At 40.4% G+C, this 144,179-nt stretch overlaps 5 protein-coding genes across 6 annotated transcripts in view; 4 read left to right on the top strand and 1 right to left on the bottom strand.

The window, feature by feature from the left end:
- The window catches only part of BAALC (BAALC binder of MAP3K1 and KLF4), a gene marked incomplete at both ends in the record, with an annotated part of 22,588 nt that extends 7,836 nt beyond the window's left edge, over positions 1 to 14,752 (top strand). The window contains 2 exons of the mRNA XM_080340117.1: positions 10,749 to 10,918; positions 14,648 to 14,752. Coding sequence (XP_080196243.1) covers positions 10,749 to 10,918; positions 14,648 to 14,752 — 275 coding nt within the window. The remainder of the gene's footprint in view (positions 1 to 10,748; positions 10,919 to 14,647) is intronic.
- Positions 14,753 to 35,694: 20,942 nt separating this feature from the next.
- FZD6 (frizzled class receptor 6) lies at positions 35,695 to 67,635 on the top strand. Of its 2 annotated transcripts, XM_080339918.1 has the most exons (7): positions 35,695 to 35,827; positions 36,311 to 36,703; positions 57,486 to 57,682; positions 60,196 to 61,213; positions 63,298 to 63,446; positions 64,719 to 65,147; positions 65,639 to 67,635. In XM_080339918.1, exons 2-7 carry the CDS (start codon positions 36,524 to 36,526, stop codon positions 65,793 to 65,795), a joined length of 2,130 nt encoding a protein of 709 aa, XP_080196044.1. In that variant the 5' UTR covers positions 35,695 to 35,827; positions 36,311 to 36,523; the 3' UTR covers positions 65,796 to 67,635. The 2 variants fall into 2 exon arrangements, with proteins under 2 accessions (XP_080196044.1, XP_080196045.1); XM_080339919.1 differs by lacking the exon at positions 35,695 to 35,827 and having other exon boundaries at positions 36,161 to 36,703.
- Positions 67,636 to 77,198: 9,563 nt separating this feature from the next.
- CTHRC1 (collagen triple helix repeat containing 1) lies at positions 77,199 to 83,341 on the top strand (the record flags this gene model as incomplete). Its single annotated transcript, XM_080339311.1, has 4 exons — positions 77,199 to 77,465; positions 80,596 to 80,817; positions 81,807 to 82,023; positions 83,199 to 83,341. Exons 1-4 carry the CDS (start codon positions 77,328 to 77,330, stop codon positions 83,339 to 83,341), a joined length of 720 nt encoding a protein of 239 aa, XP_080195437.1. The 5' UTR covers positions 77,199 to 77,327.
- Positions 83,342 to 84,082: 741 nt separating this feature from the next.
- Positions 84,083 to 100,994, bottom strand: SLC25A32 (solute carrier family 25 member 32). Its single transcript, XM_080340384.1, has 7 exons — positions 100,806 to 100,994; positions 97,285 to 97,435; positions 96,039 to 96,124; positions 94,776 to 94,936; positions 89,250 to 89,363; positions 88,545 to 88,690; positions 84,083 to 86,888 (listed from the first exon to the last, which is right to left on the bottom strand). The coding sequence occupies exons 1-7, from the start codon at positions 100,972 to 100,974 to the stop codon at positions 86,753 to 86,755; spliced, it is 963 nt and encodes a 320-aa protein (XP_080196510.1). The 5' UTR covers positions 100,975 to 100,994; the 3' UTR covers positions 84,083 to 86,752.
- Positions 100,995 to 101,053: 59 nt separating this feature from the next.
- DCAF13 (DDB1 and CUL4 associated factor 13) lies at positions 101,054 to 126,086 on the top strand. Its single transcript, XM_080364289.1, has 11 exons — positions 101,054 to 101,190; positions 103,092 to 103,291; positions 104,567 to 104,674; positions 106,481 to 106,570; positions 107,502 to 107,657; positions 108,375 to 108,452; positions 110,677 to 110,759; positions 112,674 to 112,838; positions 116,128 to 116,263; positions 124,310 to 124,473; positions 125,306 to 126,086. Exons 1-11 carry the CDS (start codon positions 101,121 to 101,123, stop codon positions 125,391 to 125,393), a joined length of 1,338 nt encoding a protein of 445 aa, XP_080220415.1. The 5' UTR covers positions 101,054 to 101,120; the 3' UTR covers positions 125,394 to 126,086.
- The last annotated feature ends 18,093 nt before the right edge of the window (positions 126,087 to 144,179 follow it).

Genomic DNA, 144,179 nt, shown 5'->3' with positions numbered 1-144,179 from the left:
GCAATGAATTTATACTTTCTGGCCAATTCCAATCCTGTATTTTCTAGTTTAGGAATGTCTAGTTCAAAACTAACACTTAAAAATGGAATTAGGTTTAAGTGAAGACTCCTGCCAGTCTCAAAGTAGAGGTGTAATGTATTTCATATAGGAAACGCAGTTCAGAGTGCAGTTTACCTTATTGCCCGTTGATTAAAATTTCCAAAATTTCCACAATGAGCACATATTACAGTAATGCGGCATTTAAGTGGCAGAAATCCATCTTTTCTGCACCTGTAGTCAGGTGTAGAAATATATTTCTTAATAAAAACAGAACTAAGTTAAGACTCAGCAAATGAATGACTGAAACCACAAGCTTATTGTAAGGCTTTTTGTTTGGCTCACATAAAGCAGCGCTCTCTTCTAGATTACGCAGAGAATATTTCGAAAGCTGTGTGATTGTGTGCATTTCTCAGCAGCAGCCTTGAATGAAACAAGTGGCTTGGTCCTCTACTGTATGTAAATAAATAATGCATTCCTATCCTGATTTTATTATCTGATGAGTACAAGCATAATTCCATCTCTAGATTGTTACATTGCCTTTTCTGTTTAGGAAAATACAGGTTAAAAGTAAAACAAACAGGTAGATAGAGGAGCAACATTCTACTGATCAATCAGCACGAGCAGCTGTAGGCTGAGAGGCAGGATTTTCCATTTCAAATTTTCCTGAATCCACCGAGCCCCTCTGGATTGTTTCTGCATTGCTGTTTGCTTGACTGAGCCTTATATTTTAAGCAGCTGATGAAAAAGAAGTAATGCTGAGCCTCTCGTTCCTCCCAGAAGATAATGGATTTAGGCTAGTCTGTTCAGGTGGATGCTAGCTACTGAAGCACAAAATAAACAGCCAATCCCTTTATTGATTGACTGATTTTATTTTTTTTTACCAGTTTCCTAGCAATGCATATGGTTGTGTTTCTGTCTCTGTGTATTTCATCTGAATATTGTCCTCGTGTTGCAATTGTCATTCTCGTAAACTGCTAGTATTTCCCAGTGGGGTCACCAGAATTGTTTCAAGCACTTGCAGTGCTGAAAGTATGAATTTCTGTCAGTTGCACAAAGCTGGTGCCCCAGTGCTTTCTGAGCGGTTACACTGTCTGTGGAAAAGACGAAAAAAATCTCATAGATTTATCTAGTAGATTGTTAACAGCTGATGACATTAGGTTTTAACACAGCTAGTGCCCTCATTTTAGGATGAACACTAAATGTGAGTGGTAACTTTTTCACATGCATACAGATACCTTAAGCCAAAGGATTTTATGATTGCAGTCACGGTATCCTTTCATATATTCATAGACTTTAAGGCTGAAAATGTCATCTGGCCATACAGTCCACTAGTCTTTCTTGAATTATTTCCCATACGGAGCACACCTTTGGGACGTTCCGACTTAATTTACAGCCTTTCAGTGGCTAATACTTTGCCTAAGTCTTTGTAAATTAGGGCAGTAACTCATCACTCCTAGTTAAAATACATGTCTAATGTCTTACCTGGGACCTGTAGCTTCAGTTTCCAGCTGCTGAACCTTGGTGAGAAAAACTGAAGTCATTTCAGCTCAAGTTTCATGTACATTTAGATGCTTTTCATGAGGATTTCTGTTTAGTCTGCCTAAATATTTTTGATGCTCCTCAGTATGATTAATTGAAATGATACTATCTAATCATCTTAAAATTCCATGCATGATTAGCTGGGTAATGAGAATGATAATAATACTTTGCATTTCTGTGTTGGAAATTAGTCTAAAGCTTAATGTTTCATTACCGCGTCCTGAAGGAGAAGGAAAGACCATGTGAACATCTACAAATCTAAGCCGCTCTTCAGAACCTGTCTTCACACAGGGTGGGCACAGCTGTGGGAAGGATGGCTGAGAGAGGGCCAGCAGCCTGCCGCTTGTTCTCCCTCCCACACAGGGCTTTCCTGTCATGGGAACTTCTTTCTTTGGATCTCAATGAACGCGTCAGACAGGAACAGAGCCAAAAGCAAGCACCTTTGGAAAACGCGCTGACCAGTGGTGTGAAGTATTGTGCATGGAGAGTGTCATTTTAATGTACTGAAACATAGCCTGTACCTTGGCATGTGGAGAAGCAGATCCCTGCTCTGCCTGTTCTTCTAAAATGCAGGACTATGAAAAGCCTTTCAGCAGTTTGCTATTTTTATGTTAGTTTTTCACTTAGGAGGAATGAGTGATCTGTTTCTAGCACTGGTTAAGTTCCTTAATCCATTCCATCTTGTTGATGTTCCCGGGCATAAAATGCACTCAGCTTTCAATGTCTTCCAAATTTCTTATTTCACAATAGAATGAAAATTCAGTTCTTTTTTTCCCCATTCCATTTATTAAAATTTGTTTCTTTGTCCATCAAACCTTGTTGTCTGTCTGCCATTACGTCCTTCCCTAGCACCCTGATCACTATTCTTTCAAGTTTACCTTTTCTATCTTCCCTTCATGGTCAGACCAATTCCTTCTCATTCTGCTTCTGGAGACTGTCTTCCATGTAGTATCCTTAGTCTGGAGCTTTGACAGGATCATGCATTGTTAAAGAGTGTTGCACTGCACTTTTTCTATTTGGAATAAATATAAATTTTATATTCACCTTTCGCTTCACAGATGTGGGTGCAACACTGTTAAGTTTGTTTACAAGACAGTCGTATCATGACACTATATCATAATTTGAAATTAAAATATAGCAATATACAAAGATTTAACATCTGCCTGTACATGGGAAATTAGGCCATGTAAGAAATATCAAGGTTTGCAGCTTTAATGCTGCCCTTCTTGTATTCTATTTGTCTGCTAGAATCCTTGAACGCTCTCTAATAGAAATCTTCATATTACAGTAATAAATCTGGCCAGACTTTCAGAGCTATTTATCAGATGCTTATTTATGCATGTGCATGTTAAATTACAGTTTTAAAATCTTTTAGAAATTCCTTTTATCTAAAAAAGAGGAGCCTCTTAACTCATTTCAAGCTGGCAATGGTAAAATAAGTTTTGAAATACAGAAATCTATAGGTCTCCTCTTTGTTTTATGCTCTAGAAATGAAGTGGCAGGAAATCCATCAGTGAGCAAACCTGCCCACCAAAACTGTCACAAGATGTAGTGCTTGGTCTCCGATGTGCGTAAAGTCATTTAAAAGCGTTAAACAAATTCATCGTGAGCCAGTTCTTTTTGTACTGAATTTGACATTTAATACCATAATCTTACAAAATAACATAATTCCATAAGGCTCCTGAACGTGACAAAACCATGGCCAGATCAGGATCTCAGAGTCTGATTTGCCTTCTGCTATAAGCTATTACCTGAGCACCCTTGTCTTGCATAGATACAGAATTTCCTCTTACTTATCACCTACTTCCCTTAGCCCTGAAAGTAAAGCAGATACCATCTAAATGGAGAATGAAGAGGCTGGTGGTGCTCTAGGGCGAGCAGTGGGGAGGGAGGATCACAGCATCCCCGCACCTGCCACACACCAGCACACATGTTTTGCTTTGCTTCACCCTCTATAGTTTGTATTGAATTAGAGTTCAGATAAATACTTCTGGATTCTCTGAATGTCTGGGCAGTAAATGTATTGTGTTATTGTATTTGCTGATTCAATAAATACAAAACATTGTTTCTGATGATATTTTCCTGCTGCAGCAGGTCCTCCCTCTGCAGATCTTCTGGATCCTTCGTCCTGCCTTACAAACCCACTCTCTCCTATGTCTGAAAGTTTCTAAATTCTTCCTCATTAGGAAAAAAAACTATTGCACTTTCCTGAGCATCTGGCTTCATCCCTGAGGCTTCTGTTTTGTAGGAAATGACTTCAACTTTTATCACAACCTCCACTCCATTAATTTTTTATGGGATCCATGCTATCTTTTACTTCTGCCCCTCAAGTGCACACCAGCACTCAGGCCTGCAGCTATGTTGTTTTCTCAAACACGAACTCAGGAAAACAGGTACAGAAAACAGGTATTTCAGTGCTCTCTATACTTAGCATTAAAAGTAAGAAGGTGATGGTAACAAATACATATTTCCTCTGGAAGCAGCTGCATGTTGTGCTAACATGGTTCATTTGTCTTTACTGTGAGTTTTCTCAGAGTCTGTTTTTACAATGCAGTATTTTATTATGCAGGCATTTTCTAAAACGACATTGTCTGCATTATTCATGAGATAACAGCCACGATAAATAAAAAAGGGTGTTGCTGAACCAGAAAATTGAACCTTACTGGTTTGTTTGTAGTAAATTCCAAAGATATAAATTTAGCATACTAATCACCAGCTACTCACTTCAAACAAATATGTGCTTGTTATTCAATAGCAGAGCACGTGACAGCACAGGGCCCACAGCCCTGAGTCAGATCTATAGCGTGTTTGGGTCAGAATTCATGTCCTGTTTTGGCCACTACCTGCTGCTTTAAATACAGGCGGGAGAGTGTTGTGGCAAGCACATGTGCAATGATTTTCTCCGGAAAGGTCTGATCCTTTTGGCCAAAAGTAATTTTGCCTCTGTGCTACGAGGCTTCATACCCATCTCGAATTTCTTGCCAGTATTAGCTATTGCAGCACTTCTAATATTTGTTAGTCAGAGAAATTTCAGTTTGGTTTTGGATCTTACTGAGATGTTGCTCTGTCAACAAGGTCTGTGCAATGAGATCCCAGAGACCCACCTTCGGTGCTGCCTCTGATTTGAAAAGTTTCCTGTAGTCCTGATAGTTAAGGGCTACCCCAAAATGTTGCTATCTGGTTCCTTTCTCCCATACTTGATCTTTAGCAAATGCACATTAGCTTTCTAGTACAGAGATAAGGTCCAGCAAAAAGCCTTGGGGAAGCCATATCTTTATCTTTTGTCATGCAAAAAACTGACCTCCCTTTTTCCCTTGTCTCTCTGTGCCAGCTGTTCATCCATGACACTATTTTGTTTTTTACTCCAGTTTTACTTTCACCATATGAATTAATTATATATTTTCCCCCTTCTTCATGTACTCTTTATTTCCATGCTAAAATCTGGTTGGAAAGAGTTATATCTTAAAAGTACCCTCTCCTCTTTATGAGTCTCATAAAGGATCATTTGAAACCTTAGGTGTAACCAGGCTGTATGAATAACTATGGGAGTGTCTATGCATTGGTTATCCTTGTTTGTTTTGTTTGTGGTTTGTTTGTTGGTTTGTTTGTTGGTTTATGGGGTTTTTTGGTGGGGTTTGGTTTGGTTTTTGTTGGTTGGTTGGTTGCTTTTTTTTTTTCACTAGTGTTGTCATGATATAATTGAAGATATCATAAGTACATGTCTAAAATCTCCATTCCATATTTCCTTTGATTTCTCTGTGATGAACTTCTTATTTACTAAAATAATTCATTGAGTTTTTTTCTTAAACTGTTTCTTCCCCATTTAAATGGTTTTAGAGAGCTACAAAAGACGACTTAAACATACATTACTTCGAATGCATGCAAGCTTGCGAGCCTGTGAGCAACTTTTTGGAGTGCAATTTTAATTATTTATCTCCTAAAATACAAAATGCCTGAGGTATTAAGAACTTAGGTACTTTGGTATTAATAAATTACTTTTAAGTATCTAGTGCTTACAGAACACAAACATTGCAGGGGTGGCCTTAGTATTATGCAATTCAATTTTTGGTGATATGTAAGTGAATCTTATCTGTACTATATGTCTTGTTTTCATTTTTCACAGTTGTAGGATGCTGCTGTCTAGGAATTTCTGAAAACTCATTACAATTTAAAAATGATTAGGCTTGTAGACAAAAAAGCACATGCTAGCACAGATTAAGAGGTCTTGTAGAACATGGAAGGAGATGGGATGTGGCGACATTTGCTTTTAAAGAAGTGAGGTGCAGCCTGCAGGAAGAGAAGTGAGGCAGACAGGAAGATCATAGGACACTTGGTTGATGTTGAGGGACAGAAGTTAGGGCATAAATTACAGCCAGTGGAGGAAGAAGGGCATCAGGGACGGGTTTCTCTGAAGGCATTGGTGAATCTGCATCAGACTTCCAAGTGGCATTTAGGAAGCGAAGGAGGCCTTTGAACAGTACTGTTTGCTGCTTACAATTCTGTTATGAAGAAAACTTCTGTTTTCTTTACAAAACGATCATGTCATATCTGTGATTAATATTTGACTTAATAGTATGAAATGCAAGGAATTGTAATGATAGTAACTATGGTTAATTAATAAAGATAATTTTAGAAAATTAAGGTAACAGAAGCATTGAAGTGCTCCAAGTCTTCCTTCTAAAAGCTTATATTGATATTTGCTTGGGTATACTGAATTTTTCATTATGTTTACAGCAGAGAGAGTAGGAGGTTATCCCAGAAAGACTGGAAAAACTTGGTGTCTTACTGTCAGTTTGAATATTCAGTGTTACAATAAACTATTAATTATGAGTAGCAGCAGTTCTTGGAGAGTTAATTTTATTTATACTGCTTATATGAGCTACTGAAAAATACCTGTGCCTTTATTTTTGTGTTACCAGTGACAATTGTCATGTTCTGTTATCTTTGTCCTCTTCTAGGAGTTTATATCACCTTTAATATGCCTGTTGTTCTTTACCTAGGATACATATTTCAGACATATTTGATCTGTTTTGCTGGTCTTGTATGGAGATATCTCTGATTTTACAATATGTAGCTTTTCTGTTGACTACATAGTGATGTGTGTAAAAGTGTGCTTAAATACCCTTCTTTAAAACTACAGAACAGCTAAAACATATCCAGATATCCTAGGGACCAACTTTTAGTTTGATTTTTAAAATTCAATAAATATTGTTGATTTTTATCCACATCCAAAGTTTCCAAAACTTCTGTATTTTTGGAACTTCGAACAAAAGGCAGTAATTTAATGCCAGCATCTTAGTGGAAAAAAAAGTCAGGCAAGTTTATTTTTTCAATATTCAAATTTTGAATGTGAAAATATGCAAAACAAAAGATTATTCGAACTGCCATCATTTGGTCTAAATAGTCAGATTTCTTAGTGAAAGAGATTTTAGACATACTTTGTAAGTTATCGGTAATCAGTCAGTCACATCACATCTTGTTCTGGGCCAGGAACTTCTTTAGAAGACTTTGGGACACACAACGAGAATCCTTAATGAGTCTGGGCTAAACGGGTGAAACAATTCTATGTTCCCTGCCACAGAGGCAGTTGGGAACAATGTGAATGTGTCTCCAGAGGAGTCAGGGAGCTCAGCAACGCAACTCAACGGGAAGAACGAGTGTAGCTGGATGAGTGGGGTTGGGTTTGGTTTGGTTTGGTGGGACAACGCACCAACCTGAGCTGCCTTCTGCTGCTTGTTTCAACTCTTGCGCTCCCTCCCATGTTGTGCCAGTCCAACTGGTTGCATCATCGGGTGATGAAGAAAGTCTGGGGATTGATTTCAGTTTAAAATAATCCTTTTTTTTCCCCCTGGTGCTGCTGAAAGATGCATTTGTCAAACTGCAGCCTAAAGGATTTCTATTGAGCTGGCAAGAAAGACAGCACTAAGCTCGGCTGTGCAGCCCAGCAAGCCCATGAAAAGGAAGATGACAATATGCATTGCCATGGGACAGCAAATTCTTTGAAGCATGTTTGTTGCTGGAACGATAGACCTGAATTTGAGAGTAATGGGGCTGCTGCTTGGGTATTCTCCTCACATCCATTGAGAGAGAACTCATGCATGTTCTTTATAAATAAACCTGATTACATGCAATGAAATACCTGCCCCTTGTCATCCATTCCTCCCCATAATGGGAGTGGCCTGGCAGTCTCCCAAACCTCGACTACCATTCCTGAGGGAAAGGTCACCACCACATTACTGGGGGTTTGATGATCACCCAGAAACTCAGCTTTAGGAATGGAGCCATAAGAATACTCCAGGCTTGCCAGTTATTTTAAAAATAAAATATATGGATTTGACAGATCATTGTGATGTGATCTGCTGTCTTCACTGGCCTCAGGATGCCCACAGACCTTTGGCAGGGTTTGTCCTGGCAGAGAACATGAGAATGAACACTAAATTACCGAACCATTTGTTTAAACTTCTACTGAAGCTCTACAATGAAAGACCAAGGAGGCTATTTACCAAACCCATGCTGTGGGGATAACATAAATGACTCTAAAGTTAGTTTGGTTTAAATGACATCGAGGCAAGACCCTGAGCATTACCCCCCTGCTAGCTTGCACATTCTAGATTGTACAGAAGAAGAAAGTTAACTTTTCCATTTTTGTGTACTATGGCAAACCCCAAACAGCAATGCAAAAATATTTGCTATTTAAAAAGCAGTCATGTGTTCCTAATATTTTCTTTAACATCATCTGTTTTGCAATCAGCATTTTATGTTATATTTCTAGTCTATAAAATAGCTGTAACTTTATGAATTGCCAACAAATGTTGTGCTCTTACTTACACTGCTCGGGCATTCTCACTGTAATTTCTGCTCAGTGCTCATACATAAAGAGCAAGTCACTGAAGCCTTTAAGCTGTTGCTTACTCTCTAAATCACTTGTTTGCCAATGAAAAAGAAATCTAAAAGTGTCTTAACTTCAGAAGTGCCAACACATTTCAGAATAAAATAAAAAAGCTTTTTGGACTGCTAGGATAAGCTAGTATTGGTGACCACTAGGTCACCTGTAAAACTAGTGGGAGTGACAGCAGAAGGCTCAGGTGCTGATATCTGGTTCATTTCTGACAAGTATTGCAGAAAAATGTCTCAGCCCTGCAAAGCAGGATGCAACAAGGATGCTTGGGCTGCAAACTAACAGAACAAAAACCTGACCCAAATATACCATTTTCAGGACTGAGATTTTCCATCATCCTCCAGAAATGAACTGATGTAAGAAAAAATTGTTCTGTGAGAGAGCAAAAGATGCAACACAATCTGATACATGAACAATTGTCCTTGAACAAAGTGGGTTTTCTGCTGACAGCTGCTTCTCCAGACAACTTACTTAGAGGCCAGATGGCCAAAGGCACACATGATGGAAAGTAATTTAGTAGGATGACTCCACAGAAGGAAAAATTCACAATTTGTATGTGTTTGAAACATCCAAGATTCAATTAATGGAATTAGTATGTAATGCCTAGGGCGTTTTGCCTGTTCAAAGCTGTGCTCAAGCCTGTTCCCACAGCTCCGCTGCAAGGTGAAGCAGTACACCGCGGCCTGACTCCTGACTCACACATGCCTAATTGCCTCTCCCACTCCCGTCCTGACAATTTATTTTATCCATTATACCAGTCTGTGCCACTTACTGTTCTGCACCAAGTCATTTTTCTGCCTCACATCTTCCACGACAGAGCGGCAGGAAGAGGTAAGACCAAAACCAGAAGTAAGTATGGACTTTTGGGAGATGCAGAAGAGGTGAGGTTTACTCTTGTCTTACGGGAAGTTGGCCATAGATTTAGATCAGAGAATGACATTAGGTTTTATATCTAGCAGAAGAGGAAACTTCCAAAGACAAATATTTTTAAAATAAACTATAATGTAATTTTTTCAACTTCCAACTCAAGTTTTTTCTATCAAAAATCAGATGATTTAGCACTATTCTTAGTGACCACCACTCCAGGTTAAACTCTCTTAGGAAAACTCTAACACCATCTTCTGACTGCTCAGGGAAATGCACTGACTAGTTTTGTGTTCAGATGTTTTAAGTATTACACAGCTTTAGATATTTTCAATATCAAGACTTTATTTTATTTCAGTCATTGCCTTTGCAAGCTGCTACTGATGTTGCTTTCTACTGATAAAGCAGCTTTTTTTACAGATATGTGGAACAGAATTCCAGACATTGTGTCTCTTTTAATACCCCTAATACTGTGCTTGAATTTCCACCCAGTTCATAGCAGAAGGTTTTGATGACACAATGCACACTTCAAGTAACAATAAATTGTCATTGCTTTCCCTCATATTTATTTTTCCCTTAGTAACTGGGACTCCTTGCTTCTTCCTCCAGTTTTGATACCTGCATTGCCAGTTAGTGAATTTTTTTTTCTATTTGAACATAAAGCTTTTTACAAATGAGCTTTGCAAAAAATAAAATTGAGTGTTATAGTCATGCATCCCACTAGCTCTTTGTGTTTTTATTTGAGACCTAGTATTGCAACCAGATGTTTAGTGCTCTGTACTTGCCATAAATGACAACTGACTTTTGTGAATGCAATTCATATTGTACAACACATGACTCATTCACACAGCTGAGCAGAAAGCAAATTAGTAATTTATTCGATTTCTGACAATCAAAACAGTATTAAATATATTTTTCCTTAATTTCTTTCCTCAACTTCAGATTAAAAAAAAATGTTTAAGGACATAAATAGAGCAATCTCTCCATTCATACCAGTCTCATCTGTCAGGCTCACATCTAACCCCTTCATTTACCAGAACTGAGACAGATTTAAGAGAAGCCCCTTTGGGTCCTTAGTTAAATCCTCTATCAAGCCAGCAGCTGTGTGGAGAAGCCAGTGGAGATCTGCAGGTGACCAAAAGGCCACTGATATGCTGCACTCATTAACCGGTTTTATATGTTTTCTGAGTCAGTGTTTCTAAGAGCAATAGGCTATAGGAAAAAGGCCAAATAATGTGAAGTGTGACGATAAAGGTGACAAAAGCAGGTGGGGTGTTCTCACTGAAGTATCGTACAGCACTTTCCATGACTCGTGCTATCAAAAAAGTGGAGAAATAAAGGGAAGACAGAGCTGCCATTATAAACTTCCCTGCAGTATTAATTGCCCAATTTCATGTGTCACTGCTAGGTGTTCTGGAGGATGGAAAATCAGCTCAGACAGGTGTAACTGCAGCATCAGCCACAGCGGGAACGCTGAGCACTGAGAAGAGGAACAACAGTGCTCCTCAGTGTGCAACCCCCATGGTCCATGGCACAGGAGCTACAACACAGAGACAGAATGGCTTCAGGACAGCAGAGGTAAGAGCATAATTATGTTCCCCAATGCTCAGCACTAGCTTCAACTAGACCAAACTTATTTTTGTGACAATCTTTCTCGCTGCAGCCAAACTGTATTTAATGTGTTGGGATAAGGAAAAATGGCTTCACCGCAGCCACAATATGATTGAGCCCAGCACCTCTGACAGTGCTTCAGGCCTGAATAGCCACAAATTGATGTTTTATTCAGCAATCAGAGTAACACATAGATTTGTTACAGGAAAAAAACCCCTACACTTATTTTTTGTCAGCTCAGTCCAGCTGTGGCATGAATTGTACAAACCGTTTAAGTTAATTAACGGAAATGGAATGTGTTTTTCCTTAATTGCTGCTTTTCTTAAATTGTGTGCACTGCACAAACTCTGGTTCAATCAGGGCTGGATGTGAAGTCTGAAAAAGTCAATGGGAGTCTTTTCAATACCTTCAGTAGGCTTTGGATCAGACCCTCCCCGCTTCTCCCCTTCACCTACTGTGTACGTTGCAGAAGGATCATCCAGCGTAGCAATAACGTACAAACATCCAAGGCTTTGGGGCTAGACCAAAGCCCAAACTCCTTCTGTCATAGTTGCCTACCTGCCTGTGTCCCACAGGTTTCCATATACTGCCCTGTTTGTGTAGCAGCTGCTGAGCTGCTGCAGATTAAAATAACTGAAACCCTATGTCTTTTTAGTGCTTCCTCAGTTTCTCAGATAGGAAAACCTCTCAGCATGGTGTGTGGTGGAACTACTACACCCACCCCATAAGAAGCTGTCCCCTTTTGGGAGCCAGGTCCTTAAAGGAGGCAAATTTAAACCCAGGAGGACTGAGCAAATGAAAAAGGGAATTTGATTGAACTTCACCTTGCATTTGCCTCCAAACAACATGTTGATACATGTATTTATTTTATACTTTCACTGTATTATCTTCTGTACTGCTGTAGTACAGAAATATTCCCCAGTGACCTCGATCCTGCTGTATCCTTCCATGAGATACTGGAGCCCCAGATGTATAGGGACATTCTACAGGAGCATGATATCTAGAGCCATGGATTTGCTGTAAATGAAAAACATAAATGCTTGTCATAGCCAGTATCCCACAGCGAAAAATGAGTTGGTCAGATTGGATATGGTTGAACAGAACTAACTTAATTATTAACTCAATTTGAAAATGACTTGGCCATACTTGAGAATTATAGTGTACACTTGACATATCATTGAAGAAAATTGCCTAATTTTGTAAGTGATTGGAAAATTACTTCTGTATTTAGACTTACTAGGAACTATGGGCAAATTCCCACAACATATTAATAATGTGAGTGTTGACTGTAATGGGACTTCTCAGTGAAGTGTGGGTTCCTGACATGGGGCCCTATGGCCCTTCCTGCCCTTTTAGTAGCTAAGATACATTCAGTAATACATATCTGTACTGTTGCAACCCACTGCAAAGAAAATTTCTGATGATAAGTAGGGCATCTACATTATTTTACATATATAATACAGGTTTCTAAGAAAGGAAGTTTAATTTGTCTGGACTTCTTATAGTCAAAAAATAAATTTATTTTCCTACAAGGAAAGTATACTATCTAAGTTAGGGTCCAGCTCTGGTTTGCCAGTGCCCATTTTATTCATCTGGATATTCATATTGACTACAGTTCTTTTACTTCTACATGTTGCAGAATAGAATGAGATGCAACACCCAGTGTTCTCAGGGTTTTGCCATTGGTCTGTGAGGCAGCAGGGGGTAAACTGCTTTACATCTTTGTTTCTTGTTCTATTCTCAGGCATCAAGCTCTAAACTTCAGAGTCTAAAGGATCCTACTGCCTTACCTGTACCATTGGTTACATGACATGGCACAGTTAATGGTGTCAAAAGGGAAGAGAAAGGGTTTGACACAGGCTGCATCTGGGAAATTTTAGTATCCTCTTGTGGGGGTCATAGAATCATAGGATCATTTTGGTTGGAAAAGACCATCTAGATCATTGAATCCAGCCACTAACCCAACACTGCCACTAAACCACGTCCCTAAGAACCTCATATATAAATCTTTTAAACACCTCCAGGGATGGTGACTCAGCCACTTCCCTGGGCAGTCTGCTCGACTGCTTCACAACCCTTTCAGTGAAGAAATTTTTCCTACTATCCAATCTGAACCTTCCATGGCACAACTTGAGGCCATTTCATCTCATCCTATCAGTTGCTACTTGGGAGAAAAGACCAACCCCTTCCATGCTACAACCTCCTTTCAGGTAGCTGTAGACAGCAATAAGGTCTCCCCTCAGCCTCCTTTTCTCCAGGCTGAACAGCCCCAGTTCCCTCAGCTGCTCCTCATGAGACTTGTGCTCCAGACCCCTCACCAGCTCTGTTGCCCTTCTCTGCACTCTCTACAGCACCTCAGTGTCTCTTGTAGTGAGGGGCCCAAAACTGAACACAGGATTTGAGATGCACCCTCACCACTGCTGAGCACAGGTGGACAATCACTTCCCTAGTCCTGCTGGCCACTCTTTCTGATACAAACCAGGATGCTGTTGGCCTTCTCGACCACCTGGGCACACTGCTGGCTCATGTTCAGCTGGCTGTTGACCAACACTCCAATGTCCTTTTCTGCCAGGCAGCTTTCCAGCCACTCTTCCCCGAGACTGTAGTGCTGCATGGCATAGTTGGAAATAAAATATGCTGCTGCTGAAAGAAGTTGTAATACCAGTGACGACAATATAATGGTCAAGCACCCTGAAAGCAAAGGTGGTATCCAGATTATGTCACTGACTGACAATGACTTGGTTTGATTTTCATGATGTGTGTAGCCTTTCGAGAGTCCTTGTGTGAACAGGAGCACTGGGGGAGCAGATAGCAAGGGAGCAGCTGTATTCAGGCTGCAAAAAGTTGCAGTAATACACAGCAGCAAATAAAGAGCAGTTTTTGCTCTCAGATAAATATGTAGTTTTCACTCACATCAGTGGAAGTTTATCAGTTTATAACCTGGCACTATTACCATGTAAATGATGCCTTATTTACCTGGCATTCTTTACAATTACTAATTGTTTCATGAAACACTGCAAATGTAATAATCAAATCCACCTAACTCAGCTCTGTGTCTCTGTCAGCCCGGTTTTGAGTGTCCTTTGCCAGACCTATCCTGTTTACTAGGCACTATATGTGCAGCTTATGGCAATAAGCAGACAGATTGGGCGACGGAGAAGGATAAATTTAAATTAGGGATCCACTTGCACGCCTTAGATGGAATGACTTTTTTTAATATTTGGAAATAATCTGATGAATCTCTGAAAGGTAAATACTGTATTTGTACCCTATATGCAGACAGAACTAAGTGTTATTTTGAAACTGTATTTTCACTTAAGAAATGTAAAATAGAGAAAATTCTGTCTCAGGCTGATCACACTCAACTCCCAGTGACATCAAAAGGAACTTCTAATTTCCACTTCTGGACTGAAACCAGATCTATTTGCTCCACTTTTAGAATACGTATGTGCAGAGGTGCTAATGATAGCCAAGAGGGTTGATCCAAAGCCAACTAGTGTCCACTGCCTTTATAGCAGTTATAAAAGCTTGCGTCCATGCTGAATGAGAAAGTTGCTCCATATCACAGCACTGTGTGAAGAATGCTGGAGTCTTTCTGTATATTAAGTAGTCCAGTTTTCATAAATTAGGAGGTAATCATCAATGTCTGTTTGTTCTGTCAGTGTGGAATCACTGTGCTGTTTAAAACTTTCACAGAGTAAACGGGACACACAGAAAATGTCCACAAAAGAAGTCACCATTAATATTACAAAAAGCATCAGACAAAGCGACAGAAGGAAAACAAAGAATTGTGTCAATTAACAAAACAAAGCGCAGATGAAGATGGACCTAACAATCCGTCACTGCACTTTAAATGTCGCCAGTTGCTGAAGACATGAAGATCTCTACATGTTCCATGCTGAACACAGCAGGCAGCTGCTGCTGAGTGCCTTCAGAAATATGTCTTACAGAAACCAGCTGCAGACACTGCAGGATGTTCACATGTCACTTGTCTGAAGCAGTGGCACAGCACAGACATAAGTCAAAATTCATGCCATTTAGTTTTTACTAAATTGTGTTATCTCCTTGTGTATGTCTTGTTTTGCGTTGCTGTTACAATGAAGCTGAATGATGGGCAGTACAGTTCCTCCCAGTTTAAACCAGGAAATGAGCACATGAACCTGCATTTTTAGTCGTGAGAGGTTTCAAGTGTGTACATTCAAACCCACAGAGTTAATTTAAAGCACTTGCTTTCATAAAACTCAAGCCCAGAGATCTCAGAAAGAGACACACAGGTGGCGTCCATTAAATCTCTTTTAAACTATATATATCTGTTATATGTAGTTAAGTCATATAGTAACCTTTTTATGTATTAATCTTTTAATTACTTAGTTTTAATTTATTTTCTGTATTGACAGAATTTAGGTCTTAAAAACAGTAACTTTCATATTGATCAGCCTTACTCGAAGTTCCTAGTCTTAGCTGGCAAGTAGGGTTCTGGCCACTTGGTTGTTCTATACATGCCCCTTTAATTGTGTTGAGGTTCAGACTGATCACTAACATTACATGAAAATAACCATGATTTTTAAAACAAAGAATTAACTTTATTTGATCAGATATAGTTGATTTGCCGTGCAGAACTTATTTAATTGCATTGTAAATAAGCATCCTGTATCATAGCACTCCATGTTTATCATAAATATACAGCTAAAAGAAATATAAATGTTCAGTGTAGTAAAGACCAGGAATTAATTCAACATATTACTTCTTTATACAGAAGTAATGGTATATATTCTCTGTGAGTTTGTTTGTTTATGAAGATAAAAGTGGCAAATTTACTTGCCTCTGCCATCAGACATATATGAGTATCTTCAGGGGGCCATTTAAAATAACTATTCAAAGGTCGTTCATAACAAACTGATGCTGTTGAAAAGAAAATCCATGTATGAACTGCAAGAAGTCTTTTTTACACGTATGCAAATAGGTATAAACAGAATAGTGAGACTGAATCCTAATTTATTCTGTATTAGGATAATGTTAATAACTTGCTACTATGTTATGAGTATGTGATATTTTACTTGGAGTGCAACAAGTTTATCCAATAGGGAATTGTTTACTAATTATTCCGACAGAAAGGCAAACTGAAATCCAGAGTCAGTGTGAGATTTTTGCTTACAGCAGAATATATGTAAGAAATATTTATTTTTAGATGTCCTAAAAAGGGGCAAAGAACTTGTGCTAATGTTCCTGTGGGTTAGTGTGTTATCCGGTAAGTGATCCTGTACTGCAGAACTGAAATATGTTGACAATAGTGTTGTATGGGTAAGACAACTGCAGTCTGGGCAGGTCGTTCCAAGTTGTGGCTTTCTGCCAACTTGCTGGCAACAATATAGGAGAGGAAGGGACTTGATTCACTCTAACGATAAACAGTGGCTGTAGCAGCTCAGCAATATTAATTTAGAAATGGACAGCCGTTGTTGGTGGCCGTGTACTGACCTAATCGAACACACATGTCTGGGATTCTGCATTGTTTGTGCAAAGCAGATGAGCCATTTCATATCTGTGCCAGACCCATAACCTGCTTCTGTTTCAAAGGATTTTCTGGCAGAGAGTGCAGCATAAACACACATGATACAGGGAAACTACAGAAAGAGATCAGTGATGCTGGTATGTGAAAGAGTAGAGAGGATTTTGAAGGAAGGCAAAAGGGAAGTTTCATTGTGTAAGAAGCTGTTCCACAGCTCACCACGTTAGTGTGAGCAGGTGCAAGGATGAATGAGCTGTGGCAGATCATTTACTAGCAAATAAATTTCTTTTGTAATGGCATGCTGACCAGATGTATCTGATAGCTTGGGTCACACAACAGAAGAAAGCCTGCAGTGCTGCAGAGAACACCGGTATGAGAAACAGCCCTTGCTGCAAGTGAGCAGCCATCAGGGAGGCAGTTCTTGAGTCTCATATTCAGAGCATGAGATGCGACAAGATGGTTAGTAGGAGATGGCCTTGGTATGTAATGACCCGGACAATACTGGAGAACTTGCTTATGGTGACCACATCCCCCATCAGGGCGGCAGCTGTGGAGTCATGAAGGCTGAGGGACCTGGGTGACGCCTCTGTCTGCCCCTGATAACTTTCCTCAGCTACTTCAGGATCTTATAAACCTGTTTATATCCTGAAACTTAACCTTAGGGCATTCAAAGGCTGGTTCCAACTTCTGTTGTAAAATCCATGCGTAATTACAGGCAACTTGATAAACTCCTCTCATGTAACACTATTCTTATTCATTAAGTGCTACCTTAAAATAAATTACATTGTCTTAGGTAGCTTCTTAGTTGTTGATGCACAAGCTTCCAAAGACCTTACATGTTGTGGAGATGTGGATCCTGCCTGTGCACATAGATAGGGCTATATTTATGTTTTCTTCACTTTTCTTCTGCTAGAGACAACCACCAGTAGAAACAATGAATTTGTTTATGAAATAATATACCACTGTGTATAATTAAGGGTGACAGAATATAGTCTAGACTGCTTAAAACAATTTGAAGTCCTAAAAATAAATTCCTGTGCTGGTTTTAGTGGAAGAAGCAAGCTCAAAGAATCATCTGGACATCTTCACTCCAGGTGACCTTCCTATGGGTGAAGAGTCTTACTTATAGGGTCAGTTCTTGAGTAGCATCTTTCAAATTTAAACAGCTCCAACACATGAAATAAAATAACCATGTTATTAGATAAAGGATGTGCAGACATCTGTGTCTTCATATATGACAGGATTTTTGAAATGCAATTTTCCAGAAAAAGGTATTATGCCACCTAATTTGCTCCATGTCCTTCGGTCGCACTGGAGGATTTCTAAAGCTACACGGAAATAACACACTTTCTGCTGAAATAATTTGCCAACATCAAGTGAGTTTCTATGATTCAGGATTTAAATAGAAACAAACTTACTTTGCTATGTTTCCACAATTCCAACACAACTCATAGATAGGATCTTCCTCTGATATGTACATATATATAAAATACATTTTCTTCCAATGTGCAAGAAATGGAGTCACTCAAAACAAAGGGGACATTGGATAAAGAAGAGAGAGAATTTGCCCTTACCAATAGACATTATTAGGCAAATTCATCTTCTCAATGACCCAGTGCAATTTTATCTTTCAGTATTCCTTCACTCTGTCCCTTATGCTTCCTTAATGTATTTCATCATTTCACCGTTAGTGTATGACATTGAGTGGAAGACACACAATTTTACTGTGTGACAGAAATGATCTTTTACTGAAAAAATTGGAAGGTATAATGTGTGTGTAAGCAATATATGAGTACTGGCTTAAAATGTATTGTTAGCTAAATGGCTAAGATCACATACGAAACAGAAAACAGATTTTTTTTTTAATCTTCCTAATATGTTCATATACATATATATTCATATAAGCATGTTTCTGTGTGTGTACAGTGTAGTGTCTTGAGTGTGTACTTCTGTTCTGCAGTTCAGGCATGGGTTTTTGTGAACCTTTTAGTTATATTTTTAATTCTGACACCCAAGTATAAAACATGTTAATGCTTTGACTGAAATCCGTTTTACATGCCTTATGAAAAGAATGAGCTATATAATTTGTGCATAGAAATGGTGTTTGAAAAAGCAGGCTTAATTTTATTTGGAAATAATGAACACTCTACCTACTCTCAAACTAGACTAAAGGGAGAATTTTTGTACTCTCATTTTATCTGCAAATTATTGAAAGCTGAACTTGGAAATTAAAATAAAGAACATTTTTTAAGTGTCTGTTTATTATTCTGTGCACTTTACATTCATGTGTTTGCTGCTGATTTATCTTTTTTAAAAGCCAAGACCAAAGACTGCAAAGGTATGATGAATGGTTCCTACCTTCTCTTCATGGAATCAATTATGTTTGTATCTGATGTCCTCAGGCTGTGGCTCATGGACTGTACAGTCACATCAAAGAAGCTAAAATATGTGTATTCCTCATAAGAAATTGCTGTATTTGCCAAAGCAGGCTTATGAGGTTAAAAATGAGAGGAATGGTAGCTTTGTAATTATGAAGGGGAGTGTTTGAGGTTGCTGTCATGGCAAAAGTGGAAGAGACTGGCAATCCGAGACATTATCTCCAATAAGATGTCATGCTATTGGGGGGGAGAAGAGACCAAGAGTTATAACTCAGAGCTGGCTCTATGAATAGCAAATTTAGTACACACTGAGGCAATCCTTCCCTGTTATGTAGCCTCAGGAAGGTCTCTGCTGAAGCACTCGGCCATTTCTGGCACCTCACTTAAGAAAGTCCGGAAGAGACCAGAAAAAGTACTTGGCAGCCTCGCAGGCACAGTCCCCGAGAGAGCCCGAGCAAGCCTGCCTGCTCCATGCCCAAGAGAGCACTGATGGATGCATCCTTGTGGTCTTCCTTTATGTTGACCAAAGAAGGTATTGAAGGCAACAAGAAGAAATGGACTTAAGGGGGAGATGGAAAAATTAAATGCTAGAAAATAAAAAACACTGGGGATCAAAAAGTATTTGAGAGATTGTCTAGGAAAGTTTGTTAAGATCACAGTAGATAGATAGCTGTTGTGTGGGGTAGGGACAACTGATTCTTCATGTCATGTGTTGTTCTATCACAACTACCAGAAAGCCCGGTTCTACTCAGTTTTCTAGAACCTTTTGTTCTCCAAGGAGGTCATCCCTGAGGTAACCTGTGAACAAAAAAGACTTTTGACATACAGTATTAGTCTGGTACTACTCAGGGCTCATCCAGATATAAAGTCTTCAAGGAAAAGGGATGACATGCTCATATCAGGCATGACATGCCCATGCAATGGAAACCCACCTCTCCTTGTGTTGTAATGATTGCTATTTGTCGTTCTTCCTCTCTTGTCACTGTTACCAGCTGCACCCAGCAGATTCATTATTGAGGTCGCTGTGTAAGAACACAAGATGAGACAGTCCTTGTCCCAGGAGACACAGAGTGTTCTCTGACACAAGACATGGAAAGTGAGGATGATTGACAGAAAACAAACAAACAAAAGGAGCTGGCTGAGGAGAAGGATGATTCTGTACTTCAGTCATGTAGGAGTGTTCTGCTGGCGAGGAATTTTTCAAAATCTTGGAAAAAATCCATATGGCATGGCTATAGATAAAGAAGGTATGTATTCAAACATGCAACAAGACAACATTTACTTCTGAATCATGGGAAACACTTCAGTGCTCAGATACAAATTACTACAGTCCATGTTATATTTGTCAGAAAGACATTATAAAAAATGCTACTGTGAAAAAACAAGTAGGACAATGTATTGAGTCAGTTCCAGTTAGGCTTCAGGATACAGCTATATCCTCTTCTTCACCCAAAATATATTGAGCAATTCTGATATGTTTAATATAGCTATATCCTCTTCTTCTTGCACAAGACATTGATAACTTCTGGTGTGTCTGAGACCCTCTCAGAATGTGGTAAAATAAGCATGTGACTGCTACAAAGGTAGCCAATTATGAGAGGAGGATTAAAAAGTACCACAAGAGACAGCAAGAAGTGAATCCTGCTTGAGTGCCTCACAACTATACACAGCAAGTGCAAAAAGTTCTTTTATATACATCCCCAGTGACATACCAATATAGGCATGACCTTAGTGAGGGCTGTGTATTTGGGCCCCCATTAAAGGCAATGTGTCTATGACACTAAAAAAAAAATAATCCATGAAATAATGACAAATTCTAGCCAGTAGTTGTGCAAAAAATAATAATAATTTAAAAATGCGCTAGTGTGGAAAGACTGGCAGCCAAGTACAATGTTGAAGAAAACAGCACAATGCTCCTGCCAGAGAAATTGCACGGCCCCTGCTGGCAGCAAAGCTGTTAACTGCCTGTTGAACAGATCCGCGGTCTCCAGGAGTCCAGCAGCCAAGGATTAGCAGCAGGCAGCCTAGTTCATGTCCAGCAGGAGAAGCAGGGAGGGCAGAGAACAGAGGGGATGCGGTTTTGTTTATTTGGTGCAGGTCCTGTAAATGTATGAGGCAACTAGAATACATAATTAATAAAACACTCTCACTCCTATCTGAACTGGAAAGCACAGGGTAGAGAAAGTAGCTGCTACACTGTTCAACCTAAGCCATACAAACGAGCTCCTAACTTTAAGATAGTGCTTTAAAAAAAAAAAAATGCACTAAATTTTTAAGATCTTTTTCCTTAGTGCCAGAAAGGGTTACTCTTGCTGAAATATCATCCCCATCCTAATTGCCTGTGCCTCAGGTGTTGTCTGACAAGCAGCTTGTTCTCTTTCATTCCTGGCCAAGATGCTGACACAGCAACGGTTTTGTTTCCTGTGGAAAAGGAAGAACAGTACAAAGGAACAGCTTTCAGATGTGCCAAAAAGCCAGAGGATTTGGGGACAGGAGGAAGCCGTAGTTCAGCAGTCAGGCATGTAAGAGTCCATGGGGACCCTGCAAAAAGGATGCTCCAAATTCAAGGGTCAGACTGCACCTGGCAAGCAGAGTCCTTGTTGCTGCAGGGAGTGATGGAGGGGGAGCGCTTGTTGCAAGCAAAGCCCCCAGAGCAGTTGGTGTTTAAGGGACTCTGCTCCTCTTATGCCTCTGGGGAACATGTGCTGAGGCGGCATTTCTGAAATTAAAAGCTTAGGAGGTGCTACGTGATCTGCAACACTGGGTGCACACAGCCTCCACAGTACTTTTTCTTTCCACGGTGAGGCAAATTTGGCTTCATATTTTGAAGAACTAGATATGCTGTGATGTTTCAAAATTAAATCTTCAGTATCCTCAGGCCAAGCATCCCTCATTGCACTGCTGCCTTCCCAGGTGCATCCTTTCCAGATTCTCTTGGTGAAAGATGTGGAAGAGGTAAAAGACAGAAACAAGATGTGGTTGTCCAGGATGCAGGGCTGCAAGACCTCTTTTCTATTCCATTATCATCCTGGGGTTTTCAAGTCCTCCTGTCTGATTTCAGATCATAGAATCATAGAATAGTTTGGGTTGGAAGGGACAGGAGGTTCAAAGGTCATCTAGTCCAACCCCTTGCAATGAGCAGGGACATCTGCAACTAGATCGCGTTGCTCAGAGCCCCATCCAGCCTGGCCTTGAATGTCTCCAGGGATGGGGAATCTACCACCTCTCTGGGCAACCTGTGCCAGTGTTTCACCACCCTCATGGTAAAAAATATCTTCCTTATATCTAGCCTTGATTTCCCCTCTCTTAGTTTAAAACCATTACCCCTTGTCCTATCGCAACAAGCCTCGCTAAAAAACCTGTCCCCATCTTTCTTATCTTCTCCCCCCTTTTAAGTACGGAAAGGCTGCAATAAGGTCTCCCCGAAGCCTTCTCTTCTCCAGGCTGAACAGCCCCAACTCTCTCAGCCTGTCCTCACAGCAGAGCTGTTCCAGCCATCTGATCATTTTTGTGGCCTCCACTGGCCCCTCTCCAACAGGTCCATGTCTTTCCTGCACTGAGGGCTCCAGAGCTGGACACAGGACTCCAGGTGGGGTCTCACCAGAGCAGAGGGGCAGAATCACCTCCCTTGACCTGCTGGCCACGCTTCTTTTGATGCAGCCTGAGATATTATTTGCTTCTGGGCTGCAAATACACATTGCCGGCCCATGTCTGATCTTTCATCCACCAGTGCCCCCAAGTCCTTCTTGTCAGGGCTGCTCTCCATCCCTTCCTCCCCAAGTGTGTATTGATACTGGGGGCTGCCATGACCCAGGTGTGGGACCTTGTATTTGGCCTTGTTGAACCTCATGAGTTTCACATGGGCCCACTTCTTGAGCTTGTCCAGGTCCTTCTGGATGGGATCCCATCCCTCAGGTGTGTCAGCTGCACCACTCAGCTTGGTGTCATCTGCAAACTTGCTGAGGGTGCACTCGATGCCACTATCTGTGTCATTGATGAAGATATTAAACAGTACTGGTCCTAGTATGGACACCTGACAGCCTATGTATATTATCCAGAGTTAAAAGCAATTCTCTTGCCTGGAAGTAAACTGAGTGCAAAGCTGGGTCACTAACGTAGGGGAAAAAGCAGAAAATACATTTGGTAACATATGCCTCTTTTACAAGATAGAATCCAAGTTTATTTGCAAGACTTCCTGGCACAGAAAAAATCAGAAAACACTAAAACATAGGAAATACTCTAATCTTAGTGGTAGAATTAGGATGTTCATAAGCAAGAAGGAAGAAGGGAGAATGTTCTTTCTTTTCTTTTGGGAGGATTGAACACCATCTAAGTCCTGAGTGAAAGAAGTGGGATGCCTCTGAAAATTCGTCCATACCAAGCTTGCTCGGCTGTTTGAAACAAGCAGTTTTAGATTGCTGTGCGTGGCTGCTGATGAAAAAATAGGACTGACGGAGAAAGAAAGAGAGTGGTGTCACAGGTCAGGACTGAGCTGTGGTGTCAGCTGTATTAATTAGCTTTGCTTGTACACTCTTTCATTATGATCAGTATTATTCAGCTTTAATTTAATTTCCATTAACCTTTGTCAAACACCCACATTTTTGGATACAGGGAAGTATGTCTGGGGCATTAACTGCATGGATAGGATGAACAATTTGCTCACAGTCAAAAAGCAGCTTAAGAAAAGGCACCATAGCTAATCAGCAGCCTATTCTTTATCAGCTGTGAGGATCTGTCAGATGCAGAGGCATGAAAATACTTACGGTCATCTTTATCTGCTCTTACCAGGAAATAAAAGTATTGCGCTTGTTCATGCAAGGCAGACAGAACTTTCCAGGTCACACTTAGTAAGTGGCTTAATGTTCAGTTTTCTTGACTCAAGGGCTGAAGGGCTGATTTGATCCTAAAACACCAGTTGCTGAGTCTTGCCTATGTCCCTGAACCAGCTCTTCCGCGGTGCTGGGGGCATCCACCTTACCCTAAAATTAGTAAATTAGTTCCTCATCCTCAATGTTTTTTTCCACTTCATTCAGAGTATTAATATGATATAATTTTTGAAGCATGTTATTAGACACATTATTATGTTATAGAGAGCATAATTTTACCAATTCAGAATCAGACCTGGGGAAGCTAAAGCTCATCATCAACACTGCCAAGCACAGGAGCAAAGTTACTTCTCACTGTTTCACAGTCCAGCTAAAACCCCACACAAGCAGTATCATCACCTCTGAGAACCACTTGGATGTACGCAGTTCAGTATTAATGGACAGGCACAGCGCTCCATGGAAATAATATTCATTATTCATGTTTCCCATTCGAAACCATCTTTCAGATGAACTAACACATTTAACATCATTGCTGAGGCAAGTGTTTGACACCCACTCCTGAAACGCAATACTTTACTGCTCTAGCTGGGATTTCACACCCAGCAAATAAGGATTTTCTGTCCCTTGACTGTGGCTGATATCATGACAATTTTTTGACAATTTGGAAGAATAATTAATTAAATACAACAGTTTAACTTCCGGAATATATACTGGGCCACATCTCCCAGCATACATGCAGCTGAAATTGCAGTCATCACTGCTTATCTGTCTGCATGCTGTTTTCTTACAATGCATTAATGACTTCCATCCATGGTAAGAAAGCAGCTTCTTAAGCCTGCACTGTATAGGTATTTTTCAATTTCCTCTAAGAAGCTCTCACTGGCATTTCATATTACAAATGCATTTTTATCACAAGGTAAATCTATGCTGCCAGATACTCAGCTCCAATACCAGTCCCAAACCGTCTGCACTGCACGTATGCACATGTGCATGTGCAGTCCCAGTGAACACGGGCACAAAACAACCAGCTCCCTCTGCAATAAACCCAGACTGGCCCAGGAGCTGCTCCTTGAAGGCAGCATGGGTTCCATTGTGTCCCCCTTCCTCTGCCCTACAGAGACCTCCAACACCCACAGGCATCCCAACCTGGCACATCCACAGGCGCCCTTGTGTTACACCCCAGGGCTCGTCTCACAGAGCATCGGTAGCCTGTCATAAACACCTCCTGCAAGCTGCAGAGCAATACTATCATTGCTCTGGGAAAGCTGCTTTCAAACACCATGAAAGCCAGTTCCTATCAGCTCCTCCTTTCCAGCTTCCTGGGGAACACCACCTGGGCAGCCCAAGAGCTGTCCAAGCCCTTAGCTTGTATGTCCCCATCCTCCTTTGCCAGGCAGAACAACCTTACACATATTCCTTGTTTCTCCCCCAGCTCAGTCCTCCTGGAATCTTGCATTTTTCCACAACACTCTTTCCACTTCCATCCATCACACATTCCTGTCCACCTCGTACACATGCTCAGCACATGAGTGCTCTACGCTCAGCTACATAGGCACCACGCTCGAGTGATAGGTACTGCCCCACCCTATCAGAAATCACAATCTGGGTAAAATCAGTTGTTATAATACCTTGTGTCATCACTGCAGGCTTTTGTCTACAAAGGGCTGTTCACAAAAACGCCACAGGGCTCTTGGAAGGGCTCCCTGTGTTAGTGGCCATACTGAATTTTAACTGCCAGGTAGCCTGCTCTAGAAGGGACTAACCTTGACATTTTGAAAACAAGCTACAATAGGGCTGATGCCTTCAGAACTATAGCTGCCAGCTGCCCATAGCTGACTTTGGACCTGGACAGAATTTGGACTAAAGAGAGTTCATATCATACTCCTCACATGAAAGGCAAAGTTTTTCATTTATACTCTTATAAATGTGTAACATTTGTGTTACATTTAATTATAGACCTAGGAAAATCGATAAAGTAATCCTCCTAGAACTGTCCTTATATAACCCCTTTTTGATCAAAGTGACTAGTACAATTCACATCATTTGTTTTAGGAACAGAGTTTGATGACAGATCCAGATATCTCTGATGTATCCTGTTTATTTATACAGAGTATACAAAGTCAGGCTGCCCTGGCCATAGCAGGATGCAAGCCATGGGAGATAACATCCCTAATGTTCCAAGCACTTCTGTGACCAACATTTGCTGAGAAGTTTTGTCCCAGCTCTTTCTCCCGGTTGTGTCAGCACTGCTTCTCTGACTCAACACCCTCAGAGTTAAGCATGACTTGTGACAGAAGCAAGTGATCCATACTCACAGTCTCTATGTCTTCCCTGGAAGATCCTCCAGTGATTCAGAATTTGACTTTTTCATACATGAGAGAACCTTCCACTGGCGGTTTAAGTACAGAAATTACATCGCAAAGCAATGAGAAGTTCCTCTGGCGATGGTCAGACACCCTGTCTCAGGTGGAAGTTTGGTCTTTCAGAACCAAGGAGCGGTAATTTCTGAAATGCATTTGATTACTTGTGGTTATCTGTTTAGATTAATGGAAAAGTCTTTCCTACTCTCCCATTGTGTTCTGGAAATCCACTGTCACAGGTATTAATCACTGAGGGCTTTTATCTTGGATGTTTCTGAGGCAAATGGAAGGCTGATCTCCAAGAGGAGATACTGCTCGTTCTTATTCACCACGTTTATCATCACCTTGCGGACCTCTCTAGTGGTAAATTAATGATATTTTCTTATCAGCTTAGGCTATCCTATTTATATCTGCTCAGTTTTTTGAACTGTTTTTCTTCAAATTCAAATGGTGTTTATTCCCCATACTTGAACAGTCAGTGCTACTGAATTTTTAGATATATTTCTGTCCTCTCAAAAACCTCTTGGAGATCTGCTTGAGCAAACCCAGGTGACCACTTCCTTGACATGAACAGTACAAGAAATAAATATATCTTGACACTGCTCTCAGGCTGCCTGTCAGAACCCCAGAGAAGTAACAGCATCTTCCACCTCTGCTGGGTATTTGAGATATCTTTGAGGTCAAAAGAAATAATGATTTCCTTCTTCACATGACAGACAGGTTCAAGCTTTGCTTAGCCACACCAGTACAACTTAGTATAAATCGTTTCTACACTATTATTTTCTTCCTATATCTAAAATAGTAGTTCAAAAGTCAGTGGGGATAGGCCTACGTGAACATCTTTCTTCCTCCATTGACTGACTGCTTTGGTTGCACTTACCAAAGGTAAATTTTGATTCAAGGGACACTGATCTTATTCTAAGACCATTGCATAACACCCTATTAGCATAAAGGCTTTATGTATGAGTGTATGTTGCATATTGTCCCTTTACACTGCCAATGTGGTATAAGGTGACATAACTGCAGGCAAAAATCAGTGGGTTTGTATTTTTTTCAAAGGTTTCTGTTTATAAAATTTTATACAATAGAAAAAGAAATTACTTTTGTGCATGTTCACAAGTGAAAGCAGCCTTTCTTTATTCATTCTACATGTATCATTTTGCTACTGTTCTCCCACAATAACCTATAATCTAGAGTAAACCATGTTGCTTTGCCATGAATTAGTATGAAAGGAGAAAGCTCCAGTAATGCAGGTTTGATTTTCTTCTGTTTCATTGCTTTCAAATTCAGAAACAGGTTAAAACCAGCACTTGAACTGACACAGCTAGAGTTCTTGAACATAAAGCAGCTTTAGATTCTTCCAAATTAGTATAAATTTGAGAATTCTTTCCTGGCATCTGACAGTTCCACTCACACAATTCACACAGCGCTCAAACAAAAGCTTAGATAAATTATTCTGTTTACTCCCAGGACTGTAGAAACCTTGGGTTTGCTGGTAGCCGAAGAAAAGACACAATGCAATTGGCAGAGATGCAGAAACATGTATATCTTGCCAAAACAGGAATTATAATATTATGGAAATGTCAGTCCATTGGATTAAATCCCGATGCTGGTTACAACAATGTAAATCAATGAATACATTAATATTTTTTATATTATAAAATCATACAATAAGATAATTTGTTCTTTGTCTTCTATTAAAAATATTAGTATCTGGTTTTTATTATAGATTACTCCACAGCACTTGCCTAAACAACTTCATCTGAGTTTTGCAAAGGATGTTGAATGAATTTTGTACAAAATATGAGGCACATGATAGTATAATGCTAATGCAAAGAGGAGAATAGAAATGAACCACTATCTTTGTCTGTTATTACTAATTTGAATTTATTTTTGGTCCCTTTGTGCAGGAGCAAATAATTATTCTTGAGTGGTGAAGAATGAAGTTCCTAGATACTTATTGTCAGTTCTTACTCTATGCTAGCTGATATGACATTTGATGCACAGAGACAGTAAAATTGGATTTATGAATTTAAGGGTCAGCCTGAAAAATCCTAGCTGTATTACCCCAATTGCATTTCCAGAAGAAATTGAGTTGGATGAGTTAAACTGATTTTGGTCTTGTGTATCCATTTTGCTGTACTGACACTCTGAAAAGGTCCCAGGAGCTCCGTTACAATACCTCTGGTATGGAACTTCCATTATTTTTCTGACCTCTCTAAACAGGGCTGGTTGTCCCTGTTGCTTTCTTTAGAGACTTGGACTGCTCAGCTGGCCTAGTCCCTTAAGTGCTGTCAGCACCCTCAGGTCTGTATCAGCTACCAGCCATGATCAGCCTCTCCATCTAGATGCTTAGTAGACCTAAGGCCTCTACTGCTACACTGGGGTTGTTTTTTTATCTTCACTCTTCACCCGGAAAGTCATCAGTCCTACAGCATGGTACCACTGCAAAGCTGGACCAGACATAGAACCCCATGCCAGACTTATCCCTAATATAACCAATAAAAACAATGTTCCAGGAGAATGTGTCCTTCTAGCATATCGTGATCTCAATTGAACCTCTCAGATGGTCTTTAAACCACTTGAAAGTTTGAGTATAGGATCATCAGGGCATGGGGTGACCACTGGTGGCACAGGGTGACTCACTGTGGTCATTTGTGACCAGGTGGCCCAGCACAGGTATAAATGCAACTTATAGCAGGGCAGAACTAAAATTAAGGCCCTGAGGCAGTTAAAAACAATAACAAACACTTAGCATTGTTAATTTATTGTCCTTTGCTACTATGAGGATCTGAACTGTGTTCTGTTGTGGGACATGGACATCATACTAACATACACGAGTGCCTCCGTGGAAGAAGACATGGGTATCCCTATCACACAAGGGCAGTTTGGGTTCTCTGAGGATAAGAACAACCATGACAATTTGGTTGCTGTTGGCAAAGAAGGTCCAGAGAAGTCTCCCATGAACCCTAAGTGTCTCTTTGCCTTCCAGAGGCTCTCTAAGATCCAGGAGAAGATGGTATGAGTGCCTTCCACCTTCCCTCTGCAAGAGGGGATGCTTTATGGATACTTCTCAAACATATTCCCAGTTTGGAATCCAAGACCACAGGTCTTCATGAACCTGTGCTCTGAGAAGAGCAGGTTAGGATTCTTGTGTCACAGACACACACAAATCCCACTTCACATTTCAGGGTTCTCTTATTGCTAATATGCCACATTTTTCTTTGCATTGCAATTTTGGATGCTTCATAAGATCCTTAGCAATTACCCAGAGCTGAACTCTGTATGTTGCACCTCCATCCAGCAAGTAAATTCTTGCCCAGCCTCCTGTCTGCCCTGCTCAGAGAGCAAAGAGCCTCCTGGCCTTTCTGCTTTGCTTCTCATCCCATCGCCTTGGAGAAGCCTGGCCAGCTGCCCCTTCCCCCTTGCCCCCTGGCTTTCCTTCTCTGTTTGAATCTTTACCTTTTGGGTTTTTGCCTCCTCTTTCCCCCTTCAAGTTGAACACATCCAGTTACATGGCAATAAGTCTGACAAAGAAAACAGGAGCATAAACGTGGAACCAGTAGACTGTTACAAAAATAATGCAAAAATACATAATGGAGAAGTGGTTAGCCCCTTCTCTGGCCCCCCTTCTCTCAAATTGTCAGTCATAGCTGATGGTATCTGTGAATTACAAAAACTCTGCTATGCCAGGTGCAAAGACAAATTTGAATTCTAACTAGATATAGTCAAGAAAATGTGGTTTTGTGCTTAGAATCAACCTCTTGCAAATGAAGCTTTTTTTTTCCCAATTATGAGATATTGAGATTACTGCTGACACATCTTAGAGCCTTTTCTTTCTCATTCATTATTTGCTTTGTCTATATTTTTTTAATGTTTGTCTAACAATATTTCACATTTCATTTTTCAACCATAATTTGTATTTGGGATGCTTTCACAATCACACAGTTGGCTCCACAATCTTTCTGACTACAAAGTCTTGGTTGGAAAGGCTTCATTTCCAGACATTGACTGGTGATATAATGGTTGATCCTTAACAGTAAGGATGAAACAACACGGAAGGAGACTGAGAAAATGAGGTTTATATAATTTGTAAGTGTTAGCAGTGGTCAGCACTATCTCCCAGGATGTGGTATAACTGGTTCCATAAGTGTATTTGCAAATCCTAGTTTAAAACTAATGCTGACACAAGTCCTGGAGTGCAGCAGAATTTAATAACCTGAGAAATGAATGGTCATGTGGTTACAGTCACCCTGAGATCTAAAGCGTGACTCATTTTTGTATTCTGCATTGATCTCGGGCAGAAATGTACATCTCATCTGAAAACATATTTAGTATTCTGCATGCTGTTTCCATTTTGTAATAGCTTGGGAGCAACTGTCAAGAAGCTTAAGAAAAGCAGATCCATCCATTATTTCTGAGTACTAAAACTATAAAATTCAAATAATTTTATCAAAACCAGATTTAAAAAATGACAAAAAAAATTACGGAAAACAACCTGCAGTTCTATTTGTAAAAATGATGGATACAGTGATCATGATACTTGCTACTTAATTGTGATACATTAACAACAACTTTACTCCATAAAATTTCAAAGAGGTGCTATTAAAGACAAATATGAAATTGTGAAACAATGAAAACCATTTTTTAAAATTTCCTATTGGTACTTCTTCCTTCACAGTTTAGCAAATAGTGAATTCGCCAATCCAGAAATCCCACTGGGAGATGTCAGGAAGAGGTATATACAGACAGATCTGGTTTTTTGTACAAGGTACTCTGTTACATACTTCCCCAGAACCTGGGAAATCCCTGTAGCACAGGATTGTTATGATGGGAAGACAGTATGCATTAGCTGGGTATGGGATGCATGTAATTACGAATACCCAGGAACAGTGCTGTGGATGCTCCTTAGTCTGCCTTTAACATGTTGATGAGCACCTTTGAAATCACCCTGTAGTAGTTAGCACCTGAGCTTCCAAAACTTTTGTTTTGTTGTAACCTTGCCATTCTCATGTTTCAATAAATATCTTGAACTAACAACTTAAAAAGCAGCACTTGAAATGTGTGTAAAGTCAGTCTCACTTTGCTAATCACACATCGTATTGATCGGAACAGTTCAGCTGAAGTTAATGCATCAGTGTTTTTCAGGGAGTGAAGCACACAGCTACAACATACACCATTAAGGCAGGACTTTCTGATTTGCCATCAGTGTCACCTGTACCTTGTCTGCCCACCCTAACAGAGTGCTGGCTTTGTATCCCTCTTTTCCATTGGAAATGACTCACGCCCTGTAGCAGAGATTTCCTTTCCCCCAGCCTTTGTGATATTGTCCAAAGCCAGGAGTGCCCCCGCTGCAGAAACTAAGAGATAAGAGGGGCTCGGTCAGCAAAAACACCCACGATCCCTGCTGTTGCTGTCACCAAAGCAGACAGGCTGCAAATTTACCGGCAGTGAAGGTGGCTGGTAAAAGCCCACAAGGAATGAAATATCCTTGATCATTCTTAGGAAAGTTTACTCTTTACAAGCTTATTTCCTGTTTAGTTTACATTGTGCTTAATGTCCAAGACCAGGGGAGGTAACCTGTTGGGAAAGGATACTATTAGTACAATCACTGTTTTATTAAAGCAACGCTGTGAAGGCACGGTGTTGTCATTTAGAGACAAATGAAAGATTAGAACCTTCTAGCATAAAGGAAATCAGCATCTTCTTATGTGTCACATATGTCATATGTCACAACCCACACAGTCGTAATACTTGGAAGGACTAAAGTCTAAATAGGTCATACTTTGTTCGGGGAGGGAGATGACATGGGTTCCAGGTACCCAGCAATGTGGTTTGCACAGGGCTTTGCAAAAACCTCCTGCCTTTCTCAATATGCTTCCTTCTCCAGTTTTCATTGCTGTTGGGCATTTGGGGGGGGTTACAGTTCAAAGGCTTTATGGAAAAAAATGTATTGTAAAGAAAGGTTTGAGATGAAAGAGCTGCATGAGATTGGAGAAGTGCTCAGAAGCCATTAACTCATCAAAGACTGCATTTTCTAAATAACTAGGAAATTACTGTAACACATCTATGCGTTCTTACCAAGCCTTCCTCAGGAGTTTATGTGTTCAATTAAATGGCAGAGTTTTGACTTAGAAAACACATTCTGTTTACAAACGGAAATGTTTTCCCTATTACTATAAACTAATAAGAATAAAGTATATCAGTAATGCTCTTTTGTCCAGCTTTTCTCATTCCCAAAACGCATTCGAGAAAAATACAAGAATTATACCTCTCAATTTTAAGTCTCACAACAGGATTTATTGGTGCCATCTACTGGCTATTTAGTCCTTTGAAATTTCACCAAATTATGAATAATGTGTTTTAAATGCAGAGTAATAGGAACATTATGAACCTTATAACTCAATCAGCCCACATCAAACTATGTAATTGGCAAATCTGTAATATTTAAATTACATTAAGTTAAACTTTGGTACAATGTTCCAACAGTGTAATTCATTTATGAAACTTTAAGATGTGCCAAGAGGAGAAAGCTCGAGCTAGTGTAGAGCTGCTCATGTGCAGACTGCGAGTACTAAAGCCACACACACACGTCCCCCTTGTGTCACACAGACAGGCTTCTTCCCAACAACTGCTCTTTTAGATCTTGCCTTCCTAGGGTATGAGCATGTGGGGCACTAACATGTTCACAGAGCAGGTAAACGCGGTCACGTTGCTGTTTGCCTTTCCTGGAGGGATGTCCCCACAAAAATTTGAAGAAGAAAAGGGTGCTTCAGTTCATAGCCCAGGCAAGCTGTCACCATTTCTGCCAAGAATAGGTTTAAGCTAGGTGGATGGAGTGTGGGTCTGGAGGGGACGGCACATGGTCTGTTCCACCACATCCATCACAAGGGTGGAAGGAGCCAGCAGAGCTTGGAAAGGAGCTGCCATTGGCCACTGCTGAAACCTCTTCTGTACGTTTGTTGAAAGGCATCTGAAGATGATCTAGGATTTGAACAAGGCTCTAAATCCCTTGAAGTCTTTGTAGCAAAAATTGCTAAACTATAATAATTTGAAGAGGTGACAGAGAAAGGTCAACAAATTAATATTACGTTAACTGAAATGTAAACAATATCCCCAGTGCCAGGTGAGCAAAGTACTTACATATCCGAGTAGCTGCATCCCTAATCAGCAATATACTTGAGCACATGCTTAAAATACTTAATGATACTTAAAGGTGCTTTGCTAGATACCAGTGAGGGCACTCACATTCCTCACTCTGGTTAGTCAAGACCTTTATGGCACCAGACACAAATATATTTAGATCATGGCTCTGAGAACCAACCTCTGGAATAACTTGCTTAGCAACTAGGTTGTGAGCAAAGAAAGTATATTAATAATGTGATTGAAGAAAGGGCTCATCCTTCCTTTTCTTTGTCTTTTCCCATCATCCAACAAAAACATGAGAACCTTTAAGGAAGGAAAACAATGTTATTTAGCCATATCTGTTTTTCAGAGATGTAATTTATTTATGAAAAGGCATTCTGATGGAAGGAACTAAGCCATTACTTCATATAATGCCATATTCATACAGTATGATCCTAGCAGTGCTTACAGCTGAGGTGGCTAAACTCCTTGCAATACCCTGATTTCAGATATGTGTTACTGTGACAAATTTCTGTGGTTTGGCTGAAATTTCCATACCTTGGATTTTTGCCCCATTGTCTTCAGCAGAATTTCTTATTAAGCTTCCATGAAAATCATGTAAGACACGATGGTTTTCCCATATTAAAATTATAACAGAAGCTTGTGTGAGAACTTGTCAACCCTACATACTGTGAAGCAGTGACTTTTCACTTGGTATGGATGGTCCCAGATAGTTCTGCTGCTGTTTCCGTGAAAATTCCTATAGGCTTAGTCAATGAAACATGAAAGAGATTTCAGTAGAAATCCACTTAAGTGTGAATCTGCACTATGTCCTGTCCTGCAAAGTTTCAGCATATCTGAGGAACTGAACGTGTTCTGGGAGAGGAGAGCAACTCAGCGGCTTCATTAAGGGCTGAGTGAGAACTTCCCTAGAATGGCTTCTGTAGACATGGAGCAGGAAGACGCTCTCTTGTGCACTCATGGTGCTCTCCCTGCCAGACCTGTACAGCGTGCAGCCTCTCAGAGCTCATGAAAAGAAAAATTTCATATTTCTAGGATGGAAAGGAGCTACTGAGAGAGACTAGGACAGGAGCCAGCTAGAAAATGAGAACCGGAACAACAACATAGGATAATGTAGATTTCTTTGTACACTTGAGCACATTCACTTCCACAACCTGCAAACAAGAAGATTTCATTAATGTGATCTGTAAAATCTGCTGGGAAGATGTTGGTCACCTCTCCATTCAGTTGCTTGTTCATACAGCAAATTCCCTTCCATCATGTCTATGTGGATCTGCGGCAGGTAGGTATCATCCTCCCCATGAATCATACAGGTGCTAGAATGGTTTCACATAAGGGAATCTGCAAGGGTTTCATGTTTCTGTGCAGTGACACAGGGAACGATACACAAAAGATCTGCATGAAGAGATTGTGGTTCTCTGAATAACCATGTGCAGCTTCACACTCTGCACCATCTATGGACAGTTTGTCTGGGTAAATGCGCCTGACTCTGCACAGACTGCCCTGGGGCACACTAGCAGAAAGGCAGCACAGCCTGAACGTCATCAAACCATTTCTAAACCTGGTTTGCATGTCTCAGCATCTGGTGTTTCCTGTTCCAGTCCTGAAGCACAGCACGAGTTGCATGGCTGAAGAGCAGCCTGATGAGACCTCAGGTGGCTCTGTGCAGAGAAATTTGGTCATCTCTGCCTCATAACCTCCAGCATTTCTACAGTTGGGTCTCATTAGCTCAGGCCTGCACTTGTGAACTTAGCTAAGTGCCACCAGACATGTATTTGTCTGATGTGTGTGGTCTCAGCCAGCAGCAGAGGTGGGTGCATGGAAGACAGTTCACACACCGTTGAGCTGGGTCTCTGGAGGACAGCTGTAGCCAGAGCACCAGAGCCCAGTGGGTCTCCTGCATCTCCCTTTGTTCTCACCTCATCATCTCTTTTCTTTGCAAATGCCTGAAACCACTTCCTTTCCTTCATTAAATTCAATTGTTCCACATCGACTTCTAGTATCAATCAGTTCCTCAGCATTAGCCTCATTTAACGAGCACCCGCAGCCCTCACCTCCTGGGGACTGAGGCAGTTTGCAGGATGGTGGCAGCGAGGGCCCACAGACCCCACTCACTGCCCAGGTGTGTTTGGGAACAAACCTCACGGCCGCTTCCACGGGCAGGACGTGGCCATTTCCTAACGCCTCGGAGCCTGTCAGTCGTCTTTAACTGTGTATTGCAGAGTTAATATTGAGTGTATTTATGAAAACCTAAATACCAGGTACTGTTTAAAAGATTTTTCACGCCGTTTGTATCTGTGCGTTCAGCCCCGGGGACTTTCCCAGCCGAGGCTGAACCTGCACCTGAGGGGCGCTGGGGCACGGACGGGGCTGCGCGCCCCGGGGCGGCGGCCGGGCAGGTGTCTGGGGGCGGGCGGTGCCCTGCCCCGCACAGGAGAGCCCGCCGGGACGAGCCCCCGGACCGCGGGGCGGGGCGGAAAGGTGCGGGACGCCCCGCCCCCGCCCGCCAAGTATCGCGCGACCGCCTCCCCTACCCCACGCACGCCACATCCTGTCCGTGGCGGAGCGGCCATCGGCGGCGCGGCGGGGAGGGGCAGGGCAGGGCAGAGCAGAGCAGGGCAGAGCAGAGCAGAGCAGAGCGCGGCTGCCGGGCCGCCCCGGTGAGTGCAGCGGCGGAGCGGGGCGGCGGGTCCCGTCCCGCCGAGTGGCGGCTCCTCGGAGCGGCGCGCGGTGCCCCGCGGCGGCCGCCGGGGGGGAAGCGTCCGTCGGGAGGCGGGTCCCGATCAGGGGGCGGTGGGGGCGCGGCCCGGGCGTGGCCCGGGCGTGTCGGGGATGCGGCGCCGAGGCCGCGCCCGGCGAGTCCCGGCTCCTGGGCCGACTTCTCGGCCCGCTCCCCGCCTGGCCCCGCGGGCGCCGCTTCCCAGGGCGGGGCTGGGAACCGAGCGCCGGCAGCGGGGCGGTGGGAGCAGCGGTGGCTGCGGCAGCAGCGGTGGCTGCGGCAGCCGGGGCCAAACACGCCGGCCGCCGTGGGCGAGGCCGCGATCTCTGGACGGGGCGCAGCGGGAGCGAGTTCGGCCTTCGGACGGGTGGTCGTGGCCGGATTGTTTCTGCTGTTAATTACTCTGCTCTTCTGCCGCGTACAGGCTCGAGGAAGACTGGATTTGGTAAAATCGCAGTCAGCCCAAATGGGGAACTCCCTGAAGCAGTGGTGAGGATTCTGATTGTCTGCCCTACAGCCTGCATCCTTGCCTTGCACTGGAACCAGCAGAAGAAGATGTGTGCTTTTGTCCTTGCGCAAAGCTGGTCTGTCTAACTACTGAACAGAGCTATGTGCTGAAGCTGGAGATCCTGACAAAATGGGAGTACTTGTGTTGTCTGCAACTTGCAGTTTACTTCTGACTCTGGTGCGAGGGCACAGTTTATTCACATGTGAACCAATTACTATTTCCAGATGCTCAGGAATGCCTTACAATATGACTTTTTTCCCCAACATCATGGGGCACTATGATCAGGACACAGCTGCTCTCCAAATGGAGGTAAGTTCTTCCACCCTTACTATAGTATGTAAATACAAAGACCGTGAAACAACATTTTTTTTGTCATTGAGAAATGGTTTGTGGTATCTGTTGCACTGAATGTCAAGGAAGGAAGCATTTAGTGACTAGGTGGGTTTTTGGTTTTTTTTACATCTTTTTGGAGTGCACTAGAGCTGCTTGGTTGCTGTAGACACCCTCCCTCCCCGCCTTGGATCATGTAATAGAGTGGAAGAGGAATGGGTGTAGCACAGCAATGTGCTATTTAGAGCTCTCTGGCAGAGCTGATGATGTACAGCCCAGGCTGTACGTCACTGATACAGCTGAATTCTTGAAGCTCGCAAGGGACATTGCTTATCATATCCTGGCCACCCTGGAAAATAATGTTTAGAAGTTGTTCTTTGTTCTTCTCTTAGTTTATATTTGCTAAGGAGAGGTACCTAAACTTATTCTTAGCCCTCTGTTGTGGCTTTTGCATTCTGTTGTCTTCTGACTGGATGCTGAAACTTCTGACTCAAAGAGAATCTCTTTTTCTTTGTTTGTTTAACTGAAAACAAACACTTTTCTTACCTGAACTGACTGCAACATGGCTCCCTTGAGAATATGCCACCTTGTGGAAAGGCTTTGCCGGCAGCAATAGCTAGAAAGGGCGAGAGCCTCTCTGGGTGAGAGGCTTGTAAAACAAGTTTTAAACCTGTTTTAATAATGGCTTTTCAGTGGTAAGAGGAGGGGGAACATCTTAACACAGGTCTTGAAAAGCTTACGGTCTTATGCTGTGCAGAGAACAAAACCGAAGTGAGTTGAAAATTAAGAAGCTTCTGATTAAAAAAAAAAAAATTATAGCTGCTATTGGAGGTGGCTACTATTACTAAAATCTTATTTACATTTTCTTTACTGAGTTTGGAGGAGGAGCTTGGTTCAGGTGCCAAAACATCTTTTTTAGTGTTGCTTGGGATAGCCAGGATTCCCTGTTTGGCCTCTGGCTGTCAGCCTGAAAGGGCACAGGCTTTGGTCTTGCATCTTTTTTGCCAGCCCAATGAAAATATATGGGAATTCTGATATCAAATGTAAAGACATACATATGCAAGCAACTGAATTCAGCTGCAGTTCTCAAATGAATTGTGGGCTTTTATAGTAGAAGGTAAGCTGTAGGCTTCAGTTGTGAACTTTGTGCAGTGCCTTCTCCTGTCATCATTTGTCAGGAGTCCTTTCTACAGCATCTGCCATTTTATCGCATCAGGTATGCTGCTGATTCTTGCTTGCTGTGTCTTACCTACATTTGTTGAGCCAGCTTTTGTCAGTATTCATGCCTGCCAGTCATGCTGCTGTTAGAGCAGAGACCACAGAGCCGTTTTTATTAGTATGCTTTGACTGACTTTGCTGAACTGTCAGTAACTTGTGCCCAGTGCATACCTTCTGTGTGGAGGGAGTTCCTTGTGGAAAGGATTCATGGATTACCTGTTCTCATATAGCTAATTCATAAAGACAGTGTGGTAGTGAGGAGGGTTTTTTTGTTTTCTTTCTTTTTTCCATACTGTCTCCATTATAACCAACTACCACAGTGGTTGGTCACTACTCAGCCAACTGCCTGGGTGGTTATGTGGAACAACATTGTCTATTAGGGTTTGATTTCCCTACCTTGTTGTGTTTGCTTCCTAGTGTCTTGTCATTGCCACTGACTGGCCTCTAATTTGGTAATGGTTTTAAACAGGAAGAGGGGACATTCAGGTTAGACATGAGGAAGAATTTTTTTTACAACCAGAGTGTTAAATTACTGCAACAGGTTGCCCAGAGAGGTGGTAGATTCCCCATCCCTGAAGACATTCAAGGCCAGGCTGGATGGGGCTCTGAGCAACGTGATCTAGTTGCAGATGTCCCTGCTCATGGTGGGGGCTTGGACTAGGTGACATTTGTAGGTCACTTCCAACCCAAACTATTCTATGGTTCTGTGATTCTATACCTCACTACTATTAAGGAAGTTTCTTTTGCCTAGTTGTCCCACAGAAGAAACTCAGGCATGGATTATAGAAATTATTCTAAAATAAATAATTTATTCGCAAGGTTCAGTGTAGAGCAGCTTGGGCTGGGTACCTCCTGAAGAGGGACCCTCACAATGCAAGCCTCTACCCCCTCTGTGTCACTTCAGGCCAATTGCAAAATTGATGTATGGGGTCTCCCTGTTCATCATTGGATCTCCTCATTTTCATCAGGCAGGCTTTTAGTTAAAGTTCTGACCTTCAGTTGCTGGTTTGCACCCACAGTTGAAGAAAATAAGTTCTTGGCCAAAGCATTCTTCTGTTAGATGCTGTTCTGTTCCTCTATTTACCTCCAAGGATGCAGCTCCCCAAATCTTCCAGCCTGAAGACTGTAGCTTTTTTTACTTAGTGAAGCAGAAAGTTAAAGGTTCACACCTTGCAGAAATGATGCTAAGCAAACTTATTTATGCCAAGGGAATTCTATATAAGCGGTTTCTAACCAAGTTGTGTAAGAAGCAATATACCAAATAATTCTACAAGCTTAGGCAGTCCCTTCCCTGACACACTCTAGTGTCGTGCAGACATTTCTAAATTACGTGCTGTGTATGTGTGCTGATTTGCCTGCCTTTATTTGTGATTCAGCAGTGCTGATTGACTCCTTGGTCAAGCTGAATTTTTCAGACAGCTGCTTTACTGGTGAAAGTGTAAGGAAGCTTCCTCCCATTCTGTATGCAGCTTGTGTTGAAACTGTTGCTAGTGGTGAGATTTGAGTTAATATGGTAAGTTTGATTGTTCATTGGTGGGCCTTTTTTCTGTGGGAGACCAGTGCATACAAATGTCATGTACATATTTTGATGTGAATCTACATGGCTTTCGGTAGTGGCACCACTACAGTTTGTCCATGGTTGATTGTAACAAGGACCCTTCCCAGGATTGTCAAAGGATTCTGCTTTGTAGGGAACTTGGTGTTGCAGCAGGGGAGGAGGAGCTCGTGACTTCTGGAGTATTGTTTGATTTCATTTTGCAGCTTTAAAAGGCAGTGGGTTGGGAGGTGGAGGAGACCTCTGTTTTAACAGCTTGAATTTTTCTGTAATTGGTAGTCCAAACTTTGTTCATATCAAAGAAAGAATTTTAATAGCATGTTGGTTAAAACTTAATTCTTTTGATCTGCAGCAGGAATGCTTAAAGGCTTTGGTTTTTAATTCCATCTCCCTCTTCTCCCTTTTCTCCCCACAGCCTGTTCTCAAGACTGGGCATGGTCTTAGGATGTAAACACTGGGTTTTGAGATTGAGGCTTGTAATATTTTCCTCAGTTTATCTTAAGTGACTTTAAGCAAGCTGCTGAATCGTGCAGTCTCATGGCACATGGTGGAGACTTGAAGAAATCTGAGTATTTTGTGCAGAAGAGGCCTTGACGTTAGTTCTGTTTTCTGCTCCTATCTCCTCTGGAAACCTCTTCCCATTACTTACTTGGAGTGTTTACTCCCAGAAAGAATGAAGATTTGTCAAAGGGACAAGTCTCACCTGAAGGTGAATTTCACTATCTGAAACTGTGGTAACTCTCTGCTGTGTCCCGCTCTCAAGGCTCAACTGGTGTCTTCTGCTGTGGGGAGCCTTGTGTAGCCAGAAGAGCTGTGCTTTCCGTCTGCTGGAGCACAAAGGCTTCTGTACAGTTTCTCTACTTTCTGGAAAGGTGTTAAATTGCCATTTCTTGGGTGGTGTTTTCACAGTAATTGTCCAGGAGAGGATGATGTGGAGCCATTGTCTTGGGTGGTGGTTGTTCTCCAGGAAATCAGCTGATCTGTGGTCTTAATTTCTGCTTCATGTATCAACTCTTCTTAATGATGTGGATGTGTTATAAACCAGAACACCAAACTAATTAGAAGAGGAAAAAGGACTAACTCAATCTTACGGCCTCTGTTATGGGTGTTCTGGCTGGTCATGGTAGTCCCTCTGGATTCTTATTTTCTGCAACAGAAAATTCATAATTTCCAGTTACTCGCTTCGTCCCCCCTGTTTTATTTATTTATTTAATTCTGAGCTTTTGAATTTAGGCTGCTTGATTTTTACTTTATATTTGGATTAGTTGTGTTTATACAACAAGTGGTGATCTTATGAAAGTAAAACCACATGGCTTTGTGGTGTGAAGTTTTGTGTTAGCTAAACAGCTGCATGACAGTGGAATCTAATTATTTGCAGATGCTTACCCTGTGTGCATCTCAAAGCAGTTTAATAGTACCACTGCTCATGTTGCTACTAGCTCAGATTGGAAAGCTGAAGGGCTAGGGTTTGTGTAATGAGGAAAATTGATGAACACAGCAGAATAGCTGGTTTATTACAGCTGTTCTTCAATTGGTGTAACTCCCCCTCGTGGTCATCCACAAAACCAAGTCACTTCTAATTCCAAATTATAATTCCTACTTCAACTACCCTGGATAAAGTTGTCAACATAGGCATTATTCCAGCAAGGCAGATAATATTACAGTGTCGTAACTTTTTGTTCGTATCTCTTAATCAGTTCTGTTGCAGTTCTGGAATGTGTCCACCATAGACAAGCCCTTAAGACTTCCTGACCTGGGTAAGATCTATGGGTCTGTGAAAGTACAAAGGCAAAAAGCTTACCAGTGAGTTTTTAAAGCAGACTATACAGAGCATTGGAAAATGTTCCACAGAGAACAATAAAGTACCTCAGAGAGACTGGAAAAATGACTCAGTAGTGAGTTTTCCATTTACCTCTGTGTTCATGACTGTGTGCCAGAGTATGTGTGTGTGTGTCTATGGAGAGTTCAGTGCCACTGGCTGCAGCAGTGGGAGAAGTTGAGAACTAGGGTCAGTTTAAACTAACAAAACCAGGTTGAAGTGAATTAAGAAGTACCTTCAAAAGCTTAAAACTGAAGTTCTGTGAGTTAAAATATTTAATGTAATCACTTAGTTAGCTTTCCACTAAATATAAATTTACAATTAATTCAATATGCAGATACTTCTAAAAACTGAAAGCCTGGTGTCTGACAAGCTTAAATCAGTACATATGTTCGTGTGTATACACAGGGAGGAGGAAGCTGTCCACCTTCTGTAGGTTGGGAGTTTTGGGGAAATAAGTGATGTTTTTTTTTTAGAAGTTTGTTACTGGGATGTTCTGCAAAACAGCACAGGTGTGAATTTACTAAAACCTTTACAGGCAGGTGTCTTGCTTCTCCCTCTTACTCCATATGAGCAGTGCTTAGTGTAATACATGAACCTCTACTACTTAAAACTTGAAGCTTGAATCCCTGATGCTGCCTCGGAGCATAAGTTAGAGAAAGGGTGCAGAGGTGTGGACATTGGCCCAATGGAACAAGCATGGGGGCTTGTTAATTCATGTTTTACTTGTAACGTTTTTGGTGTTTACCATACACCACTGGTACTAATGGGCAGGGAAAGTTTGTGTGAAAAGTAAATGCAGTGTGCTGTGCATCAAATGTTACTTAGGACAAACTAAGATAACTTTTCTAGCTTATCATAACAAAGTGGTGGTTACAAAACTTTTTGGTGAAACAGCTAAATTGCTTCAAGTTGGCAAATGCCAAAGTTGTTTTTTTTTTAATAGACACTTCATACGGATCAATGGAAATACAAAGCAGTACAACTGACTGTGCTGTAGAAGTCTCTAGAAACACAGAATAGTTGGACATGAATAATTCTGTTTTAAGCATCACCATGTAGAAAGCTTTGGCTTTGGATGAATTATACACATTTGTGTCATTTTGTACACTGCCATACAAATTTGGGAGTGTGTTTTCATTTTGGCACTCTTGCTCTCAGGTGTTCCAAAGAAACATGTCATCGTTAGTTCTTACAGTGATTCTTACAGCAACATATACGTAAACCATCTTTGCTGATTCCTATGAGTACATTAAACTACAGCTACTAAAAAAGTGTTTGTTACCTGTAGTACCTGCTACCTGTAGTTACCTGTAGTACTGAGGCCTGTCGTCAAGGGTTAAATAACTTGTGCAGATTGTCTGAAAACAGGCAAATGTGTGTAATCCTATTATGCTGCCTTTAAGCATGTCAGTCATCTGCAAAATCTAGTGCTGCTGTGTCTGAACAGCCTTCCTTGTCCACTTGATAAAGTGGCTAGTATTGTCTTGCTTCTTGTTCTAAAGGGATGCTGCTCAGAATGCACGGAGGGCCAAAGGAATGCATGCTTGATGAAGACAGAGAATTTTCCTTATGTTAACTGGGGTTCATTGGTATGATGCTGACAGTGTGATTCCCAGAGCCTCATCTTTATCTGTGTTCAGAGACTATTTTTACACTAGCAAGTAATTTGGTGTTACAGGAGTGGATCACTAGTTGAAGTTGTTAGTCCTGTGGCTGTAGCCTGTTCCAGGAGGACACTTGTGAATGAATGCAATCATGCAAGCTTCCATAAAGCTGTTTATATAGAGAAGAAAAACTGTTTGGAACTGGTTTGCCTTCATTGATAGGAGGTGGTTAGGGCTTGGGAGCTGAGCCCAGGCTGGTGGGAACATATCAGCCTTGGGAACTGGGGAAAGGCAGCACTGGGTACAGAGCTTTCAGATATAGAAAGGTATATTTGAAGCTAGTATTTGCCCTTCACCATCATCACATTCAATTTCAAGATTGTCCTTGTGTTTTTAAGGAAGTGGCTGTTGCCCTGTGAAACCTTGTGAACTTCACCTGGTCAGTAGCAAATCAGATTAGGGAGGAGAAATATGCTAAGGATGACGTGACCACAATTTCAAAGGTTATTCTTCACATTATCTTACTTTGAATAGTGGACAAATGGACAAAATTGTATACTGTGGTGTACAGGTGAGCCACCCTGTTTTCCCTCTGCTGTCCATGAGTTGTCAAACTGTGGGATCAAGCATCTCATTAACAAACCAGTGCATTGGCCCATGGTAGCTCTGGCAACAGCAACTTGGTTGTCTTGTGGGCAAGGCTCGTGGTGCTTATATCTTCTACAAATCTAGCCTAAGAATGGAAGAGGATTCTGATGCCTTCGTTCTGAAAAGGGCTTTGTGGTGGTTAGGTGCCTTCCTGCCACTGTGAGAGATGCTGTTTGTTGCCAGTGGTGCATAGTCATAAGGCTGTACGGAGCCCAGGCCCTTATTGTATGCAGGTGGAGGTGGAATGCAAGTTTAGTTTTCTGCTTGCAACATGGATGTGATGTTCAGGATGACAGCTTGGATGTTATCTATGGATTGTGCTGACTTTGTATAGGCCTTCATGCATCTGCATGACTGATTGCTGCTATAGTCAGTAGTTTGGCAGTTCTGGAGGCAAATGGAAGGTCTCTTGCAGAAGTTGACACCCTGTCACATGTCTAAATCCTCCCGATCCTTAACCAGTTGGACAGCAGGATGGGCCAAGAGCTGCTCTCGTCCTTTTCCATGTCCTTGGTGGGCCTGTCAGTGACTGCCTGGAGAGCATTGTTTCTGTCTGCCTTCCCCAGCGCCATCTCAGCTGCAAGGTGCTACAGCATCACCTCGGGGTGACCCTCAGAGCAGCTGCTGCATTTTGCATGCAGCAATCTGGGAATGAGATGCCAGGGGAGAAGAGGTGCCATTACATATGCCTCTTATATGGAGGTGGATGCATCCTCCTCTTTATCAGAGGCATCTGTGAAAGAGAAGAAAAGCAAATGTGAGTCCTTGACTGCCTGTGAGGTTACAGTACAATAATGTGGCTTGTGAGCTCCCTACAGCCCACATCTTCTAATGGATGTGGATTCCTGCAGTGTGGTGGAGGTGCTGAGGACGTGCCTGTTTGTTTAGATGGGCTCCTGTGAGGGGCGGGTGAAGACTCATACCAGACTGTCCTGTAGAGCAGTGGTAAGTTACTTCTGTGCTACAGCAAGTAATTAGCTGTAGGGAAACTATCTCTGCTTTGGCTCTTTGACCTCAGTAGCAGGAGGCAGCAGGGTGTTTACAGTGTCAAGGATTTTGGTGGGATGCAGGAGAGACTGCATGAGGCAGTGCACGCAGAAAGAGGCTTCTGTAGTAACGTCATTACCTTTGTTATGAGAGCCCTTTCTTATATTTACATATCTCGCATTTAGAGGAAGTGATCATAAAGTAATGATGTAAAGGAATTAGCTTCTTAACAGCTACCTCATCGATCCTGTAAAATTTGGATTTATTTTTTTTTTAATTATTTAAAAGCACATTGTCTGCCTTGCTTTCTTGCCTCTCAGGTTGGCCTGTGTCTCAGAATAAATAACAAGAGTAAGTAAATGTTGATAAATAGAAGTAATTTTATTAAGATACATATATCTATAACTGCAAAAATCTCTAACTACTTAGGTTCTAGACATTTTATCTTCATAAAAATAAATAACTGAACAAAAATGCCACAGAAGAAATATACCTTTGTGGCAGAGAAGAACTCTTTCCTACAGATACTTAAGAATGAAGTATCACATTTTTTTCCAAAAAGAGATTTTATGTATATATTTTTAAAAAATCTTAAGTACTGTTTTTCCTGTTAGAGTAATTATCTACTCTGAATAATAATGATAATTATTATTATTAATTATTATATTTTTATGTTCTGAAGCTATAGTGAAGATGACAACTATAGAAGTGAATTTAAAGTGAAAGGCTGGTTTTTCCATTTTGCATGCACACTCTTCTTCCCAGAAGCAGTGATTTTACAGAAAACTACTCTGCGTCAAAATTTATAGCAGATGGTGGATGCTAAGTATATAGAAAGTTGGCTGCATGGTGAAAGCTTCCCAAACAAACAAACTGAGGCTGCCATCCAGTTTTCCATTGTTCTTTTGAACTCTCTCTGGTTTGTGGCTCAGACTCTCAGGTCATTTATTTCAAGTGTTGTGTCTGACTCATGTTGGTCTGTGCTCCTCTATTACTGAGAATTCATTCAGAAAATCCTGTCCTTCTTGTCAACCCATGTGCTTGACAGAAGCGACTTGTGCAGATTTTCTAGGGACTAAGCCAGTCTATTTGAATTTCAGGGAAGCATTTGATACTGTACTACATTACAGAAATGAGTAATTTTAGCAATTTTAAACTTTTAACTAATCCATTCTCTTTGTTTTGATGTAAGAGACATCAGTCAGGCATGTGCAAGGCAGATGATGGAGTTGAAGCCCACGAAGTTGCAGTTATCTGCGTCACCACCTGCAGTTCTTGCCTCTGTCTTCTGATTTCAGTAGGTCCAGCTGGTCGTACCTTGAGACATTGACACTGCTTGGCTGGCCATGAGACAAGCTATGTCTCATTTTTATGATATATGGGCAGGAAATCAACGTATACAGTTACTTTTCATTCTGTTGGATTTGGGAGGCTGAGGGTGGTGGTTTTTTATTCCCTGTTAGCATGAGAATTAACTTTATGAATCAGGAGAATTTCCAACTTATGTACAATATCTGTGTCCCCACCTAACCAACAGCAGGACTAGCCCAGGTCTGTGAAGAGTGGAAAAAATGATGCAGGCAACAGTGTGGCTCCTTGCAGAGGTTCTTCAGGTCTGATGGGGTCAGTTTTGAGCCACATAACTGTTCCTGGGTGGACTTGGAGCAGGACCAGCAGCCATGTAGAAATGACACCTGGCTGGGCCGGTGCTGGGCTGTGCAGAGCTGGCTCAGGTGTCTTCGCATCCGCAGGGCTTGCTTTCTTGCCATCTTGGTGACTCTGTGATGGTAAAACATCCGGTGCTCTGGTATTGTCCTAGCATTGGCATGGCTGGGGTTTAGAAAAGGGAGTTAAGTAACTAGTGGGGAAGACGACTGACTTGTCCCTTCCTGGCTGAGTTGGCAGCAAGAGTTAGATCTCTAACTGCAGGTTATATGGCTTTCTGGCACAGAAATGTCTATTGTTTTCTTCTGTTTATCCTGTATCACATTATTTAAGATACTTAAATACTTATTGGAACAAGATCCCCAGTTTCTCTCCTATGAGCAAATCAGTCACTGAGCTAAATTAACTGAATTAAACTTCTCCCCCTCATCTCCCCACCCACTCCCCCCCAACTTCTCAAGGCTGCTTACATTTTTATTTTATAGACTGGCAAAGGAGGTGTCAGAACATGGACTCCTGAGCATTATGAGAAGCAGTCTGTTGCATAAATGCTACCCCGGATCTTAGCGTTAGGCAAGTTTGGGATATACGTGCTATTTGAATCCTGCTCCTCTTGAGCATTTTCTCTGGCCGTGAGATTCTCTCTGCTTCCTGAATTCTGTGCATGTTCTCAAGTGCCTCTCTGTGAGGACATCAGATAGGGAAACTGCTGTGAGGATGTGGTGAAGTGTCTGGAAAGTTGGTGTCACAGTTTCTGTTGTCATAGGCAGTCCCCTTTGTGAATCTGGCTCTTGATTGCTTTGCTTGATGTTGCAGAAGGCTGACAGAAGATTGCTTGAGAAGATCAATCCTGTCATAACTGAGATCTTCCCAGTTTAGTTTAGGTGTGAAGTAGGCAAGGAGGAAAGCATGGTGGAGGGTTCCTCCTGTAGTAACTTGTGTGGTGCTATTCCACTGAGGTGCATCTCCACACACACAAAGACAGGGAGAGACATGAATCTGACTCTTCTGGAACTACAGCAGTAACATCTTCTGCTGGCATCCCCTTCAAATGAGGAGCTCTTTTATAGATAACAGGCAGTTTGTCAACAGGATTACTGGTAATCTTCTGAGTTATATTCTACACAAAAAGTTCAGTGATAAATCCTTTTACTCCTATAATACATGGGAAATACATGAAGAATTTAAGAGTATTTTGAGGTTGTTCTGCTACCACAGTCTAGATGTAATGAAGCTCTGTCTAGACTTCAGATATTTGAGGGCCTGTAGAGTATTTGCCTTCAGTTAGCTTACATTTGTCTGTCTTTTATGGTCTGTATAGCATATATGGGGATAAAAACATATATAATTTAAAACTTTTTATAAATAGTTGAGTTCTGCAATGCTTGGGAAAATTCTCTCATGTTTGTTTGGGACAGTAAATTGCAGAGGCTGGAATATCTATAATTTAAGTCAAACTGTAATTTAGGTTAGAACCACAAAATGCAGTGAATTTTGCTAATAAGCTATTTTGGAAAGTATTGGTATACTTTAGTTTGCTTCAGAATAGCTTCTTAGTGAGATGTAATATTCCTGTTTATATTGTTTTTAACCTTTGATATAGTTAAATATTTTTATTTTGCACTTAAAAATACTTAAAGGGAAAACATGGAACTAAGTTGTTTTACTACAGAAATAAATGCATTCACTAGTAAACACTGAAATGGAGCCCATAGAAGTAAAAAGCAGAATAGGCTGCTTTATCTTGCTGTGTATGTGTCTGTGTATACTGGCAATGGCAAGTTTAGTGCCTAGTTGTGCTATTGGAGTAGTTCTTTGAAGTGTATTGGGGGGGTGTGTTTGTTCAAGTTTTTTTAAGTGCATGAGTGCCTTGCAGCCCTACTGACCTTTGAAAACCTTCTCCCGTGTTGGATTTCTAATTAATATTCCCATCAACTTTGAACAGCTAGTATGAGGGTTCAGACATGAATATATATATCTATATATACACACATACATATCAAACTATATTGAATGTGTAGGTGTGAATGATGGTGAAGAGTTTGCAAATATATTCGTGATTTTGTTGCAAATGTATTGAACACGTAGCTGACGAGTAATTCGGCTCACTGAGCAGTTGCACAGTCTGGGATCTGCACTGATCCCTGGGTGGTTCAGCTGGAGGCTGGTGCTGAAGTTCTGGCCCACCGAGCCTGCACTGCCTGGACTTGTGCCTGCTGGTCAGTCCCTGTGCCGCTGGAGGTTACAGCACAGCGGTTTTTGGGGTCGACCGCCATCTGACTTTGCCTTCCAAACCACTATGCTTTAGGTGCTGACTGGTTGCAGCTCCAGGACCGGTAGGGCCGTGGGAGGAGCAGGCTGCTGGGAACAGTTCAGCTTATCAGCTCTTGCAAGTTGAGTTGTCCCCAGGCTTTGTTCAGAGCCCTTGGAAAGTCGAAGTACATGCCTGGCCTTTGCTGTTCAGTTGAAGGGCAAAGATGAAAGCTCATATCTTTGCAAACATCTTTTCATTGCAGAACAGCATTGTTTGGTCCGCTTGCTTGTTTACTACCTTTTTCTTCCTTTTCTCCTTGAACTCCAGATTGTTCTTGAGTAGGAAACTGAAACTATTTTGTCTTTTAAACTATGGAGGTAACCTACTTTCTACTCTGACAAAAGATTACATTCTTACCTCTGTAAACATTTAAGTGATTACATTTAAAAAATGTTTGACAAGCTTTTAAATTAAACATGACTGCATTTGCCGTAATTCTATTGTGAAAGCTGCAGAAAGTAATGCTGCTTTCTTTAAAAGCACCTTATTAAAATAAAAGTCAAATTCATCTGCTTTTGATGGTTTTCTTTTACCTCTGTCAAATTAAGTTACAGTAGTGATGAGTATTATATTTATATGTATTCATACCTAAAATATTCCTATCAGTGAATTTTCATCCTGAAAAACTTTTGTGGAGGAGTTACCTGTGTAATTTTAACCAGGTTTAGAAAATATAGATTATGACTGATACTTGCCACTAGCAACAATAGTTGATTATTACTCCCAGCTCAGGTAGTGACATGGAGTGCATGGGCCCCCAGATTAGTTCATACCATCTTCATTGGTAGCTTGAAGGATGGTTGACATTGCACAGATGTTCATGAGCTGCGCCCACATTTCTGTTTCACTGCTCTGCTGTCACGTAGCAACCTCTAGCAGGCATGTAGCAACAAGATGCTGACACTTAAACTGCCATAGCCTCCTGCAAAATAGTTTCTAAATCCTTACATACCGACTTAAAAATGCATGTAACTTGCCTTTGATCTAAATCCATAAATGTCACTTCCAATAGGAAGAACCTAGTCTTTTTTTCAACCTTTCTTTGAATCTAATTGAACTTGAAAATTTTGCCCTTCGTTTAGTATCATGTGTTAGGACATTTATTTATCATGACTTAATTGTGCATGAATTAGAATTCAGAGTTTCTTGGCAGCTGATTCACTGTGGCCATCAGCGAATTACCACCCTTGCCAGCCAATCTGGGAAATGTTTGAAGGCATTAGTCTCTCTGGGTATGATGCTAATCTTGTTCACATCCAGTCCAGAATAATTCTGTTGAAACAATAGTGTAGAGTTAAAGAAACTGTTATGTGCCATGCTTGTTTCACTGGTTTTAATTGAAACAGTTTATCATTATAAAAGTAGCTAAAGATACTGTGAAGATTAATTTTTAGTATAGCTCTATGAGTATAAAGAGTAATTACTGCCTGTTCTTTTGAGACCATTTATATTCACCATAGGTGACAGTGGCTGTATTTGCTAAATATCATGTATGAAAGTGTATACGTAAAATATATTGTGTTTGGGCTTTGAGGTTGTACGTTAATTCTATAGCAACACTTAGAGGACAGTAGTTGTGTTTAAGTCTGGTACTGTAAGTTATTAATGATTAATTGGTAGTTAATGATTAATAATAAAAGTGTCCTGCAAGGAGCAAGGGAGATGGACTCAATGATGGGCACAGAGTGGCTGGAGAGCAGTCAGGCAGAAAGGGACCCGGGGGTACTAATTGACAGGAAGCTCAACATGAGCCAACAGTGTGCCCAGGTGGCCAAGAAGGCCAATGGTATCCTGTCCTGTATCAAAAATAGCGTGGTCAGCAGGACAAGGGAAGTGATCCTTCCCCTGTACTCTGCATTGGTGAGGCCACACCTGGAGTGTTGTGTTCAGTTCTGGGCCCCTCAGTTCAGGAAAGACATTGAAGTGCTGGAGCAGGTCCAGAGAAGAGCAACAAGACTGGTGAAGGGACTTGAACACAAGACCTATGGGGAGAGGCTGAGGGAGCTGGGGTTGTTTAGTCTAGAGAAGAGGAGGCTTAGAGGTGACCTCATCACTCTCTCTAACTACCTGAAGGGAAGTTATAGCCAGGTGGAGATTGGTCTCTTCTCCCAGGCAGTCAGCAATAGGACAAGGGGGCATGAGCTTAAACTTTGCCAAGGGAAATTTAGGCTGGTTGTTAGAAAGAAATTATTTACAGAGAGAGTGGTCAGGCATTGGAATGGCCTGCCCAGGGAGATGGTGGACTCACCGTCCTTGGAGGTTTTTAAAGTGAGGTTGGACATGGCACTTAATGCCATGATCTAGTAAATGGACTGGAGTTGGACCAAGGGTTGGACTTGATGATCTCTGAGGTCTTTTCCAACCCAGTTGATTCTGTGATTCTGTGATCCTTATATGGGTCCCTTCCAACTTGACATATTCTATGATTCTAATTATTAATCATTTAGGTGAGGTGTTATTTCCTGTAAAGCAGGTAAATAATTTTATGAATAACAATTGGTGTATTTAATATAGGTAGCAGTCTCGGGTTCCTGCTTCGGCAGGGGGATTGGACTAGATGATCTTTTGAGGTCCCTTCCAATCCCTAACATTCTGTGATTCTGTACACAGTGTACTATTATTGTAGAAATTCAGATTTAAGCCCTTTTGTGCTTCCAAGATTGAAATACGTAGTTATGTGAGTGACAGGGTTGTAATGTTGTTGCTTTACGGCACAAGGTTCATATCAAACCATGAAACAGGTACTATTGCTTAACATTGAGACAGTGTCTCTCATTGTTTAACTTAGTTAACCTCAGTGTTAACTAGATTAATTAAGCTAAATGTTTTGACTTGCTATCTAGACCTCAGTGGTTAGGAGAGTAAGTTGTTACTGTCTCAAATAGCTGGCTCCAGTGGCTGAACAAAGGCTCTGATCCTTTGTATCTCAGCAATTCAAGATATTTCCTGTTGCTTACAAGTGGAGTTTGCCATAGTTGATTGCACCAAAGATCACCTTTTTCTCTATTATTTAAGTATTTTTTGTTTGTTTTGACATGTGTTAGTAGTAGTTGAACATGCCAACCCTAGAGACATCTGATCATCTCTGGTGATACTTTTCTGTAGAATCCAGCTGAGATGAGGGAGAATAGAGCATCTGCCTGTCTGCCAGGAATAATGAGCTTGTGTCTGTTGTGTCTTGGACTTGTAAGCCTGCTGAGCTCAAAGCAGAGAACGCTGAGCACGAGATTCACGTACAGTTCTAGGTTGCAATTTACTTGTTGGCAAAGCACGTTTAAGAGTGTGTTTGCACCTAACCATTTATTCTGTACTCTGCACCATTCGTTTTCACTCATCTCAGGTGTGTTAGTGTTTGTGGGACCTCAACAAAGCTGGGTTTCTGAGACAGTTTGGCTTTGCCTCTGGAGAAAATAGAACCTAGACATACTTCATAAAGAATCTAGGATTTATTAAATAAGCTGTTGGCATTTTGTTCAGTGCAGAGAATATTCCTTTCACTGGCTAGTGATCTTCTACTCCCTTTGATTGTTTGACTGTGTTAATGGCCCACAGTGGGTGCATGGTTGCTTCAGGGGGTTCAGTTCAGACTGTTTTGCCCTGGGGGTTTTGGCACAGGGCAACTGTGCCTCTCCTGCTCTGCACTGGCACCACGGTGGGGAGTTTGTGTCCCACAGTCCTCAGTTCTGCACTGCTGTTGTTGTCGCAGACTACATCAGCTTTACTTTACAGTTTGTTGGGAATTTTTTTGGTAGATTGTTAGTGTGTTCTAGTTTGCCTCACATTTTTCTGGGTTTTAGTTCCCATTGGCAGGAAGTTGAGGATTTATATTTTAGGACTTACATTGACTTTGTAAGGCTTCATTCTTGGTTTTAAAGGACTCTGGTTTCACTCTGTTTTTAGCACTGCTGTCACCAAATCTGCAGGTTTTCATCTTCATTCTTCATGTGCCAGGGCAGTCATTGCTAATGCTAGAAATGCCAAGTGCCTTGGTTTCCTGGAAGAGCCTGTTTCATGTGATTGTGCCACCTGCAGATCCTAAACTTCCTGCAGAGGAGAGGACCATGGTACTACATACTGTGTTTAATCCCAGACTTGGATGCTCAGCACATCAGCATGTACATGTGTGCAGGTTACCCAGCTAACCACTTGGGTAAAAAATGGTTGGTGGTTGGGACACCTATGATCCAGGTAACGCAGCCTTGAAGCAACTGATTCTCGCTATCAGTGAGCTTGTGATCTCAGCTTTGTGCATTTTGCAGCCATGCAGCTGGAGGAGCAAATACTTTGGAAAGATTTCACTTTTTTGATCCATCAGGAAATACAGATTTATTATTTTCGATAATGAAACATTTCCAAATTGGCTAGCTGGAAGTGAAGCCCATATTTAAAGATACCTAATTTTTAGCAGAGTTCCAGGTGCAGTTCACTACCTATTTTGCTGTTCTTAAATGGTAAGAATAGGCAGTTTCTGAAAATAAATCTGTGGTTTTGCACATCCCATTTGTATGTGCTTGAGGCAAAGTTTCACATCTTATAGAGGTTTTTTTGGTTGAGGGGACTCATTCCCTGTAGAATCAATAAGAGTTTTTGAGGCATTTGATACATTTTTTTGAAAGGGGTGATTCAGCCAGTATATTATACTTCAATTTTCAAAATGGCTTTGACATGATCATAACCTACATTTTTTATAAAGAAACCATTCTGGTAACCCAACAGGGACTTTCTTTTCTAATACCTACCTAAAGAACAAGAAGAAAAGTAGGAATAAATAAGTACTTTTTCACAATGAAGAGTATTAAATCATTAGCTGATAGTTTTGTCCTATACCAAATAAATGACTAGAGTGGTTCCCCCTCATCAGCTGTACTGGAACCTCTGATACAAAGCTAATTCCTACGTTACCTAGAGAGGGATGGATAGTGAATTTGCTGAGAAAATAAAGTCAACTAAAGAGTTGCAGAAAGATTTGGTGATAGATGCAACCATAAAATGGTTGGTGAGATCTAGGGTTGGTAAACACAGAGTAATGAATAGGGGGAAGAATAAGTCCCGCTATCCATACAAGTAGGTGGGCACAATTAGTTACTGTCACACAGAAAAGAGCCTTTGTTGTCACTGTGGAAATATGAGATCAGTGTTCAAATGTAGTCAAGGCAAATAGAAGGTGAAGTATATTATGCAGGGAACAGAAATCAAAATTTAAAACATTATTATGCTAATGTATACATTTAATATGTAAATGATAGCAGGATAGCAAAATTCTATGGAAAAAGTAATCTGTTAGGTGTTTGTCAAACACTACCTGGGCTACAAGACCAGGACTTAAACAAATAAAAAGCAGCATTTTCTCAGCAGTGCCTGATTAAATTGTGCAATAAAAGACACTGCTGCAGTATTTTACAAAGAGTAAAAACATAAATGATTGAAAAAGAGATTAGATGTGTTGTGGGCAGCAAGAAGATCTGTTGGTGTCTCTTCAGCACGGTGCTGGCAGTGTAACCTGCAGCTGGTTTCCCGACACTGGGAGGGCTGGCGGTTTGTCTTCTGATGCCTCCCGTGCTGCCAGCTGGGTGAGCATGGGCTGGCCACATACATGCACATTTGCTCTGACTTGGAAGGTCTGCTTGTGTTTGCAGAACATCAGACTGTCTGCTCTTGTGTTCATACTTTCCTGTGTCAAAAGGTAAATATTTTTAGCAAGCTGAAAGAAATATTGTAAGAACATTTACTCTTGGCACCCAAGTGCTTAGATTTCTACTGTGATTACATTACAGGCTGAGCATAGCTTTCTTCCTAAAATTCTGCAGGTTTGTATTTATCTGTTAAGGTAGTTTTGCATTTACATAAAATATGTTATTTGAGCAACAGTACTCAGCCAATGACAACATGCTATAGTGAAACTCCTGCAAATGTTTGATTTTCATTTGTCATTATCTACCTCTAATATACAGTATTATGGTGTAGTGATTCCTCTGATATTGTTGCTTTTACATATCTTCATATAACAGAAACTGTTAGAATGGTAAAGGTTGGTTTTATGTCCCAACTTTCTTCACCAGACATCGCTTTCTTTATACTAATTTTCTGTATCGGGGATGGAGCTTACAATATGTGGCCTAATTATTTAGAAAGTTTTAGTTGCTTATCCAAAATAGCTCATAAAATATCTCTCTAGATAAAGTTGGTTTCATAGGTATAAATATTGTTGTGGTTTTGTTTTGTGTTTGGTGGTTGTCATTGGTTTTGGTTGGTTGGTTTTGGTTTTGTGGTTGTATTTTTTGTTTGGTTTTTGTTTGACTTTGGTTTTTTAGTTCTTACTTTCTAGAGAAAATATTGTTGGTTTACCTACATCTGCGAAAGATCTTGACTGGCACCCCAAAACTTGCTCTAGAAAATTAATTTTATTTTTTATCAACTGAGACAAACATTGGGTGACAAAAAGGAGGAATTCATTACAGCCAAGACGATTTCTACAAGACTTAATTTCAAAAGTAAACTCAGTTTCTAGAGCAGTTGTATATGACTATCCAGGCTATTATCCTTATTTTTTCCTAAGTACCAGGACGAACAGAACTAACACAAATTAACCATTGGAGCAAGTAAAATTTAATTGAAAAGAAAACAAGCATCATAATTATGCAAAGAGAAAGTAATTAATTAAGGGTTACTTCCTGACTATTTTTTTCATCTGAAGCCATGTAGCATTTAGGAAATAATCCAGTTTATGGGAGGGGAGCGCACTGCACCAGAGCTCTTCTCGTCTCCTTGTTATAAGCCCCCGGGTGTTTGGTTCCCGCAGCTGCGGTGCAGCCGCTGGGGTCGGTCAGACCTGAGTGGGATGGCGTGGGCAGGTGCAGCACACAGCCGGGTGCCAGCCTTGGTTTGGCTTTTCAGAAAGCATTTCTGTGTTAATCTTGCTCTGGCTTATCTTCTGCCCTCCCCTCCCTCCTCACACATTCCTGTGTTTATTACTGTGGTCCCTTGAGGTTTGGTAGATATTCCATTTTGAAGGGGAAAATGTATTTATCAGTCTTTTCTTTTAAACTGCATGCTCAGTAGTAAGACTTGCTCTTTGGGTATTGCGATTATTGGGATATATATATATTTGGAATACTTAAAAGCTGACAGAAGTCAAGAAGCTGATCTGGACTCAGAAGATACTCCTTCCTTTAGCAGTCATTGCTTGGATATTTGAGAGACATGGCTGTTAATGGCAAAGAATTAAATAAAATTCTTCCTAAATAAAAATCTTATGAAAAAAACTCTGCCTACTTTGAAAATTTTGTGCAGTGTCCCTGTTTATCAGCACATTTCAAAGCGTGTTAAAGGGCAACAAAGGTGCTGAAGGCAGTGGAGCATCTCCCTTATGAAGAGAGGCTGAGGGAGCTGGGTCTCTTTAGTTTGGAGAAGAGGAGACTGAGGGGTGACCTTATTAATGTTTATAAATATATAAAGGGTGAGTGCCACAAGGATGAAGCCAGGCTCTTCTCGGTGGCAAACAATGATAGGACAAGGGGTAATGGGATCAAGCTGGAACACAAGAGGTTCCACTTAAATTTGAGAAGAAACTTCTTCTCAGTGAGGGTGACAGACACTGGAACAGGCTGCCCAGGGGGGTTGTGGAGTCTCTTTGCCTGGAGACATTCAAAACCCGCCCGGACATGTTCCTGTGCGACCTCACCTAGGTGTTCCTGCTCCAGCAGGGGGATTGAACTGGATGATCTTTTGAGGTCCCTTCCAATCCCAAACATACTGTGATACTGTGAAATGTTAATTCAGCTTTCCTGATGCATGAATTTGACTAAATGCGAAATGGAGATTCCGTTCTCCTGAAACGCAAGCAGTTTTTCATCAAAAAGCCTGCTTAAAAATGACTTTGGCTGACGAGGTCCTGCAGATGGGTTTTACCCTCAGCCCTGGGTTAGTTCCCTTGGAATGGTGTTTAAATTATCTTGTTTGACTCATGAGCTGGGTCGGGAATGAGTGCCTGGGGTGACGGGACAGTGACAGGCAGCCTGCAGTGGATTTCAAGGCTGGGGACATTTTGGGAATGGGGGGTCAGGGCTGTTCAACACAGAGCCCTCTGGGGAGCGCAGGAGCGTGCCTGGCCATGCTGTGAGCACCTGTGCCTTTGCCTGCTTCCTTCAGGAACCTGCCTCAAAAATGACCCGCAGCCTCTGCTTTGTCTGAAGCTTTCATACACAGTAGTATTTCAGCTAAAATAATTTTCCCTAATAATAAAGTTGATAAAATGTGGAGTGTGTGTTTTGTTTTGGTTTTGCTTAAAAGCCTTTCTGACTGTAAGTAATGGATGGAATGAATTGAACGAGGAAAAAAAGTTGCATTAAATTTCATTCTGTGAGCTCTCTAGTAATAACCATTGTCAGTTATTCACTGCCTGGTGCTTGGTAACACAGAGAAATTCTCGGTCATGTTGAGATTTTGAAATACAATGTTTTGGAAATGAAGAATAATGAAGAATAATGATATTTGGACCTCATTAATCAAAAAAGCCCCAAACCTCTCTAGCATGAGAGAAGTTGATGAGTGCAGCACACCATTTAGGACTGAAAATGTCATTAAACAGGAACTACAGAAACAGACACACCTTTAAAAATCTCAGGACACTTATTTAGAAGCTGACTGATAAACACTGGAACATTACCCAATTTTTTAAAAACCTTGGGCATTCATAAAACCTTTCAGATTTCTAATGTTGTCAACTAGGAAAAATGAGGTTTGAATAGTTACAGATTGGCCAAGGTTCTGGGTGAGGGATTGGGCCAGAAATGCGAACAGAACTCACTGCTCGGGCCACAGCTGCTGAACAAACACTATTTTCTAGTATCTTTTCAACCCAAATGTAAGCCTTAGTGATAAAAGTTAGTTTTGATGCCATGAGTTATCTTTTTAAAAATTACTAACCAAAGCCTTGTTCTTCCTCATAGCCTTTTTTCCCACTTATGAATCTTCACTGTTCACCAGACATCCACTCGTTTCTGTGCAAAGCCTTTGTCCCTGCCTGCCTGGAGCAAGTTCACGTGATTCACCCTTGTCGAAGCCTCTGTGAGAAAGTGTATTCGGACTGCAAGCAGTTGATGGACACTTTTGGAATCACATGGCCTGAAGAGCTGGAATGTAGCAGGTGGGTATTTTTCATGTTGACAGGTGGTAAGGGTGGTATTTTCATATTTGACCTATGCTGACTTGAAAATCTGAGACAGAATGTTAAATATTAGTTTCCTCAGCACTGGTGACCCTACAGTGCTATTTTTTTTAATTAAAACTTTTTTATCATTTAAATGACCACCTGCATTTCCTGCTTGCAGCTTTTTGGCAGCAAAGTTCTGCAGCAGTTATTTTCAATATTCAGATCCCTGCAAAAAAAAAAAAAGATAAATAAAAAGCTTTTTACTACAAGTTTCTTAAAATATTAAATGTTACAGCACAGATTTTGCTTTGGTTTCTGATCTCTAAACTAGGGATGATTATATTTACTTCACATATGTTTCGTAAGTAGTTGCTCACAAAATAGTGAATTATAAAGTGTTATGTATTCGAACAAACACAGAAATAGAAGCCTTATCTTACTCCTAACTACTTAAATGTGCAAATTCTATCTTGTGTTGTTTTTCCTGTACTGCCTCCCAAAATTCTCTTTTTAAAAAAACCACAAATAACTATTTTCTCAAAGATGTTCATGTGTCTGTTCCAGAGAGAAGACAGTTAATACTACACTTGAGGAAAAGATGAGTCTATATATATAAAATGGAAACAACTGAAAACACTCCAGTTTAATCTTCTCAAGATTCTGACCTTCAGCTGCAGATATTTATAAATTATTAATCATTATTAATTATTATTAATAATATTAATAATATTAATAATATTAATAATATATTAATAATATTAAGAATTATTAAATAATTTTTAAAAAAATACATATCAGGGTAAGAAGTACAGGAATGGAGCAGAGAGTGGAAACTCAAATCATTTTCCAAACCCCCCGTGCAGTTGCTAATGTGCGATAGGGCTGAGGGAGAGCTCAACCAGCCGTCCTATGCCATGATCTCAGCTAGAAATCTGTATCGGAGTGAATATGACAGATGGCATTAATGCCATTTCCCTTAGCTTTGCAGAAAAAATCTGAAGTTGTGGGGTTTTAAAACAAGAAGGCATCAACTTTTCCCATCTAATGTGAGCTTCTATGCAACCGTAATGCCACTCAGCACAGCAAATGTCTTCAAAAATTGTTTTGAGAAATTAGGAAAATTACAAGTGAACCCAGTTATTTAATATATCTTTCAAATGACATTTTAAGTCAAATTATGTTTTAGCAGAAATTACTACAGCTTTAAATTGTTCTCCTACCACTATCATTTGCTGAGCATGAACCTGCTCTGTTCGTGTGTGAAATGATGTCTCCCCAGTAGCCGATACGGAGAATTCCATGTAATGTGGGACATGCTCACAGCAGCAAAGATCTGGATGCAGGAGCCCATGGAAGAAGCACTGGATGAAGATGGGCAGTGACTGGAATCCTGAGACGCACATACTCATATTCTTACAGACACACATAATGCCTATTAAGACATGGGTGAATAAAATCCATACTGTTCCCGTGCATACTGCTGCAGCCCATGGTTAATGAAAGAATCTGCTACAGAATCAGTTTTCTTTGCGATTAGTCTGGATTTATTTGGACAGCGTGAGAATTCAGAGAAGCAAAGAACTGGAGGGTTTTTTTAGCTTGCAAACTGACATTGAGGGACTCATTTTATAATAGTGTTTGACAAGGAGTGCTTTGAGATAGTAGAATCTTAGTTTAAAAGCTAGAATGCAAAACTTGTTCTTTTTAAATATATGCTTAAACTCACATCACATATAAATCCTATTTTGAGTAAATGCTTACCTATTTGAGTTATTACTTACATAATCTAGTTTGAAGATATGTCCAACACTGCTAATACTATATTCACCATATAAAAAGGTCACATATTGTGCCCAATTAAACTCTTGAGCAATTGAGCCTTGAGCAATTTTTAAATGAATGTTATGGAGCTAGAAAAAAAATTACTGAAATAATGATCATTTTTACAATGCTTATCTTTTCTGGTTTTGTCTTTTTCAGTTAGGTAGTTTTATTGTTGTCGCCAATGAGATATCACTGTATCACAAAAAATACAATAATAATCATATACTAGTCATCAGTTAATTCTAGATATCGTCACACTTATTTCTTTGTTCCTTGACTGAAGCTTGCGTTTTGACAAGATCATTTGCTGTCTCCAACAGTCTATTGTTAGCCAGATTTTAAAAATCCCAACTACTGTAAATACTTTTATGTACCTATGTAAAACTTTAGTAGAATCTAAGACTCTAAAAGAACAATTGCAGTTAGGGGTACTGTTTCATAAGCAATAAAACAACAGCTAGAGAACAACATTTAAATAGCTGTGTTTAAATAGTCTTCTAAACTGCAAATATTCGAAGTCTGTTTTTTAAAATGCCACCTGATTATTTCATATGATGCATATTTTTGCATTATCTACAAAATTTAACAGTGCTTAAAAGCAGATTTTTTGCATATTTCTAAGACATAATTCTTGTTGAGAATGAAGAGTGTTAAGATATTTTCGTTTCTGTTTATTCCTGTAGACTAGTCGATTGTGATGAGACTCTTCCTGCCACTGGTGCTGTAACCACTAATGTCCATGGAACTCAGAAGACCCCAGGCCAGACCCGGAGGGATTATGGATTCTGGTGTCCACGGCACCTACACACCACCAACGGACAAGGCTACAAGTTCCTAGGAATTGATCAGTGTGCACCCCCTTGTCCCAATATGTACTTCAAAAATTATGAATTGGATGTTGCAAAAAGCTTCATCGGAATAGTTTCGATCTTTTGCCTTTGTGCTACGCTTTTCACATTCCTGACTTTTCTGATTGATGTTAAAAGGTTCAGATACCCAGAGAGGCCTATCATATATTACTCCGTCTGTTACAGCATAGTCTCTCTAATGTACTTTATTGGATTTTTACTTGGGAACAAAACTGCCTGTAACGAGGCAGATGATAAGTTAGAAATTGGTGAAACAGTTGTTCTTGGCTCCCAAAACAAAGCCTGTACTGTCCTTTTCATGGTGTTGTATTTTTTTACTATGGCAGGAACTATATGGTGGGTGATTCTTACCATCACTTGGTTCCTTGCAGCGGGAAGGAAGTGGAGCTGTGAAGCTATTGCACAAAAGGCCATGTGGTTCCATGCGGTTGCCTGGGGAACACCTGGTTTTCTAACCATTATGCTCCTTGCGATGAACAAAGTTGAAGGGGACAATATCAGTGGGGTTTGTTTTGTGGGTCTCTACGATCTGGATGCCTCTCTGTACTTTGTGCTTTTGCCCTTGTGCCTTTGTGTTTTTTTCGGTCTCTCTCTTCTTTTAGCTGGTATTATTTCTTTGAATCACGTGCGACAAGTCATACAGCATGATGGCAGAAACCAGGAGAAGCTAAAGAAATTTATGATCCGAATTGGAGTTTTTAGTGGTTTATACTTGGTGCCACTCGTAGCACTTCTTGGATGTTATGTATATGAACTGGTGAACCGGAAAATCTGGGAAACTACTTGGGTATTTGACCACTGTGACCAGTACCATATTCCTTGTCCTTATCAGGCAAGTAGCCGTTTCCTTTATAAATAATACTGGAAAGCCGATTAACAAAAGCCTTTATACATCACTGTGTCTGCCATGCAGTTAGTAAATTATTTTCACATTGAGTGATCAGTTCAAGAACATGCAGTGATGAGTTGCTTTTTAAGTCAAAATCAGTGGTATGATAAGTCTGCTTTGAAATCAAATTGATAGCAGTCAGCAATTAACTTCCAGCTCACAGCTCCGAAGGGAATATGTAATCCTTATGGTATTTGAACTTGATGTTACAAATTGTGTTGGGGGAGGATCATTTTTCTCAGTGTCTATTCCTAAAAGTAGTTGCTCAGTATTTGAGTACTAGCTCAGTATCAAAGTGAGTTTTCATCAATTTCAGTTGAAGCTGAAGTAATGATTCTTGAAAATTGAGCCTAAATTGGATTTAAAATGTTGCTTATAACCATATATTTAAAATCACTTCAGTATTTTTCTTCAAAGTATAGAAGTGTAAAACACTTGAAATTACAAAACAAATTTGCAGTATATTTTTCCACAATAGTTGCCATTTGAAAGCTGCTTTTTCAGTAATGTGAAGGAAAAAAACAAACAACAACCAAACAAAGAGCAAATAAAAAAAGCAAAACCACACAACCCTACAGCACTTTAAATTGTGGAGGTGTTTGTGTTTAACATTTGACTCTTAAAAAAACAGCTTCTTTGGAAAGGCTTTTAAAGTAAATTGTTCATGTTCAGCACTCTCTGTGGATTAAATCTCTTGTAAGTACATAAAACTCCAGGAATCACAAGTAATTTGTGGTTTATTTCTTTCAATTTAAGAAAAAAATATACAAGACAACACCATCCCTGAGAGAAATGCAAGTGTCTCATGACATCTTTCATTGCTTTGCACTTACCAGCCATGGTTTTACTGCAATAAACTATCATTAAAAAGAGGAATATAAACACAAGCATTATGGAATAATAAGGCTTGATCCATCTGCGTTCTTAAACATCCTCTGTACTGAAGGCAGTGTAAGCTGATAGTAGCACAGCTCACAGACTTCTTGCTTACTTTTGCTTCCATTACCATTCCTAACAAGTGCACCTTGTCTTCAGTTTGTTTTACACTGAGTTCTGCATCAGCCTAAATTGTCCATAATATACAATGTTGAAAACAAGGCTTTTATGCTTTAAAAAACAAAACAAAACAAAAAAAAAAACCCACCTTGTTTTGTAGTGTTTAAATAACAGCTTGGCATAATAATGCAGAAAGAGTATCTATTCTCAGCCTTTAATTAACCCATTGGAAAGAGTAAATAGCAACAGGGGGTGTTACACAAAGACACAGTTAATGGGATCTGTCCCTGTAATAAACAGCCTGTGCTGACTGCGGAGCAGCTTAACATGGTGTGCCCAGCCTTAGCTTACCTGAGCCAGCTTGTACACTTTTTATTACACTGGCCAGAACAAAACCAAACAAACCCAAACTTCAGTTTAGGTAGCTAATGTTGCCTGGCTAACAAAAATAGTTAGTTTCATAGATGGGACTGGCAGATAAGCCAGATAAAGTAAATTGAATTTGCAGCATGGGAGCAGAAGATAATAATCTCTTGCTGAGTTAAATGTCTTAGCTCCTATGATCCTGTTCTGCAAATAGGTGGATTAATTTTGCAATAAACAGAAAACTACTGTGTAGTTCCCTGCGGCTCCTTGAAGATGCTGTTTAATCTGATTAACTCCCAGCTCATCCACTTACTGTTTCTTTTAAGTTGAAGGGATAAATCTTATACATACAAACTATCTCTGAAGAACACGGTTACTAATACTATTACCCCCCCCCCCCCCCCCCCAATTATCTTTCCCTTCAATTTAAAAGAAAAATATTCCCTTCTGACTAATCTCTGTGTATTCAGCTGTAGACATGAACCAGGTCTGACTTGACTCTACATGTCTAACATTTGTCTGCAGTACAAGCCTCAACAAAGAACAACAGCCATAAGGAGAAGGTCTTTCTTTTACATAATCTGTTTTCTGCATCTGAAAAAAAAATAGCAAGTATATTTTCTTTTTTGCATTTATTAAATGTATTAAACTTTGTTATCTTCCAGGCAAAGGTACTAGCAAGACCAGAAATATTTTTGTTTCTGATGAAATATTTGCTGACATTAATTGTTGGCATATCTCCAGTCTTTTGGGTGGGAAGTAAAAAGACCTGTTCTGAATGGGCCAATTTCTTCAACAGAAACCGCAAAAGAGAGTAAGAACAATTTTTTTATTCCTGTTTCTTCAAGTGTATACTTTAACATAAGTTGGATTTCAGACATGTTTCTTCAAATCTATAGCTCAGGTGATCACAATATCCTTAGACTCTTTCAGAGTGTAATTGTTGCGTATGGGCATCAGTGAAATTTCACTGGAGTCTGTTCAAGTTTTACATATGCAGCGACTCTTTAACAGCATTCTCAGAAGACAGGAAATATTTTCCTCTGAGTTGTTGTCGTTCGTTGAGCAGAAGACATGTTGTGTTTAGCGTTGGCTGATACATATCTGGTTTTCAGTCCCATGAGGGAAGATAATTTCAGTTATCAGTTTAGATCCCTTCACATGTTCTGACTATTTGGCACAGTACTTAGCTGTGTTTACTATCATGCCATAATAACTCTCTCTTTTTTTGTTTTTGTTGGTTTTTTTTCCTCTGCCAGGCTTGTCTTACTTTAAAATTAATTTTCCTTGAACCCTCCTTAGTATCACTTTTATTGTATTAATCTACTGTTGCCTTTTTTTTCCCCCTGAAACAGAATAATTCAGTTTTATTACTTCATTTTAGTGAATTTATATCTATGGATTGAAACATATTATGAATGTCATTTCCATTTCTTGTAGTTGTCATTTTTTCCATTCTTTTTTTTTTCTTTGATTATTTATTTTTAGGTTATCTGTGTTACTGATAAATTATGCTGTGGTTTTAGATCTTTTTATTTCTCTGGATTTCCCAAGGCAGCAGTCTTTAAGCTCCTTTTATTTTTCATCCGCATTCCTTGATGGTGAGCTTATAGCTTCGTTTCCCTTTCCCTTCTTTTTCCATTTCCTTTATAGTTTTTCTTGTGTTTCAGATGTTAACTGCTTTCAGCTATAAGAATTTAAAAATAACGAAGTCATTTTTATAATGCTTACCTTTTTTCACTTGAACCAAGTTTACTTTCTATAAAGTTAATTTGGTAATACAGCTGCTTACGAGCTAATCCTGCTTTCCTCTCTTAGATGATTAATCTGCTGAAGTAATTGGACCTACTTGCAGAAGTAAGAAATGTATAAATCTGCTTTATTAAATTGTTCCACAGACATAATTACTTTGGAGCCATTATGATCTGGTTTTTTATTTTTCTCCTCTTTTCAAATACATTTTTTTTCCTAATGTTCATTAACATCCAGCTCAGATTGCGTCATTAGTTGGTCTTTCACGAAGTTATATTACGTTCTATCTAAGGTTATCCTCTTCATTCAGTTACCTGCTTGTATTTTCTTTCAGTCCCATCAGTGAGAGTCGAAGAGTGCTGCAAGAATCATGCGAATTTTTCTTGAGGCACAATTCCAAAGTTAAACATAAAAAGAAGCACTACAAATCAACTTCACACAGACTGAAAGTCATTTCCAAGTCAATGGGGACCAGTACGGGTGGCACAACAAATCACGGAACTTCTGCAGTAGCGATCACGAACCATGATTACTTAAGCCAAGAAACTGTCGCAGAAATTAAAACCTCTCCAGAGACATCTGAGAAAGAGATAGAGGCAGATGGAACATCAGCCCGACGAGTCGAGGAAGCCGAAGACAGTGGAGATCAAATGTTATCTGGTTCTAAACTGACCGTGGATCAGGTGGAAAAAAGAAACAAAGCAGATAGCACGTGTGATGTGAGCAGCGTGGCCGAGAGTATGAAAAGAGCAGGTGAAGGAAGGTAAGGCGCCTTAACTCAGTCTTTCGCTTGTTCACGTGTTTTACCACTAATTTGGTAAGTTTTCCGTGTCTTGTCTCTGAAGATACTCTCAATATACAAACAGTGGTCAGTAGCCGTCAAGAGTACTGTAATTTGTACAAAATATTTCACACGGCCACTTGTCTTTAGCATATGGGCTTTTTGTAAGATCCGTATTTCTTTTTAAGCATTGAGTTTCAGAGCTTCAGCTTGTAGTAGCATATTTTCGTATTGTTGAACAGTGATCCTCAAGCAATCTGTGGCTGCAGTGCAATCATTTTGAGAGGTGACAGGTCTGAAAAAGAAGGATGGTGACCTAAGCTTGGAAGAGTATACAGAACTGTATTGCATTTTCTTGAAAATGATATAGCTTAAGATATACTGTAATTTTTGTTGCTAAAAATGTCTTTTTTCTAGTGTAATGCAGTGTGCTTAAAATGAACTTCCTGTGTTTTATTTTTCATTACTTACAGAATAACTCCTAAAAGTGATTTTATTGAATCTCCTCCGTTACAAAGCAGCTGTTCCCGACTACCTGATGCTTCACAGTCAGCTTCTGTATCACTGCTCGTCTACTCAGCTTCAGATACCAGAAGAGAGCTGGATTCAGTAAACAGTTCAAACCCTTGAAAGATTGACACTTTATATGAACACTTTCAATGTATAAAACTGACATAGATTCTGTGTTACACTGGAAATAACAGATATTCTGTGCCTTATTAAAAAACACACATCCCTTGCTTTGCACTTAGAAAAACAAAAATATCTAAGTTTTGTTGTGGGGACAGCCAGCAATACTGTACTGTATTGAATCCTATCCAGGAATAATGGAAATTGAAGTTCTATAGGACACAGCTGGATTGACTAGCAGTAATTTAAGAAAAAGAGAAACAAATAGTATTCTCAGTATAAAGAACACTTTGTAATGAATTGTATTAAAATAATGCTTAGAAAGCACTGTTACTTTTTAAGGCATAAAAATTCCAGTTGCATATCTGCATCTTTGATATATATATATATATTTACTGTTATAAACAGCAGTGTCACTTTAAGGGATACACAAATTTATAAATGCTCTATAAATTATGTGTCATGTTGTATCAGTTATAACACTGTTTTATGGTAGCTTGTACACTGAATATGAAAAGGAGCCTGGAATTATAAGTGCTTTATCTTGTACATAGAAATGAATTTTGTAAATAACTGACTGCTTAAGGTCAGTATTTAGAACTACTGGTTTGTATGTGCTGTACAAACTTGGTGAAGTTAACGTGCTTCCCGTAGGTTGTTCCTGAGGTCACCAGTCCTGTGGTGCTCAGACGAAGTTATTTAGCTCTGAGGAAAGCAGCTTGTCCCTTTCTGTACACGGCACATCTGGTCGAGGCTGCTCAGACACCCGCGTCCTGTTGCAGGGACAACGCGCGAGATGCAGCGCGGCCTCCGAAAATGCTGCCTCGAGCCCCTCCTGCTGCGATGTCCCAGCACATCGTGCCAAAGAAGAAAACGCTTCGGATCTCTCGCAGTATGAGGGACAGAATCTGAAGTAGATACACTTCGGGGCTTTTGGCTGAGCTGCAGTGGAAGTGTATGTTTCATGTTGTTTCTATGCAAGTAACTTAATTTTTTAATATTCTGTAGGGATATATCTTGCAGAAAACAAACTTGTTGGGTTATTGATATACAGGCTTAACAATATATTTACTTAAAAGACCTTACAACTTTTTCTACAAAGCTTTATTTTCTATATGCTACAGCAGTCTGTTTTCTTTAAATCAAAAAGGCCTTAATACATGTAGCCTTTGTTTTGATAGGGTGGTTCTCAGGAGCAAGTACTACTGACATGAATAAGAATTTTGTCGTTCGGTTCTTAAGAAATCCTGACTCCAAAGAAGTCAACATGCTTTATTGCTTGAGATAATTTGGAGCCAGGATTTTGCTGTTTTCTAAACCTAAATCTCAATGCATTTTGTAAGACTGTCCCGCATCTTGCATTTGATTGCTAATGAGAATATTTCTCAGTATTTCGATATTATGCAGAGATATTGTTGTTTTCCAATGTGGGCAGCTTTCATGGTGATGCTTTGAACAGTCAAGCAAAATTGCGTGGCACAAAGGTTATGTAAATGCTGAATCAACAGGAACTACAGTTCTGATAAACCAAAGTTATTTGTTTTATCCATCGTGTATTAAAAATGGAATGTATTTACTTTATATTGCAGTGTCTGCATTTTAGAATTTATAACTTATTGCCTTAAATATGACATGGTGGGTTTTTTTAATAATTTCCCTATTAAAAATATGCAGCATTCTTGCTGCTGAGGACAGTGAGAAAGCTCTGAAAAATCTCCTGTGAAAATGCACACTAAGTACCCTTCATTCTTGCAGTCATGTTTGTAAATGGGTAACTTTATACACATGTTCAGTTCTTTTGTTATTACTGTCTTTGTTAGTAATAAAACATACTGTTGTATAGTAAGAGTTCTGAGTTGATATTTCTTATTAACTAGATGTAGCATGTTTGTTCTATCACTGGAGTATTTTTGCACCTAAGGCACTTTAATGTCTTTTTTTCTGAGAGCTGTGTGAGGTAATAAGCATTGCCATGTTTTGATCCCTCCTGTGTAAGTGAGAAACTGAGACAGAACAATGGTGGGAATTGTTCACGTGAACACAGAGGGTCGTGGAAGAGTGAGAAACTGAACTAGTTCTTTCATCCTAATGTTTAGAATTCTTTCTTTAATGACTTCTAGTTAAAGACCTCGTTTAGATTACATAGACTATGTATTTCCACATTATGTGCTTGCTGCAACCTTCCTAAAATGTTGGTACATGTTTTTAATAAATTTAATATTATTCCCTTTTTTTATGTAGTCCATAAAAAATCATGGTTTTGTGGTAAATGCTCAAAAAAAAAAAAAAGAATACAAAGTAATTTTGGAGTTACAGCAGTACCGTGGGCTTAAAAATAGATTCATTTTCAAAGAAGTGTGAAATACTGAGCAGTAACCACAACATCCATTGGAAGTGAAATGCAGCAGTGGCAGAGACTGTGGCACTTGTGTGTTCAGTGCCGCTGTACAGAAACAACATACAGACTGCGAATTCCCAAGGTGACCTTTGCAGCTGAAGAGATCGCGATCTCTGGATGCTTTAACCTCGAAATACCAGAGTAGTATCTGTGAAGTGAAATGGCTATCATCTGAATGCCCACAAACATGGTGGGGGACAGCAACCCGAAGGCAGAGCGGTGCAGTGATGGGTCAGGGTAGGGGCAGCTGCCTTACTGGGGAGAAGCTCATAGTCAGTTTCTCTAACAAAAAGTGTTTGGGTTACTTGCTTTCATCTGTTACCTGACCAAAGTTAAAACTGAAAATAGACAATTCATGTTAAAAGGGCTTTTTGTAAACCATAAAAATAAATTCCTACTGAAACACCTCCATCAACTGAAGTAATTCAATCGAGACTGGCTCTTCTGAAAGATGCACTGTCAGTCCAACAATTTTAAATCATAGAGTGTCCTGAGTTGGAAAGAGACCCACAGGGATCATAGAGTCCAACTCCTGTTTAGTCTTGTTTTCTGCCTTTGTTTGTAGGATAAAGGATACAGACAGCTTCTCTGAGCCTTGAAATACGTGTGCCAGAAGGTCTTCTTTGTTGCAATGGATCTGTCATAAATCACTTCAAAGTATGCATTACACTGAGTGATCAAGTTGCATATAAAATCTTTCAAAGGACAAGATAAATTTAACATACTAAATCATATCTCATTTGTGATGTAAACAGCACCTGAAATTACCAATACAGTAGTTTAGTGGTATGTGTTGTGTATACTGTATTTTACTCTCCTAAATTTTATTTAGTGAAAACTGGCATAAAGCTTAGGTAGAGTATAAAATAAATCTGTGTACATATTTGGAAAAAAATACGCCAAGTTTGCAAAACTAACCCTGTATATGGAAAAATTGTTGTTTTGTTTATATTTATAACATTTAAAAGATGCATTAGCAGATAAGACAAAAATACCTACAGTACTTAAAACCTCTTTAAATACTTTTGCTTTTTCAAACTTAAAAAAATATTCAGGAATGGAGCACTAACAAGCAGAATCATCATGCTATTTGTTTTGACAATTGTCCGACTGATTTACAGGGAACTGTAGGTCATTTTTCTTTACAGGATATAGAATATATACTTGGTTTTGGAGGTGGTCAAATCCAGTTGAATTTCAGAAGCAAAATAAAAATTTTTTAAAAACCACCACATTTAAATCCAAAAAGTTGAACTTCGATAAAAATCAGTTTAGCATTCTGCAAAGCACTGAGAAATGTGGCAGCTGAATAGGATGAGGAATCCTATTTCCCTTTGAAGTCTGACCACCCATGGCACCGTTTCAGGCTGCGCTCCGGAGGGGAAGAGCTGCGCCCCTGCCCCAACACCGGCCACGCGCTGAATCGGCCTTTGAAGGCGTCCGACCGCTCCGGCTGCGGCCACCGACGGTCTCTGCCAGTGTTAACCACTGGTATTTGCAGTCATTCAGATGGCTGGCACCAAAGGTATTCTGTGACTCTTACAGAAATAAATGTTATTTCCTGTGCATTTTTTTCTGCACTTTCTAATTTTTGTCCCTTATCATATTTTTTTTTTTTTTTATAATATGGACTAGAGTTTAATTGTAATTAAAAATAAAGAAGTTGGGCAACCTATACTGCACCTTGATGAGCTGTCTGCTTTGTATCTGTAGAAGTGAAGCTGAAAGTATCTTTCTGATGTACATCTATGAAATCTGCTTCTGTATATTAACTGGATTTTACTTCCTATTAAAAACCACTTGAGATGCAAAGTATAATTAAAAGATTAAAAACATGCCAGGACATTTATATCTGAGCTGTTCATTAATGCTTATTACCTGTATTTCAACTTTGTTCATCAAAACTAAATCTATAATAAAAGTTTGCTTTATTTCAGGTCTCACTACTTGAAATGTAATAACGAGGTATCTTTAAACATACACCAATCTACCGTCATTAAATGGCTCGTAGCTGGTTTCTGAGCACAAATGGGAGCTGGAAGGAGAATAGTTACTGCAGGAAGAGCTGTGTCCAGAGAGCAGTTTTGGTGAGGGAGGCGCTCGATGGGCGCAGGGGAGCTGGAGGGACACTGGTCTCCAGCCTGGAGAGCACATGCTCAGGTACGGCACTGTGGGCATGAGAAGACAGTGGGTGCTGTGAATGAAGAGGAACAGGCTGATATTTTAGGAGCCACTCTCGACATACAGGGTGAAGAGAAACAACGGGAGAAAGTTTTACTTCCATTAAGTAGGTTTGTAAGTTACAGAGGTGATGCTGGGATCATTAGACATGGCCACTTAAGGGATTTAACAGGAAAAAGGACATTTGGTGTCCGTTGTGTATGACGGATGAGAAAAGTATCTATATTTTTAGTAAGAAAATGTGCATCCCAGTTTATCTTCCTGATGCTCTGCTTGACCACATACAACTGGATAACAAGAAATTACATGGGGACAAAAATAAGTCACTGCCAGATAAGGTCCTTGAGAAAATAATTAGAAAGTTATTTAATTAGTTGATGGCCTGAGCTAGCTGGGAAGCTGCATTTGCTTCAGACTCAGCTCTAGTAGTATCATACCTACTATCCAAGAGTGAACAGAGGTCTTGAATGACCCAGATGAAGACGGAAGATCTGAGGGTGCTGAAGCAGCTGAGCAGGCTTGTGGTCTTGGGTTTGAGTCACTGACGTTGCTCACTGGACACAGTCCGCTCTGGGACTTGCTCTCTTTCCAGATTCCTACAGGCAGGGCTGTGATCCAGACTTTCAGCTAAAGAACAAGTGTGTACATTACATGGATTAACAGCCCAGACACCTATTGTTCCGTGAAACGTGAAGAGGTGGCGCTGACCGGGGTGTGACGTGGCACCGAGCGCATGAGATGCAAATGTGTTGGGCTGGCTAAGTCAGGACTCAGCATGGAAATTAAGTGGAGCTATTTTTTCTTAAAATGTGATTTTAGTAGGCAAGATGATCCTGAGATAAGAAGCCGGGTCTCAAGAATGCCACAGGCTCTGTCACTACATTCAACAGGCAGAGCCACCGGGACCATGCGTGTTCACATCTGCCACCGCTGTTGTGGCTCAGCCCCTCTGTCGCTTCTCTGAGACAGGAATTTTTGTGCAGCTGTCCTGGGCCGATTTACTTGTTTCTCTGACCAAATCCTCATGCATTTACAGGCTTCTGTGTGTTCTGTGTGTTCCCACGATGGTGGCTCTAGAGCTCTGGTCCCTGTAAGCCACACTGAAGCGCTATGCAGCCCTTCCTCAGCCTGCAGCCCGCTCCGCATTGCTGCCTCACTTATCCTGACGAACTGGATACAAAGAAAAATAAATATTTCAAAGTTCAAGTTAATTCCTTTAACTTTAGGATTATCACGAATTTGAGGTACTATCTTTCAAAACTGGAAGGACAGACCTGTGGCAGTGTATTTGATGAATGGTATAGAAAATCCAAGATTGTTCCCTTCATCGAAGAAGCTTTCCTGTCTGGAGTATTGCATTTCACGTGTTAGTAACTATTTACTAGCGCAGCATTCAAGGAAAGTTAGCTTTTCACTTCTGCAAAAGGCCTTTCTATTCACTGAGGATTCATGAGGCAGCCAAGTAATTTTTCTACCATTGACTAATTCACAGCCGCTCTAATGAGCGAATGTTTCTCGCGAGCCTCAGCTCTGCCCTTGCACATGATGATTCACTGGAGGCCCAGTGAACGTAACTTAAAGCTGGACTGAATTAATTTTCCCGTTCCACCCTGCGCACAAGTCCTTGAACAACCTGATCTAACTGGACCTGCTTCGACCAGATGTGCTCCAGATGCCCTTCCAACCCAAACGTTTCCATGACTGCAGCTGGGGTTGCACCGCCTGCACCTGGGAGACACGGTCTTGCAGAGCTACAGACCAGACTCCTCCACAGTCAGACATTTTCAGCCAGCAATCAGTGAAAACAGGTCTCAGTATGGGCTTTGCCTCATAAAGTTTACACTATGGAAATGCCTGGATATCCTCTGTTAACCTGAAGTAGACGGTTGTCCCAAATATCTTGATTAAAGTCTTTCTAACTCTGACAATTTGTGAGTGGTGTTCAGTTCAAGATGCTCAATGCTTCAATTATTATTGTAAAAGCCACAGCTATAGGGAAATGTCTTAGACAGACAAAAAAATCTGCTTACAAGCCCTATCAGGCTATGACAAGAGCTGTTTCCACAAGATGAGCTCTTTGGTATCTTACGTATGTCCTGGTCTTGACTTGTTGGTAACAACGTTGAAGATTTAGCTCAATAGAAAACTTAATTAATCTGAGTAACAGATTAATCTCATGCAAAATGATGATGTTCCCTATAGTAATATTGAGAACCACCATGTGCTTTTTCAGCAGTAAAGAATTAACACCTCCAGGATTTTTCTCTCGCACTCAAAGCATGTTGTACTCCTGTATATGGACACATGAATCTTCCGCAGCCAGGCTTCCCAAGGGTCAGCATATGCTTTCCTGACAGTCGCACCCCTCTTGTCTTTGGCAAACCCTGTTATTATGCTCAAACCTCTGCCTGTTCTGTCTGGTTGTCATTCAGACGATTTTTGTTGTTTCACGGCTTGCACAGTGAACTATTAGTAGGACTTGACTGTCACCTGGAGGTACAGAGTCTCAGCAAGTAGAATATTGATATGACTTACACTGTTAAGCTTTTCTTTAAGGCAGAAACGGGACATCACTGAGTATTATAATCCACTAAAAAATCTGCCCCAAACTAGTTTTTAAGATTCAAATGTTAATATGTGTACCTGCTGTCGAGGGTTAAGATTGCGGGGTGACAATAAAACCCTGGCAGATGTATTGTTAACCTCCTCTCCCCCACACTCTTCCCCCTTGTGCCCCTCCCTCTCCCCCCTTCCCACTCAGGACAGGCGATCGGGAGGGAAAGAAGGACAGAGAGAAGACAGTTGGAAAAATTAACAATGTTTTACTAATGCTACTAATAAGAATAGAGAAAATAATACAAAATATACAAAAACAATCTTGAAAGTCTCAGCAACTGCAGAGCTGGCACCCAAAGTCCTCGATTGGACTCTGCAGCCAACTGAAGCTGGATTCAGTCTCTCACTCAGCCTCAGTTCGCAGGGATGACTAGCAAGGTCCTCTCCTAATGTCGGCCATGAGGAAAAGAGAAAAGGCAAAAGGAAAAGGGACGAAATCCTCGTGATCTCCCACTTTATATGAAGTATTCACGTGAATGGAATGTTATACACAGTTGGTCAGTTTCTTGGTCACCGGTTTTCTTGTTGCCCCTCTCACAAGATGTCCATCCATGCTTATCAATAAGTTTGCATTCCATTGCTAGGTTTACCAAAACATGTGTCTGGTTCTCCAGGAAAATGCAGCTAATATGAAAGCTTTAGCTGACAGGCAAAATCACTAAAAGAGAAACTTGTTTTTAACAAAACCAGGACACCTGCAAAGCACTATTGTGATTATAATGCCATACTTATAATTTTATGTAAAAGCTACTCAAAGATTTTTTAAAATAAGTGTATCCATGCTGGTAAAGCAACAAAATAGAGGAAGAGAAGTTTTGGATTATTTTAAAATAGTAAGCATGCTATATAAATAATATATTTAAATTAAAATGTATTAGAAGGGATCAAGGCCATGATCCCATCAATTTTTATGCAATTCCAAAGTTTGTTTTGTGGAAGAAAATGAAATCTATTTCTTAAACCTGTACTAAATGTCCCTGAGAGCTCTTACTTCAGTTTTCTTCTCCAGCAGTACAGACGGCTCTTTGTCTCCTTGATCAGACAGGCAGGCTGCAAAGAGCCATTCAAGAAATTCAGCAGTCTTCTCTAACCTCAGCCTTTACATCGACTTAAAACTCACCCTCACATATCAGCAATAAAGTGAACAAGACCTAAATTATGAACTCCACAATTAAAAGCACCAAGGGTAGATGGGCAAAGAAGCCACGTATTGGGATGCTGAGCACAGCAGTGCTGAGCAGCTCGCTGCCGCTGGCCCGGGGGTGCTCGTGCGTTCCCCACAGTGATGCACGGAGAGAACTGACGGTCAAAATCACCAGACATCACTAGAACAGGGAAATATATAAAACAGTAAGAGTTAAAAGCAGATGAAATGACCAGGTCTTGGCACTTACCTTGCTGGGCCTCTTTTGGCTCAGGATTCTCAGCCTTGAACCTTCTGTAATATTTAGACACCTAAGCCTGGTTTTCCTGGTTGTGAAAAGCCACAAGTAACATAGTTCCCATATGAAAAGAATGTATTTCTGAGTGCTTAAAGCTTCTCCCCACTGTATAAGGAGACTCTTCTACAGATCTAGGTCTGTTCTGCCAGATCTGGGTCTCTTCTACCAGGTTTGGAATATGGACCTGGCCTTTCATTCCCAGGCTCTACTTTAACCACGGGCAATGCATTTCCCATTATGAAATGCTCCTTTCCTACTGCAGTTGTTTCATTTTGTGAAGATGAAGGAATGAACAGCAACTATTTACTGGTTGAATCCAAACGGCTGCTGTAATAAATAACATTCACATACTGGAAGAGCTTGCACAAGAAAGGCAGAGAGACCTAGTGTCCCAGCGGGCAGATCCTTGAATGTAAACATTTTATAGCTGAGGTGAATGGAAACTCATGTGTGTATGAACACAGGCTTGTGTGGCTGTTTTTTGGGGTGCTAAGAGGCTATGTTTTGGGGGGGAAAACAGCTCAAGTCACAGAGGGAAGAGACTGCACTCGTGGCTCCAGCTGGGCGGTGTGAGCATCTGCAGTGATGGCACCACGGTGACCCTGTGTGAGCCTGCCTGTGTTGTGCAGCAGCACAGCAGGTTGTGCTGAAGATTTTAGAGGCATTTAAACAGTGGATGTATGTACCTCATCATCTTTACTGGTATGTTTGTAAAACCACATATAAAAGATAAATTCCATGTCATATGGCAGTATGGGTAAGATCAAGGAATCACTGGTTGACATAATGTGGTTCCTGGTTTGAAGATGCTCTGGCATATTCATTATAACAGCTCCTTTTGTCCAGGAGATATTTAAGGCAAAGTAGATCAGTAGTTCTGATTCAGTTTGAGTATCTCATCAGCATTCAACAACGGTTGCTGCCCTCAGAAGCATTTAAACACATCAAAATTCCACAGAGCATAAGCTTAGCAGATGGTGAGGCTTCTCGGACTGAAGCAGGATAAGGAGGACGTTGATGTTTCTGTTTTCCAGATGGCAATACACATTGCAAGTCAAATGAGCTCTAGGAACTGCACAGTGCACTTAGCAGAGCCAAAGTAGATCTCCCGCCTTTACCTGGTAAGACTGTCTTCACCACACTCCTCAGTTTGCTTCTCCCAGAAAAGCCAGTCGTTTGCCATTTAGAGGCTTCTAGCCCAGACCCAAACTCTAACAGTGAGCAAACCCAGTTGGGGAAATTCATATGGATGTACATGTAAATTTTGTTATCTAAAACACTGAGTAATTGTATTAGGAAGATGTACAGTGCTGCTGTCCTGTGTGCTTCAGCTATAGCACATCTCCTGAAGAAATTAAATCTGTGAGACAGAAGTTTGGCCGTCTGGGAAGGGACGTGCCCTAGCAACAGCACGTGTTGATGGTGGGGATCCCCAACCACCTGGTAACGATGCTTGTGTGCGCATGCATGGTACAGAGAAGACAAACATTATCATCTTCACAACATTACCACCAGCCCAGACCAGAGGCAGGAGAGTTTGCTGGCAGCAGTGCACAATTGCACAATGAAGGTTCTGCATGTGTGTGTGTGTTCATGGATGTTCACTGAAGAGCAGGAACAGTTGTTGTAATTAAGGATTTACATAATTCCATACATTTTCCCAACAGGTTTAGGGAAGTGTTATTATTTACTAGCTGTTCCAGGAAGTCGGCTGGGTGTACCGCTGTATCTCTGCACAAGGCTGGAGTACACATCAGCAACACTTATGTTGGGCCCAGCTCTTAGGACAGTGCGTGACAGGGTAGGTAATGGCAATGTCACCTCTGGTCCAAATCTCACTTTGCTGCTGTTGTTCAGCCAGTATGGACATGGAAAGGGGTGAAGAACAGGAGCTTTAAGTCCAGAGGTAGCTACAGTCAGAACAAGATGAAGACGTTTAGTGTAAACAAAAATCTGGTTCTGTGCGGTCTAGTGTGAACAGCTCAACATCTTGTAACATGCATTCCTACAGCAGAAATGTGTGGTTTTGTTAAATACTTCAGAAAAAAAAAATGTATTGAAGCTTATCTCCCCCTTCTGGAAACTTCACCTCTACAAATGCCACAGCAATTGCAATATACAAAAGTTGCCTTTCAAGTATTTGCTACTTTTATTTTTAATGCTTAAGGACATACAGTATTCTTTATTTTATGGTGTTTCCATTTCCAATATGATGAAAAATAAAATTTCATTTTAAATTAAAGTAAAATGAAGTTGTTTATGCTGGGTTGCTGAGGGCTCTTCTTGTGTTATTAAATAGACCACGTTCGATCCAGCAACACCCAAGTTGCTCAATAGAAGTCTGCTGCTCAGAGGGATTTTGTGCCCTTACCTCGTACTTCTGTTAAAATGAAATCAGTGATTTACACCCAGCTGCTACTGTATTACCGTTTCCCCTCGCGGTGCATCAGGCTTCTGCTGGGCGTTGTGTGCTTGCTTTCTTGGCAAAACAGCTCTTCCATCGGAAAGGTGTGATAATCTGCAGAGCAAATTCTTGCAGACTTGGAAGAGCGCTCTTCGGCGCTCCGAGGGGGCGGCCCTGCAGTGCCCTCCCCGGCCCTGCCGCCGCTCGGGGGCCCGGGGCTGCCGGCATCGCCCGGCGGCAGCTCCGCGGGGCCCGGCCCGAGGGGGCGGGAGCCCCCCGGCCCCCGTGCCAATGGCTGCGGGGGGATGGCTCTGCCTGGACGTTCCCGCTCCCTTACAGGATGGAAATTCCGGGCCTCCCCGGGGAGGGAGCTCGGGCTCCGCGCTCTGAAAGGCTCATTTATCCCCGCGCTGCCGCGCAGAGCGGCGCACACGGGCCCCTGCGCCGCCGCCTCCCCCTGCCCGGCGCATCCCGCGCCCCCCGCCCGCACCATGCGCCGCGCCCCGCCGCCGCTGCTGCTGCTGCCGCTGGCGCTGGCGCTGCTGCTGCCGGCGGCCCCGCCGGCCGGCGGCTCCGAGAGCCCCAAGGGGAAGCAGAAGGCGCTCCGGCAGCGGGAGGTGCTGGACGTGGTGAGAGCGGCGGGGGCCGGGGCGCGGGGCTGGGGCGGCCGGGGGCGCCGTGCGGGGCGGGGGGGCGGCCGGAGGAGCGGCTCTTTTATTGCAAAGATCGGGGGAAAAAACCTAACCAAACCAAAACTACGAAAAAAAGGCCGGTTTTCGGAACACCTCGCTGCCGCGCCGGGCCGCTCCGGACCGGGCACCACCGAGCTCGCCCTGCCCGTTTGAGTTCTCTCTTGATTTTTATTTTTTTTTTTAAATTACGCCCTGGTTATGCTGAATCAGGAAAATGCTGAGAAGGGGTTGGACGGGCTTTGGCAGAAACCGCTGGTTTTCGGCGGCTGGGTGGGTGTCTTCGTGTTTTCTTGCTCGAGTCAGAGTCTGTGGGGTTTGCGGTCGAGCCGCCGCGGGCTCCGCGCCCCGTCGTGTCCGCCCGGCGGAGCGAGGCCGGGCCGGGGGATAAAGGCTGCACTGTGAGCTGGTTCCTGCCCTCTGCAGAGCGCCGGGGCAACGCGGGAGTCTCACAGCGCCTGCAACAGAAGTAGTGAATGCAGTTTAGTTCCTAAAAGGCTAACCAATATATGATGGACTATAAAAAGAGAAATAAAAGGACTGCCCTTTAGCAGCCATTAGATACTGGGAAAACTGTTATCTGCACCGTTACTGAACCAGCTTTTCTTTGGAGCTGCATTAATTTATTATTCCCTTTGGCACACGGACTGCATACCGCTGTTTGCAATTCCATTGCAACTAGAAACCTGAATGCGTTGGGACTATCCCATCTCAGGGACAGAAGAAAGGAGGGAGATTTTCCAGTCCTTGGAATGCAGAAAGCAGATGTGAAGCTATTTCTGTGAGTTGCTGGACTGCCATTCACCTCCTATAGAAAATCAGTGGCATGGCCATTTCTTCCATGATCTCCAGAGAGATCCCCCAAGTGATGTGCTGGAAGCACCACGGGTGGCAAAGCTCCTTCCCTTTCTCACCACTGATTACCCTTCTACTTTTGCTGAGGAAATTTAATTGCATTGAGAATAAAGAGTCTGCACACATGGAGGAGCTTCTCTTTTCTGTTGGAGTGGTGTTTTAGGGTCCTTTGTACAGGGCATTCCGCTGGCATTGCTTTGTGCTTTCAGGTGTGGCAGAGTGGGCAGCAAAGTGCAGGTAAATAGACGGCAGTCGAGTTGGGCACAGCCTGGTTGTACAGACGGCTTCAGCTAAAGCCCTTCCAGGGCAGACTGAGGGCTTGCCCGAGAGGGGATCCTGCCTTCAGCAGATGTTTTCATATTGAAAGATGTTTTATGCATTTCCAGCTCAAGAAAGCATGAAAAAGATTTGATTTGGCAGGCGTAGATGAACTTAGTTGGAGTGAAGCCTGGAGCCCAGGTAATTCTTCCACTCACATCATTTTTTTTGGTGTGCAATGGCTCAGCTGCTCTCTCTGGAAGGAGGCAATGCAGCTCTGGGTGGCCTCTTGTGATGCACCTTGAGACTGGGGGGGACAGTGAGACAGCACATCTGAGGTTTGTCCACCCCCAGCTCTTGCCCATTTCCGTGATTTCTGTGATTTCTGTGGTGAGTAACTATGTGCAAAAACCAGACCAGTCACCCTTACAGATGGAGTCCAATGGGAAAATAGCAGCAAAAGCAGATAACCAGGGCTGTGTGAAACAGAAATGTCTTTGCATCATTCTCAGGGTCCCTCGCTCGGTGTGTGTTTTGCCAAGCAGTCTTCTCTCCAGCTAACTCTTTTTAAACATGGCCTTCTTGATTGTGATATCCCACTAGTTCCACTGCCACTTGCCAACAGTGTTTTCTTTGGTGAAAATAGTAAAGGAATGGCAGCATTCTTTAGTTCGTCTTACTTCTTATATAGTTACTGATTTTATTTATAGAGTGGCTCCAGCTGAGCCTCTGATGCCTATTCTGTTTTATTGCATCGAAGCACAGGAGAAGGAACAACCCCAGATGAAGAAAGTTCATGAGTCTGATAGAGGAGAGGGGGCAGGGGCTGTAGCTTACAGCTCCTGTGGTGCAGATAGTGGCATGGCTTGCAGGAGGGGCAAGAGCTGCATGATGGTTTCCTTTTGAAACATGGCGATTAGGTGGTTTAACAGGGATGAAGAGAAATAGATGTGAGAAAAGAGGAAGAAGGGAGGATAGCTATTGGTGAGGATTTGGGATGAAGACCGGAGGAAGCAGTCCATCATTAGATGGGAAAGAGCATTTGGAGTCAAAGCCTGGCCACCACCAGCCCCTGTGGGCTTCTGCTCCAGGTTTCTGTTCCTGCTCTGCCAGCTCCACACATGGGTGCTCCCCCGGCATCCAGCGCTCGAGCTGCTGGGGAAGGAGCTCTGGGCTGCACAAACCTGCTCTCCAAGGAGGAGAAGCCCAGGTCTCATAAGGTATGAAGGCAACATGCGTTTACGTGTGGTTGGGGAGAGCAGCATTTGACCATTCCTAAGAGTGTGGTGCTAGGGAAAACGTTGGTGTGCTGTCCTCCCCTGTGCGCCTTCCCACCGCTGTGAACGGGGATCCCGAGCTCAGGGTTATTCCAGGGTGCAGCTTCCCACATCTACATCAACGCTGACACACTGCGTGTGTCCTGGAGTCCGACTTGTGTGGCTTGACTATCGTGATGTGGTGCTGTCCCAGAGGAGTGGTGACAGAAGAAAAACGGAGCTAACCTCCACTCTCTGTGAAAACCGAAAGTTTCTCTCCTTTAAAAAAGAAGGGGGGAAAAAAAAAAGCAAGCTTATTAGCTGTGACAGTTACAGAAGCAATGGTGTGTTAGGAGAAAGTAACTATTAATATACTACTTTTTTTTTTTCTTGAATTGGAATGTTTTGAGTCTTCTTAGGTTTTCCAACAGGTTTTAATCCTTAGACTAGAAAAATTTTTAATTCTATGATTTATGCACCTTTTCATAAAATAATTGGCATCTTAATTTACAGCAAATTATGCTGCAACTGCTTATCTTTGAATTTGTATTTTTCCTTTTTCACCACTTTCTTGGTGCTCCAGAAACAGCCCATTAGTTTCTGTCACAGCAGGGGGTTTTTGTGTTTCGTTGTTGTTGTGCTTAACTTGGTCAGCCTTGGAGCTAATGGACGGAAGCAGCAAGATCTGTTCTGTGTTTCAGTACAACGGCATGTGCTTGCAAGGCCCCAGTGGCGTTCCTGGTCGGGATGGGAACCCGGGAGCCAACGGGATCCCCGGGACGCCTGGGATCCCGGGACGCGACGGGCTGAAGGGGGAGAAGGGCGAGTGCATGCGCGAGAGCATCGAGGAGTCCTGGACGCCCAACTTCAAGCAGTGTTCGTGGAGTGCGCTTAATTACGGCATCGATCTTGGGAAGATAGCGGTAAGTGAGCTCTGCCTGGGTGCTGTGCTCCACCAGCACGGCAGGCTCCACATCTGCCTCTCTCGGCTGGGGAGCACCAATTGCACAGATGTTGTATTGGAGCCTTTTTCTGCGTATAAGGGTGAACTTCTCAAAGGTTTAGCTACTTTGAATTCATGTCGGCTGTGTTCCACAGCTATGTGCCCATTTCATTTCTGTAATAGTGTTTCAAAAGAATGATGTGGCTGGTGTAAGAGTACTTTTAGAAGACTAGATCTGTGACTGTAAGGTTGAAAGTCACACTACCAAAAAAGTACCTCAGGCTTGCCCAAAACAGGGCAAGGCTTTTGCCATTTCAGTCATAAGGAGCAGTAGAGATGTACTGCTTTAATCTGTTAACTGTACCCGTCTTTGTAACTCCTGCTTCAAAGTGGTCGTTCACTGAAACTCAGTTGCAGGGTGCTGCTGCAAAAAGGATCAACGTTGTTCAGGAGCAGAATTACCAAGTGTTTCCCTGATTGACCCAAACAATCTGTCCTCACTGCAGCCCTGAGTAAAACAAACACAATGCTGCAAGCCTAGAAGAGGGGAAGAAATTCCAGCTATGAAGCAATGCCCAGACTGGCTAGAGAAGTGTAACTGCTATTGCTGTGGATAGAGTGAAAATCAACTTTTTTGAGTAGACATTTCTCACCGCCTTGTACTTCCAGAACTGTCCCTAGCTTTCTATCTATCAGCATTTTGAAGACAGAATAACAACTTCTTAAAAACCCGAAAGCGTTTTTCAGTTGTGGAGCTTTTATCAGGGTTTAAGCCTCTCACAAATCTTGTGATAATTGTTAAATCCAGGTTGTATTTGCCACGCTCTACTTTGTTCTTTGTTTTTTCCTTCTTCTCTGTTTTTGTCTTTTTCTTTCAGAGGGAAGTGACTAAAAAACATTCTGAAAACAGTTATAGGAAATAGGTTCAAAACCAGAGGTTGCTACCAAAGCATTTTTGTCTCCTCTTAGGAATGTACATTTACAAAGATGCGCTCGAACAGTGCTCTCCGTGTCCTCTTCAGCGGATCGCTTCGGCTGAAATGCAAAACTGCCTGTTGTCAGCGCTGGTACTTCACTTTTAATGGAGCAGAATGTGCTGGGCCACTTCCTATTGAAGCCATAATATATTTAGATCAAGGAAGCCCAGAGCTGAATTCTACTATTAATATACACCGAACGTCTTCAGGTATGTATGCCAAGCCCACAGGAACAGAGATGGAGTAGAACCCAGTAGCAAATCTTGTTACAAAATGCAGCGTAGAGTCTGCCATAGAAAGTCAAAGGCTGAAAGAAGTGGCAGACGAGTGTCCAGCCAACACTTGGTGCTCTTACTCTGCTTTCTCACAGTTAACTACCAATAGTAACAGTATTGGAATTATTTATTAGGTGGTACTTTATTACCGTGGTATTTTTCATGGTACTTACATTCTGCAATTTTGAAATGGTAGAGATTTCTCTCCAGAAAGTTCTACTGATCTCTGCTACAACATGAATACAGGGACATTCTGTGCTGCATTAGCACATGGAGAAAACGCCTTACTGCCAAGTAGACAGTATCATCCTGGCTTAGAATACTGATATTTGTGCATTATCTGTGCATAAAATGAGGCTTATTCCTCCTGGAATTTATACTATAATTTCAGGTGCGGCACAGAAGTACCTCTGAAGTGAAATATCTAGGAACAATTATTCAACTGCTAAGCAAAAGGCAAATTAGTGAAGTAATTGAACATAAAAGGAGGTGACACTAGGAAAAGGCGGCTAATATCAAGTCTCTACTCTTCCTCCATTTTCTTCCCTGTACTATTTCATGACTGCATGAAAACTAACATCTAGAGATAGGATGATAGGGTTTTTTTCATCAAGGGTAGGATCCATCTGTCTTCATTAACCCACCTCCAACTGGTGGTGCCAGTGGGGAAAAAAGTAGGCAAGAGACGTGGGAACTTTGTACAGAAGCAGCGAATTAGGAGTGCAAAAGATTACAGGGTGGCAACCAGCTTTTCAGAGCTGAGCTGTGGGAGTTACGGCTGTATCCCAGCCCCCTCCCCACCGCTGCTAAAAGGGTAGCTGGGTGGGATTGGAGCCGTATCCCACCTACCAGTTTGTAAATGTGGACATTTAGAGAAGCAGAGACACCTCCCATTTGGCCATCCTGTGGGCTGTGATGTGCTTCAGGTTCAGCCACAGATGTCAGCAGTAGCATGGATAACCTGTGCTGCCATATCTCTAAGTAAGAGTTTTTATTTCTAAAAATGCTGTTCAGGTCTAACTGCACAGCATGAGCTTGTGTCCACCTTCAGTTGTGAAATACGAAGTGGCTGTGGCTGCCGAGGTAACTCGATTTTTCTCTTTAACCAGTGGAAGGTCTGTGTGAAGGGATCAATGCCGGCTTGGTGGATATTGCCATCTGGGTTGGGACTTGCTCAGATTATCCACGGGGAGATGCTTCTACTGGATGGAATTCAGTCTCCCGAATCATCATTGAAGAACTGCCAAAATAACTTCATCTCCCTTTCTATAATCACTCCCTTTTAAAAAAAAATTGTACAATTTTCTTCAGAAGTTATTTCTATAGAGCTGGATGCAAGTATTTGACTGAAAGGCACCAAACTCTTGCATCTGTAGTCTTTGTCTAGCCTTTTTTTGTACATTGCAGAGGCTTTTTATAATGATCATTTTAGAATACGAAACACAAGTTCATTAACTTTTTTAATTCCTTGTTTGATGTATGAAAATATACCACCACCATTTTAAGACTTAACTGTTAACTTTTTGTATCAAATAAATAAGACCTTTTACAAAAAAAATTCCAGGCTATTTTATTGATCATCAAATTGTTTAAGGTATTTTACATGGTGTTACGATACAGAGTTTTTAAAAATACTTCATAGAAAGTTCTAAGACAGTAAACTCAGGTCTTGCCTTTAGAAAACATATGTAACAGCTACTCCTGTAAACCTGACTACAGAATAGGATGCTCTGCTGTTAGAGTCTTAAGTATCTCAACAAACTCCCGGTGACTTAACTGTGACCTAGATGATGTGTAAGTGTTAAACACCTCATGAAAACAGACTATCTAAGCTCTCCTTCCTCTTTTTGCTCCTTGACAGACTGGATGTCAGTATAAACATTTGGTCTCCACTATTAGCACGCAGAAAATAAATAATTTTACAGTTACACAACTTCATTGCTCCAGTAAAATGATTGTCGTGGATTTAGCCTTTCAGATATATACCATCACTTTGGTGTTAATTAAAAGCTAGCTATATTAAATAGTTTGGAAGGTATAGAAATAAGGCAGGTTGAAATGCCTTGGTGTTCAAAAAGTGTTCAGGTGAAGTGAAAGAATGATGTTACAGCTCTTTGACCGCAGCCTCCAGACTGGACAAGTGACAACAGTGGCCGTGCCAGCACAGCACGAGCTTCAGCCTTGTAAGTATTTTCTTCCAAATGCAACAAATTATAAATATTTTTTAAAATTGTACAGATTCTAAAAGGAAACAATAGTCATGTTTATATTACAAAATCAATTTTACATTAATGAAATAAAAACAACAAACAACAAGAAAAAGCATGTACAACATGCAGAAATCTACACTCTTCTCATAAATTAAAAGGAAAAAATTACATCTCAGATAAGACATTTATTTCAGCCATTTAGTATTAAATATCAGCTTTTATTCTGAACAAGTTATAAGATTTCAGGCTTTCCCTGCTGCAAGCTTATGTGTGATATTGCTGCAAGCCAGCAAGTTATACTGCTGGTGTTTTGCCTCTGAAGAACTGTACTGTTTTTACTGGCTTGGACGATGGGTTTTAAGGGATCTGAACACAAACAAGTTACTATGAGCTAAGCTATGGTGCGACTTTACAGAATGTCAGTTAACGTACAGTGACTGCGTGCATGCTTGCAGCCTCTTTTCCATCTATCTTGGAGCGCGAGTAGACTGTTCTGGGCCTAGAGCACACTAATCCAGGGTAGTAAATGCACAACTTTTATTCCTTTCTTATGATTTATTGATATGTCTTCACAATATTTTTTGGACCGTGGGTGGCAAGAGTTAACTCAGTGTTCCATTGCATTCATCTTGTGTACTAGAAAACACACAAAACCAAGTAAACACCCTCCAAAGGCAGAAGAAGTCAGTAGCTGTTGGGGACCTGTACAGTAATTTGCATAGTAAACTTCAGCAAATTTGATCGTCAGCTAAATACGCATGGAAGCTTCCATAACAAAAACCAAAGCCACATGTCCTATTCAGATGAGATTACCAACTCTATCCACATAGGGGATGGGATCGTGGAGGAGAAAGTGTAAATTATTAATAAAGAATATACAAAATGTAGCATGTGGCAACAGTATCAACAGAAACAAGCAAGTGGATTGCTGAATTAAGATTCAAAATATTGAGCAGTTTCTTTAGTCTTCCAGATTTTAATGTAAAACTGAAACCAATTTGCTGATCTGTTAACATTTTATTTAAAAAGCCTTATTTCTGCTTTAGGTTAGCCTTCTGTTAAACAGGAAACTTCTCTAAGTGATTATTCAGGTGTTTTGCTGGATACTATTCTCTGCTCCTTATGAAACTGATTATTTCCCCCTAGCTGTTGAATGCTTGCTAACTTATGTCCTCCTTAGTTACGTGATACTTTCTAGATATTTAATACTTTCCTACTAAAAACAGAAAGCAGATGTTATGGCCAGTAATGTATTTTCTTAAAGAAGAACTAAACAAACCCAGACCTCCAAAAAGTACATATCCTTGACTGCGATTATTGGCATGCAAATGAACAAATTTACTGAGGTGTACTGTAATTTAGTTTATCGCTAAGTTAGCAATCAATATATTCTTACAGCCCTTTCCTCCTACATTAATAGATTTTTTTTTAATAAAGTCCTGTGCACAATATTTTTTAGACTGCTTATGGATTTTATTTTTTTCCAGAGAATATTATTGAAAGTAAGCATGCTCTTATTTGTTATCACAGTGGTTTGAAAATTGCTTCTCTCTGGGATTACTAGAAAAACCCCATGTTTTTAAAATGTAAGCCTACTTGCAAATATGCATTTACTTAGTAGTATTTGGTCAGATGTGTCAGTAATGGAGATAGAGTCTCATAGAGAGAGAGGGAGGGAGAGAGACAGAGACTGAGAGAGGGCCCGCAGGGAAGAGGGAGAAAATAAGTGGCCAGCAATGCACACAACATACACTTTGGTCTGGTCCTCAAAGCAAACCAAAACCCACAATGCAAGTCATTCCTGGTATGAGACAAGAACAGGGTTTCATCAGATTGGCAATTATTCAAACCCAAGAATCGACAGCTGTTTCACAAAACAATTTGAGTTTCCAAACTGCACCCCACTGAGGCAGCATTTTTGTGTTGGATGAGCAATGGAATTTGGAGCATTACATATCCTAAAATCTGACAAATAACACAGAGGTGAATTCCAAAGACACTGCTGTAAACAATTACATACTTTCTTCATAAGACTCAGATTTTAAAAAGTTTTGACAGCCCCCAGAGTTGCTTTTACATGAAGTTTTCCACTTCTGTACGGTAGAATCTGACCAATTGTTATCTTGAGACTTGTCAAAACAGATTAGTCTGATATTCCAGGCAGGCCAGGATGAGCTGAATTGCTGCACAGCTGCCTTCACCCAGTCACAGTGCTATTGTTTCACAGTTGCGGAGACATCTGGTGCAAGCAGACACAGCTGATTCAGAGGGAAGGCAGCAATGCAGGAACATTCAGCAGAAGAGATGCTGGCAGGGTTTAACTATCTCCAAGTTCTTTACTCAAAATACTAGATGAATTCAGAGTGTCAAAAAATACTGCTGAACTAAATCTCTCCCAGATCATAAATATAAAAAATAAATGATATATTCCTTATGAACACAAGCTCATACCTTTAATTATTTCCTTTTCTAAAACCAAGTAAAAAACCAGACACGTTTTCATAAACAACAAAGGTAATACAGCAGGCAGGAGTCACTCTGATCACATTGGGGATAATTCCTTTGTAAAATCCATGAATTCCTTCTTTCCTTTAAAGACACAGAAGAACATTTAGTTTTAATTACTGTCTTTCAATAGAAATCAGACATAAAGCCTGGCATTTTTCTTCTTGTGCTCTCACTAAGAGAAGTACTTCAGGTCAGAAATAACAATTTCAGAATTATTTCTTACTAGAGTGTTTAAAGAGCTGTAATATATCAAGTCTTCTCTTCTCTTGTAAACATACAAAGGTATTCTGTGGGTCAGTATTTAGCCTAGGGCTTGGGTGGTGGGTTTGGTTTTTTTTTTGTGGTTTGTTTTTGTTTGTTTGTTTTGTGTTTTTTTGTTTGGTTTAGTTTTGTATCATCTAAGTAGGAGGCAATTTACTATCTTTCTTCATGCAACAAGAACAGATTAAAATAACTTAAAATTTCTGTAGCCTGTTACAAAAAGCATTTATAGATTTAATCTCACTGAAGCCAGCAAGGCTGAAAGACTTGGTGGTTTTGGGTCATGTAACAGCAAGTCAGCTGAGGGTCAACGTACCTAAGGAAAGTCACCATTTATGTTCAGAGAAGTAAAGCACCTTTTCATTCTATGGGCCAATAAATGAGAATCTAACTTCTCCCACTTGGAATATTCATACTTGGAGTATTCATGTTAGAATTTTCCAAGACTTTTATTCTCAGCTCCCTGTTTTCCAGCCCTACAGTGGCCTACCTGGAGCACTGAGTACAGTTAACACAGGTCCTGGAGTGCGCTTGGCTGTGGTTTACACTACCCTCCCTAGGGCTCTAGTTGCATTTGTTTCCTAATGGGCACAGTAGTGGCCCCAGAATAGCTGTATACATTCACACTTTTATCAGAGCTAATAAGCCTTCCTATAGACTGCAGCACTGAAAAGCACAGCGCTGAGGGACCAGAGCAATTTTCATTTTGATGGTTGTACTGTCTCTTGAACCAGAGGTCCTGGAACAACACAGCCCCTTTCCCTCATTCCGGTGGCACCTCTTAATACCCCAGGAGTTAGTCGACCCAGGCATGGCTCTCTAGCAATATGCTGCAACCCAGAAATATTATCCAAAGGAAGCTTAATATTGGTTGCATACTGCTAAGGTGGCCAAGCTTACCAACTACAGAATTCTGTGTTAAAACTCTAATGTGCTTTCTGGAGCTGAGGGAAGAGGTTTGTGAGAAGATATGCACAGGTCTGAGGTAACAGTTCTCTGAAGGCCCCACAGGATGCTGGGACTAAACTACAAATGCAGCCAGGCCCCAGAGTAACCCAGGACATCAGTGTGAACAGCTCTGGCTAGCTCTCTTCCTCCTGCCAGGAATCTGGATTAGCCACAACCCCCAGCAGCACAACTCTCCTGTGTATGTGATGATCTAAAGTGGATCAAGTGAGACTTCACTGTTTAAGAGCCTCAAAACGGCCAACTCAATGTTATTTTTTAACCTGTGAGATTTGTTGGGGAAGAGAGGAAGGCAGCAGAACAGAAGCGCGCAGGCTAGCATTGACCCTCTCCTATCTCCTCCTTTGTCCTTAGATTATTGCTATTAGTGGCATCTTGCATAAAACAACTTTGTTCAGCTAACATTTTGTTTGCTCCAGGCTGCACTGGTTCTGCAAGTCAGCAGCATGGGAGTTCTGATTCTGTAAGACTCACTTTCGAAGATGTAAGCTTTTAATTTTGCATGCCTACCTCCATGTCCTGCCGATCACATCAAACACACCAGAATACGTATTATGCTGATCTTGAAGACGAGCTCGCACAACTTGATAGGGGTATGTTGCTGACACAGCAAATATTTTGGATACAGCTGCCATCAGTATGTATTCCACAGTGTTCTAAAAGCAACAAAAATTACCAGGCATGCCTTAAGTATAGTTTAAATTAGACAGTTTCCTAAAATCTTATTTGATTTTCCAATGTTGAACTAAAAAATACTCCAGATGTTTTCCTTTTGTAACACACACATTTAAAAAATGGCAACATTTATACAGTGCTACAGGCAATTAATTGTAAATTGTGTTGTGCCCTCTCATTCCTAACAAGTGAAACACTTTCAAAAGTAAGTGGCTTTGCCCAACTTGCACCTGACCAGTTTTCCATGTAAGTGATTAAGACTATCCCCACGGATTCTACAAGTACAACAAAAAAATCATTCTTCTCTCTAGAATCCTCAAAACACTTGCCAAAACAAGAAGTTGGTTTCCCTACAAGAAAACAGCACAAACTAGTTGTTTGTTTCTAAAAAGTGAAAAAGCATTATTTCCTTCTGTATATTCTACATTCCAATTAGTGTATCAATACTTTGTAAATGTGGCTGGTTTATGTCCTAGACAAATGGAATGAATTTCCACTTGTTCACATGCCACAACGCATTTTTCTCCTCAATGATCTTACCAGTTTTGTATCTGATACTCTGTTTCTATAATTGTTGTATCTCAGTTTCAAATCCTCATATGCCATGAACTGAAGTGCTCCATGTGAAGTACCAAACAGACCAGGCACAAATCCCTAAAAAAAAGGAATAAAACAAGGTTAAACAGCAACCCACAAGAACTACATAACTTGAAAGAGCTCAGCTGAGACACACATATGTTCACCATTACTTTACAAATTGTGACAGCAGACATTTACTGGGTGGTGTGACTCAAAGCCCATTCTGGGTTCCTATTCTTACTAGTAGGCATCACACAGAAGTGTAATAAATGTTACTTTTCTCCAAATGACCTACAGGGTAAAGACATCTAATGAGCGAGCAAGATAAAACAAGCGGCCTAGGGCCTCTACCTCACAGAGCGCAAGCAAAGCTGGTAACATGGATCAGATCGTGAGAACATAAATCAAACTACAGTCTTGCAAATGTGCTGCTCAGTGCCTGCCCCTTTCCAGGGACTGGCATTATGCTGTTTGGTCCCTACCTGAGTCTGGTAAGGCAACGACAGAAGCTGGTGTCACTTCAGTGAGGAGGGCTATCAAGAGCAGAGGTACAAAAAATGATTGTGATAAAGTCCTGGAGATAGGTATGTATGTGTGTGTGTGTATATGGACTTAGAGACGATCTACATTAAAGACTGTGTTCAGTTTTGGGCCCTTCACTACAAGAAAGACACTGAAGTACTAGAGAGAGTGTAGAGGAGGGTGACGAAGCTGGTGAGGGGCCTGGAGCACAAGTCTGATGAGGAGCAGCTGAGGGAACTGGGGCTGTTTAGCCTGGAGAAAAGGAGGCTGAGGGGAGACCTTATCGCTGTCTACAGCTACCTGAAAGGAGGTTGTAGCATGGAGAGGGTTGGTCTCTTCTCCCAGGTAGCAACTGCTAGGACAAGAAAAAATGGCCTCAAGTTGCACCAGGAGAGGCTCAAATTGGACATTAGGAAAAAATTCTTCACTGAAAGGGCTGTCAGGCATTGGAAAAGGCTGCCCAAAGAAGCGGTTGAGTCACCATCCCTGGAGGTGTTTAAAAGATTTATAGATGAGGTTCTTAGGGGCAAGGTTTAGGAGCAGTATTAGGTTATGGTTGGACTTGATGATCCTGAGGTTGTCTTCCAACCAAAATTATCCTATGATTCTATGAAATAAATCTAAGATTCAGATCAGTTTGAGTGCATTCCTCACACTGCTCAGAGCATATCCCAAGGCAGCCCAGCAGAGGTGGCCAAAGGTGAAACAAAGCAGACTGGGAAATGGTACCCATTTATAAAAGAAGCAGTAATGGACAGTAAGAGTATAATATGAAAACATATAGAAACCTTTTCCTTCAAAAAAGTTGAAGTGAAGGGGAAGACAGGTGTTTTCTGAAGTGTCTCAACAAGAAAGAGAAGGCAGGAACTCCTTCAGAAGCAGGAATAGCTCAGTTGAAAATGAGCTGACAGCTGCATGGGTTCTGAGAAGCACTAATTCTCTTTTTGAAGAGTTGGTCACTTACACTGGAAAAATACAAATAAATGGAGAATTAATCTTGGCCAGAAATTACTTAAAGGAGACGAATGCTTGCTGAAAACTGTTGCAAAGGGACAATTATTATGGAGCAAGTGATCAAAATGTGGGTAAAAGTATTCGAACAGTTTTATCTTATTTCCCATGATCCATTCAGGTAAAATAGAGAAATTAAAAGATGTGTCAAGACATAAAACTCTGTATTGGACTAAATCGGAAGCCCAGAATGTTGAATAAAGACCTATCAATATACTGCTAAGACCCTGAAGAAGGAGAAGAAAAAGAGAAGGGACCCTGGTAGAAGTACTTTGGAATGTCTATTTTAACAGGAAAAAACCCAATGAATTACTTCATGAACTCCTAACTTGCAGAAAAAAAACCGAAACAACTAAACAGCAGGCATAAAATTTGCACAGAGCTTCTACCACCTCAGAAATCAGCTCTCTAGATGCTATAGATTCCTTAAGTTTAGGATAGCACAGTAATAGAGCAAGTGATTTTTAGGATCTTTTTGATAAATGAGGATGAATTTCTTCTCCTGTGAGAAAAGAATGGTCATGAACTAATTATCAGTGACCATGAACTGATGAAATGCACTAAGGGCTAGCTAAAGTCCCAGAAAAAACACTTTCCCAAATGAGAACAAGTAGAATTAAACCAAACATCTATACAGAGTCATAGAATTTTGTGAAGTTTGAAGCCACAGGGCAACAACACAGGCAAAAGGACAACTCAGAAATCCTGGATCAGAAAAGAAAAATAACCAGTAATATAAAAACTGAAGAGAAGGAATAGAAGAAAAAAAAATTGAAAATATCAAAGAAAAAATGTTCTGGGTTAGCAGAACAAGGAATGGTATGAAATTTATGTATAATGATGGCAGGGAAAATCTTCACAAACATTTGCTCATGATTAAACAGTAAGAGTGTTAAAAGAGGAAATAACTGCTCTCTGCTTGGAGAGAATTAGAATTACATTTTCATATCACAGGAGAATGAAGTAATATTTTCCCCACTAACAAAAGAAGAATGTTAAACAACATTTAAGAGTGCTGAACTCTTAAATTTAAGCCAGCAGATTTGGATAACTTGCACCCAAGAGTCCTATAGCATCTAGGGATGACACTATACTTGCTAAAGGAGTACCAGCATGCTCTAAGTCTTCTGCTGATGGAGAAAGCTTCCAAAGACTGAAGGACTTCTAATGTTGCACTAATATTAAAAAATGCAAAAGGGACTGAAGCAACTGTTGGCCAGTGCACCTCAGTAAAATAAGAGCTGACTCAGGCTTCCACTGATCATACAAAACAATATGTACTTATGGAAAAATGTTTCAAAGCAAAACTGATTTCTTCACAGTAATGAAATAACTTGGCAGAGGAAGTTTTTGAAAGATATTCCTACTCTATTTTCTTATTCTTACAACTTTGCACAAGAATCTTTTCTTGCTCAAGATTTGATAGAATGTTATATTTATTTTTTATCTACAATATGGCTGTGAAGACCAATGTTAAAATCATTTCACTCTATGAACTGTTTGGGTTTTTTTAATTTAATATTCAATTCTATCTTTAGAAAATATTTGCCATGAGGGCCTGACAGGATCAATGGTTGTTTAAAAATGTCTTGTTTGAATTATTTTTGAAGGATTAGAATAATAGACAGAATTAAATATATAATTAGAAATGGAAATGGTAAAGCATATAATCCTGAACAGCAGACAATGGGAAAAAATTGTATTTTAAAGTTAGCTTAAACAGCTGTTAAGTGCCAAAGATCCAGGACAAGAGAAAAATACCTGTTGGCTAGTGTTTCAAAGGTTGCCCATCACAACGAAGACAGGCAGATGTGTACAATGGAAAGCCTGTGCTTCTTAGTAAAGAAGGGAATTACAGTTAATTTGGTGATGTGGTACTCACGTCACTGCCTGAAGTGTTTGAAAGCTCATGACAGAGCAGCCTCTGCTACACTTCGAAACAATGCAGCAGATTCCTCTTGTAATCTGTTTAGCATTGTCTTCATTTGGATTCTCAGTGTGCAAAGACTAGTAGTATCAGCGTCCTGCTCTGACAACCTGTGCAGAAAAACACTGGAAGTATGTTGTTGTCTCCCTACGCATCTTCAGTCCATCATGATGAAAAATGACACCATCTTTTATGTGCAATTTACTTATACCTCTGTCTCTCTGTAGAACCTGGGACTAAACTGAAGTCAAGATGGGCAAAGCTCAGTGGATGTTGCTATATACAAGTACGAAGACATAACAAACGATACCCAACAGAGCTAATAAAGACAGCTTTGATCTCTGCTAGAAAGATCAGATGCATCCTGACATTACTAGCCTTGTGCCCCAAAGGACTGGAAGAAATTGCTTGGACCACTAACAGCATCTTGTGCAGCAGAGAGAAAGACATGGAATTGCTTAGACAGAAATACCATTCTTTAGAAGATTAATCTCAAAATTAATCAGAAAGAAACTACTTCCAGATTTTGTTTCCAACTTGTGGTGGTATTCTCTAAGATGCCCTTATTTGCCATAAGGAACTCTATCTGAAATTAAGATTGTGAGGAAAAATAAGACATTCATATGCACTACAGCTCCTGCAACCCATGGCAATTAACAAACTTTAGCTGTCAAATTTCAAATAAAGCAAGAAAAAGAAAAAATGAGAACTCTCTCAAAACCAGAAAATGGAGGAAGGATGAAGTATGGTCAAGTCAAAGAGCCACCTGATGAGGTGTCTTTTTCCCCAGTATAGAGAAGGTTGAGAAAATCCTGACGTCAAATGAAAGTTGCTCAGTGTGCATAGTTATGTAGGTCACTCAGGACCTATTTAGGTCACCTTCTTTGCAGACTTAAGCAAGTAATTTGCACTTTGAAAGGAAGTAGCTGGTTTAGTTCCCCACTTACAGATTAACACTACAAAGAAGTGTCTAGTGCCAAAGGCAACACATCTTACATACATTAATAATCTGAAAAGTAACTCAATGGAAGGATATTTTAAACCCTAACAGATGCAAGAAATTAGAACTTATCTACGTGGAACAGAGCAGATATCCAGGCAGGCAAGTCAGAAATCCTGACAATTCCAATTTAGGAATAAGTAAGATGCCTTGTCCCTGGTGTCACAATTTGGCGTTCACCAGTATGTGGCAAACTAGTCTTTCGGCATAGGAAGGATTATACTTTTCACTGCAAATAAAAAGTTAATGTCCAGTAATCAGGTCAATCCCTAAGAGACAGTGTTCTTGTTCTAAAGCATTACTTGCAGAAGAAGAGCCAGACTGAATTAAAATAGGCTTCTTCACACCTTCCAGGCACTGATGAACACATCTTGATGTCATGGCCTGAAGGAAGGAGGAGGCAAAAAGTGCAAATCCAGTTGCCATCTGTTTCCCTAAATTAAAGGGAATAAAAACCCCACACATATGCAGACCATATTTAGAAGTCTGCAAATTTTATGGATCTAGAGATGACAGATTACAGACCTCAATAACTAGAGGGCAAATGAGCAGTTGTGAAACCGTCCATTGTGGAAGAAAAAATTAGTAACTACTTGAGCCATATGTTATGTTCCACAAGATGTCAAAAAGACAGAGATAAGGGATGAAATGGAAGAAAGCACTAGCAGCAAGATAGATTACACTATTGCTGCCCTCCTTATCCAAATTCTAATTATAGGAAGACTCCAAAAGAATAAAAAAGCAGCTTGTAGTTTACTTTCATTTCACCATTGTCACCCAATAGAAGGCCTAGTCACAAAACTTAACACTCTGTTCCTTCAGTGTCTTCCTACATTTCAGCAGTATAATAGTTCTTCTTCTTTTTGCTGCAGCTCTTTAGTGCGAATGAAGACTCACAGAATAAAGGCAAGTGAGCTAATACAAAAAAATGACTTGCTTTTTTTTTTTTGTAGATGAGTATTTACAAGCCCCACCATGCTACTAAGTGGTGCCAGCCCATCCTGGAATTTTTCTTAAACTTTATTACCTTATATAAGCCACGTATGCCCTCCGTCTTGTATATCTTTCTAAGAGCATCAAACATTCCTCTGTATTGGCGCTTTGATGGATCAACACCAGCATTATACTGTAGCACAAGTCGTGTCTTCGTTACCCATATTGGGTTCGTAATACAGAGAGTCATGGCTCCTGAGAACAGATGGAAGTTAGATTGATTGTTATGCCAACTCCAAAGCTAGTCCCAGTTTGCTCAGTCCAGTGTAACACAGGCTTCTACAATGACAAAACTACTTATCCTACAAGAGTACTCATATTACTTAAAGCAGGTGAAGCATATGCCCACCCATCATTCTCCCTCTGCCTTCAAAGCTCACAGCCATGTCCAAACCACTGCCGCTGAGAGTACTTCTATAAAGCACATGACTTTTTGCATATTCTTAGTATGCACTTTTTTTGCCTCACCTTTCCACAGTCAGTACTGTAATCTGTAGTAGATAGGAAACATATATAATTTCCTAACATACTCCTGATTATCTGAGTTATTTTTGGGGTACACAACTGTTTAATGGACACCTCAGTCATAAGAAATATGCTTAATCATCTTGACAGGTTAATAGAAGCAGCCTGCTGTAGCTTTATAGGTTATTGAAAACTCAGCTGTAAAATAACCCACTATTATTTTTCACATCAAAGAGTATGTCTTATATTTCAACGTTAAATGAATGTTCCAACAGCTAATAAAAAGACTTCTCAATTGCCTAGATTAAATACAACACCGCAGAATGTACAAGAACATATGTTAGAAACAAGGTATTACAAGTCTCACTGACAGAAGTTGTATTTTTATTTTGTATCTTTAATTTACAAGAAAACTTTGACCATAGATAAAAATTTTCAAAGACCAATGACCAATTCACTTATTATATTTACTTCAATAAGCCTTCTCCTTTCCAGGTCTATGAGTTAAACATTTTATGAGTTAACAAGCCGATAGCAGCAGATTCATAGTTATATTTTGGGACTCAATATAGTAGTTAATAAGGAAAATGCTTATACATTATTAAAACAAAGTCAGAAGGTATTTTGACAACTGCTACTTCTAAGCAAAACTGGAAAGATCACAGTGACCCAACTATCCACCTTAGACGTGATTAATTTATTTACAGACAATAAATGATTGTATTTGGACTTGAACACTTACACTTGCCACCTGTAAGAAAAAGCAGCACTGACACAGGAGCAGCATATGGAAAGGCTAGGGGCAAACAATTTTCTTTGCATTCAAACTCACCAGCCTCTGCAGCTGACACTAGGTGTTCAGTTGCACTGAGGGTTTCCAGCTTCCCCTCCTTCTTGTAAGCTTTGATGGCATTGTAACTGGAAAACATACAACATATTTTGGTAAAGGTGAAAACAAACATACATTACTAAAAAAAGGCCCAAATAAGTCTTAAGATTACAGAAAACATTAGGTAGTACACAACTTTTGAAACATATTTAATCAAACTATCTTTGTTTAGCTGATTTATTGATCTCTGAGCAGGTAGCTCTTTAAAGTGAACTATGGCAATACATATTTGAATTGAAAAAGTATTACCGCCTTGAAGCAGCTATCTGATTTCAAGAATTAACTTCTAAGACAAAAACTATTAGATTGCCTTCTTTTTATTGAGAGTACCAGTGACAAGTATCTATCTTCTAGCTCAGAAATATACTGAACTTTCTTCTCTTGATCCAGTTTCCAGTCTTTGCAGATTGAGAAACTGTCAACAGGAGCTGAAATGTCAATAGGAACCTATAGCAAAGCTTGAGGACTGAGGTCCAACAATAACAGAGTCTAGACAACTGACAGGTGAGGTTTGCATATGCATACCAACTAACTCTTCCCTAACGTATTCAATTAATAGTGATCAGCAGTAAATCAGGTCACAGTTACACAGCTAATAAAGTAGAAAAGATTGAGTATTGAAAACCAGGTTTTATTAGCAAAGCCCATCAACTCGTGAAAACAATTAAAGAACTGACTGTCACTATTAAAAATCAGAATCATAGAATACCAGGTTGGAAGGGACCAGAGGGATCCACTGGTCAAACCTTTCTTGGCAAAAGCACAGTCTAGACAAGATGGCCAAGCACCTTGCCCAGCTGTTAAACATTCAGCTTTAGCAGAAAACTTTATCGTGTTCTTTAATTCTTAACACATCAGTTTAGGTTTTTATTTTTTTGTGAGGTTTTAAGCACAGAGTATTGGCACTTTCAGAGGATTCTTCATGAATGATGTCACCATCTCTCAAGTTTCTTATTATTTTTCAGCATCAAGGGAATGCACTGTACTTGACAAAGTAACAGGTCTCTGACTCAACTTGCTTAAATTCAAAAACAGTAAACCACAATATAAAGGGTAACAGACCTGGACTTACTAAAAGAACCACAAGTTTATTAGCCACTTCGTACATTTTTATACCCCCCAAAGAAGATGCAGTGTATATCTGAACATCACATTACACACAATACGACACATTTTACCTTCTACTTACAAGAAAAAGTAAAGTCCCCAGGAAGCCCCTGCTCCCAACATGTTTGGAGTTACCCCTTGATATAGGCCTCGTAGCCCTTCATGCTTCCAGACAGTGGTCATACAGTGGAGAATCCCATTATATTTTGGACGCAGTTCCAATCCATCGCTCACTATGGAAGAAAGAAATTAAACTGAAAAACATTTCAGGAAGCATGAAGTTTGGCTGTGTAAAAGCCACCACAGAAGTACATAGCCTCCAAAGCAAGCTGCAAACAAACCTGAAACCTAACTGATCAACTGTGTTTTGAAAGTATGAAAGAGTTGGGGTTTACAGCTTCATAAGTATAGAGGTAAAGAACATTAAGAAAAAAAAAAAAGGGGGAAAAACTAACAAAAAAAGAGAAAAATAACTTTTAAGTCCTGCAAAAATAAAGTTCCCATCAATCTGACAAGGCTAACTAACTTCACTGCTACACATTTTTAGTGAGTAGCAGCTTTGAATTGAAGATTTTGTCTCTTTTTTAGCACAACAGCTATTTTGCATCATATTTCAACTGAGACATGTGGGGTCTTTGACAACACATTTCTGTAAGGAGTTTAGACAAGCCCCAAGTAGCAACTCTTCCTCTTTAAACTGTTCTTCTAAGATCTGAGTATTTTCAATGGGTCATGTCTTACTGATTCCAAAGTCAGTTTTTAGCAAACACTCAAAGTTATTTCCATCAAAAATTCCTGTGTTCTCCTTCCATTCTCATTGAACGGATTTCCAGTGAAACACCAAATGTTTTCCCACCCAATAACCAAACAGCTTATTTTCTAAATATTCAGAAAAGATCACTGTCAAAAAGATTAAAAAATGCAAGTTTTTGTTTGAAAGATTTCATTCAGAACACAGATATTCATGCAGATTACAGTGGTAACTACTATTGCTCCTACCGTAACAGCAAGAATGGAAGTTGGTTACTGATCACACACATGACGTAGCACATGGTGAGATGAAAAGACGTAACAGACACAAGCTGGCACAGAGAGAATTCTGACCAGAGCCTTTTCTCCATCAGAGTGGTCAATTACTGGAAAAAGTTGCCTGAAAAGGCATCTTTGGAGCTACTTGGAACTCCAGCAGATGAGACCCTGAGCAATCTAATCTAAGCAGAGGGTGAACTCCATAGATCTCTTCTGAACTAAATTAGTCTAAGATGCCAGCATAGCAGCAGCTTTCATTCTTAATGTAGACACACAGCTAGATTGCAGTTTTACTGAAAATTAATCTTAAAGTTTTAAAGTCAGCATAGTTTATGTGTACCCACCAAGATTAGCCCTGGTAATCACGAATTTCAGATGTTTTCTGTTCAGTGCCACAATTATTATTGATTCTCCTTTGTGTACAGTACTACATGTCATGACTTTGGGACTCAAGACAAAATGCTTCTTCTGAGCACATTGTCACAAAGCCTCAACACCTTGACAATCACTCAAAACTTGAATACAAATTAAATGCCTCTCTTCTACCTACTGAATGAGCATTGTGAGACCTTTCTGAATCTACCATGCTGCCATTGAATAAGGTTTTAAAACATATTAAAGAATGTGGGAAATAAGACATATGAACATAAGTCTGTCTGCCAAGGATGCTGCTGAGAATCTTCACAACATCAATTTCTGATCTCAGCCCTTATTTCCTGGTTGAAGAGAAATCATTCTTTTCCATCCAGGCAAGCATGTGAAATTATCCTTCTTTCTCTGTACAGCCTGGAGATAAGGCAGAATAAGTTTAACATTGGAGTACTAGCGAAGAACTTAGGTATTGTTCAAAAACATGCTAGTGTGGCCTCAAACAATGGAAAGGGCTGTTAACCACACTCATATGGAGCAAGGAGGAAGAGTCTACATCCTTAAATGACATCTAAACTCAGTGCATATCAGTACATTATTTTCTCCTGTGGCAAAAGGTGTATTTTGCAGGTATCAAAAACCAACACATGAGCTATTCTGTTAAAAGATGGGGATCAGATCACAATGACTCAGAAAAAACTTGTAAAAAAAGCCATGAATGTTGGTGAGTCCAACCAGAACCTAACAGATGGAAATTGGGAAGAAAACTGAAACCATCATACAGAATCATAGAGTAATTTAGCCTGGTAGTCGCCTCCAGAAGTCATCAAACCCAATCTCCGGCTCAAAAGCTCTAATTAGATGAGGTTACACAGGGACATATTCATTTGGTTCCTGAACATTTCCGAGGCTGAAGAGATTACAGCCTCTCTGGGTAACCTCTTCCAGTATTTGACCACTCTCATGGTAAAAATTCTTCTTCCTAATAAATAACTTGTGTGTGTTCCCTCTTGCCCTACAACTATTCACCTTCTTTGTGTTCTCCAGTCCCATAGTCACAGACTGCAATAATATCCCCCCAGCCTTCTGTTCCTGAGGCTAAACCGATCCTGCTCTGTCAGCCTGTCCTCCCATGTCACATGCTCCAGCTCTTTCACCAGTCTGGTGGCCTCCACTGGAATCACACCAGTACGTCAATGTCTTCCTCGGTCTGGGGAGACCCAAACTAGATACAATACCTCAGATGTGGTCTTAAAAGCGCCACAAAGAGAGAAAGGAGCACTTCTCTCAGCTATGCTCTTCACAGCACAGCCTAGGATGTGCCCACGTGAGAATACATAATAAAATCCAACTTCACATATAGCCTGCTGGGAAGTGAAATGCTTTAAATTTTGAAAAAACTTCTCTGTGAGAGCTCACTGGTTTTGGTACCTTGAACACCCATGCATCCATTTAAAATAACAATCCAAAGATAACAGCAAAATGTTTCAAATTCGATAAAAGAAAACATGATAAAAAGGCAACATTTTTCTCATATTAACAGTAAAATCAATAGGGAGAAGCTGACATGCTCTGCTCTGGAAAAACAAAGTTAGAGTTCTCTGCAAAACAGTGCCACTACTGTTAATAATCAAGTTTATCATAAAACTCTCGTTACGCTTCGAGTGCTTAAAATCTTTGGCACCAAGGTGAACTTTGTACACTGGCTTGCGGCAATCCGACTGTTAAAACCAGGCAATCTTGCTGTGTCCTGTGGCACTGGTGGTCATGGAATAGAGGGGAAAGCCTGGTAGGCTCTCTGTTTCACCTGAGAACAGCCCGAGGCACATGGCACACTGTATAGACCCTAGAAATGACAGGGAGCTCATGCTTTGGGACAGATGGCAAAAGCGCACGAGGCCGTCCCTTTCGGGCCGTTCGTTCCAGCAGCGCCAGGGGCCGAGTCCCGGCACATGGCCCGGGGCAGACCCGCGCAGGTCCGCCGGGCTGCGCTCTCCTCAGGTGAGCGCCGCCGGGGCTCTGGCTGGAACGGGGGAGCTGCGCCAGGGCCGTGCCGGGCAGCACAACGCTCGCTGTCCGCGCAGCCGCAAGCCGGGGCAGGGGGACGGGCTCGGGGGCTTCCCCTGGCGGCGCACACCCCGCCCCGGCCCCGCGGGGCCCTCCGGGAGCCAGCAGAGCCCGCGGCCCGGCCCGGCCCGGCCTCACCTGCGAAGCGGATCTTGACCAGGTCGAGCGGGTGCAGCACCAGGGTGGACACGACGCCGCCGCTCAGCCCGGCGGCCAGGTTCTCCAGCTGCACGTGCCGCAGCACGGACCGCGCGCGCGACGCCGGCGCCTCCACGGCGCACGCGGGCCCCGGGGCGCTCATCGTCATCGACACCGGCGGCGGCGCGCGGGCCGGCGGGGGGCGGGGCTGACAGCCGGGCCCGGCCAGCGGGGTCTCGCGAGAACAGCGCGCCCGGCGAATCCGGTCACGTGTGCACGGGGCGGGCGGGGCTGCGCTTCCCGGCGGCGGCGAGGATGCGGGTGAAGGTGCTGAGCCGGAACCCCGACGACTATGTCCGCGAGACCAAGCTGGACCTGCAGCGCGGTGAGCGCGGCGAGCGCGGCGGGGCGACCGGAGCGGGACTCGGCCCGGCCCGCCCGCGTCTGCCGCCCGCCCGGGAGGGTCGAGGGCAGCGGCGGCGGAGACAGGGAAGGCAGTGGGGTGCCTGCCGGCCCTGCCCCGCTGCTGAGCTGCCAGCGGGGAGGGTGTCAGCCAGCTGCGAGCCGCGGAGCCCCGGGCGGGCTATGCCTGCTCTCCCTCTCGCCGCCGGGCTCGGCCGGTCGGTAACCGGCGCTGTGCGCATGCGCTCACCCGCTCCTCGTGCAGCGGGCCTGTCCCGCCGTGCGGCGGCGGGGTCGCGGGGCCGCGGCCTTCCCGCCGGGCTCAGCCCGCACTGCCCGCCCCGGGCGGAGAGCGCGGGCTGCTCTGGGTGCTCGGGGTGTCAGAGCGTGGTCTGGAGGCGCCGCTGGAGCGGGAGCGCGGGGCTGGGGCGCTGGTCACCGGCCTGGACCTCCCAGGCTGCTCCCAGTGTTACCCACGATACCCTTGGCACTCTATCGCATTTACTGCTGGTTGCTTCCCGCTACATCTTATCCTGCTTCCCGCATATCCCTTATTAAAACTGGCAAAAATCCTGTACGTTTTACACGTTGTTTTTACAAGTAGTAACTGCAGCCTGGTAGCTGTGATGATGACTATCCCTGCTCTGTTCTCATCCTCATCATCTCGCACAGTCCTGCAGTTTCACCTCTGTAATGTGATAGAAATTAGGTTTAGTTTCTACCTAGTGTGAGAAATACTTTGTAAAATGGCCACCTGTCATCAGAAAGAGCGGGAATAAAACTCTGTGTGTCTTGGATACACAAAGTCAAACTACTTTAAGCAGGACAGTGCACCTATAGTATCTGAAACTGCATATACTTCATTATTTGATTGGGGCAGGTGGCTATGATCTATGAAGGAGTATTCTCTAGTTATTTAATTGTAGTAACACACTTAGAACGTGGAAAAATATTGAAGTTACCCACTGCAACAGTAGCTGAATATATTGTAATTTTCTGAATGTGATTTGTGTATGAGAGGTAAAATCAAATTCTGTGGTGTCTTACAGAGTGATATCTAACTCAATTTCATCAGAGATTTGAGAGATTTTAATAGGCATCAAATAATCCTTGAAAATCAGCAGATGGAAGTATCTGCTCTTAATGAGTGATCTGATGGCAGTTACTTTTCTGACTTTTCAACCTTTTTGCATGAAAGAGACAAAAAACAGAAGTGCAATGTCAATAACCACTGTCTGTCAATTTATTGTAAGGTGCAACTGTGCAGGTGAGTGCAGAGAGACCCTTCCCTGGAGTTTGTTTGGTGTAAACACTCCTCTCCGGGAAACCAGATAGTGCTTGCAGAGGACTCCGATAATGAAACTAACGAGTCTTATTTCTGAGTGAGGGCTGGCTTGCAGCTGACTAAACATGAGGAGTGTGAGGTTGCCTCTCTGTGCATGTCCATTTAACTGTGTTCTTTCTGTGTATATTAGAGTTTAGTGGTAGGAAGTTGCTATTGTGTGGTTTTTTATGTGTGGATTTTGTGTGTACGTGTGTGTTTTGCTTTGGGGTAGTTGGCTCTTTTTTTAAAGTAATAGTTGCAAGGTATCTGCAACTTCCAGTTTATTATATACATTAATATCTTTGTTGGTTTAGCACTATACCCTTGAAAAGGACATCAAATAATTTCAGAGTTATTTCAGACTGTTAACTTTGAGTTTGTTAAATGAGCATACTAATGATCTTGTGAACCAATTTCAAAACAGTAGGAATGGCAAAAATGTTGGTGTTGCAGAAAATTCTCCCATAGCAGGAAAATCAGATAAAAGCTTCTGAATTCAGCGTACCTTGACCTATACTACATACAATGGGTTTCTAATGTCTGTGTTATTCTTACTGCAGTTCCAAGAAACTATGACCCTGTGTTACATCCATTTGAGGTCCCAAGAGAGTACGTAAGAGCTATGAATGCAACAAAGCTAGAACGTCTGTTTGCAAAACCCTTTCTTAGCTCTCTTGATGGCCACAGAGATGGAGTTAATTGCATGGCCAAACATCCAAAGAGTTTGTCTACAGTGCTGTCTGGAGCTTGTGATGGAGAGGTAAGCTGCAGTTACAGATCACCTTTCTTCCTTCTTTTTTCTTCCTGTGTGTGGCCTTTTTTTAATGCCCCCTGCTTATCTCTCTGTGTCTTTGTTCAGCTATGACATCTCTTGGAAGGTGCAACATACCCGTTTTGGAGTAGTGTTTCTCAAACTGCAGTCAGTAGCTTCGCGGTGCGCATAAGAGTTTCAAAGGCGGCAGGTTTCAGTTGTGAGCAGAGGGTGTGATATTCTGTTCCTCAGGATGGAGCAGTGAATGTTAATATTTACAGTCCATAGTGATTGCTTTTTGCTGCCCATGTAACCTCCGTTTTCTTTGAAGAAGTTAAACTGCTGCAGATTAAGAAGACTACATAAAGTCAGATGAGCTAGGGGAAAGAGGCACACAACAAAAAACTTTGTGGAATAATTTAGCTTATTGCCTAGAAAATGCTAACCCTGTATCAGTTTGATTATTTTATGTAAATATGGCAAGTAGCAAGCAAGGACACTTTTACTGGAGTTAGTTGCAGAAAAAAAAATCATGTCTTTTCTGCCTTCTCTGTCCTCTTTTACCCATATATAGTTAATTTGATAGTACTTCTCTATTTTAAAGGTGACTTGTGGGTAGCTGGTTGCTTTCTGCTTTTTACAGAAGGTATGTGTGTCATGCAGTAGTTAAAAGGAGAGTAACCTTTTCAGAGAGGAGGTGAATAAATTTAAATGAGACATTGACCAGATTTCTTATCCGTTGGTAGAATGAGTAAAGTCCTGGTTACTATCAGTATAAACAAATCTAAAAACCTCTGTGATTTTTGTTGTTGTTGTTGTTGGTTTTTTTTAATGGGCCCAAATGCTTTGACGCCAAAACCTCTGAGAGTTGGATATCTCTACAGAATATAATGCAGCAACTGGACTGAAAACATTGTGTTGGTTCCAAAGGTTATTTCTGTGTGCTTTTTTTTTTCTTTAGAGAGGTATTTTTTGCTAAGATGCTAAGATTATCACTGCTACTGTCTTTTAGCAAGAATTCTATTTCAAAAACAAGGGAATGCAAAAATATGGTAGGTATACAGTTTGGGTGGGAGGAAAGGGTTAGAAGGAAAGAGCAGCACTTCAAATTTTTTTTTTTCAAGAAGGGAATAATTAAGTAGTTTTAACATTATAAAATCTGACCAGTGTTCAAGCCAGCTATGCCATTTTGTTACAATGTCTGTGATGTCTTTACTTGAATTATGAATGGCAGTTTTGGGCTATAGAAAACTTAACAACAGAATACTTTTCTGTTTTTAACAGGTTAAAATTTGGAACTTGGCCAAACGACAGTGTATTCGTACTATACAAGCCCATGAAGGCTTTGTTCGAGGCATGTGTGCTCGTTTCTGTGGTACATCATTCTTTACTGTAAGTATAATGTGTCTCTTTAATACAGTGCAGCCATACAGTGTACCTGTTTGCCATCTGTTTTCCAGTGAGCAACTTACCCTCTGGCATACAATATTTAAATATTGAATGAACACATATATTCAACTTGTCAGTGAACCTGACAATCCTGTTTCTGATGAAAATTATTTTGGTACTGTGATATGGATGTTATTCAAGACTATGGAAGGGATAAATAGCAGAAAATTGCTGATGGATGCTCATGTAAATAGAACTTGAGTAAACTAATTTTCATTAAAGAAGTAGATAGATCATGTTAGTTGAAGAAGTAAGTAGATTGTGCCCATTGAAAGACAAAACAAACGCTTAGAAAAGTAACTGTTTTTATAACCTGTGATTAAAGATAAGATGATTAATTTGAAATGGTTCTGGTTCAATAAGGTTATGTTGAAGCTCTATTAACTTATTTCAACCACAACTGATGCAGTTGTGTGTAAACCATCTAGAAAGGGTATGTCTTCATGTTTCATTCTAAAATGATAAAATAAAAACAATAGGTTTTGAAGAGCAGAGTGTCCTGAGGTTTTGCTTCTTGTAAGCTCAGCGTTGAAGAGCGATTTTCAATACTATATGTTTTTCTATTCTGAACTATGTACCAAGTCATGAGGCTAGCAGTTAGGATGTAGAGGAAGCCATGGCAAAAAATTCTAAGTAACTCCAGATTAGAGTCCCCTGTTGACAATACCTCTGCCTGAAAATTGAGAGAGGGAAAGAAGAAACAGAATTAGTGCTATCAGGAGAGGAAGTTAAACTTTTATAGCTTACTAGTTTTTTGTTGTTGTTGTTTGTTTGTTTGTTTTTTCCAATTTGCCTGATGCAGATAACTGCACAGGCAGGCAAAAGTTTGTGCTGCCATCGTGCAAGAGGCAGCATGGGTTTAGGAACAGGTGACAGGGGCACCTGGAGGTGGAAAGTGCCTTTTAACTATTTACATGCTCATCAAAATGACTTTGAGAACATAATTTGCAGTTTAAGGTGCGATTTGATTAAAAATCACAAAATGTAGCCTAAAAACATAGTCATCATTCCAACTCACCTTTTTCATATTCAGTCCTGGAAGTACCTCTTTTGAAAACTGGAAAATATTCATGGATTGAGAAGAAGACAGTTGAATAGGTGAAGGAAAGGTGGGGAGCACTAACAGTGACAGATGGGAAATCAGTCACCTCCTTTCACAAGCAGACAGATCCTCAGAGAGTCTCTGAGCAGCAGCCACTTGACAAGCCAGCTCTCTTGCCGCCTTCTTCTGCTACTCCAGTTTTTATTGCTGTGCACAGTGTTACATGGTATGGAATACTCCTTTGGCCAGTTCAGGTTGTCTGTTGTGCCTGCGTCCCCTCCCAATCTGTTGCCCACACCTGGCCTACTCGCTGATGGGGAGGCAGGAGTGATGATTGACAGAGTTGGGGGGAAATGCCTTGACACTGTGCAAGCGCTGTTCAGCAACAGCCAAGACACTGGTGGTGTTTTACCTGCAAATCCAAACCACAGCACTGTATGGGCTGCCGTGAAGAGTGTTAGCTCCATTCCAGTTAGATGATGTACATGTACCTTCGCAGTTTATAGTGAAATAGTATGACAAGGAGAAACCATCTTCAGCTTGGAGGTATAAAAGGGAGCAGTGAATAGGCAAGAGAGGGAACTTACGTGTATGTCGTAGATCATTCTCTTATGCAAGGCTGCCTGTGCTTCATTGCAAAGCATATCTGGTAAAATAAACCAAACATATTCTTGTGAAACTGTACAAGCTTTCGCCAATATTTCCAGGTTGGTGACGATAAAACTGTGAAGCAGTGGAAAATGGAGAGCCCGGAATATGGAGAAGAAGAAGAACCTATTCATACAATTCTTGGAAAGGTAGTAAATCCATGTTTTGATTTTTCCCATGTTTCTTCTTTTGAGTTATGTCTGAAGCAATTCTTGTGTAGCTTTTGGAGGAGAAAGAAATAGTTTGATATTGCCTGTTATCACAATGGGATGTAAGGTAATGGCATCCAATTTTATAATGGTACTTTTGAAGTATCTCCTAAGTATTTATTGTATTTATTCTACATAGAACCAGAAAGGAATATCTCAAGTGTCATCAGAGACTGCTTAAGTCTGCTTCTACTAATCATCACTTTCTTGAGAGCTGGTCAGATCTTTCTGTAGTCTCTCTTTAGATGTGTGTTGTCAGTGCTTAGTCTGCATTAAATAACTATTGTCATGCCAATGCCTTGCAGCCATTCAATATAAAATTTTTACTTTGTCTTTCTTTTTGGCAAAAGGCTAAAAATATGTACTTCAGCACTTTCAATTTATGATAAGCTTATTTTATTTATATTTTCTTTATATTAAATGCTTTTTGTAAATAGATAGTTTGAAACTCTTTAATTATTGTAATGTCTATGGAATCTGTTCAGGTCCTCATTGAAAATTTGTAGTTGTACCCTTGAAATTCCCGTTTGCTTTGAAATCGGCTAGGACTTTGTAAATAGGCTTCTAATGCTGACCCCATTGTAAATTAACAAGAAATGCATGCAAGCACATTGAGTATACAGAAAGCTGGTCTATTGTGTAAGGGTGCATCTGATTATAAGACTTAGTTTCTGATAGCAGTGGTGACTTGGTTTTCAGTTATATAAGTGAATAAAAATATGGCAGATGTGGTATGCAATGATTTGTTGATTTTATTTTTTTTTTAGTAATAATATACTTGCATATTTATATATAAAATTGATGTTGTAAATGTTTTTACTTTTTTTGTGTTGGTTGTTTTGTGGTGTGGTGTTTTGTTTTGTTGTTTAAGACAGTGTATACAGGAATTGATCACCACTGGAAGGAAGCTGTTTTTGCCACCTGTGGCCATCAAGTGGACATTTGGGATGAGCAAAGAACAAGTCCCATGTGTTCCCTCACATGGGGTTTTGACAGCATAAGCAGTGTAAAGTTTAATCCCATTGAGGTAATGTTTCTGTTATGTATTTGAAATCAATATTCCTTTTGATCAGTATAAGATCTAAACTCTTTTAACAAAATATTTAATGTCTTTTTGCAAATTTATATTTTGATATATTTTAACAAAATATTTAGGAGGGTGTATACATGTGGCTGTATTGCTTTGGAATGTAGTTCCATATATTTTCATATTTTTATCTTTTGTTTCTGTTTGTGGGGGAGAGGAGAAAGAAAAGTAAGGCGGTCTCTGTTCCACCCACAGCAATACATACCTCAGCTATATGGTGTAGCAGTTACGTGGCTGTGGAGCTCTCATCTGTTCCAGTTCTGTACTCCCTGTGACCAAGACTTCTCCCTTTCTCCTTGGCAAACAATCGCGTTTGATCAGCAGTTCCCATGTGCCTCTTGGCTGGACTGTGTTTGTAGATGAATTGTTTATGAGGAATTGCTTGTTATTTGTGAAGCAGAGAGGACTGGGTGGATTCTAACTCTTACAGGGAAAGCTATTTAAAATGTTTTTGCTGAATGATTAGCTGCACAGAAAGAATAATGGATGTATTACCTTGACCGAAAAACTTGCTATTTGTCTACCAGCTTTGTGAAATAGCTTGGTATCTAGTATAAACTGTTGACCCCGTGCTCTAGAAGTGTTTGGACGGCCACACATGACAATTTTTTTTTAAATTTTATTTTATTTATTTATTTTTTTTTTTTTTTCTCCCAGACATACCTTTTGGGCAGCTGTGCTTCTGACAGGAATATTGTGTTATATGATATGAGAAAATCAACTCCATTAAAAAAGGTAATCTTTTTTTCTTTTAACAGAAGCTTATGACACTAATAATCATACTGAATATGTAAATAGTCTGTAACTGTTGATGACAATAGAGAAAAGGAAGCTCTGAACTGTGAGTTCACTGAGGTTTTTGTTGTCTAATTTTGAGCCTTTTAACTGAATTTTGAATTGATGTTGGGATTTTAAACTATGCAGAGTTAGAAAGGCCCTTTTCTGCATTCAAATGGGCTGTCATGCTCACTGTGTTGTAATTCTTGATAAAGTGCCTGACCTGACAGTAATTTCACAATAAGAACTTTATGTTCTTGTATTGGATTCTGTCTGGGCATGTGTGAATTTTTTTTCTTTGCTTCCTTCTGCCAAGCAGGAGGATATAAAGTAACTTCTAAGGCATTTTGTTTTCACCATTGGAGAACCCTTGCTCTGTATTTGAAAAAGTGTTTTACTTTTGCATGATGATAGGACCCTTCCTTGTGCACCTAATGTAAACCTTTGTGGTGGAATCAAAATTGTATTTATATGTGGAATTTACCATTGACATTAAGTTTCTTATTTATCTTAAGAGAACGTATTTATTTAAAACAAGAAGCCAGTAATTCATACACACTTATTAACCTTGATCAATTTCAGTAGTTTTGAGCCCCAGAACTATCTTAACAATTTTCATCTTGAAATACAATATTTTGGTTTGTGAATACACACTCAGTATCCTTCTTGTATGTTATGTACTGTCTGCAATAACAGTCGTCTGATACACACTAGAACACTATAGTGGTATTTAAATTAGTTATAAAATAGGAATGTTGTTGGCATAACAGTATTTCTTTCTGTCCCTGTGCTCCAACCATTTTTAATGAAGTCTCATTTGGGCCACTGAGACAGGGCTTATAAAAAACTGTCAGCGATGCCAGCCAGAAACCTGAAGGTTGAAATGAACACAGTCAGTGCTGTAGATCTCTAGTTAAAAGGGTGTAGTTTGAGCTTTTGTGAAGTAAGTTCAAGCCTAACAGAATTTTACATATGTACATATACTAAATATAAAAAAGTATACATACATGCATGCATATGTACCTCTGTGTTCATTATTGTAAGAGTTATAATTGTACAACTATATTTTGTTATATTTATGTGAATTTATGGTGTTTGGTATAGTAAGCTGAGAACAAAAATGAGTTTGGAGTACCATAGCATTCAACACCCAAATGTCAGAATTTTCAAGTAGGATAATGCCTGGCCTAGAGCATTGTGGAAAATCCTGTTTAGAGTTGTTTAGGTTGTTAATAAGTTGCTCTGTAATTGTACATCTACTTTGTGTCAGGCATACTGTATGGGATTTATTTTTAAATTCAGTAGTTGAAAGCTCCTCTGAGAATCAGCAGAAGGCAGAGCAGTTGTGTGGTCCGGGATGTCAGGACCCTCTTTGCTGCCTCCGCTTCTCCCACCGCTCTCCCCGAAAGTGGGGGCATCCGACATACAGCTGCTGAATGCCTCTTGGCTTGTCTGCTGTGAGCAAAGCACAAGGGTCTTATTAGGCTGTCATCAACTGCCTTCCTCCAGCTTCAACGCAAACTGGCCTCTTGCAGCCATCTGCTTACTAGTATCAAGCAAATCTTGTGAATGTGTAGCAAATGATTCACGGCTAATACAGTGATAGTGGTGAGTAGATTATAACACAGTGACTTCTGAACATGTTGCTTGGTGCTTCAATAAGAAATGGCAGCTGTCCTGCAACATTCACAAACTGCCATTTCAGAGATAAAACAATTAAGCGGTAGTAATAACTGAGAGAACATTAAAATTTTATAATGGCTTTGCAAATGCTGGTTCACAGTGTCAGTTAATGACTACATCCTTTGAAATAACCATTCAGTTAGGCATGTGTATAGATTACTTAACTTAAAGCTCCTTTAATTATGATGAAGTTCTGAGTTTACACATTGACCACTAACATGTTTACATGTTAAATGACAACTTAGAAGAATGTGCTTCTGAGATGACCTACAGGACATAACTTAATTGGAGTGTAGCAGAAAGCAGTGGGCATATGATGGGGCAGAGGAAGTTCTTGAGCTCCCATTCTAATACTGCTAAGGAAACATTCTGTCATGTCACTATTCCTCTGCCATAGTTCTGTCTAGAAAGTGCTTGTCCCCAGTGGTGTGGGAGGCTTTGAACTATAGCAAGTATTTTACTGTCTATAACAAGGTAGCAATGTGTAAATATTCTTCAGGTTATCTTGAACATGAGGACAAATACACTGTGTTGGAACCCCATGGAAGCTTTCATTTTTACTGCAGCAAATGAAGATTACAAGTAAGTGTGACCTTGCTTTTTAATAATCTTGATCATGTTATGTTTTTAATCTGTGTCTTATTGATTTCTCATATGTTTTTTAAAAAGCACTCTATGTCTAAATTTGAATCACTCAAGTAATAACCTAGAGAATTATAGGCTTACTGATCTGAAAAAAAACAAACAAAAAAAGCTTGATAGTAGACTTCTTCTTTCTATGTATTTCAGTGCCTGGGGGGAAAAGCAGTGTAACTTAGAAAAAAATGCAGCTGAACCAATGCAAATGTAACTTGCAATGAGACCTGGAAAATGAATACTGTTGCCTCAGACTGGACCAACAGGAGTGTTTATTTTCTTGCAGCCTCTTGTGAAGCTTATATATTGTACTGATCAGCTATTTTGATGAGAACATTTGTTTAAAAAATATGTATATATATATATTTTGTGAAATGGTTCCAGAGGCTGCAATACTTATCCCCTCAATGTCTCAGTGTTTTACTTTTGAACAATGCTATTCATGTGAACAGCTAATCTGATATTGAAAAAGCTGTCTCTTCAAAACTAGGGCACTGTAAAATGTGCTCCATATCCTTTTGTCCAGGAAGTCGGTGATCTAACAATAGATTGCTGTTTTCTTCTACAACACAGGAATTTTATCACTTATCTTAAGACTGTTTTTCCAAGGAAATGGAATCTGGCCCACGCCTTGAAAGTGGATGTTGTATTTAATGTACTGCTTTTCACCTATTTTGGTTATAGTATGATAACACTACCAAGTTACGTTATCTATTTTTTTTTCCCTTTGCTAAACTAAAAGCTGTAAGCTGTTACTCTTGGGGCAACTATCCTCTTGCAAACTAAGGCAATCAGTATAAGCGCAATGCAAAACGCATATATCAGTAATGCACGTGCAGCTGTTGGCTGATTATATGGACCAGAAGTTTTGAATATGATGCTACCATACTTGGGGAATTTAGAATTAAAAAGTAATATTTGCCAGTAAACTATTGAATAAGAGCTATTGAATTAATTCCAGTTACGCATTCATCTGCAGCAAGGAGGGTGAGAAACTTGCTAAATTACAAGTTTTTAATATAGTAGTTCTACTAAATAGTGTATCTTAAGCAGGTTTCATTCAGTGTTTTGTCTGTAAAGCACTTTTGCATATCGGCACTAGCACGTTAATGATCTACTCTGTTGTTATGCCTTGCTGTGTATCAGTGGGCCTGTTGATTCAGAACAAGTACAGGTAGATCTCACCTGAGCTTTGCAGTGCTTAAGAGTGAACCAGCTGTGGTCTAGCAGCTGTGTGTTTGTTTTTAATGTAATGCTTTTCTACAGATAGTGTGCTCTGCTGAACTGGTATCTCCATGTATTGAAGGACCAGGCTTTCCTTGGGCTCTTAACATTGTCTCGCCCAAAGACAATTAGGCAGTAGGAAAGGGGCCAACCATGTGTGAGCATCCCAGCAGACTCTGAATTATTAGGTGTTCCAAACATGGGAGTATCTGAAAACCTTGCAGATTTGATAGGCTTGCTGTAATGATTCAGAGATGTTTGCCCTATTTCAGGTTATGTACTTGTATCTGAAGATGGAGTAAAGGAGGACAGTGTGGTCATTGCAGAAATAGGTTTGGTTAGTGACCCATGAACAGATGAGGTAGGAAGTAGTGGAGACTGTCTGTTCTTTGACAGTGAGCAAGAAACCTAGGTCTGATCTAATAACCAAAGCCTCTGGATAATAAACTGTTTTCAAACCCTAAACAATATGTCATGCTTTCTTTTAATGTGTTATGAGCAGTTTTAAAAAGTTCCCTCAGCAATATGGATCTGTTCTTAAGTATGGTTTATGTGTGATTAAAGTAGCAGTTCAGCAAAAATGTGCTGTTTACTTTGGAGTTTTAAAGATATTAAGCTGTTGTATTTATTTTAAAGCTTATATACTTTTGATATGCGCTATCTTGAATCACCTGTGATGGTGCATATGGATCATGTGTCTGCTGTTCTTGATGTGGATTATTCACCCACTGGGAAAGAATTTGTCTCTGCCAGCTTTGATAAGTCCATCCGCATTTTTCCAGTAGACAAAGGTCGCAGCAGGTGAGTGATTTTGCTCCTTTCTTGCTGTCATTCATTCCAGTGATACCCTCCCTAGTCCTCAAAATTCTTAATTCATTCATTAACATCTTCATTGAGGCATTACTTTTGGTGAATATTGAAATCTTAATCTGTATATAACTTGAAATTGACAGGTCATGTAGTTGACAGATAATTCTGGAGTATGTATTAGAGTAGAATTTGTACTTAACTGCAGTATTCATGCAATTTTGGATTAATATTGCAGTGAGTTATTGTTCTTGGGTGTACTTATTTGTATTTTACCAAGACAAATCCCATCTTATTTCCCTCTGTATGTATCATTAATGATTTTAGGTCACTTTGTACTGTATCTGTTGCTGCTTAAGTTTACAGTGCCTTACAGTATTGTGGCACTTGATTTTCTAGGGACTGTCTTTGTCCTATTTGGACGATTGCTAAAGGCGCTACAAGAAAAGCATTGTATGAATTCTGGAGGATCAGTTTGGGACACTTATGTGATCTGTTTTGTTACGCTTATTACTTTTTGTTCATATTTGTCAACCACATTCTGATTCATGTGACAATGCTTTCAATGCAGTTCACTTTGAATTAGTTTTTCATGTAAGATTTCATAAGGCAGAGTATTAAATATTTTGCTGAAGTTCAGATTGGATCTCCTGTGCCTCCATTATTATTTTTTTCAGTTTGATGAAAATGGAAGGAAGTTATCAGATCTGTCTGATACCACTTGTTCTTCATAAACCCACCTTCATTATTCTCTGCTGTCAATTCTTCCTCTTTTTTTCTTTATTATTAACTTCATTTTACTTCTAGTTGCCTTCCTCTCTCCAACCTCAGCCCCCCAAGAATTTGCTACTAGGTCATGTTCTAAGTGGTTTGGGGGAATAGTATATTTTTATTGTTGATTGATGCAGCTATGTGTGCATTATTCAATGTAACTTTGTATGCTCCTGTACTCTATTAAAGATTCAGAGGGGTTGTTTACATTTTCCTTTATAACTAATCTACAGGTGGTTTTCATTTTCTTGCTGCCTTGCAATAATATTTTAAATGTAACTAGGTATTGCAGTTCCTTTGTGGGTTTGTTCAGTTTTAGTGGGAGGTTTTTTTTTGTTTCGTTGTTTTTTGCTTTGTGTATGGTGGTGTTTGTTCTTTTTAATTCTTATGTTATTAGGCAGCTCTTGTGTTCTACAGGTCTTCCTTTCTATGGAATAGTAATGTTCACAACAGTCATGTGCTTTAACTTTGCATATCACCATTGAGGGGATGTTTGCAGATCCCTTAATGCAACAGTAAAAGGTTTCATTCCACATTATAGCAGATTGTTGCCAAGGCCCATGGAACGAATTTTCTTCTGTCCCTCCTTTTTTCCCCTTCTGTGTGGGGGGGCACAAGTCTAGTGAGGAGGAGCCTTACAAATGAAGAACTTAACTCATGCAAGCTGACTAGGACATTCTTGAACATTTAAAATTCTTTGGAAGCTGGACTTTTTCAGAATTGCACAGTTGAAATCAATCCACTAGAATGGAGAAAAGTCTCCAAATGAAAGATCTGATCCCACCTGGAAAATTGAGAGAGCAATTAAGAGTATCTGAAGAAGGATCCTGACAATATTCCAGTTTTGACTTTTGATCTTGCAGCAGTCTGAAACTCCTAACTGTCAATTCTTTCTATTTTATTTTAAAATGACAGTTGAAATAAGGGAACGGATTAACCATAAGAAATAAGATTTGTGAAGTTGATTAAATTTAATAAATTCTTGGTAAGCGGAACTGGATGTCTGTGTAAATTTTTTAAATGACAGATCCAGGTTATTTGGCCATGTTTTGTGTTTTTCCTTTCCCTGAGAATGGTATTTAATAACTTGTGATGACAGCAACAGGAGAGTTAAAGGCTGAAAATTCAGAGTAAGAAAAGGAAAGGTACTTAGTTCCCCAAAGGTGGGTGAAGAAAAGCTTTGTTATTGAGACAAATAGTAAAATTAAACATAGACACACTTATGAAAATGCATATGTGTACGCACACTATTAAACATAAGCATCAGTAAAAAGGTGATGTGAGTATTAATGTTTTCTGAAGGTATTCATGCTGTCTTCCACATGGTTGTTCTTGTAGAGCATTATCTGAGTGTGAATTACGAGAGGTGGTTAAGCTTATTTAAGGTGCTGTACTGATTACTTTTGCTTTTCTCATAACCCCTCCAGCTCAACCCCAGTCTGTTTTTTCCACAGCTCTTGAATATGTAGTGTTTCCATATTTTCTTTCCATTACTACTTGGATTTTACTTGTAAAAATAACTGGGTAGAAGAAGGAGAATGGTCCATAAGCTGCAGTGCATGACTAATATTCCAAAGGAGTGGATATAAGCAGAAAATAAGTAGGCCTTGCTTATTCTTCACCTTTAGAATGGTAATAAATAACTGAAATTACCAGAAAAATGTTATTGGTTCTGTATTTTTATAGTAGAAATTAAATAATAACTTTATTATTAATATTGGTTTGCTTGTTTGATATGTTCTTATATGAAACTCTTAATGTAATTGTCATTGAATATTGGTTTAAATATAACATGAAGGAACATTTTTCAACAGGTGCCAGGACTTGTTGAGCTAGAGTCTGATGAGAAATTAAACGTAGTTTGTGCTTTAATAGCCACACAGCTGTTCTGAATGCTTTTTTACTAGCTGATATTTACTGTTGAGCTTGTTCGCAGGACTGGAGACTTTTCTTTGAGCTTTTAGGGTTTCAAAATTTTTCCTAGGGGTCTCTTAGGCGATGATAAGGAAGACAATTTTTGGGGAAAGGAGGGAAATCACAGTGAAGAGTAGCCAGTCCATTGCCATGCCATAAGTGGACAGCTGGAGGTGTTTATTTACTGTTCTCTTTCTTGTTTGTAATGGTGCTGTCAGATTCTTTGGCACCAGTTCTTCTGCAATCCCATTCTGTAATGCTTGATCAGTGTAACAGCGTGTTAATGAAAATCATCTTGAGAACAGTACACATATCATATTGTATACCCGTGGCATGTTTTGAAAAAATAGTTATTCTTCAACTATTTACTGTAATTTCTATGAAAACACATACTTAAAAAGCATCCTATCCAAGGTGGTCCTTTATCAGTCTGATCATCATACTTTATTTGAATCTCTCTACGTATAGATTTAAGTGTTTAAAAAAACAACAAGTTAAAAATATGTTTTGTCTTGAACAGAATGCTTTCTGCTATTTGAAAGGTAATGTTGGTGGGAAAAGTGATGATAGATCATTTTAAAATGTTTCTCTTCTTCAGGGAGGTATATCATACAAAGCGAATGCAGCACGTCATCACTGTAAAATGGACTTCAGATAACAAATATATTCTCTGTGGCTCAGATGAGATGAATATTCGGCTGTGGAAAGCTAATGCTTCTGAAAAACTGGGAGTGGTAAGAGTTGCATTTTGCATTTTTTAAATTGTTATTACAACTGTTAGCCTGTTCAACTTCTAAAAATTTGTTTATAAAGGGAAAATGTAGAACTGTAGTTTGACATTTGTATTTAATTTGAACTGACATGCAGTATAACTCATTGCGTTTACTGCAGCTTGTAATAATAAAATTACATGCCTTGTTATTGCTACACAAGGTGGGGTTTTTGGTCTTGTTTAATGTTAACAATAATCATCAGTTCTAACTAAACAAGATGAGAGTTTTTTTACCTGCATGCTACAGGTGAGAATTCATCCCTTTGCACTAGAGAAAAAGCAGTAAATTGTGGTTTGCCATACGTAAGTTACTCTTCTGAAGCTCAGGGCTAGTACTTTTAAAACATTGTGGCTGGCATGCAACTGATTCATGTGCAGTTGTGCATATGATGTGCAATGATAAGCATATGTGTTGTGAAACAGAGCACTTGCCCCGGCGCATAACTGAGATTGTCATTAGCCTATGTAACTCTCAGATATCAGGTATGCAAACTACAGGATGTTTCAAAAAGATGGACCCAATTTGAAATCACTACATCTTTGAAATCGGGTCCATCTTTTTGGAACATCCTGTAGTGTGGTGTCTGCAGTGTAAGTCAGTTTGGTTGAAGTGTCCATAGGAGGAACAGACATTAGTCTAATTGCATACAAGTCTCGTCAGTTACACTTGTTCAAAGGTTTATGTATAGACAAAGCCAAAATGTTCTGCTACAGTTACCACTTGCATGTATTCCTCTGCACAGTTGTATTAAAGTACTGAATGACGTTAGAGAATTGATTTGACACTTTGTCCTCTGGGAGTAATCCCTTTATGTAGCTTTATATTGTTAGGTTGTTTTTGAGTTGCTTACTTTGCCTTTTCTGAGCCTATCAGCATAGCTGTCAGAAATGCTCGGGGGAGTTTCTACTTGATCTTGTGAAGAATGAGGAGAGAGGAAAGGGAAGCTGTAATTCATGGAAGAATATTGTACAGTTGAGGGGATGGATCTATTGGATAATTCTGTCTAGGACTGCTTGTGGTTACCTGAAGCTCTCTCAAGTGATAGTATCTGCGTAGGAGTGAAGTGGAGCGGAGCTGGGAGAGGTGACAGGTAAATAGGAGTGGCAGGAGTACTTAGGGCTACAGTGTGGAATGGGGTGATTCATGGACTGTTGTGCCTTGTGAAGCACTCGATACAGAGTAGCACAGCGAAAACAGCATCTGCATCTTGAGCCATGGCTTGCCATAGGTATTTGAAAGTCCTATTATTTTTCTCATCTTCGTTATAGAGCTATAGATTAAAATATATACACATATATCTTGGTAGCCTATACAGTATTTGTGGTTACAAACTACTATTGAAGTTGAATTTCTGTAATGGAATAACTTCTTTTGTTGAGGATGCTATAGCATGGACCAGTTGAAGCAGGCCCAGAGGAGGTCACAAAAATTATCAGAGGACTGGAACACTTCTGCAGTAAGGACAGGCTGAGAGAATCGGGGTTGTTCAGTCTGGAGAAAAGAAGGCTTTGGGGAGACCTTATTGCAGCCTTTCAGTACTTAAAAGAGTCTTGTAGAAAAGATGGGGACAGACTTCTTAGCAGGGCCTCTTGCAATAGGACAAGGGGTAATGGTTTTAAACTAAAGAAAGTGAGACTCAGGCTGGACATGGGAGGAAATTTTTTACCATGAGGGTGGTGAAACACTGGCCCACGTTGCCCAGAGAGGTGTTAGATGCCCCATCCCTGGAGACATTCAAGGCCAGGCTGGATGGGGCTCTGAGCAACCTGATCTAGTTGCAGATGTCCCTGCTCATTGCAGGGGCCTGGACTAGATGAGCTTTGAAGGCCCCTTCCAACCCAAACTATTCTATGATTCTATTATTTTTTTTTTCCTCTTCTGAACTGATTCTTGAGATTTTCCCACATAGTCCTCCAGTCAAACATTTAACATTTAAATATCAATCCTGTACTTGCTAATTCTAAGGACTGTGCAACTCATTGTAGACTTTACTTTCTGATTTATCTTTTATGTTCAATTTGCTTAGACAGTGCGGTATTGGGTAGAAATATTACCTCTTTTCCTGCTCTTGTGTCCACATGGTCATGGCAATGTCCTTTTCACCTGGTTTTACAGCATTAGCTGAAACATTTTTTATTCATACTTAGCACAGAAGGAGCATGCTGTTCTTATCTAAGATGTTCTGCAACAGAATTTTCTGGTATTTTTGACATAGAACTTAACTCTGTACTCTTTTTGTGAAGGACTAGTGGATAGAAAGAATGTCAAAAATACAATTTTCCTATAGAATGACTCCTAATCTTTTCAGATGTGAACAGAAAATTCACATTATTGACTACTAGCTGGCATTGGCTCCTTTTCTTATGAAAGAGTAAGGATACTTGGCTCTGGGAAGTAATATGCAAACCCACCTACTCCTGCATTGTAGAAATATTACATACCAAAAGGACAACTTGGCTCTTTTTCAGTGTTCAAAATTTAGAGTGGTAAATAACATTCTGTTGTTTCATATAGTATTTGCATCAGTGAAAAGTGACCATGGGTGGGCCTAAAAAGGCACTACCAGTCATGACTATCAGGTATTGGTTATGGTCTGTGCATTAATACTCCTTGTGTTCCCTGACCAGACAGTGTATCCTATATTAAATTACCTGTCTGTGGTGTGTTTTTTCTGTTCATAATCTTGGAGGCTGCACATACCATTCAGTTCTGCTGTTGTGGGATCGTGCAAATAGAGCTTTTGCATGTACCTGTAAGAGTTTGTAAGGATTTCTGACAAAGCTCTCCAGCTGTCAGCTCCCAAGACACACAGGTCAAGTGGCATGTGTCTTTTTTTTTTTTTCATTTGGTGTTTTGCCCCTTTTTTAAAAAAAAAAAAGCTGTGAGAAATGAAAGTCATCCCGTAATTTAGAATACAAACTTGTCATAGTGAATTATGTAGAAAAACTGCTTTCATTTCACATGGGTGATGCTAATGAACTTGTAAAAAAAAAGTTATAATAAGAAGAGATCATGTTTCACATCCCCATATCTTGTGTGTTCAAGCCTGATGCTGTTGAAATAGCAACACACGGAATTTGGATATCAAATTAGTAACCTTCCAAAGCTGCTGTAGTTGTTAAGAATTTTTTTAGAAGCACTATGAAATTTTATTGTTCAGATGTTTAAGAGAGTAACTGTTGCTCATGGAACTTAAGGGTGGAATCTTTATGTCTTACCACATTCTTGGACGTACCTTGGAAATGTTGCTTCAACTCAGGCAGCTGTGCCAATCCTTGTTCAATCCAACCTGGTAGTTCCTGTGATGCTTAACATTGCAATTGTTAATGGCTGTTTATCAGGTTCCGCTGGTTTTCTTTAGTACCTGCTCCTTTTTTAGAGGATTGGTGTTCTTATCTTCATAGGCATATGCTTGCTCGTTTTATAAATGTCCAGTTTTCCATAGTCTGTGGCTATTTTTTGACCATTTTGAATATTCAAAATTGAACACTCAGTAATTCTGTCGGAAGTGTCAGAATATGTCTTAAACGCTTAGTTGCTTGGTCTGCTGTTTTTCTTCGCTGAGAAGATTTGATTGAATGACTCATCCAAAGGTCACTGTATTTCTGATATAATTCTAACATCTTGTAATACATTATATTTTAAGATGGATATTTTTGGTATGGGAGTGAATGGAAACCAGCATCCCGAAAGGGGAATGGTAATCAAACTTGTTTTTTTTTTCCTTTGGTGAGTACTTAGTCTTGGTTTTAGCTTTACTGGGTTCCAGTGAAGTTGTAGTGAGTACATAGTGCTTATGTTGTGAGTGATGAACATTTATCCACTTGGAAGGTTACACTTCCTGAACCGTGGCTGCCGTAGCAGTCATCAGTTCTGGCATGCATGTTTCTATTGGTTTTTAATGTATTTGGCATCACACTCGTTATTTAAAATCAGTGAAACATTAAAGAATAAGTCTCAGGAGGAGCCAGAGGCATGCTGTGTCTCCACTCCGCTGATAGTGAAGTCTGTATGGTTTTTACATAGGAGTCGCAAACCTCAAATCTCTGTTAGGGCTACTATAGAAGTTGCATTAAAATAATTTGCAGTATTTAGTTTTTAGAAGTTTTTATTTTTAAAGCAATAAACATCTAGCTCTGCATGTCCAGAAGCAGAACACCCAGTTAAACAAGAATTTCAAGATACTCGAGACTGTTGTACTTAAAATGTGATGTTATGTATGTTTGAGTCTTCTGTACCTCTGCTTTTGGAGAGGTTTGGCATTTCTGAAAAGGTAAATGATTTTTGGCTTTTGAGGAAGAGAGGAAAACCGAGCCTCATCTGAGTGAAAAGGCTGGAAATGCAGCAATAATAGAGTAAGTTTCAAATTATAAAATAGAATTAATCTAATTGATACAAAGAAATGGGTAGATTGAGGTTTTTTAATTGTAGTGAAAGCAATGAACCATCAATAAAACTTCAGAAAGCTGTATTGATCTTCAGTCTTTTGACACATCAGAAAAAATCTGCACCTGCAGTTCTTATAGTGTAAATGCTAGGTAACATTTACTTCTGTGAGTAACAGCTTCAAATTTGGCTCTGTTACATTTCCAGAGTAGTTAAGAATTGGAACAGAGCACTGGACAATTGAAGAAGAAAACCTTCTGCTTAGGAATGATTTATGTTTCAGTAAAACTAGTGTGAGGAGTGTAGCAGTAGTGTAGCATAGGTTTGCTGCTTTCTTACAAGATGCAGAAGTAACAGCTTTAGAGTAAGGACTGAAAAAGATGGGAGAAAGTGCAATTACAGGTCTTGATTTTGATCTAGCAAAGTGCATTAGCAGGAGCATATCAAAACTGTCTAATTGTATATCCTTTCGGTCTGCTGCTGGCACACCATTTTGTGACATATGGCTGATAAGCAGTACCAGATATTGTATGACATGGCAATCTTTTCATAGTGATTTTGTATTTTTGATTCAATGAACATGTAACTTCATCCCTTTAGCTATGATTTTGTGCTCTTAACATCTACGTTACCTTTTCTGTTGTTTTTGATCCAAGGAAACAATGAGTAATAAACTTTATGACAATAAATTTTAACAGGTGTTTTCGGCAGAGCAATGGAAAAAATTAAATTAAGACAAGCTATGGTGTAGAAAATTGCTGGAATACGTTTGGATTCTAAAAATAAATTGCATCTGTGCTCTGTCTGCCCTGCTGTATAAGGGCAACCTGGACAGGATAGATAAACAGCTATTTCATATTCTCATGCTGAATTACAGGAGTCTAATAGTGTGGAGTTTTAAAGACTGCACAGTACATAGCCTTTAAAAGGACAATTTTTTGTTAAAGGTGGTTTTAGCTCTTCAGTCGGAGCTCTGGAAAAATGCTTACTTTCCTTCTGCTCAGATGGGAAAAATAACCAACCTCTCTCATCTGGAGGGAAGAAAGGCATAGGCAGTTTACTTGAGTTCAAATTTTCCTGTTGCTGACAACTTGGTTGCATTTTAGGGTTCTTTTTCCCCCTTTTTACTCTAGATATTTGCTGTGAAGTATCGCTGCGGTAATGGCACAACTCAGCTGTCTTTCTGCCACATAATTTCTGTTTCCCTCATAGAGGAAAGAAGTGGCACATTTACTTTTGGAATGTATGAAAAATGGTCATACTTCATCTTTGAGCATCTTCCACTCATGCTGTCGTATAAACCCTAATTTATTATATTGTGGAGTGTTCTGGTCTCTACAAACGAAATCTCTAATCCTGCTGCATTTACAGCATCTTCTCCAGCTCGAAGCAGGATGGGAAGCAACACTGTTCTGTTCAGCTGCTTGGGCTGACCTCTGGAAAATGACTTGCAAGAGCAACTGGAATTCCATGCGTTCTTGCAGTCTGCTTTCTTAGCTTTCTGCTGCCTTTTGTAACTAGACACAAACTTGTTATTACTGCAGAATTTTCCTTTACCATCATGTAGATAAGAACGTGCTTAGCCCAGCCTGGTATATGGGGCATTGGCATTCAGTAGCTGGCCTTTCTATATACCTCTTTATATATAAAAATGGAATCAGACTCAAGCTAACCACTGCTTAATCTGTATTAATTTTTTAAATAAGATATCCTGGATGTATCTTTAATTTACAGATTCACCTCTTGTCTGTAGGATCATCCAGGCTATTCTAAACCAGCAGCAATTTGCTCTTCTTAAATTAAAGGAAAATCATTGCATTTAATTAAAATAAAAGCTCTTTAATTTGGATTTTGTTGACAGTTTTCTGCAGAGTGGGAACACCTGGGATTTACTGAGAGTGAACAGGCTATTCAGGCTGGCTCACCAGGAGGAATTTCAGTAAAGGGCAGAGGGATGTTAGTTTTAGTGGGTTAAGATTGTTAAAATTTACTCATTTGCAGTTTGAGAGATCATGATACATGTAAGTGAAGCAGAAGGATTTGGTTTTACTGATAAGGGTGTGTGGAGAAACAGAGGCTGAGAGTATTTTGTGTTTGTGATGCCTGAATAAGAATTTTCTGAACAATGAGCAACTCTGCATCTGGTACCTTTTTTCTTTATTGTCCCAAAGGAGAAACGCCTTTGCCACATGTGTTATTAATACTTGCTTTCAGACCATTAATTGTATTTTTGGACCAATATTATCTGAGTAGGATATTTATTTTTTCAGAATTTATGAAATATTCTAAAAGAAGTCACTTCTAAAAGTGATTTCCAGAGTGGAGAACAGCCAATTGCTGATTTCAAAGGAGGGGGAAAAGCATGTTGCATAATAATGTAGGTGGAATTTCCAAATTTCTGTGTGTGTAATAAAGTTGTTGCTTTCGTTATTGCTTTTTTTTTTTTGGTTAGTGTCTGAAACTCAGGTTTGTTCAGTGAGTCAGTTGCAAAGCTGACTATATAGAAACTAAACTATTGTTTTGCTTTTAATACTTGAGGTGCAGGTAGTAGCGGATGAAACAAATGTGGGAGAGCAAAAGACTTGTGCCACTGCGTGTTCGAGAATATGAAGGGCTTTTACATGTCTCTTGAGTTAGTGTGTTTTGGGCGGGAAGGTAGGAGGCAGACAACAGGATTATCCTCTGTTAATATTTAATATTAGCAGATTTTCTGTTTGTATGAAAGCTCACTAGACTGAAATTCAGCTGAAATTCCCAAAGATCTAAGCAAATCCAAAGTACATAGAAACAGAAATTCTTTGTGAAGCAGTGCATGCTTTAAACAAAAACACAGCACACAGGGGTGTTTTCCCTTTGATAAAAAGCATTAGGACCAAAGGAAATATGCCTAGTTAAAAAAATATATATATCCTCTATAGGTTAGCTGTTAGGAAAAGACATTTCTTAGTTTCAGTGTTGTTAATGATGGCTCAGACATAATTTTAAAAAATAGCGTCTTTTGTGGTAATACTAGCTCACCTCTATTTCATCCGTGTTTGATACAAAGATATTGTTAGGTGCATGATGAAAGTTGGAACTCCCTGTGTACCATATAGTCAAGCTGATACTTGAAGCCCAGTGTACTTCCCATATTTCCTAATGGATCAAGGCACTGGGTAAGATTTAGGCCACCTAAAGAGCTGTCCGTAAAGCTGTTCATAAAGACAGTTCATTTATAGCATTTGTACTTACACTGGCTAGTGATTAAAGTGCCTGCAAATCTTTGTATCACAACAGAAGTTGATCATCATCAGGGGTTAGGAAAGCAGGCAGACTCTGATCAAAGAGGTTTTACTGTCAGCTATTTCTATAGCACATTAAAATCTGATTTTCAGGGGGTAGTCAGTTACTTCACTGAGCTTTGAAAATGCGATAATGTTTTGTGTTTGAGCATTGGGGTATTGTTGAAATTGTAGGTTTTTAATACTTACCTACCCTAATTCTGAAGTTTCTGTGCTTACAGTCATTTGTTGAAGGAAGCCATTTGAATGAAAAGTTATTTTTTGTTTTTGTAGAGAAATTTTGCGACAGTTAAATCCCTGTTCTTTTACAACATGCTTGCCTGTGTTGTTTTGCCTCTAGCTCGCACCACGAGAGAAGGCAGCTATGAATTACAATCAGAAGCTGAAGGAGAAGTTCCAGTATCACCCAAAGATCAGACGCATAGCTCAACACCGGCACTTGCCTAAGAGCATATTTAGCCAGATCAAGGAGCAGCGCATCATGAGAGAAGCTCGTCGGCGAAAGTATGTCTTCCTCTTCTGGCTTTATTTTCTCTTGATCTGAATAAAATGCATCACTGCCGTGCTGTAGCAGCGATGTGTGGGACTGACAGAGCTACGGGGTGTGGGAGGAACAAGTAGAAGCTACTTTTAACATCTGAATAAGTGATCATGAACTACTGGATTGATTAGCCTTTGATTATAAGGAAAATGCAGATAAGTGCCAGTATCGATGAGGACTGGCTGCTTCCCAAAACTTCACTGAAGAAATGGGAGCAAATACTATGCTGGAAGGAGCCACAGTGCTCTGTTAAACATGACGTGATACAACATTGCAATGGAAACAAAATGGCCTGGTTTGGGTGTGAGGAGGTTGTGGTTTTTGTTGGAGTGGTGTCGGGTTGTTTTTGTTTTATTAAGTGCCAGGCTCCATGATGAGTGTTTACAGTCACCTGGATCATTGCCATATTGGCATATCTAGGAGCAGGCGGAATACTTTGTAGCCATTAAATTAACAGTACAATGAAAAAGTAGTGGGTTTTAGTTATCTTTCTAAGCTGAAAGACACTACAAACTTGAGCAGCAGATATTGTTGGCAAGCAAACAAAGCAAGCTGAGGTCCCAAGAAAAGGCTCAATTTCAAACTTCTAAATTAGCCTATTTTAAAGTTATTTTTCAGAGGGACAGTCCTTCTCAAAGGAGGAAGTACATGGCTTTTGATTAATAAAAGCAGAGCAATTCTTAAATATATGTATATTTTATTTGAATTGTAGCATACATCCATTAGTAGCTTAAGGAGGAAGCTAGTGTTAAATTGTTGGTCTGACTACTTCATTCTTCTGTTTTTTACTTCTAGGGAACTGAATCGTCGTAAGCACAGCAAACCAGGATCTGTGCCATTTGTGTCAGAAAAGAAGAAACATATTGTGGCAGTAGTGAAATAACTGTTTTCATCTGTGCAAAATGTCACAATGAAAGAAAATGTCACTACGGAATGAATCCACAGTACCTAATTTGGTGGACATTGGTAAGATGGTGTATGGCTCCAGAAACATGGCCTTTCTTCCAAGTATACACGTGCTCTGATGTCTCAAGTCATCGTCTGCTTTGGGTAGTTCTGAGAATTGGCCCTGTAATCTTTTATTGCTATTTGTGTGTCTGACGTTACTGATCCAGCACTGTATATTGCAGTGGAGTTTGACCCTTCTCATATAAGCAGATAACTTGGTAGTTGGGGGAGGGTATCTGTAGTTCTAGTCCTGCTCTGTGGTACTCATACTAAAAAAGAACCCTGAACTTTATTCAAATTTGTTAGAGGCAAGAAAACCCTTTGTTCCAAAACTAATCAAGTAAGCAAGTGACCTTAAGGCAATTAAATAAATCTTGATTATTCCAGCTGACAAATATACTGTGTTTTACTTATTACAGTGCATTCTTTTATTGAAAAGGAATTCAGCAGGAATGTCAGACATCTGTAAACATATTTATAGTTTTGCTCTGTCTTCTTAACAATTGTTATATGACTTGACAAAACTTGAGACTCTTGCTAATATTGTGACGTAGTTGAATAAATATATTTTCTCTTTACCTTATTTAAAACTTCTAAAATCTGGATGAAAGATGGGAAATCATATAAAGGCCGGAAACTTCTTTAGATGAAATTTATTATAAACCTTCTATTTTAAGTTTATATAAAAAAATAAAAGCTTCAGATTTCACAAGATATATGTAGTCTGAAGTTCTTTTACTGTTTGTCTGGGAAATGTTTCTCTTCTGTTCCAGTGGGACAGGCTCAGCTGTTTACTGAAGATGCTAAGATGATCAGAAAACTATGTTGGAATTCAACTAGGCCTCCTGCGGTGAAGGCTTCTCTTGCAGAAATATGATATATTTAACAACTCTAAGTGTTGCTTAACATCTTCCATACAAAAGGATTTTTGTAAGCTTTTGCACTGCAATGCAGTCTGTAACTACACCTGCACCTAGTTTATGCACAAAAAGAAAATGAGTTCAATTAAAATAAACTTTATAGTTTAACTTTTTAATCTGGAAATTGAGCACCTTGAGCATGTGCCTTCATATAGCATCCTGTATCTACTGAAACTAACATTCATGTGCATTTCTAGTTCTTGCTCTTTCAGTTCTCTTACAGCACTGTTTGGGCAAGATTCCTGGATCACCATGGTAAAATTATGGCTGTTTGGTAAGAGGCCATAATGTATCTTTTACTCTCTGGATCACTTACCTTATGGGGTGATGCAGGAGGAGAAGCAGATCTGAAGAGCTGTAAGTAGGATGATGAGAAGCAGAGGAACAGAGCAGGGAATAGACTGGTGCTGGCTGCGTGCCTGTTGTACTAACACAGTGCACTCTGTGCCAAATACAGTTTATTTCCTTCCCGAAACACAGAAAATTCAGGGAGAATGTGCAGTCCAAAGTAAGGCTTGTGACCCAGCTGTAGTCCTGCACAATTTGCAAAACTAAACTAATCTTCTGGAATGTAATTAAAAATTTTCAGCCTTGTCAGTTTATCTTGAGTTGATGTAGTTGGTGGTTGCCTTGTCTGCTGCGAAGGAGTCCTGCCTCTTGGGATTCATTAGCCTTGGTGCACAACTCTGAAGGTGACGAGAGAGCTGCCAGTCCTGCAGTCAGTGTGGTCGCAGTGTGGGGCTGGTGTGGAGCTCTGCTGCATGAGCGTGTCCAGAGGTCTCTCATGTTCAAAGGCCTTTGTGCCCTGTTGCTTTCGGACAGGTCCCCAAGTGGAGCAACTCAAAGGATCAGCATTGGCTAAAAATGTTGCTAGAGAGATTGTAACAGCATGCTGAAAAAAGGATATTTAAGACTGGGAGGGTAATTGAAAGCTTCTGTATTTGGGTGTGAATTCCTTTTCGGAATTCAGTGAGTGTGGTCTTGTGCAGAGATCTTAGTCTTCTCATCAAGTACAGGTCTGTCAAGTGGGGTGCCCTCTCTTAGCCTTCCAGGAAAAGGTCTGTTTTCCAAAATAAAGTCATGCTGTGACTTCTAGAAACACGCTAGTTGTCAAACCAGTGTAGGTGTGGGCTGGGGCTTTCTGGTTGAAAGTCAGTTGTTTGGAGTTTTGCACTCTGTCTTTTCAGAGGATCCCTGGCCATGGATTTAAATGCTATTGGTATAGCTGGTGTTGATTTGTCCCTTTTGGAAACCCATATGGTTTGGTCTTCAACACTTCTTGTGGCCGTGCACCAAAAATACATAATGCTACAATACTCAGAGTAGAGCTTTTACATTTATTTAATTAAATACAGTAGCTGTACGCTTGCAAGTAGTGCACATACAAGTCTGTCATGGACCATCACTGAAATGGTTTAGAAATTGTGTTAAAGTAGCCGGAGCTCTTAAGGTTGTGGGGTTTTGTTTGTGTCTTTTTTTTTTTCTATAATGGGTTGTGGGGTTTGTTCTTTGTTGTTTGGGTTTTTTTTTTTCTGCTCAGTGACCTGAGATATGTGATCAGGCCTCATCTTTATCACCTTAAAGGAATTACCAAGATTTATCTAAATCATGATATACAAAAATGATATGGATACATGCAAATGCATGTATCCATGCTCTAGCCAATGTAGCATAAAATCCTTAGCATCACATAAGATGCAGAAAATAGAAGGAAACTGTTAATGATTGCCTTCCAAATTTTGGTGTGGTGGATTTAAAAAAAAAAAAAAAAGGGTGGAGGTGAGATGGTGGACTATTTTCTAATCCAAATACAGTGGCTACATAGCTGCTGGTTGAAAAAGATAACTTCTACATGTGTCTTACATTGGGAAGACACTTAAAAACTGTGTTCAAAGAGAAATAATTAAATATTTTGATCAGTATTCATAACTTTGATATGAAGTCATCAAAATTTTATTCCTGTTTCATCATATATAATGATACAGATATTTGAATAAAATAATTTCTTTTAATCTATGTATATTCTAGATATCTAAGACAAATCAAACTGTCACTTTGGTTTCTGAGGTGTATGTGGAAATAGCAAAAAGTTTTAGACCAACTAAAAAACTTCCACAGGAGTTGGTATTTTTGTTTGTCGTTGGTGTTTGTTTTGGTTTAGTTTTTTGTTTGTTTTGGGGTTTTTTGCCATTGTCTGTGTGGCTATTTGTCACTTTGTGGTTCAGCGAATCCCTTTGGGATAGGAGGTCTATTTCCCTCTTGATCCAAAGCTGCTGTAAGACTGTATCCCCAATCCCATAACAATATAGAACAACACTCCTGTGTGCACCTACACATGATACAGACCATAAATGCGTGCCCAGCACAAGTCAGCCTGGGGAGAGGGCAGTGTCTTTGCTGGCCCCTGTGCAAACACAGGCTGCGCTCGGCTGTCACAGGGTTGAAGTTCACCATGGGCTGTGCACACACTGTGGGGTGGGTCTGTGGTAGCTGCTGTGAGACAGCCCACCCAGCGACTGGCAGCCAGCCTATCTCTCCCAGTTGCTGGCCACTGGGCCATCAGGTCCCTCAGGCTCATGGTCCCACTCCAGTGGCTCATACCAACTCTTGTTGTCCCACTCATGGGCCGGCCCCAGTTGAAGTTTGCTGGCGTTGACATGAACATGCACACAAGACGGCTTAGGGTCGGTGCAATGAGGCTGTCAGACCAACTACAGTGCTGAAGCGCGAGGCTGGTGTGTGGAGGTGTGGTAGGTAAGCTGTCTGTGTGGGACTGGCCCCTTTATCCTTTGTCCTTGGTTTTCCCATGCTTGTCTTTCCCCCGTCTACCTTAGTCCCTCCCTTTACACACTTTTTGGCTCTTCCCTTTCACATCCCATAGTAAGTCTTGGACATCACTGCTACCCCCTTAAAAACAACCCATAATGAACTTTATATAGTCCCCTGTTCCGTCCCTGTCACCCTGTGTCCTGTAAGAAGTCTTATAGCCCTTTAGGTAGTCCCTCAGTTTGCACAGCTTTTGTGGGAGTTTACTACACTTTTAGTGGGTTTTGCACCAGGTATAATGAACTGAATTATTCTCTGTTGATGGTTTTGGGTCCAGTGAGTCTGTGCTCAGTTTTCACTAATTGTTCTTCTGATCCTTGCCATGGATTAGTGTTTAGTTTGCTTAGCCTGCAGTCAGATAAACTAACACTCTCTGTTATGCGAAAAGATCTCTCCATTGCCTTCTGATCCTATAATAGCCATTGGACCCAGAATGTGGCAGTTGGAGTAGAATTCGTCTTGCTGAACTTCCGAGTGCTGCAGAACAGGCACAGTGAGCAGCTTTGCGTACCTGGTCTCGCTCTGTACTCGGTGAAGATAAATTGTTACTTTTAAAGGACATTTCTCCCATACTTCTGACATTTATATTACAATTGAAAATTTTGTTTTATTTTATAATGAACGTTGTGATGCCAAAGGCAGCTGGTTAACTTGTGAATATCTGCCTATGTTTGGACAGAACTGCATGTCAAAGCAGTTAGGTTTAAGATGAGCAAAACCAGTGACAAGTGAACACCTTCTGGAAGTTTTGGTCTGCTATTCAGTGTCACAAAAGTCTGAAACCATTTGAAGGAAGATGAATGAGGTTCTGTGAGTGAGGACAAAGACATTTCTGTGGATAATAGTCTATTGGAAATTTGAAGAGCTCAGTGTTATCCTAGAGAAAGATGCAAAGGCATTTGAAGAAGTGGGACTTTAATCAGAAAGAAAAGACTCTGATCTGCTCACCTAAGACATCTGGTGCTTTCGAAGCTATGTGAAGAATTCCCGGACAAAATCAAAGATCATAGTTCAAATGCCGCCATCTAAAAACTGCAGAAAGTGTCATTCCTTCCTATATTAACTAAAAATACACACTTCCTCTGGGTTGAAAATCATATTCTTTATACGTGATTTGAAACAAACTTAAGGACTTATTTTCAAAGGTGATGAGAAATTGCTGTTACACTGACTTTAAGCAGAGCTGATGTTTTATGGTACCTTGAAAATTTGATCTGAGATCTCTGTGGTTTTTAGGAAATAAAGTGGAAAATAATGGTTTTTCAAGTTTTTCTTATATTAATAAATGTTAGTATACTTAGTGATTTCATTTTGTCCAAGCCTGGAGCAGTTTCAGCAGATGCAAACGATGTGTTCTCAGTGGGTAGATGGATATGATCAGGAGTTTATAGCATGTTGCATCATGTTTTCTACTTTTAGGACTTGTGTGGGCAAAACCAAAGATCTTTCAGCAGACAAAGGAGCAGTGCTGATTATTAAGAAGATAAATGGATGGAGATGGCATTTTGACCGTCATTGTAAAAATGTGATTAAAAACCACAATATGATAGAAAGCCACAGATTTAATATAGATTTAGTAGCCATGCTGCACTCAGGTATTTATTACAAGACTGACATCCAAGCCTTTATGTTGTGTTCAAGCAGAGTGGAATTATTTGAAAATGTCAGATTTTTTTTCCCCTTATTGCAGAATAAGACAATTTTTTTCCCAGCGACCTGAAAAATACAATTGATTGACAAAACGGTGTAGAAAAGTTGTCATGGCATAGGGTAGGATGAATGGCAGGAGGTAGCAAGGTGTAGGGGATCTCTTACATCTGTTAGGAGAGGCCATTGCTTCAAACACCTGCACAGGGCAAGTCCACTAGTTCGTGCTAGAGCCAAACCTTATCAACAGCCACAGTCTCAGTCTGAGCCCTCCGACCTTTACTATCTGGGGCAAACATCCTTGGGTAGCTACACAGCAGTGTTAGGTTGTTACTCATTTCTCTTTCACTGTGTCCTGCGAGAAGAACAGCCTTTTGCTGGCTTTCTGCACTTTGAGAGCTAGGGTAGAGATTGAGTAGTACCTGAGGATGAAACAACTTCTTTGTAGTTGTAAAATTGGTTTGATCAGAGGATTACAGATTTTCCAGTAGTATGGCTTGCTTTCTCTTCTGTTTTCGTTCTCTTCACACAACTTCTTCCCTAAATAGCGCTTCAAATATGCTTTCTTCCTCTATGGTCATCACTGACTTTGCTGTATCGGTTAGCTTTTGCTAACCAGAAAACAGAAGTAACTTTCTTGAGGTTATTTCTACCATATTGTATAATCTGGTGGGACATTGCCCTGAATCCCTTCAAAATGAGGATTATTAAGCTCCGGAAGACCTATGATCACTTGAATCATTTATGCCCACGAACCTACGCTATGATGTGCTTAGTGTTTGGGATGTACCTGGGGGAAGGAAACCTGGCATCAAAAATCCTTGGAGGATGAGAAGAGAGGAGATCCAAAGGGGAAGGATTATTACCAGAACATAACAATAATTTGCCAACTGGCCAAAGGTGTGGGGTTTGGCATGGCAGGAGTCGGGGGAGCTGTAAGGCACAAATGGAGAAGGAAGGATCGTGTCAGCAGTTTTCTCACTCAGTTTGAGTAAAGACAACAGGGAAAAATCAATCTCTTATGCCACAAGTATGTAAGGTGAAATATCTAAAATGCCTACATTATTTTTTTCCCCACAAATATGATAATCCAGCGTTTAAGTCTGAAGGCAATAGATTCATTGGCTCAGCTAGAAATCTAAAGGTATCATATTTATAGACCAGCTATTTCAGGAATGGAGCCTGTGTTCTTTTGCATCACTTAAGGCAAAATATAACCTTGGCAAACAAAACCACTGGCAATATTTGCAGTTGCATCATTCTCTGGTGAGTATTTAACGTTAGGACATTCATGATAAGCCACTGTTTTTACATAATCCTGTCAGTTATGGCTGTCCAGTGGCTGCAGTACAATATCTTGAGCAGAAAATGTTCACTATCACAAGTTAAAGCAGTGTGGAGTAGGTAACTGGATTATGATATTGATGTCAAACTGCGGAATAAACTTAATATGGTAATTTGGTGTCTAAATGTGATTTGAAACTAAGGCTTAATGAGAACAGTGGTGTTTTGTTTCGTTTGTTTCACTCCCCCACCCACCCCCAGGAATAAAAAGAATAAAACCAGGAATCTAGCTTGGTGACAATTCTTTAAACTGTGAACAATGCATAGTAACTTGCTTCAAAAAGCAAGTACTCTTATGGGTTGTGTGCCTTATTCTGTGGAGAGTCTTTTATGGGACCTGCCCTAGACAGAGATTTTGACTGAGCGCTGCACTTTGAACAAATGTCATAGTGCATTTCGGGATGAGTCAAAGTTCAATTGGGTGGTCACGCTAAGGGATGCATTTATGGTGGCAGACACAGAAAAATGTGGCAGAACAGGTCAGAACTCAACACTGGAAAACCCACTCATTAAAAAATGTTTTGTTAAAATGTTTAGTAACCACAAACATCGTTTGCAAGACGGGAAGAGCTGAAATAGTGTGCAGTGGGATGCTAAACTAACCAGTTAAGCCTTTCAGCAAGAGATATCTGAAGGAAGAAATTGCAGATCAGTCAGTTTCTCATTTTATCCATCTTAATTCGAGCCACTTTTCATGTCATCAGAAGCATAAGAGTTCAGCTGCCTGTAAGCTGTATATCACAGCCAGTTTTCCAAATCTTCTTGCAAAGCTGCTGCTGCAGTTACTGCTCTGCTGAAAATGACTCCTTGGTTTCCTTGGCTTTGGGGATGCCGGAGTTCATGGCGGTGGTGTAGAGGTGTCCCTGGTCCCAGAACAGAGCATGCCTCGCTCTGCGCAACCACATCTCTCCCAGGAACCAAGGGGAACACCAATGCTGAAAGCAGTTTTCCATTCATCCGTTCCTTCCTGACCCGCAGGTATATGTTTAATGCATAGGTACAAAAGACTCCCAGCTTGTCATGGAGGGCATTAGATTTCCCCGCTGGAGGCCAGCCACAGAAAAGCAAGGCTTTCCACTTGAGTCATTTACTCACAGATGCAATCAAGCAAAAGTTGCTGTTTTAGTAAGTGAGCTAATAAACAACGCTTCTCAAGACTTGCCTCTTATGAAGCAATACAATCATCTGGGGTCACGCTGGTTTTCACCACATTTGTTTTTTGACTTTCCGATTTCAGGACATTTTATTCAGTTCTGACAGTTCTTTAGTGGCGTGGTTTTTATCAATGTCTCCAGGAGGCAGATACCATCAGCAATGTCCAGACCTACATGTCCGTGACCTGCCCACAGAATTTCGCTGTCTGAAAGATCTGTTACCTCCAAAATGCAATTAACGCAGTATTAACTCCAAACTAACTGGTTAGAGTTATTGGCCCATCTGGTCTCTTAATGGAAACCATAACATTTTCTGGGTGTTGTGCAGAGTCAGTGAAAAATTTCAGAGATCCTTTTGAAAGCTTTCTGAAAGTCAACGCGATCCAGGTTTGTGCCCTATGTTGCTGGTGTGCATTGGCTGTTCAGTGACAGTGCACAGCCTGAAATCATGGTCAAGATCAGATCAGGCTGCCAAAAGTCATCTGTTGTTCTTTAAGTACCTGAAGATGCAGCGACATTGCAAATCCAATTCAGCGTAAGTATGTTGAAGAATTTTTTTGAGAGGATGGTGATGCTATGACGTTTTTACAGTCACTAAAAGTGTCTTTCAGGTAGTTTTTTTTGAAAGTTTTTCTTCTACAATGGACTCATAATCTTTTGTGCTCGGTTCAATATTTAGACCGTCATTTTGAGTTGCTTTTTCCCACCTTCTTTGAGCAGGTCTGATTGTTTTTACCCCACACTGTGCCCTCCAGTGCTTAATTTTTAAGCTACTTTCAGCTTAATGCAAGATGATTTTCTCACAGTTATTTTCTTATTTGAATTATCCAAATTGATTTTTTTTCAGGTGACAGGGCAGTTTTAGTGTGCAGTGAAAGTCTCCTCTCTTTATTTTTTTTTAGATAGTAATAATATTTATTTTTTTAATTTTTTTTTTAATTTGTTCATTCTAGCTGTTATTAAAATCACCTGCAAGCTTTTTGTGGTTGGAAGACAGAGCCTTCTTTCGCTGCATGCCAATGTGATTGTCTTTTCTTCATAACCATTAATGCATTTTCTCTTTTTCCATTTTGAATGGCATTTTGATGTGAGTATTTGGGGGGTTCTGCTTTGCTTGTCCCTATCTGATGATGCCCCTCAGCAGCACTGCAGTGACCCACCTCTCCTTTTTCTACCAATTGAAAAATACCAGAAAATTCTTAGTTCTACTAACATATTTTACTAAAGATTTTTTTTTAATGTGAAAGCTGAAAATGATGCCTGTTTATGGAAAACTTGTTTTTTAAGAACTGACATTTAATTTCCCTACATTTGAGTGATTATTTGCTTCCTATGAAAGTACTTGCTTTTAATTTGTTTTCACAATGGTAGCACGTATGTTGTACTCACTGTCAGGGCACGAAACTTGCATGCCCAAACATTCAGAGGGACAAACAAAAAATTCCGTGGGTCGGAACCTGGTATGCCTGTGTTTTTGTGACATCCAGTCTGATGTGATTTTGTGGATCAGAAGAGCATATTCTTGCCTTCAATGAGTGATTTAGTTATCAAAGTTGGATGAGCTCTTTGTGAGTGCTGCTGTGTGAACAAGTTCCAGGTACCTAGGTTGTGTGCAGTCCATAATTAGCTGTCCCTACTCTCCCATTTGTGCCCAGCCATGTCAACAGGGGTGCGCTGCTGCTAGTGAGGTTCTGTAGGATGTTTTGGAAAGTGGGTTTATATTGTGGGAGTGCTTGGAGGGTTCTCATTCTCACCTACTACCTTGCACTGTGTACCTGCTCCTTTGCTGTTAATTGGTTCCTCATCTGTCTCACAGGGCTCTTTACATGGCGTCACTCACAATCAGTGCAACTCTCTTTTTCCCTCCAGCTGGGGAACCTGAGTAGTTCATTATTTTATTATTGTTCTTCAATTTGATACAATCTGTTCCTGACCATCTGTACCCACTCATGCTGAGAATATCAATACTGTAATTTTCCATCTCCCTCATAACTTGAGCTGATTTTTCCAGCTTGCAGCATTGTATGTACATGCCAGAATCTCATCCATAACATGGAGTGACTCTGGAGCAGCAGCTACTTCCAGGTTTGAGCTCCTTGCTGAGGCAGGATTGGACCGATGCTTGTTGCACAAATTCATCTGGGACTATCCACTAATCCAAGAAACTGAGATGGAAATTGTCATGGAGACAAAGTGAAGACTTAGCCAGTAATATTTTTGAAGAGGGAGGTGGTCAGCCTTGCATCCAGCTCCCACGCTTGAAGAATCGAGAGAGAATCTTTTCTCTGGCCTCTATCTTTGATATACCCAGCCTTGGTAGACCTGTCGGGAATTTATATAATCCTGCTGACATAACTCTTTGGATCAGAGTCTCCTAAGCAACCCAACACAGCAAGGTACTGGTTTCAGAAATGGGGAAAAATGTGGGTTTGCCTCTGGCAGGGGTGTGAGTGCTCGCATGTGTGTGTACTCCGCATGATTCTGGCAATTTATATTCTAGTATACTCAGAATTAAGCAGGTTAATTTAGCTTTTCCTCTATGTCTTATATCTGGTGCTTAAAGGATTTTGAAAATCCTATTCTCAGCCATCAACTAATTTCATTTACATAGAAAATACTACAACTGTTACATGTTGTCTGGTGGACTACTTTATTATCATTTTTTTAATGCTTTTTTGCTCACATAAGGTCTTGAAGTAAAATGCTCCTAAGTATCATGTGATTAGAAATCTGATAAATTATGTCTTTTCAGTATTTAAATAATCCTTCAGGTCCTACAGACTCCTATGTTTGTGTGTGTGTGAGAGAATATGAGGGAAAATAGAGATGCAGAATAGACTGTAATGAGAGGTTTCTGTGATGTTATAAACTACAGGAGTGAAGTTCAGATAGTTTATGGTCCAGTTAACAGAAACTCTCAATAGAATTATATCTTTACAAATCAAAATTCGTCTGTTGCTTAGTTTCTATATGTGGTTCTGACTCATGTATCTATGCCCTGTAGAAATTTCTATTCCTTCTTGAGTCATGCAAATGTTGCCTCCTATCACCCCAGATCTTGCTATCTCAAATGATTAGCCCTGTTGCACCCTACTCTGTTGTCAAGTATTTTTTACTTCATTTTTGGGAAAAAATAGTATTGATTTTTCTTCTTTCTCAAAAAATAATACAGGATTCATTGTACCAAAATTGGAGAAGTACAAGAGGCAATCAGTGTATACATGATGTAGCAGCAAATAGGAATAAAGTCAATGTGAACACAGAGTACTTTATGCTACTTCCTTCATGCATCCTGAGAAGCAGGATGAACGTCTGGACACAGCAAAACATCATTGATAAGGACATATGGGCATTATCAGATAGTGACAATATATTCCTCCCTCTGAAATGGTTTAGTCAGGTAATGAATAGGTTTACCTTTTTCCTCTTCAGGCTATTCTGTGAAAGTGTAAAGCAAAGCTGAGACATCTTTGCATATGCTTCTTATCCTATGTACCAATATGGGGAAAAATCATGACATAAAGCAATGAAGTTAAATAGTTGCTGGATAAGAAATCATGGACAGCATCAGCATAGACTTCAGTGTAACAGCAGATGAATATATGAAAGCTTAAGATGCGACATTGGGTGGACAAGGTCACAGGAGGCAACATTCTGACTAGAAATGAGAAACAGTTCCTTGTGAGAGAAGCAAGCAGCCATGTGTCCAACGTGTCTCCATTGCTTTCAGGATGTGAGTCAGCAGTGCTGTTGCTATCTGGCCTGCAGTCTTCTGCTGCTACGGGTTGATGCTGCTCTTCTGTTTGTGAATCTTAGGCTGCATCTTCCAAAGGACAGAAAGAATTCAACTTTCTTCTCTAACAGAGAGGTTCAGGTGTTGAGCAATGGAAGTGTTTTCAGTAAGAGCCAGATCGGCAAAATCTGACTGCCTATTTTGAAATGAGGTTGTCAATGTTCTGCTGCAGACAGTGGCCTGAATGACTTCTTTTTGTATTGAACTGGGTTGTCTTTGAAGTCAGATCAAATGTCTTATCCAATGAAGGGCGACTAAGCTGGTGAAAGGGCTGGAAGGAATGTCCTGTGAGGGGTGGCTGAGGACTTCGGGCTTGTCTAGTCAGGAGAAAAGGAGGCTGAGGGGTGACCTCATTGCTCTCTGCAGCTTCCTGAGGAGGGGACGTGGAGAGGGAGGTGCTGAGCTCTTCTCCTTGGGATCCAGTGAGAGGACACGTGGGAATGGTTCAAAGCTGCGCCAGGGGAGGTTCAGACTGGACATGAGGAAGCATTTCTTTATGGAAAGAGTGGTCAAACACTGGAACAGGCTTCCTGGAGTGGTGGTCGATGCCCCAAGACTCAGTGTGTCACAGAGGCACCCAAAAATGACCCCGAGCAAATAATAAGCTTAAACTAACTTTAATTTGGAACCAAAACAGAAAAGAAAACAGCAGATTGAAACCAAATGACAGAAACTAGTGCAAAATGGGGGGTAGGTAATTCCGAATCAGTCATCACTTCAAAAACATTTAACAAACTGCAGGCTCGATATACCACTTGGAGATATGACCACACAAGAATGATGATCCACAGCATGCACACACTCACTCAAGAGAAGCTTCTCTCACTCAAGGGTACCCAGAAGAAATAATTGGTTGCCTGAGAGGGCAAGGGCTCACTCAAGGATATATCCAGGAGAAATAATCACTCAGCAAGGAGAAGGCAAGGGCTCCCAGTCCCAGGAATTCCTCTTAGATGGTGTCCCTATTTAAGGGGAGTGCTCTGTTCACAGTCCCACTGCTCCAAGAAGACCACTCCAAGGGGGTCTTTGGCAGGGGACCCATTTATAGTCTGGTCAGATCTGGGCTGCAATCATTACAAGGTCCAGAAGCTTCTCAGGGCCTAGGGCACCTCACTGGCTGAGGAACCTGTCTGTTGACAGAGGGTCCCACCCCTCCTGCTCCCCTAGCCAAGGGGGTCACTGTGTCCCAGAAAGAGGGGGAGACCTGAGGGTTGAGATCGACCAAGGTGTGTCCGTGGGTAGGGACTGGCACAGTGTGGCTGAAGGTGCTAAAGAGCCATCAGCTCTCCCATTGCAATCTCTGGACCTTATCAGGGTGTGTGCAACTGCCACACACAGTGCTTAAGGAGTATTTGGACAATGCCCTTAACAACTTTACAGCTTTAACAGCTTTAACTTTTGGTCCACTGTGAAGTGGTCAGGCAGTTGGATTAGATGATCATTGCAGGTCATTTCCATCTGAAAAAGTTCTGGTCTATTTCCTATTCTATTTTATTCTTCTACCAAAGATATCATTGGTAAAGCTTGCAACCTGGAGACTGGATCCGTGTTCTGTATAGCTGTGGAAAGCAAGGAGGGAAAACCCCCGGGTCACTGATGTAAATCATTATTTCCTTGGAAAAGATATGTTGCCAGGTGCACTAAAACTAGATGACCAGAAAAGTAGCCATTTTTGACACTGATTTGTAAAATGTTGACTTGTCCTGCAGTCCTCTTGGGGCATGGTGATTTTTACATAAGTAGTAATGCTTTATTTCTATATATTACTAATTTTTTCTGCATCTTTCGTGACCGAGTTTTGGATGTGGGTCTGTTATGGGCTACTCCTTACGGTTTTTGAGCAGCTGACAGCCATTAATGCTTTTGAAAATTATGGTGATTGATGGGCAAATACATATGAAATCCATAGCATCACCAACAAAATGCCATCAGTTGTTATTGACGGTTTCCTGCTTTTTGTCCTTTGAAATAGCTGGAACAAGAGAGAACATGTGCACAGAGATGTTCACTCATCCGAACATCTCATATTCAAGACAGAAATATAGGAAAGAATGCAGCCAGATAACCAGAGGAATTTATTTGGATATTTCCTGTTAACACATTGGTGGAAAATAAAAACTATTATTAACCTGTTATGGAGAGAAGTGCAACAGTACTGAGACAAGCATCGTAAGGACAGGACTGCATTACTGAAGCAACTATAAACATCTGACCCTCAGTGCAGCACATGCAGCATGTTTATTGCACCCCTAAATTCACAAGTGGAACAAACTCAGTCCAATAGATGCTGGAGAGCTTCAATGCCTGCTTTCTGTGGGAGAGCATGTACATCTGCCGTGGAAATCTTCCCTGCGCAAAAGTAGAGACGAGGCTGGGAAGTCCTTCTGTGCAGCTGTGTCCTGCTTGGGCTTTTTGGTATGCCAAGTTTGTAGCAGTAACCTTAACTGTGGTACGTTACTTAATGAAATCTAAGCTACAGAGCAGTTTTAGCTCAGTGTTATGGGCTTTCTAGGTATCAGGGTAGTTGCTGATTCTGTTCTTTTCCTTTTCAACTAATAACCCCCCTGCTCTTGAAAGTGTCATCCACTAATTTGATAGAGGATGTAGTCCCTGTTATAAGGGCAAGGCAGGCTTTCATAGCTGGTAGGCTAAAGTACTGTCACACTAAGAGATTCCTTGCACACTGAGAGTGAAGTAACTCTCTTTACACTCAAAGATGGAAATTCACAACATTTCCTTTTTGATATGCATCTTTGAGTGCAAGATGCAATGTTACAAATTAGCTCATATTTTATTACCGTTTCCTTTCCATCCCTTCCTTTGCAAAACAATTCTTCAGAAAGACTGGATTTTTTTTGTTGGCCACTGTGAAAGCAGATAACTTTTCCAAGCTACTGCTTCTGCCACCTCACTATCATCAGGAAAATATAAAGTATCAGTAAAAATATAAAGTTATGATCCATTAATATTGTAACTATCTTTTCTGTCTGTCAGCAATCCTAACATATATTTTTCATGTCAATTTGTAAGATACTGTATACTGGGGAAGGTAATAGTTGTACTCAAAGGTAGTATATTTTCTTAGACTAATATGGCTAGTAAAAATAGCCAAGCTTTTGTGCACATTAATCTCTTTTCAGAATGTTTCAGTTTCCTACTTATTAGGAAATCATTTTGAATTTAATTATATTAATGTCACTAGTGAATGAATCTTGTTTTAATCATACTTGTGCTTTTAAGCATGGGAGAATCCTGTTCTGGAGAGCAGAACACAAAGCAGGCATCGTCATGTTACCATGCATTTGCTGACTTTCATTTGGCCTAATGCAATTTTTCCCTTAGCCTAGTAAAATGCCAAATGTGATTAATGTTGATTAATACTGTTCTTCATAAACTTTTCATGCTGCACATTTTGATTTTATCTGAGGTATGTCAACTAGTATCATGAGGAGCTTTTTCAAGAAAAGAGAACTAGAAAGTGTCCAACTAATGATCTCAAGACACCAGAAAAAAATTGTTTTCCAATTAGACATTAACTTTCGTGCCTCCTGTCTCTGGAGTATAAAATGAACTTTCACCACATACTGGCTCCTTTCTTCATCTACTGGAGCTAAAATTTCAATGAAAGAGTGTTTGCTTAAATTAGAAATTGAAAAAAAAAAAAAAGCCTGTGCCCTTATGCTTTTAGAAGCAGTTTAGCAGTGCTACCACTTCTGCCTTTACCTATTATTTGAATTAATTTAACTTCCTGATTAATTTTTTTTGTCATTTGACAGATGTGAAACCTAGATAGGTAGATTTCTAGATAGAAAATACCATATGCTAAGCTTTAATTATAATCTTTTTCAGGCCTGTTTTCATTAGCAAAGCTGCTATATTCTGGGTCTGCAAGAATTAACCCTACTTGAAAATCCAAACAGCCAAAGCCCAGCTGCCTTTGGATTTTGAGGAAAATGAGCAGTCAAACCAGTGGTTTCTTTCTCTTGCCAAAAGAGAGGCCACGACTTAAGCTGAGTGCAGTGAAAGAAGGAGCTCAGTAATGGGCTTGTTTTGCATGGATGGATGTTGCCATCTCTGCTGAACAGATCTGCAGCACCTTGAGAACCTTCCACTTGTGTGATATGTTAGGAAAAGTTTAAGCAGTTCCAGCAATACCCCTCCACTTCCAAAACCTTCTCTCCTTGTTTTTTTCAAAGATCAATTTAACCCCATCTTACTAAAATGTTCATGAAAAAAAAAGTCATCTTCAATTTATTTAGTGTTGCCAACTTTATCTGATTGCTGTCTTTTCGTTTCAACCCACTGTGTTTATCTGAGTTACCCACCTGATGCATTTCATACATGGCTCTTGGAGCCTTCTGTGGCAACAGGCTGTTGTTTGTGCTACTTTTTCTATTGATAGATAGGGCACTAGACTATTCATACATGACCAGGCTTTCTGGGCATAATAATATTAACGATAAATCCAGGATAGTATTAGTACTTCTAATAATGAATAATTAATTGAGAGACAGAATTGCATAGTAGGCACCATTAAGGAAAAAAAAAAAAAAAAAAAGAGCAAACACTCATTTCTGTCTTGTAGGAAATCAGGAGATTTGGGACTTCCAAGCTGTGACTACAATATGAATTAATACATTCCTGAGATCTGGTACAGGATACTCTGTACCAACTCTGGAGGACACTCTTGTGACTGAATGAAAAAAAATCACTCAGCACTTAATACTGGTGTTTGTTCTGAAACAGCTTGAGTTTCAGAAATGTAGGAGGGGTCAGGGCAGAGGGATCAGAAGGCAGCAAAGAGGGAAGGCAATGCTGCATCCATCCGTACCTCACAGGAACGTGTGATAATGTTCTATGTTGAATAACATCAATTAATAGCTCATTATTTCATATTTGAAACCTGTATAGTATCTGCCAACTCAGAACAGTTAAAAAGAAACCAAGGTGCCCAACTTGAGGACAGTTTTTAATATTAATGAAGGTATTAAATACCAGTGAAGGGCTTGTGGGTGACCAATAAAAATAGACTTCTGTATGGTTTTGGTAGGATTCTTGAAACTTAGCTGGAAAACTGCTATGCTGTTGAAAACAAACCACTTGACTTATTACTATCTTGGCCTGTTAGAGTGCAGGGCCTCACTTATTGCCCAGTTACTTAGAAACATTGATGGTACAGGTCAAGAGTCAAACAGAAATATATAACCGAAGAACTGCTGTTATGCAGGAATTTTTAGCTTCTTTCAAAAATTCTTCCTTTGAAGTTTCAACTGACTAACTGAACAACAATCAGAATTGAATTGTCACATTGAGACACAAAATACTGAGTAAATTTAAGATCCTGTAAAGACTATTATCTGCATCTTCAATTCACAATATTATGTTACACTTCATTCAGTCAGAATATTTCAAACTGAGCATGTAAACAGAATTACAGGAATGAGGATTGATGAAGTTATTAGAATTTATCACATTTATGATCTTATGAATTGCATGTCTGTGTATAATTGCTCTGAACAAAACATCCCAAGCTCTAGAAATCATATTTCTCAAGTATCCCATTCAGAAAACAATCTAACTGATTGAAGCCTTTCTTCAAGTTTTCAGCCAACTGTGCTTAGCAAACACCTACGTGTCAGGGCTCTCCCACATCCCATTCCAAAATACAGCCTGGGCGCCAGCTCCTTTTGTCCACTGAGAGGGGGCAAAACAATCTCCTGTCACCCAAGCTGATTTAGGAATAAGGTCAAAACTTCTCCATACCTGCAGCAACCACTACGATGACTGTGATGAGCCCCCATTCCTCTAATCCGAAAGGCTTTTCCTGAGCAGCTGAGCAAGGAAGGTTTTGGAAGTGCGTAGGACTAAGTTGCATATTTCAGCACAACTTAAGGACTTGCCCCTTCTTCTGAGTCTGTGGAGATACTGATCACATGCATGAAGAGGAAGAAAAAGTGGGGGCACTAGCTAAGAGACCAACATTTTTCCATCTACTGCAGGTGTATCATTTATACTGTTGAAATGGGAAGGGCTATTTCATCAAGTATAGCTGACACAGAGGTGTGGAAAGTGCTGTGTAAACTGTGGATAACCTTTTATGAGAAGTGAGAGTAACAGTTAAAGAAAACTAAATTTTACCCATAAATATCTATCATTCTTCAAATCAGTTGTTAGGAAGTATCCAAGTAAAATAAATTTGCTAGGAGCAGGAAAAAAAAAATGCATATAGAGTAAGCAAAATCCTCCTGAAATAAACCAAATTAAAATGTCAGTAACATTATACAATATTATTAGCTTCCTCAATTTAGACAGGGGAAATCTGGGAGTTATCCAAAGCTGCACCAGTAAACCACTCCATGATGGTTTGATACACTTAGTATAGGACCTTCGAATCACAAATTGTTGTAATGTGAAGCTCTGTCCTTCCTCAACAGGAATTTCAGGAGTGCCTTACAAAATGTCTCCAAGAAGGGTCCTACCAGATGCATTTCTTGCTGGTTAGGTAACTGATTTGATCCATCAAGAATCTGAATACTGGAGGTTTTCAACCAAGAACATGTTTTTCATTTTCTCCATTCACTGATCGATAACAGAATGCTTTCAAGTTCCTCTTGTGTCAGCTACATAAAGATGTTTTCCAAATAAATGTTTCAATCTGGGACAAAAATAATGGCAAGAATTAGTTACACTGGATTTCTTCCTTATACAAAACATTATAAAGCAGATGTTAGCATTACCTTTTCAGGAAAGAACTACACTTAGCATGTTTGAATGATAAATCTACCAACTCATTTACTCTTGTAGTTGCTATGAGAAAGAAAATAGGAATAAGTATAATGTGACCCTTAGTGAAAGACAATTTGTGGTGATACATAAAACCAGGTTAAAAACACTGTTTTCTTGGGAATCCATCTTGTCTAACAGAAATGGAAAGGAACAGAAACAAAAAGGGTATCAGAAAACTTATATTAATAACCCTGCTGGTGTCAGTACATTCAGATAACTTAGAGAAGCCACCAAAAGAGAGTATCACATAC

Source organism: Nesoenas mayeri, assembly GCF_963082525.1.
Source record: "Nesoenas mayeri genome assembly, chromosome: 2".
In the NCBI taxonomy this organism is placed as follows: domain Eukaryota; kingdom Metazoa; phylum Chordata; class Aves; order Columbiformes; family Columbidae; genus Nesoenas; species Nesoenas mayeri.
The sequence above is the reverse complement of the archived record's forward strand: the minus strand, read 5'-3'. Positions and strand labels throughout refer to the sequence as shown.

Coding starts and splice junctions, on each gene's coding strand:
- DCAF13 (XM_080364289.1), top strand. CDS start 101,121: ATGCGGGTGAAGGTGCTGAGCCGGAACCCCGACGACTATGTCCGCGAG. Junction 110,760..112,673: donor GCAGCAAATGAAGATTACAA/GTAAGTGTGACC, acceptor TTTATTTTAAAG/CTTATATACTTTTGATATGC. Junction 112,839..116,127: donor GTAGACAAAGGTCGCAGCAG/GTGAGTGATTTT, acceptor TCTCTTCTTCAG/GGAGGTATATCATACAAAGC.
- SLC25A32 (XM_080340384.1), bottom strand. CDS start 100,974: ATGACGATGAGCGCCCCGGGGCCCGCGTGCGCCGTGGAGGCGCCGGCG. Junction 97,436..100,805: donor GGTCAAGATCCGCTTCGCAG/GTGAGGCCGGGC, acceptor TTTCTTCCATAG/TGAGCGATGGATTGGAACTG. Junction 86,889..88,544: donor GTGATCGGCAGGACATGGAG/GTAGGCATGCAA, acceptor GTGTCTTTAAAG/GAAAGAAGGAATTCATGGAT.
- FZD6 (XM_080339918.1), top strand. CDS start 36,524: ATGGGAGTACTTGTGTTGTCTGCAACTTGCAGTTTACTTCTGACTCTG. Junction 61,214..63,297: donor ATATTCCTTGTCCTTATCAG/GCAAGTAGCCGT, acceptor GTTATCTTCCAG/GCAAAGGTACTAGCAAGACC. Junction 65,148..65,638: donor AAAAGAGCAGGTGAAGGAAG/GTAAGGCGCCTT, acceptor CATTACTTACAG/AATAACTCCTAAAAGTGATT.